The sequence below is a fragment of the Periplaneta americana genome, chromosome 14, assembly GCF_040183065.1.
Source record: "Periplaneta americana isolate PAMFEO1 chromosome 14, P.americana_PAMFEO1_priV1, whole genome shotgun sequence".
Taxonomy (NCBI): domain Eukaryota; kingdom Metazoa; phylum Arthropoda; class Insecta; order Blattodea; family Blattidae; genus Periplaneta; species Periplaneta americana.
This window is the reverse complement of record NC_091130.1, coordinates 89,426,391-89,570,569: the sequence shown is the minus strand read 5'-3', so window position 1 is coordinate 89,570,569 and position 144,179 is coordinate 89,426,391. Positions and strand designations below refer to the sequence as shown.

Genomic DNA, 144,179 nt, shown 5'->3' with positions numbered 1-144,179 from the left:
TCCTAAGGATTTCTTCGGTTGCTAGTATAAATAACAAAGGACTTAGTGGGTCACCCTGTAGGACTCCATTTGTTTGGGTTATCGGTTCTGAGAGGGCAAGGTTGTCTGAGACGCGTATTTCATTCCAGCTCAGTAGTGTATTGACGAGGTTTGTCCATATGTTGTCGTCTCCTTTAGTTTTGCTCTCACTTGTTGTCTGTCTAGTAGGTCGAAGGCCTTTGTGAAGTCTATGACGACGGTTTAATATTTCTCTTTTTCCTCCAAGGCTTGCCAGATATGTTTTAATAAGAGTTCTATTGCATTTAGGGTTGATCTTCCTTTCCTGAACTCTAATTGGTTTTCTGGCAGGTGCTCATTTATTTCCTCACATATTCTTCCTGTTATTATATTGGTGAAAATTGAAGGGGCAGTTTTCCAGTGCGATGTTTCTGTATTTGTTAGGGTCTTTGGGGTCTCCTTTCCCTTTATATAATACCTTTACAATTAATTTTCTCCATTGTTCAGGTATGGAGGCTGTTTCTATGCATTTGTTGTATAATTTTGTCCAGATCGGAGCTAACAGGTGTGCCATGTCTTTTATGTATTCATTGTATATTCCGTCTGGACCTGCGGCTTTCTTGTTTTTGGAGTTACAGATGGCATATCTGACTTCCTCTGTGGTCAGGGGCGTCCAGTCTGTAGCTATTGGAGATATGACTGCTTACGATTCCTCTCCGGCATCTGTTGTCCTTCTATGTTGAGTGTGTTGCTGAAGTGTGATTCCCATATTTCCATGTCAATATAGTGTGTATGTGTTTGCTTCTTTGGGCGAAGTGCTAGATGTGGGTCTTTCCTGGCTTTCTCCGCTAACATCTGCCCTCTTCCTCCAAGTAGGAGCATTTCTTTTCTTTTACTATTTTCTTGTAGTGCTTCCTCTTTTCAGCATATGTGAGGAGTAGAGAGGCATTCTTGGCATTCTGTCTCAGCTGTTGCAAGGTATCTAAGGAGTCTCTCCTTAGCCTGAAACACTCCCTACTGAACCACGGTTTTGCTCTTCTTTTGATCCGGGGACTGGAAGCTTGTTTTAATATTTCACCTAAGTTTTGAGTGACTTCCTCCAGCCTCGCGTTTTCTATTAGTTTCTATATGGATTGTCGAGTCGATCTTGGCTTCTACTTTCCCTATGTCTAGCTTCCTTGAGAGGGGTTGTGTTGTCTTTTCCTGTCTTCTGCCGTTCATCTTGGATATTTATTTCTAGAGGTATATGCTTCCTCATTGCTGCATGCTTTGCTGTCCATAACGTAGTTATGTTTCCTGTTATAGGTCCTTTTGCGAGAGCAATACCTATTGCGCTCTTCCCGTTGTGAGAGATGTATGTAGGTATCATAGGGTTGTTTAGTAAGGTGAAGCCCTCTTCTTGCAGTTTTTCCAGCACTACCTTTGTTTTATAGTTTTGAGTGTCTATTCTGCAGTTTAGATCTCCCGTGATGATTACTGGTTTGGCCTGGTTGTTCTGGGTGATCATTTGGCGTAACTCGTCCATTATGTCAATTGCTGTCATATTCGGTTGGAAATATGCGGCTACTATTGCAAGGTGTCCTGTTTCTATTAGTAGAGTGTGTTCCTGTTGCTTAGTTGCTATAATTGGCCTTAAGTGCGGTTTTAGGAGGATATTATCTCCCTGTATGGTCTACCTTTTTCGCCCTGTCTAGCCTTGAGGTGTGTTCCGTAAAACTCTGGATGTTGCCAGTTTTCGATTAAGAATGTTTCCGTTAGGATTGCTATGTTGTACCCTTTTAGGAAGTTTTCCGGGCTCATGTTCATTGCACTTTTTATTCCTTCTATGTTCCATATTATTGTCCTAATTGGAAGTAGAGATTCGTCAATACTTGGACTGTTTAGTCTCTTAGCTTTCTTTTTAGGAGGTTTGGACTTTTTCTTTTGCGTAAGGATTTGGGTAGAAGCATCGTCATCTGAAAAGTTATTTAGGAGTTTTTCAGAGTCACCAGAAACCTGAGTGGTAGAGTCACTAGATGTTACTGCTCTCTTAGCATTCTCTTGTTTGCTCCTAATTGGACTCAGCCTATTAGATAAGGGAGGGAGTTCTTCTGTATTAAGAAACTCTAGTTCAGGTTGAGTGTGTGATTATTAATTTCAAGAAGTTCAGAGAACTTTTTGGTGCAAACTGATTGTTTTGATAAGTTCGGTAAGTCTGCAGAAGAAAGAGAGTAGTAGAGATATCTTCAGGATCTTTGATTACTACAGAGTAAGTTTTAAGCATATCGTCCAGTCCAGAGGGAATCATGTCAAAAGTTAAGGTTATCTGATTGGTAATTGGTGTAACTGAATCAGTTTGGGATTTGGTGTGATTGGTTTTGCATTGTCTCGCCAGGTGACTTTGTTTGCATAAAAAACAAGCTGGAGTATCAGCAGAAATGCATATCCAATAGTTAATTCCGCCGTACGACATAAGCATACTTTCAGGAGGTTTTTAAAAAATCAGCAGGTTGAACAAACATTTGATGTCGAAAACTGAGTATATGGGAGAATCCTGGTGTCAATGGAAGACGTTGGTTTGTATCCAATTGTAGTAAATTTTCCTCAATTAAACTATGTGGAATTACAGGGTATATGTTGGATAGAATTACTCTCTTATATTTAGTGAGAAAAGGTCTGGGTTTTATTGATTCATTATTGATCATGATTCGCTGATATTCTGTTGTGAGTTCTTCCACAATTTTTTTATTTGCTAAATATATACAGATGCAGCCATTCAATATTCTTGATATGAATCGAATATTGAAAGGGTCAGTAAGTTTGCTGACAGGTAAAACATAATCTTTAATCGTTACATTATCACTAGATTCAATAATAATAGCTTGGTCTCTACTAGGGATTGATTGAAGTACCTTAGAATGAGTTACTTGATTCGAAGAAGTGTCTTTTGGATTCAGAATCTTTGAATTAGAATGAAAATGTACCATATGTATGTATCCAATGCCTATCCACTTCACTTTACGTGATTCAGGTTCCGCATATTGTGGATACGATACTGTGACCAATTTTCTAGTTGTACATCACTTCGGTGGGCCACAATGTACATGATGTGTATCTCTTGAGAATTATGTCGTGTACTAGGGCGAGTGTATGTGTAAGTGTAGTGTCTGGAATGAGTGATGATGATGATGATGAGGAAGGAAGAAGGAGGAGAAATCTGATGCTATCACGTAGCCTACTCCTGTCGAATAGCACCAAGGAGGCCTCCAGGCTTAACATCTCCATCCAACGGACGAATCACTATCAACAGTGACATATGCCTTCTCTTCATATGCATTGTGGAGAGATTTGGGATTTAACCCAGGCATATTGGTGCACAATCTAGTGATTAGGAGTTGCTCACCACCATCTCTCCTAGTCCCGAGGTAGAAATTTTACATGAAAATTTCTGACTCCGCTGGGAATCGAACCTGGGCCAGTTAGTCTGGAGGCAGACACGCTACCACAGAGCTAACTCAGCATACTTAGGATGAAAATTGTTTGCTGGAGAATTTTTACTCTTGTGCTGATGTATTGAATTGTCATAGCTTTACCGCTTAATTTCTTTGGTTGACAATGTTAGCTGCTATCAGCAACCATCTCGTAATTTTAACCTACAAATTGTTTATTATTAAGTTGTATAAAATTTAACTTTCATGACTGACCAGATCTATTTGTCACTTATAGAGAGGAAAAACTAAAGATTTATTTCAACAATGTTTTGATGACTTACACTTATTTGTAATTGTGATATAACAAAGATAAACCCGGAGAACACTCAGAACCTGGAGATATCTTTACCATGTCCCACCCTAATTTTCTAAGTATTATGTCCGGTCCCTGAAGAATAAGACTCTATGTGGTTAAGTATTGCATTCTGTTTATAGCAGCTGGTTTATGAACGATTTTCAAATATATAATTTTATTTTACCATTACAATTATTGTAAATGTTAATGTATATCCTCTCTTCTTTAAAATACCGGTACAATAACAACCTCGTGACATACATAATCCTATGTCTTATAAATTAATAATTTAACTGACAGTGCTGTTTTGGTCGATTTCAGGGTTACTTTTTACCGCAACAAAGTTTGTATGATAAAATTGATTCTATTGTAAGCATTAAAATTCGATAATAACACAATTAATTTGTTTATTAAATAACATGAGAATTATTACATAAAATTAATATATAATATAACTGCTAGATCTACTAGACATACTTTGTATTGAAGAATTAATTTTTTTACTAAGTATCACATAGTTAGCTTATTAATGAAATTTCTTTTGACCTTATTTATTCAACTACTCTTCTGATTTTTACACTTGTCTTGGATTTCCATAATGCGTTGAAATTTTTAGCTGGCAACAGATCAAAAGGATTCTCCAGAGAGAAGACAGTACCGGTATGCACTAAAGACAAGATATTTCAGTGAAATGCTACAGCAGGTACTAGATGATATATTGTAAACAATGGAAAACTTGGTCAACGAGAAGCTGCACATTTTGTATTCCATTCCAAGACAATGAATTGAAAAATAAATACAGAAACAATTTTGAGAGACTAAATATGTTTTCACCAAGAATGTTGGTACTCTGTGCTATGATGACTTTGTAATAGTCTCATATAAAAGATCACTGTTCCATGGTAGGCCTAGTCAATAGCATTGAACTGCATGGTACCATCTCCAGATACAAAGTCAGTTATAAGGTCAAGAAGGAAAGACACTGGATGTGGCCTGACCAGTTTCAAGTAATAAAGAAAGTTAATAAGTTAATAAATAAATGGGGCACATATGAAATGATTATGTTAAGACTGTGAAGAATTTGATTAGTGAATTAAAACTTTATAACGAACATATATGTAGATAATAAACATTGTGTATATATTTTCTGTTGTAGTGTTAGTCAGTGGCGTAGCGTCAATGTAAGCTAAAAAGCTTAGCTTCCCCAGTTAATAATAATTTCATAATAAACCTGCAGTTTATGGAGAAAATTATTTATTAATTTTAATAGAATTTATATTTACGCGTTAAATATTGTGATGCGGCAGCTCAGGATTATTTGTGATGCAGCAGTAAAGAAGAAGCCTGCACACACCAGCTTCCAAGCAGACCGGTTTCTTCTGTGTAATCCACCCCGCAGATTTTCCATCCCTTTTAAACTACCCTAGTCGCAAGGCTCGAAAAGAAGCTAGCTTTAACATTTAAAATAAGTAGTTTCCGAGTTATCCCTATTCGTCAGTTGTGTTCAGTTGAAGTGTTAGTGTGCATTGTGGCTGATTTAATAAATAATGAGTGAAATAACAGTTCCTGACACTAATTTACTTGAATTTTTTAGGACAATTGTATTATCAAGACTGACTTACGAACAAAAGTGTGATTTAAAAAACAAATGACCGACTCCCTTGCTGTCAATGAAGGACACAACCAAAAGACAGACGCATACTTACGTAATGATACTAATATTGTGATTTCCCTAAGTATGACAGGGAGTGAGCTAATGTTATAAGTATACGTGTCTATTTGTTAAGAGATATGTGTAAACCGTGAAATCGTATTTTATTACGTCTCATTTCAGGTCATGCCTTATTGGTGTTACTTATTATGTTCCAACCAATCTTCGAGTGCTGACTTGAAATTGACTACTATTTATTTTAAGACTGTATTTTTGTAATACATTTTCTCATATTGCATGAAAGACAACTTGAGTTAGCTTCCCCTGCTCAAAATTTCATGCTACGCCACTGGTGTTAGTATGTTTTATTGTTACAGTAAATGTTATATGTTTTCAATAAAATTCATTTTTGAAATAAAATTTCATGTAGTTTTTAATGTATGGTCAAAATTTACCTTGAATTTGAAGGGGAATATAGAGAATTGAATTTAATAGGAAAACGCATATGTGGTACAAAGTTTCCTAATTAGCCATATAACTTTGTACCACAATTAAATATCAAATTTAATCTATTTAAAATATGTTTTATTTTTTTACATTTTTATGTTTCTACACATAAAATAGGTAGTTTTCTGAAATAATTTACTTTTAAACATCAATTTCAATAGACACTATTTTAGGTAAGTATAAAAATATGATAGAAGTACAAAGTTACGCCAAATGACTAATACCTTAACCTCACTTGTGAGGTTCAGACTTCTCTTCGGACAGTTGATTAAACAACTTTAACCTCTTCTGTGGGCTGAGCTCGGGTACTGTGGCCATTCAAATTTAGCACTGTCTGAACTCAGCTCAAGCATGAGACCTTTAAACATTCCTATAGTAGCTATCTGGATGCAAGACTGTGTGAATTTTAGCTCCTACTGCTAAACGGAATTTTTTTGAAAATTACAGTTTATATTTAACCCACAATTACAATGAGCAACAGTGACAGTAATAGTACTTGCAATGAATCATGTAGTGAAAGTTTGTTTCACTTTGTTCAGAAGGTTACACATCTAGTGATCAAAGTGAGATTAGTTTTGCGACTGCAAGACAGTGGTGTGTGTTGCAATTGGATAGGTGTCGGTTAGAGTTCCCGACTAGCTCAGTGGTAGAGCGTTGGTACGTTAAACCAAAGGTCCCGGGTTCGATACCCGGCTCCGGAACAATTTTTCCCTCGAAATTATTCAAATCAACTTTACAGGGAGTTATACCTGACAATCTTGATTTGCATAATACACGTCACTGTTCGTTAACAGAAAACCACAATTTAAGTCACACGGAGTTAGTGTGCACTCGAAGTTGGTTGCTTGACAGTTGTCAGCCCACTTTGAGGTCTGTGGATAGAGGGAAAAATTGGATCGGTGTCGGTTAGAGTTCCCGAGTAGCTCAGTGGTAGAGCGTTGGTACGTTAAACCAAAGGTCCCGGGTTCGATACCCGGCTCCGGAACAATTTTTCCCTCGAAATTATTCAAATCAACTTTACAGGGAGTTATACCTGAAAATCTTGATTTGCATAATACACGTCACTGTTCGTTAACAGAAAACCACAATTTAAGTCACACGGAGTTAGTGTGCACTCGAAGTTGGTTGCTTGATGGTTGTCATCCCACTTTGAGGTCTGTGGATATAGAGGGAAAAATTGGATCGGTGTCGGTTAGAGTTCCCAAGTAGCTCAGTGGTAGAGCGTTGGTACGTTAAACCAAAGGTCCCGGGTTCGATACCCGGCTCCGGAACAATTTTTCCCTCGAAATTATTCAGTGGTGTGTGTTGTAAGGTTGCCAACTAGCCAGTATTTCATCGGCACGGCCAGAAATTTTGGCAGATCTCAACATAAGACTGGTGGCCAGTATCAACCCCTTACCAGCCCCACTTGCGCCTGGTAATTTAATTAAATGAATTTGAGACCTTGTGATAACAGGTTTTATCATACAGTGTATAAGTCTTATTTGTACACATCATGTTATGAAAAGTCAATTTACAGCACCGAAATGCAGTTCATTCTCCCTTTTTCTGTTTAAGTATGAATGTTAATAATATTTCTAGCAATCAGTTATGCAGATAATATATTTAACATTTATCTTTCGGATTCAGATTGAAAACAACATAAATCAATTTTATTTAACTTTCATATTTGTACAATAGAAACTATATTCGATACAAGTGACACAAAGCTTGACTGTTGCCACTTGCTAAGGCCTGAAGTGATGCATTTATGTTTACATTGTGGGATAGTGCAGTACAAGATAGGGAACCAGAAGGAACTCAGTTTGGACCTAAAGAAGGTAACTGTAAATCTTGCTCTTAAAGGTCACTCAACTAGACAAATTGGTGCAATGATTAACAAGCCAAATTACCACAGTACATTATATTGTAAGAAGTTTAGAAATGAAGGTCCAGTAAAAAATTTACCAAGAAATTTCAAGAAAAGAACCCTTAATGATAGAGAAGAACACTTTGTAGTAAATAAAATAAAAGAAGATTCTCGAGTTAGTATATCAAAGATTCAACCATTGGCTGAAAATGTAATTGGGAAACATGTGTCCTATCAGACAATATGCCATGCGCTTTGGAAGCATGGGTATCATGGATGAAATCCCTGAAAAAAGGCCATGTGACAGTAAAGAAAATCGACTAAAGAGACTTCAGTTTGCAAAAGAGCATATGAACCAGGAACAACATTTCTGGAACAATGTCATCTAGTCGGACGAGACAAAAATTAACCTCTATGGCACTGATGGAATTCAAAGAGTTTGGAGAAAGAAGAATTTGGCCAACGAAAATATTAACACACTTCCCACTGTTAAACACGGTGGTGGGACCATAATGATTTGGGGCTGTACGTCGGCAAATGGTGTGGGAACCATTGCTTTCATTGATGGAATTTTGAACAAAGAGAGCTATAATAAAATTCTGAAAAATAATATAAAGCAGAGTGCGGAAAAATGGGTATGCCACCGGGTTACATGTTCCAACAAGATAATGACCCTAAGCATACAGCTCAAATCAACAAGCTTATTTAGAATATTCCAAAACAGTTGAAAACACCCGCCCAATCAGCAGACCTCAATCCAGTAGAACATCTGTAGGATATTCTTAAAATGAGAGTCAGGAAAGGGAGCATTTCTTCAAAAGACGAACCAAAGAGTTATGGCAGAGAATGGGAGAAAATTTCTCCCGAGACATGCAGAAAACTTGTTCAATCAATGGATAGAAGATGTCAATCTGTAGTTAAAGCAAACGAATACTCAACTAAGTACTAAGACTTTATTTTTCACTGTCATCACATTATTTATGTTTTTTTGTTTATTTCAAGTGTACAAATAAGAAAGTTACGTACAAAAGGTATATATTTATGTTAATTAATTTTATTCGGTTATATTGTTATATATCAAATGTTTTTTTCTTTAATAATGTTTGTTATATATGGAATGATGACAGAAAAAAAGACAAACTAAAGCAATAGTGAATAAGATGTATACACAAATACAATTTTCATATTAAAATTCTCAGTGTACAAATAAGGTTGTTATTCACTGTATATGCTAAATGGGATTTTTCTCTATTTAGTGGGACATTTTAACCTTTAATTCAGAACAACTAAAGATAATATGAGAATTTTCAAGTATTTCTCAGCCAAAATACTTGATGGTTGTACACTAAAAGTAGAAGAAATTTCAAGTATTAGACAAAAACTAAGGCTGCAACTAGATAAAAATATACTCTATGATGAACTGTGCTTGTTAAATTACGTGGATTCTTCCTTTGTGAATGATGAACACTTTACAAGTTTTATAAAATAATGTAATTATTTTCAGGATAAGGATGCCTAAGAGAAAAATGTCCACAAATAAGAATGATAGTTCAACATGTGTTTGCTCTCCTGCAAGCAATTCTTTTGTGAAATGTGTATTCAGTATCATGAAAATCTTGTGAAATAATGTGAGGAATCATTTAAGTGTGGAAATAGTAAAAGCTGAATTTTTTACTGGGGAAAATCTTAAATTTAGTTGTGTATAATTATTTTATCACTTTTTAGTGAAGGTGTTCTTAACCCATTAACGCCCAAATTATTTTTATTTAAAAAAAACGAAAATAATATATCTACTTCATAAATTTAATCCATAAGATGCCAAGAATATGTTTTGTTTATTCTGCCATGCACCAAGTAGCTGAAAATCGCCCGGTCTATAAATAGACCGCTGGGCACTTATGATATCTGTGTATTCATTTGCAATAAAGTAAATATATTTTTTGTGTATTTAATGTAGTATAACCAGAAACATTTACACCAATACAAATAAATTTATTTATGACAATTTTTAGTATTTAATGCAACAATACAATGCTGCAGCAATAATGAAACACATTTATTTTAGTAATATCTGTCTTTACTGAGTGTGGTAATGGTCAAAGCATCTTGACAAAGAGTTTCATCACACTTCTTGCGGAATGTTACTGGTCTGCATTTACACCATTCCATCCGGCAGTGTTTCTGAGAGGGTCGTTTTGCCATAAAATGACCTCTACTATCTATCCTCATACCAAATTTCACTTCTCGAGGTGATAAAATAGGGTGCCCCATTCTCTTGCAGTTCGAAAACATCTAGAGATATTGAACAGCCAAGCATCGTCGGAATTCAAGTAGGTCCAGGGAGTCTCGTCCATGTATTTCTCTGTAGTCAATCCAACCATTTACTATAGACATATCCACTTTTTTCCATGGATTGAAGTGGCATATTTCCCTGCTAACCAATCATGATGGTCCACTCCACCCATGCACTTACCGTATTTCTTTATGACCTGTGAAGTAATGGTTAGTGCATCTGGCCATGAAACCAGGTGGCCCAGGTTCGATTCCGGTCAGAGCAAGTTACCTGGTTGAGATTTTTCCTGAGTTTTCTCTCAACCCAATATAAGCAAATGCTGGGTAACTTTCAGTGCTGGACCCCAGACTCATTTCACTGGCATACAGACGCTAAATAACCTAAGATGTTGATAAAGCGTAATAAAATAACCTACTAAAAATATGACCTGTGGTTGCTGCACACTTATATTCTGTCTTACATTTCTGTCCCACCTGCTTGCAGAAGCCCCTACATCAAAGTTTGATCCTACAGGTACACATCTGTTGTCATCCCAATTCACGAACAGAATTTCACTATTAGTGTCAAATGTATAATAGTAGGACTCTCGTACTGCATTCTATAGTAATTTCGTATCCTGAAGAGTAAAGGCATTCATTCTGTTTTCTCTCACAGTTTCTGTTACTCGGAAACCAAGATCCTGAAGGTGGAGCAAAAGGTCTCTACTTATAAAAAAATTATCAAATTATGTGTCGTGAGCATGAGGCTGTACAATATAATCGAGCAAATTGAGCACAACTCTGCTGCCTAAGACTAAGTCGTGCCTATTACTGACGTTATTTCAGCTGTGTTCTTACCAGAGATATTTTACAAAGGGAATAGAAAACCTCAATATGATGTTGGCCACAGAAGAAATTAGTCAAAAGTGATACCATCTGACATAATATTACGAAAGAAAATGAAGCAATATATCGTAAAAAAGTAAATCCTTGGCACTACAGCCCATGAAGGGCCAAGACCGACTAGCTGGCTGCTGACCTCACGTCCACATGCCAAAGCAGAGGTGGACGATCATCCAATCAGAATGGAAGTATCGTGTGGTTAGCACGATGATCCTCCCAGCTGTTATAGCTGGTTTGCGAAACCGGATTTACGCTACCTATCGTAGCTCCCTAAGTGCATCACGATGCTGGGTGGGCACCGGTCCCATACACTGTCCGAAATTTCATGACAAAATTTCTTCCCCCATGAGGACTCGAACCAGCGTGCATTCCGTAACGCGAGTCCTAACCAGGATGCCTTAGACCACGACGCCACAGCACGGGACAGCAATATATTGTACCATTACAATATTGAATTTTTTCCTGTTTACTGTTATAATATGTTGGTGAAAATAGGATGCATGGTTTTCTTTATTGGTCGAGAAGTATTATTGCATATTTTATAGACCACTGTACTTAGAAGTTAAAAGGAATATATTCATTGTTCAAAAATGTATCACATTTATTTCCAATTTAGGGCATACAATAACACGTTCTGGGGATCGAATAGGTGCTAATCATCTTTCAGATGCTAATCTACTTGCAATAGCACAGTACTATTGCCGACAGTCACTTCCTGATATCAACTCTTGCGGTACAGAGTGCAAAGACACACCTTTCTCCACTGTAATTTTCACGTGATATCATAAGTGCCCAGCAGTCTATTTATAGACTGCAGCCGTTTCAGTTCATATTGCTCCAATAATTTTACATACATCTGTGTTTTTCTTGTACGATGCAATAGTAGTAACCTTGATACTACTAAATCACAAATCAATAACAATATCGAGACATTATAATAAGGAAAATTAATTGTATTCTTTACATAGTGTGACATCATTTTATACCTAACTAATTCGAACTAAGACACCTTAATGAATTCTTATTTTTGAAGGAGGATAAAATGTTGGCAAGTTTAGTTAACATCTCACATGATATATTTATGATGATCATTAATGTTGAATCAATAAAAAAATCTAATGTAGTCGAGTGTGCAAAGGTCTATAAATAGACCACTGGGCGTTAATGGGTTAAAGCTGTGGTATCAAGCTCCAAATACAAAATTAAAAAGTGCATTTTGGAACAATGCAGCAAGATTTTTTTTCTCAATTTATGATTATTATTTCGCTCATATCATATAACAGATTCTGTATTTAGTAGGTATATATAGATTTATTTATCCAAACTTGCGGTGTAAAATGACCGGTAATTTTATTTATCAGAGTTGGCAACCCTAGTGTGTTGGACTGTTCGAATCAACGAGTTAGAAAGAGAAAGATATAGAGTGGTCATTGCGCCGCCATGTTTGAAGAAAATTGAACGACCGTCGGTAATGAACTTATGCGCCCAAAACAAAGTGGGCGTGGTGATAACTGACATTAGAATCGTCAGCTGTCTTAATTTCGTTTGCATAAATCAGTTAAACTGAAGTGGAAAAACCTAGTATTTCGTCAAATACGTGCTAGGAACTTAATCTAAACTTATGTACGCCAAATTTAAAACACTTGATCTATTCCTAGAAGGAATGCTTAAAAGAATAACCTAAGCAAAATTGTCATGTAGTATGACAAGAAGTCCTAGCAAATATACTGAAGAAAATGTTAATATTCCTAGGTTCTTTTAAATGCAACCTGCAAGATTGCCTATAAAATGAACGAGTATGATCAAGGCTATCTCTAGTAAAGGCTGCGGCGTGCGAAAATTGGCAACGTCGGAGCGACGTGCTACAGTCGGTCACTCGCGCCATTTATTGCAAGGAAGTTATCTGTGATGCTTGTCATTAGAATGTTAAATTAACAGTTCTAAGTAGGAGATTATATGTGTGTTCATATGTGAAAATGCCTAGTTCTTGTGTGGTACCCGGGTGTAAAAGCAATTATGCCTCGTCAATTAAAACGGAGGGCTATGTTCGATCATTTAAATTTCCTAAACAAATTGCACTTAGAGAAGAATGGATTCGTGCTATTCCACGTGCCAATTCGAAACCAAATGACAGATCCATTGTGTGCATAAAACATTTTCGTGATTCCGACTTAATTACCGTTGAAAAATATGTAGATAAGGATGGAAAACAATGTGAACGTGTACTTGGAACTCGTATTTTAAGTGAAAGTGCAGTTCCAAAACTGTTTCCTGGCTTGCCTTCTTACCTCAGCATTAACAAGAGTGTGAAAAGAAAATCTCCGGAGGAAAGAAGAAAGGAAGTGGAGAAGCAACTGAAGACTGCAGAAGAAGACGAGAAAAGACGAATTGAAGGGGAAAATAAAGTTACTTCCTATGAAAACTTTTTATTAAATGTGCGTTCGAAGGTTCTGTCTTATTCGCAAGACTGGCGTGTACATACAACTGACAGTGTTTGTATCTTATATAAATTAGATTTTACAACTATTCCCAAGGTTGGTAGTAGTATTAGAATAAATAAGGATCTTACTACTGAGGTTCATGTCAACGGTGGAATAATGCCTAATGCAAGTGTACTTACTGACAACAAACTTATTTTTAGGAACTCAGTTCTGAGTGAATGGAGCCAGTTACAGGCGGCGTTTAAATACTGTGACAATTTTCATGATGTCACTAATAATGATAAGAGTTTTTTAATTAACTTGATAGATAAGTTATTTGAAAAGTTAAAGTCTGTGTTAGAAAACGGTGCGGATGAGAGTTCTGATAAGGCATTTAAAAAACTCAGTCTACTCCATGATCAGTTTTTAATAACATTTTTTAAAAAGCCAAAGTACAATGTCACAACAATCCTAAATGTATTTTTAATTTATATACAATCTGTAAAATGCTACCAAGTTATTAGGTTAAATAACATCTTGACACTGCCTCATCCAAGAGTTTTACAAAAATTATCTGCAGCCTTCTCTATATCTCCTAATACGGAAGTAGAAACCAATAATTTCCTGAAAAATATGGTTGAGGGATTGTCTGAAACCGAAAGAATCGTAAATTTGCAGGTAGATGAGATTCGTGTGAAACAAAGTTTAGACTTCAAGAATGGAAGTATATTTGGAGTTGCAACGAATGATACGGAAAAAATTGGTAAGACAGTGGTTTGTTTCTTAGTTAGTTCTGCATTCGGTAGCTTTAAGGAAGTTGTGAGACTAATTCCAGTAAAACAGTTAAAGGGATCTCAACTAGCAGCATTTACAAAAAGTGTAATACAAGAGATTCAGTTATGTGGTTTGAACGTTCTGTCTGTTATTAGCGTAATAATAGAGTTAACAGAGTCATGTTTAATGAGTTAACAAAAGGCTCAGATTCCAAGTATTATTTCCAAGTTGAAGGCAATCCCTTTAAAATATTCGTACTTTACGACAGTGTACATGTTTTTAAGAACATAAGAAACAATTGGATTAACCTAAAAAACCCTTCTAAGATATTTTACGTCCCTTTTTGGGCCGATTTGGAATCCTGTAGTAACGAAGTTATTGATGTTAATAACAATGATTTCAACAAAACTACTGAAGCAAAATTTACGGACATTATAGAGTTGTACAAAAGAGAGTCAAATTTTCTAATAAAGGCAGCTCCAAAGTTAAGTCACAAGACTTTGTATCCAAACACTTTTGAATGTCAGAAAGTGTCTCTTGTAGCTAATGTATTTCATGAAACTACAGTTTCAGCACTTCATAAATACGAATGTACAGGTACAGCTTATTTCGTAAAAATCATATTAATGTGGTGGTATATCGTTAACACCAAGCGACCTCTAACTCATATTTTGAAACTCAATGAACTGCAAAAACCATTCTCTGACATTCAGGACAAAAGGCTAATTTATTTAACTAATTTCCTCTCCTGGCTTACACGATGGAAAGAGCTTGCTGAAGAAAACTCTCTATCAGGCTGTTTAACATCTGATACTTACAATGCACTGTATCATTGTACCTTTGTTTTAAAAGAAATAATAGTTTATGCTCTTAGCGAGTTTAATGTGTCCTATGTGTTACCAGGGAAATTTGAAAGTGATAACTTGGAAATGAGATTTGGACAGTATAGGCCAACTTGCTGGAGGTAAAGTTACTCAAATTCTCGAAGCTGAAAAAAAAAAAAAAAAAAAGAATTAAACATGTTCTTGGTCTTCGTTCCGCGAGATATGGGGCTGTTACCTTCTCAAAGAACTTCATAGAGCTTAGTGAACGTAATGATAATGATAAAGAGTGTAAAACTATTGCTGTACCACAACATGAAATGTTTCTTGAGATTCTAGAAGGGAATTATCTTGTAAATATTCAGTTTGATGAGTCTGACTTTTTGTACATATGTGGTTACGTAAGTTTCAAGCTCGCTGCAAATGTAAATTGTACTTACTGTACTGAGTTTTTAGTTAATAATGATGACTGCCAAGATGAGTATTTCCAAATACTGAATAGGGGTCGGCTTTCGGTGCCGTCTGACATAATTTTGTCTATAGGGAAGCATGTAGTGGGGATTGCACAAACTCTTGTATCAGTTAAGTATGAAAGCAGGTTTTTGACTGTGTGTGATCAGACAGACGTTGTTTGCCACTTACGTGAAATTGCAGTCCAGAATGACGTAATAATATCCAATGTAATTCAAGAATCATGCTTCTGCGGCAGCGATCGTTTGAAGTTTGTGGAAAAGGTCTATAAAAACAATTAGCTATAAGTTCTGAGTAATTATTGTAAGAAAAGAACTCAATCTGTTGAGAAACACAACAACAAAAGAAAACTTAATATTCTGTCTTGAATATTTCCCTCCAGGCGTTAGAATATGTTAAAGATTTAATATGTGAATTGTATTCAATGTATTTGTTTTGTTTAGGGATTTACCAACCCTTGAGTGCTAATAAAATGCATTGTAAATGATTATGCATGATTAATTTCATTAGGTTAAACATATTCTTTAATTAGAACACAATCTGAAGAAAATCAATATTCAGTATAATATTTCGTTATTATGAAATGTGATATTTAAATCGCTAAAGAGTTCAGCTTCATTCAGTCCATTGTGTTTAGATAAGACTCTCTCTAAGAACAGCACGTCGGCCGACCGTGAAGGCGGCGTTGCCAAGTCTAAGGCCTCAGCCTTTACTAGAGATAGCCTTGGTATGATTCGGATGATTTTATTAAATTGTTTTCCCCAGTCTCTACACGTTGCAAAACTATTTACTATACCATAGGATATAGAATGAAAGTAGGCCCTATCTGTAGTAAACAACCTTTTCCTCCAAGCTTGTAACGTGGGTGAAACATGACAAAACACGCTTTCAGTTTTTTTGTTACAGTAAAGTATAATTATTATCGAAATGTGAACGTAAGGCCAACAGCCGGCTGGTCTGTCTGAGCCTTTCAAGGGCTGTGGCACCACAGATAATTATTAGTGTATAATTGAGCACCCACGTACAATAATGGGGTAAGTAGTTACGAAATATATTCATACTTACCCCATTATTGCACGTGGGTGCTCAATTATGTTCTTTCATGTCCTTCCCGTCAAAATACTAACAACAATACGACCTACCCCAGAGTTTTGCGTTATTTTGGATGCGAGTGTCGAAATACAATTTTAATATTTGATTGCTATTACTAGGTTTGAAACGGAATTGTAGCGGTTTTATCCGTATTTAGTTTAACTTTATTATTTATTTGATTAATCGTTTGTCTTCGAAATAGGCCTACTTCTTATAAGCTACAGCTCATCGTCTTTTTGTATAAGCAGTAAGGACAGAAGGAGCAGAAATAAAGGATGCCGGTGTCGAAATACAGTTTTAATATTGTATTGCTATTTGCTTTTCACTGGATCTGAAACAGAATTGTATTGGTTTTATCCGTATTTAGTTTAAGTACATTACCAGTGAACCATTTATTTTGTTTATGCCGGGCGTTGTTACACATTTATGCATGAAAAAAAAATGCTGCTAATTAACAAAACTATGGACTTAACTTCATAAAATTTACATTAAATATGATATATCAGTTGTCTTTTTCCTTTTGACATTGCAGTTATATGCAGCACACACAACAGGCATGTTTTTTCTTCGTTTTTTTGTACTTCTTATCTCCGTTATACAACATTGTAAGCAGACGAATTTTTACAAAGGTGGGCGCTTAGCTCAGATCTGCCGTGTTTCGCGGTGGCACCGCAAAGAGCGCTGTACAGGACAACATGGCCACTCTATAGTCTTCTCTTTCTAACTCGTTGGTTCGAATGTGAACCCAACACCTCCTAGATTCAAATTCACAGAGTCGAATCCAGGTTTCAAAGAACCCTGACAATGTACTGGAGTTCAAAGATTTATTTTTCAATGAAGAACTTATTTGACAGATATCAGAAAATTACAACCTGAAGTGGTTATAAATTATGACATGACGGGCAGGGCAAACTACCCTATAATAAGAGAGGGAAAAGTACTACAAAAAATGTTCTCTCACCTGTATGATCAGGCAGTTTGGAAATATTTCATTTTATACAAACAGTGAAGAGGTAGAAAAACACACCTATAATTTAGATATCTCCCCAACTGAAATATGAAAATTTCCTACAAGACAATGTGCTGTCTGCTGTTCCAGAACTGATGACAAAGGGAAAAAAATGAGATGTGAAACATGGGTCTATTGCAAAGACTGTAATGTTGGTTTGTGTGCAGTCCCTTGCTTCTACTTTTATTATACATATAGCGCTTTGGAACAAAAAAAAAAATGCAATTATAATGAAGTTAGTCTATATACAGTGAAACCTCCCTAAACGGACACCTCCTTATAGCGCACACCTCTTCTTAACAGACGATTTTATTAGTCCGTAGGTCAATATATCAAAACTCCATATTAATTAACCTCTTTAAGACGGACACTCTCTATTATAGACACGGACACAAAATATGTACCAAAAATGACGATCAAAGCCTCTCTTAACAGACACTGCTTAAAAAAATATTGGAATAAATGTACATGGGAACATAACGTACTATGCGTAAACATATTTTTGAAGCAGCCTCTACCACAGTACTTTCACTCAGGCTTCTCGGGAGGCTTGACTCTCACCCCTCTCAAAGTCCGCAAACCTAACGGGACCGACTGCTATTATGTGTGAGGAATACAGTAACTTGACAGAGGGATCGTATTTTTCTAGTAAAGAGAGACAAAAATATTTGACTCTTTTTTTCTTTTAAGGTTGGTGAAAACCGATCTTAATAGGAATAAACAAAGTGTGCCAAGGTCACACTAGTGGTTGAAAAATCCCTTGCCTCGGTTTTTATAGTCTGCAACAACAAACGAACTGGCAAGCACGTGATTGTGATGGCTCCGCGTAAATCTTTGACTTTAAAAGAAAAGGTAGACATGATCGACTATCATAGGCGTGAAAAGTGTGGAGTAAGAAAACTATCAGAAGTGTTCAAGATAGGGAAAACACAGGCAGCAGAAATTGTGAAGAAACAAGACGAGCTTCTCAGGGATTGGCACCTTAATGGTAATGAGCAGCGCATCCAACAGTTTCAAAGTGGGAGTGGTGCCCTTATTAACAAGGCTGTCATAGAGTGGTTCAGCAGAATTAGAAGCCAAAATGTTCCTGTATCGGGACCAATGATTCAAGCTAAAGTGTTAGAATTCGCAGCTGAATTGGGTGATTCCGAATTCAAAGCTTCGAATGGCTGGCTTGAAAAATTTAGAAAGCGTCATGACATTAAATTCAGGTCTATTTGTGGAGAATCTTCTAGTGTTGATATGGAGACTGTTACGAACTGGGAGGAAAAGTTGCCTTCACTTATCAGTGGTTATTCTCCTGAGAACATTTTTAATGCTGATGAGACAGGGTTGTTCTTTCGTGCTTTACCCGATAAAACTTTGTTTTTCAAAGGGCAATCCTGTGCTGGAGGTAAAGTGGCTAAGGAACGACTAACCGTACTCTTATGCGCAAGTATGAGCGGAGAACGTGAGAAACCCCTCGTCATAGGTAAGTCGTTAAAACCACGTTGTTTTAAGAACATGGATGTAACGAAGTTCGGCATGGATTGGAAAGCGAACAGAAAAGCATGGATGACGAGAGAGATAATGACGGAACGGCTGGAACAACTGAACAGGAAAATGATGCGTCAAATAGAAAAGTGTTGCTGTTTCTGGATAACGCCACTTCACATCCAGACATCAAATTGAACAATGTCAAGGTCATGTTTTTCGCACCCAATGTCACATCCCTCTCTCAACCATTAGACCAAGGAGTGATCCAAAACTTTAAAGTGAAATACAGATAGTTAGTATTGAAGCACATTGTTTCAAGACTTGATGAAGATGGAACGTCACTGCAAAGTCTTACGAAAGAACTGAATATTTTCCAAGCAATTAGTTGGATAACAAATGCATGGAAACAAGTTTCAACAACAACAATTCAGAGTTGCTTTCAGAAAGCTGGTTTCCCTGCTGGTAATGGTGAAATGAATGTGAAGTCAGATATTTCTGATGAAATGAACACCACACAGAACCTCATAAATAGTGCAGGATATACCATCGGTGTGAATGATTATGTTTGTATCGATCTGGATATTCTAACCAAATGTTCTAGTGAAGATGCAAAAATGATCCTTCAGTCCATTCAGGAAAATGAAAATGTTGACGATGACAACCATGACAGTGATGACGACAATGATGTTGGTAGTGATGTAGAAATTGTCAACAACAGTGATGTTCCACCAATAGTGTCATGTAGTGAAGCGCTGGATTGTGATAAGCGGTTAAAGCAGTTCTACAGTGCAAGGGAAGATGAAAACTGATTGAGAATGGTACAAGACTTAATCATACATAATGAGAGCATTACTGTGAAACCAAAATGTACCAAACAAACAAATATTTTTTTTTTAAAGAAGTGAATGTGAAATACTGTATTGTGTTTTAAATGTTATCAGTGTATGTGCCGATGTGTTTATGTGTTAAATGTATATAGAAGCTGGAATTCCTGTTTTTCATGTGAGTACAATACTAGTGTATAATAATTACTATAAACTTAATACAGCATGTATTACAATTTTGATTTCAGCATTCAATTCAATAGTTTTATATAAGAGTAAATTGATAATTTCCTTACTATAATAGTTTTATATTATGAAAGCTTTTTTCTTAAAAACCTCTCTTATGCGGACACCTCTCCATAACGGACACTTTTTGCAGTCCCTCTGGTGTCCGTTATAGAGAGGTTTCATTGTACTTAGTGAAATGCAGAGTAATAAATGTGACAATTCTAGTGAAGTTATATACTTAGAGACTTGCAGAGTAACAAAGTGACAATTCTAACGTAATTATATACTTAGTGATTTGCAGAGTAATAAATGTGACAATTTTAGAGTAATTATGTAGTTCGTGATTTGTAGAGTAACAAATGTGACAATAACTGAAGAAATTAGTGGAATAAGGGGGTATCCCTCAAAAGTATATTTTTGAGATATTTAGCATTTTGTTAGATTCTCTGTAACTTAAGGAAAAGAATATGAATCACAAAGTCTTTTAGGTAATGTGTTAGGGAGGTATTGAACTAACTTTCTGCAACTGTAGAGCATGTGTTGATTATTAATATACGAAAATTTCACTTATGATATACAATATTTTACAACAAAGAAATAAACAAACTTTGAAAGACATTAATCAAAAACAGTCAAATAAGATCATGTTCATCATTGTTCTCTACTTCACATCTATTACCTGATTTCAAATGTATATAAAAGTTATAATGAATTGGAGGTACTTTAATACTGACAGTATGTCACGACGTTAAACAGCTTTGATGGGCCTTCCATTGGAGTGTTTTGGTTCCATAATTGTATATGCTATATTTGGTGGCTTTCCTTTGCCTGGGTGTTAGTGAACACTTTAGCAGACATTACTATGTCTGTGCGTGTAATATATTCTTGTCCACTGTTTCGTGCCTTCTTTCTGGTATTGTATTTCCATTTTTATTAGTGTTGTGGGATTTAATCGATCAATTTCTGTTCTAAGATTAATCGATAAAAATATTTAATCGAATAATCGAGTGGATTAAAATTAATTGGTTGCAGTTATTATTATTTTGTTAATACAAACTCATACTAAAAATTCCGACAATATTTCTCTCTCGGAAATTTCTTACTTAAAAGCACAACAGTACTGTTATTTCCTAACTGTAAACCAGGTAGAGTAGGAAAAATCTTTGCACAAACACTTCAGAAAGAGATGGAAATATGAGAACAGTGACCTTGTCGTCCAAGTCTACCTCTACTGAAAGTTGAAACACAATGCGAGTTTTTCAAGAAAACTTCCACCTTGTTGTCAGCTCATCTTCCTAGCATATGAAATACATACTTTTCTGGGATTCATCCCCTTCATCCCTTTTAAAATAGCCATGTCTACACTGTGTACGAGTGAGAGCATAACTACCTTCTCTTTTTAAAATCTGGTAATTCGATTACAATAGGGGCCAGTCTTCTGTTTCAACCACTGTACTTTTGCAGTTTCAGTTTCTGTACTGAGTTTGTATATGAAGGTTGCGTGTTTAGTTTGATAAAGAAAAAAAAATCAGTTTTTTGTGGTTTGTGAAAAGTGTAAATTCCATTATATCATATGAGAATTTGAGAGGTAAACTCGGTGAAATGTTTGGATTTAAATTGAACGATCGTAGAGGAGTGCTTCATAGAAAAAAAAGTTTTTCGTGCTTAGTGAGGCAGGAAACATTGTACTAAATGTAGGGTGGCACTTAATTCGAAGCATGTGAATGCACTCACATGTTTAAAATCATGGATGAAGCAGTATTAACTAGGTGATAAGCCACCAGCATAGCTCGGTCAGTTAAGACGCTTGCCTGCTGATCTGGAGTTGCGCTCGGGCACGGGTTCAATTCCCGCTTGGGCTGATAAGTTTTCCCCAACCATAAGGCAAATGTCAGGTAATCTATGGCAAATCCTCGGGCTCATCTCACCAAATATCATCTCGCTATCACCAAATCCATCGACGCTAAATAACCTCATAGTTGATACAGCATCGTTAAATAACCAAGTAAAATTTAAAAATGTAATTAACTAGGTGAGTTGTTATTTATGTTTGTCTCAAAAATTCTAGGAGAAATTGACACAATAAATTATAAGCCTCATAATAAATATGTTGGTAATTAAAATAATTGTTTTGTAATACAGTATAACGATACAATATATACAGATATACAACATTAATTTAATACTTATGCTTATCACCGAACACAAGTTAAATTTAACAATAACTGTGTACTATAGTATATTAAAACATTTTTTCGTCTCGATCAAAACTCGATTAATCGATTAAATTCAAATAGTTAATCAATTAAATATTTTGATTGATCAACTAATTTTTATGATTTTTTTTCCTCTTTTTGCTATTATTTCTTTTATTTTCACCATTTCCATTACAAGAACATTACCACTGTCAACATCTGCCATGTTACTTGGGAACTTATTGTATCAAAGCTGTTCTCCCTTTGATCAGTTAGCTAAACAGCTAGCCAATCAGAACCAAGGTTTCAAAGAATTGTGGCATACTTCCTTATTCCATTCAGAATTTTGATACCACTTACAAAAACCTTTTATATGTTCATATTTATTTTAAAATGGGGCTATCCCTTACACAAATAGCACATTAAACTAACAGTAGATGGATTCAGCTTTCACAATACGGAGGTCGTTCATTTTTTACCAAAATGTGGGATACCCCCTTATTCCACTAAGCCTTTTGATTCTAGTGTAGTTATGTACTTAGTGATTTGCAGAGTAACAATTGTGACAATTCTAGTATATATACTTAGTGACTTGAAGAGTAACAAATGTGACAATTCCAGCGTAATTATGTACTTAGTGATTTGCAAAGTAGATAATAAATGTGACTTCTCTTGTGTTTTGTTAAAATACGCTCAGTAGTACTGAGAATGGAGTGCCTTTTTTCATTAGTGGACAATTTGTAGTAAGAAGTGAAGATACTTTTCTCTTTCAGTGTTGCTTACTTTCGTGTTGCATTTGAATTCATATTGATGAATACAGTTTTTTGTTGTCTTAATTTCTTTTTGTGGCATTATTTTCCCTCTTCTATTCACATAATCCTGACCTACTTCCTGATGATGCTCTTCCATTTACTCTTGTCTGCTACTCTCTTTCTACTCCTTTTAGATGAATTATCCATTACAAAGTAACTTTCAGAATAATATAACCTCTAAATAACTACCACAACCAACTGCATACAAGAAGAATAACAGATAAACAAAAGAATGTGGTTGGAAAACAAAAGAATGCAGTTAGAACTTTATCACTCCAAATGTTACAAGTGTACTGGTACGGTAGATAGAACTTTGTCATTTCATTTTTTTACTTGTTCAGTTAAAGGGGTTCAAGAGTTGAAGTGTGCAAAGAATTCTATTTGGGAACACTCAGTATCTCACAGAAGCCCATATACAATGTGCATAGAACTAAGAATGTTGAAACCAACACACCAGCACCTGATATGCGTGGAAAATTTATACACAGCCCTGGGAAACTACCTGAAGAACAGAAAAATAATGTAAAGGCACACATCCAGTCATTTCTCACCACAGAGTCCAATTACTGCAGATCAAACACAACAAGGCATTATCTTGACTCCAGGTTAAGTATCCCAAAAATGCATGAAAGGATAAGTGTGAAAAGAACATTACCTCTGTAAAATTGTCCATGTACAACCGAAAATTTGTGACAGAATTTAATCTTGGCCTTTATGTACCCAAAAGTGACAAATGCGACGTTTGTGAGCTTTACGGGTTAGCTAAACAAGAGAAGACAACAGCACAAGAAATGAATGAAACCTATGAAAATCATTTCAGTGACAAGGTATTGATGAGGAACAAGAGAGAGAATGATAAGAAGAATGATGTTCCAGTGTTCATTTTGATTTGCACAATGTCATTAATGTTCCAAGAGCTGAAATAGGTTGCTTTTATTACAGAAGAAAATTAGAGGTCTATAATTTAATAGGCTATTTTTCAAAATGAAAACTGTGTACCACATAGGCCTACTAGGGAATGAATCACAAAGTGGTAGAAGTAAAAATGGCATAGCTAGTGCCTTCACAAAGCTATATTAGAAACAGTTGTTTTAGAAAATGAGTTTACTGACTTGATTACATGGAGTGATTTGTGTGTTCCACAGAACAGAAATTACTTTATTTCAAATGCAGTTCTTCATTTTTTAAAAGAGAATCCAAACATTCAGTCACCATGAAATATTCTCTATCTGCACATTCTTGCTCTCAAGAAGTGGACAGTGCACAAAATGTAACAGAGAAAGCAATGAAAAATAGTGAAGTCTTTTCATTTTAGGGACTTAATTAAACAAATAAACACAAGCCATATAGAGTAATTCAGTTACAAAATTGAGATTTCAAATATTTTCATTCAACATCTAAACTTTTAAATTATAAACTGGTGACATTCTCAAAAGACAGCAAGCACAAAATTTACTCAGACTGTCCATGAAGTAGGATATAAGATTATACGCAGTCCAGATGAGAAAATAATCACAGTTAATTTAAAATATTTGGAATAATACAAGATTGAGCAAAACAAGTCCAGTGCAAGACATCACAAAAATTTCCCCCAAGCCTGGAAAAATTTTTAAATAGATCAGATGGCAAAAAAAAAAAAAAAATAGATTTAAAGTTAATGTTAAAACACATGCCAACTTATGACAGGCAATATTACTCATTGTTGTGTTAATTTTTTTATTCAAGCAAACTCTACAAAGAGAAGGTTTGATTTCAAGTATTTTCTTAAAACCTGTGCAAAAATAAGTTGTGTCAGTATACAGAATGTTTATTTTATATAGTTTTTGTTAAACAGTATAACTTATTTTCACTTACCAGTATATAACTTATATTCACTTACAAGAACAATAAAGAAGTGATAAATAATGATTTTGTTTGTAGGTATACATGTACAAACAACTGTTCAATATATTATTACTCTGATGGCCGGTTTGTCCAAGTATTGTTAGAACACTTAACGACTGTTAAACCTTCAACAATTTGTTAAATACAGTTTTTCCATTTGTTCAACACCAGTTTGGCTTAACAGATTCTTAACCGTTTGTTAACTTTAAATGTAGGATTTCAGGCCGTTAACTCATTTAACAAACAGTTAAACATGGTGGATAACACGACAGCTGTTCAGACAAAAGTTGTGAAAATAACAAGTTATGTTTCTCTTTGAGGAATGTTTAGAGTAAGGGCCGGTTTCACCAAGCTTCAGTAAATCAGTCCAAATGAAACATTAACTAGTACTGAACATTAAAGTATTTACACGAGTACGTTTATATGTGCACTGTCTCCATAGACTTCAAGCCGAGCAGCTATATGTGCCTCATCACGCTGGTTACATCACGACTTTCCGATGGAGCAGTCAGTAGCGAGTTGGCCTGCTATCCCAGGAGCCCGTGTTCGATTCTCGGTGATAACTTTTTTTTTAATTAACGTAACTAATTTTTATACATGTTACCTTTTTCATTTTTTTAAATTTTGTGTAGTGGAACGAATTATTTCGCAACTCCGGCTCCACTAGGAGAATTTAAAAAACTCTTGCGAGATCAATTTTCTTCCCGAAATAAAACAAAGATAAACAAACAAATTAAAGAAAAATAAAAGAAATACACATGTGAATCTAATACATTGTCCACATGCCACCGGCGTCTAACACTCCCTGGCATTTTCGGGGCTTTGAGTCCACCAGATTGCGGAAATAGTTCTGGTCCTTAGCGAAATCTTCCCAGGTAGCCAGAACTTGATCCCAGAACTGATCTGGATTTTGAGGTGGGATGTCTCGATATTTGTCGATCCTCCTCTTTTTCATGCTTTTCCGTGAACCGTCTTTGAACGTTCATGGCGGTGTGCGCAGGGTGATTATCCTGCTGGAAAATTGAATTTCCATTGGAAAGAAAACGATTATAAATTCCAAGAATCCAGCTCTTTCGCTTCTGTTTTAAAGCCAGTGCAAACATATCTTATCGCTAGCTATAATACAATTCTAATAAATAAAAGTTAATATACCAATTAAGTTTTGTTATGTTTGAATGCACATTATGTATTAATTTACTAATATTTCTTAGGTACCGGTATGTAGTTATAATAATCACTTTCATGTCTTAAAATAAAACTCAGTTGTATGTTACCTAGTTGACTAGTTTCAGCTTTGTCTCAGCCGTTTTTATGATATTCTAACCTATGATCAGTTTCTTCTAAAATGTTGAGCACCGGTACCACGATCTTCATGATGCGGTATCTTTTGTGAATTTTTGTGTCATTCAAATTTTCAAAATGATCGGTTTTTTAAATGGTTAACATTATCTCCATTTGACTCTTAATTTTCGAGCAGTTCCAGATATAACAATTCTGCGTCGAAACGTTCCACCATTTTATATTGCAACTAATGAATAATTAAAAATTTAAAGACGGAAATTTCTATCACTAAATTTAATGATAGTTTTACTGGTTCGTTAGGCTAAAGATGCTTGGTGAAATATAAAAATGATTTAATGAACCAGTAAATACATTAATGAATCATTAAAACCTTAATGAAGCTTTGTGAAACCGGCCATAAGACTGGTAATATATAATTTAAAAGATGTTTTAGAATATTAATATAGGGAAGATAATCTTTATAAGTCAACTGATTATCATACTGACGCTTATTTCGATGCTGAGCTATTATCCATTTAATATTGAGGAAATGTGCGATCTCAACGTGGCAAGAAATTGGAGTCAGATTTGAATATCCTACAAACAGAAATAGGCCACTTGTTCCAATTCACCAGCTACTATTAACTCTAGATTCTATGTTACTGGCTCTTCAACTATAGCCAATGTCAATAGTGCTTCAAAATATGCGAGTAAATGATAAAATGTTTCAGCAGCAATTGCTTCTTTAGGACGAAATTACATATAATTTATACATGGACCTGAATTAGAGAATTTTATATGATATAGAATTCTCCTCGGGGTTTTGTGTACACTTGACTACACACACATTCGTGTAATTATTGTCACCTGGTGGTCATAATGCTGATATTTTTCTAAACAGAAATTCATATTTAGCATTACAAAATATAACCATACTTATAATAATAATAATAATAATAATAATAATAATAATAATAATTATTATTATTATTATTATTCAATAGTAGTCAATGCAACTTTCATTTATCAACTCTCTGTACTGTATGAATCATGCCTACTGTAACAGATTACGATTTTACACATGTTTCATGACTTACTCTACAGTACAGAATTTAAATAATAATATCAGCCAATAAGAAGTTGTCTTATATATGCAAAATCATTACCAACTGCTGTTGAGTAGTTAGAATAGTATTAATGACAGTTAAAGTTAAGTGCTCGTTATTTTAAACAAAATTATGTTGGAAAAATGGAAAACATCTTAACAAAACGTTAAAAATAAACCAGCTGTTAATTTAACATTTGTTAAGCCAAATTAAACATTACTTGGAAAAACTGGCCATGAGTGTATCATTATATATTAAAATACTATTACAACATTAATAAACATAATCAGAGTTTCAAATAACTGGTATATCTTTACTGTAGTGTGCAAAGTTGCAGTTAGAACTCTGTATTGCAAGAAGATTTGCTTTCTTGTGGGTGACAAGGTTCTAACTACAAGTAACTATCCCTTCAAACTCATAAAACATTAGGTATACACCTTATCTGAGAATATAAATGTTAACTTAATGTGAATCATATTAACAATGCCAACCAAGAAAACTCATATTGAATATTTTGAAAAGTTATTTAGGTTTCAATCTTTGAAGCAAATTTCCTCTAACCAAGTTACTGTCACTTAGAACCTTGTCATTCCAAGGCGACATAAGCATCCCCAAATCCTCCCAGCTCTATATCCTCCTACCAACATAACCAGAAACATTTCATCTGCTGAAGAAGATGGAATAAATGACTCTGAAATGGATATATGGCATATTAAGATAAATTATCTTTCTAACAAATTTTAACACAGTAAAGTAAAAAATATTTGAAGTTTTTAGACTTTATTATATTTAAAATATATTGTTAAAAAAGGTAATATACCTTGAATAATACTCACTTTGACATGGTCGTATGGGTTGTTCAAGTTATATTACCTTTCTGACAATATACAGGGTTTTCATTTCAAAACTTCCCAGTATAAATAACTGTATAATTTAATTTAATTAAACAAAAACCACGTGAATTTAAATATTGCGGGGGAATTTTGAAATCAGTCTTAATTGCATATTAGGTTTCACCCCTCACCCCTGGCCACCCTTACTTTGAAATTTCAAATTGCACCCGTATCTTGTGATACTTAAATTTGAAAAACAATATCCAATTATTTATACATCTCATTCATTTGTTTTCACATCTTTTTTTCCTATCGTCACCTGGTAATCTGGATTGTTATTGTTCATAAAGGGCCCCATACACACAAAAACTTACCTGGAAGCAAGTTTGTGCCGACTTACTTCCAGGAGGTATGTCTGAATTGGATGATTGTCCATACACGTTCAGACTAACCTCCTAGACTTTAGTTCACAAAGAAAATATAAGAAGTCATTGAAGGAGTCAACGATTTCCCATGGAGAAATGGAATCACTTGAGAAATACAATTCCTTCATGGTTCTGCATTCATTTGTTCGCTATATATATATATATATATATATATATATATATATATATATATATAACTTATTTGATTTTCTATAAACATGGAAAAAATTTATACATTTCTATAAATTCTAAGAATAATGCATGAGAATAGTTCCTTACATCTGAACTTGCATAACTTGCCACTATTTCGCTATAGAGAACTGCAAAACGAAACAATGAAATCTCGACCAGATGCTCGCAGTATCATTTTTATGTTTACTTTTTCTCCCACTTAATTTGGAGAGTGCTACAGTCGAAAAATTTCAAGCAGTCCTAGAAGTCTGGAGGCTTGTCTCAAGGCCAAAAGCCTTGATTCTTTTCGCCCATACACGAAGAGACTTCCCTGTGAATTTAGATTTGCACAGACTTACCTCATGCGGCCCTTAAAGAGTTGTAGAGAATAAAACTATAAAGACCATTGAGCATTTCATCTAATAGTTGTATTTGTATGTTAAATTATTTTAATATGGTCTATACCCTTCAAGAGAAAACAGAAATCATAATTATTTATGAAGCTGAATATCGTTGTGTCCGCAGAACTGCTAGAGCTATCAACGAGAGGCATTCTGAGAAAAATGTAAGTTACTGATATGTGATAGATCTAGTATGGAAATGTGAAGAAACTGGTTCTGTGTGCAACAAAAGAAATAACCAGCCTCGAAAACGTGATGAAACTTCGCAAATTTAAATACTAGGCCATTTCATTAATGAACCCATCACCTTCATTCCAAAAGTAGTTGCTGTAACAAACATTTTTGTTAGTTCTAAATATAAAGTGCTAAATTAAACAAATTTTCCCCCCTACAAAATACAAACTCACCAACAGCTCAACGAAGATGATTTTGATAGAGGAGTAGAATTTTGTGAACAAATATCTCAGATCATTTAAGATAACCCAAATTTGACATAAAATATTTGCTTCAGTGATAAAGTGACTTTTTTCTGGAATGGGTTTGTCAACAAACACAATTGTAGGCACCATGACAATGAAAATTCCTGTGTGTCAACAAACACAATTGTAGGCACTGTGACAATGAAAATTCCTATGTGTTTTGTGACGATTAAACTCAGTTTCCTCAGAAGATCAATGTGTGGGCTGGAATTTTTGGGGATGACATTGTTGAATCAATTTTTATTGAAGGAAACCTGACTGGAGAATTGTATCTGAACTTAATAGAAAATTTAATTGATCCACTTTCACACTATCACTAGAAAACCTAGTCAATGAAGGAAACATGGTGTTGAACAAAATTTGCATTTTCAACAGGACAGAACTCCCCCACATTATGCAGTACTGTGTGTGTATCTCACTTCCTGAGCTGAGAACTCCCTAGTGCTTATAGCCATGCCTCTTAGGTCCACTCATACAGTCATGGTAGCTGCAGTGTGCGGCATGGTAGCTTATTACATGTTCTGTAAACCTATGCCATTCCAGGGGTCTTTACTATATATAATACTGGAGACTCTAATCACGATTACACTATCGCTATTATCTCTGATGGCGATTTCTGAAAATGTATGTACACATTAGGTCACTCTTTATTCAGTCTGGAAAACTGCTGAATTACCATAGAACAGCATTTCTCAAAGTATGTTCTCGGGGTTCTGAGAGTCCTATATGGTTTTAAATTTTATTTAGGCCTAATACTTAGTGGATACTACAAAAATCTATAACAGTTACGGAAATATGAATCAATGATTACATGGAACATCACCGATAATAATAATAATAATAATAATAATAATAATAATAATAATAATACTTATTACTTTCATCGCTGGATTCTCTGCATATATGTCCACTAAAACAAAATCCCAAAACAGACAAAATGCAGAAACAGAAATGAGACTACAACTTTCCCCCATAAAACCAGATTGCTGGCTTAAAAAGCAAATACATTCATCCCACTGAACAGAATTATTGAGATACTAGTTTTCACTTATCGGTTAATTATTAAATACTAATAAAATATTACAAGGGTTCTGTGGTTACACTTTAGGTTAAAAGGGGTTTCATGGTGGAAAAAGTTTGAGAAACAATGACTTAGGGAAAAGAGTTTAGGGATATGTACACATGACAATTGTCGATAATAATCACTAGTAGGCACTGTAGTCTATCACTGGTATTAGTGTTTAGTTACAGTAATTGATGAGGACATAATTTGTTTTGTGAGCGGATAGCCTTCGCTTGTCGATAACTGATCTTGCTCCACAGCTAAAGAAAGGAATACTGGAAAGGCCGATGTGTTGAATGCAGGGTAGTATTAACTGCACATGTGGTATGCATCATAGGACTTCCCACTCTTCCTTTCTGCATCTTACCCTGCAAAGACATAGCTCAGGAAGCAAGATACAGGCAGTATCTGTGTAAACAATGGCTGGATAAAAAATTTTCTGGAAAATGGATTGGTAGGAGAGGTGCTATAGAGTGGCTGGTGAGATCTCCAGACCTGATGCTGCTTGACTTCTTCCTCTGGAGTCATTTGGAATCAGTTATTTATACTCCTCTGTCTGAGAATATTCAAGAACTGAAAAATAGAATAACCCAAGTATGTAACCAGATTAGTCAGGAAACACACCAAAAAGTTCGGGAGAAGTTCCAAAATAGGCTGTATTACTGTCTAGTTAAGAATGGAGCATATTTTGAACATTTAAGTTAGTAAATTTAATCAATCAAATTTAGAAAATAACTCAAAATAAACTGTGTTTTCATCCTACAACCAACTGATTTATTCTGTGTTTGTTAAAATTTAAACAGTTCCAGGTTGCCAAGCGACAATAGAAAACAAATGAATGAGATGTAAAAATAATTGGATACTCTTTTTCAAGTTTAAGTGTTACAAGATAGGAGTGCCATTTGAAATTTCAAAGTAGTGAGGGGGTGAAATCTAATATACAATTAAGACTGGTTTTAAACTTCCCCCTCAATATCTAAATTGACGTGTTTTTTTTTTTATTTAATTAAATTCTGTTTAAATTATATAGTTATTTAGACTGGAAAGTTTTGAAATGAAAGCCCTGTATATTAACACTATGTAGTTCTTAAATTTTTAAATTTTAAACGTTTATCATATTTTTAAATATTTAAAAGTGTTATAAAGTAAATCAATATCAAGTAAAATAAACATTTTCTCTCATGAAAAATATAGCCTACCTTTAGGCTAATGGAGAGACAGTGCAGTGTAACTATGTGTTATTGCAGGGCATGAAATTTCCAAGTGTGAAAGCAGTAACCACTACTTCCACGAATAATTTAATAATATATTCAAGATTATGTAAAAACTTTCCCTCCTCGTTTTAGTTTCTACAACATAAGTAAAATGTCACAACTTACAAAATATATGTTCTGTAATGGCAGGAACAAAAGGAGTTTTTTTAAATATACATATACTGGTATGCTTCAGCATTTCATATTGTTGCAGCACTGTCTTTCTGCACTGAAGTACCACATATCAATTGCAGAACCTGGGTCAACCTCAGACAGAGAGGGCCCACTCATAGAAATCCTTAATAGATTATCCAGTGTCTCCGAGTTTCTGTAAGCTGTCTTGAGTCTGCTGTGACAGCTGAAGCCTCTCTCACATGATCCTGTGCTTACTGGTGGAATGGCACAAAATGTGAGAAACTGCAGCAAATTCGGCAATCTTACTGCAAAGTGTCAGTGCGAATCTTCTCCAGCATCTGATTAAGTGTCATTAAGGAAAACAGAAATTTGTATTCTGCCCACTCTGCTAAAAGAAAATCCACTTTTTTCATTATACTGCCTTGGGTTCAAACACAAGAACTGTTTTTTTTCTATGAAAAACTGGAGAATTTTTTCTTTAGGAGGCCAACACAAGCTGTTAAAAGCATGTACAGATGTAATCACATCTGACGATATAGATTGCAATCTTTCTATGATGTACACCTTTGCATGTTTAAGAACTCTCTAACAGTGTGGAACTCTTGCTTCCCAGTTTGAACATTTGTGAACTGCACTTGTCTGAGTTTCCCTGAAATTGACACCTGGTTCAACAGTTCGTGTACACTTAGTCCAAAACTAATATACAGTGTTCAATTTTTATTTTCATGGATGAAGTAAGGAGTTCTTCACTTTGCAGTGCCACATTTAATGGGTTCAGTTTCCTACAAAAATTCAAAAGGAAGCAGAAAAGCTAAAAAAATTTCAATTCTTTTAGACTATTTAGTCAAAAACCCAGTATCATTGTCTTTTCCATGGGCCATCTGTTCAAGATGGGTCACAATGGTTTTCCATGATTGCAGAAGGACCCTTATAACACTCTCTTTGCTGGCTTACCACCTAACAGTGTGAATATAATTCAGTTTGAAAATTTCTTCTCCTAGAACTTCTGCTGTTTCTCTCAACATAACAGTCTTTTAAAAGTGCCAACCTGAGCAACTAGAGAATCCAAATTTGACTGATAAATTCAGAATGGTTCCAAATTATGGTATACAGTAGCCACTGAACACAAGCTCTCTATTCCTATTATAATACATTGTGGCATTGTTGATATCCCAGTGCACTATGTACTTTGGAAATACTGACAAGTCATTGTGCTGACATTGTCAATGCCAATGGCGATATCTACAACTAAAATTAAGGTTTGGTACAGGAACAATATACCGGTATATATAGAATGTCCTGCAGAGGAATGTCCATAGCTTACCTACGTGTTCCTAGGTTTATTTTGAGCGAAAAAGTTCTGATCAAGATGAGTCCGAATTGCAAAGGTATCTACAGAAAATACAATTCTAAATTAATAATTGTGTTACTTGTGATTGACTTACAATATTGTTTTGAGGATACACATTCTGAATTGTCACATTTCAGGTTCGAAATGACCACCATGGTTGTCAAGGCATCTTTGAGCTCTGTCTGGAAGAGAGTTTATCGCTCTCATTACAATACTGCCATCATTTTTCAATCCTTCACTGCACTCCATTATTTTCCCGAGAAGTTTGACCCTTGTGTTCGACCAAGAAGTATACACAACTGATTTCATGTGCCCCGAAAGGAAGTAATCTAATGGAAATGGATCTGGTGGTCTTGGTGGCCAAGCCACTGGATATCCTCGGCCAATCCAACCATGTGGAAACTGTTGATTTAAAAATTCAGTCACACACCTGGCAACATTTGGAGATGCACCATCTTGCTGCAGCCATATGCCTTGTCTGATACAGTAAGAAGAGGAATGTCTTCCAACAACAATGGTAAATCTACCTGCAGGTAATGCAGATATGTTGAGCTGTCAAGGTGTTTGAAAACTCAACAGATCCGACAAATTGGTTTCCAATCATACCACACCAAATTTTTACCGAGAACCAGATTTGGAAATGTGGATTCTCAAAATGGTCAGCCCAGATATGAGCGTTTCTTGTATTTGTGATGCCATCTCTGTTGAAAGTTGCTTCATCTGTGAATAAAATCTTCGACTAAAACTCACGGTTTTGAAGGAGCCAATTGCAGAAGTTTTCACATGCGATGTAATCATTTGGTTGCAGAGCCTGGAAATGGGTTTAAATCAAAATCATGTAGCTGAGCAATGTGCATATATTATGTTCAGATTTAACTGAACTATACACTTACGAGGTTGCATACTGATGCAATTCGGATCCATGTTGATTAAACCTTTTCACTCAAAATAATCCCAGGAACATACAGGTAAACTATGGACATCCCACTCAGGGACACACTGTATATGTGTGCGCGCGCATGTGTGTGTGTGTGTGTGTGTGTGTGTGTGTGTGTATATATGAAGCCTTGGTCACATGTTACAAATTGTTGATGGAAATTTCGTGCCCTTTACTATTCCATAATGAAAACATACTGAACAAAATTCTTGAAACTATTAAGTTATTAAGGAAGGATTGTTGTTAATAATGATGAGTAATACTGTAAGAGTTTAGGCCATAATTAGTTATGAATCAGCACACTCACAGAAGACCAAAGCATAGTATTAGACCTTCATATGTGAAATAACTTCTTGGCAAACAGGATTGTGAAATCATTGTTGATCAGCAACTTACAATCTCTGATAGTGTGAAATGCAACTAACATACATTTGTAACAAAGAAATTAGATTCCACCAGACTAAATATTTTCTCAACTGCAGCCATTAAGTTAAACTATCAAATGCATCACATCGGTGGAATTAAGGACAATGGTGCTTCTGTACACGTTTTTGCACTAATTAACATTAGCACTTAGAACCTGATCCAATGGTACATGTAAGAGACAGATTCAGCTAACTGCATGTAAATATATCATAGCAAATAGCACTCTCTGAATATGACAGCTTAGGTGACACAGGAGAGGCTTTCTACCTGCTTCCATGCAATATCTCCAAAATAAATTAATGTAGACAAAACAAGGATTTAGAACTACAAAATATTAGGCCAAATTGGAAGACATATGACATACCGAGCAATGGGAATGCAACCTACTACTGGTGCAAAAGATTACATTAAATATGGGATAAAATGAGACTGCATGTTCTCATATATGATTATACTTCACACAATATACTCTTTCTTGACAAAGCTGACAAACTAAAGAGGATAAAATGTCTTTCAAAAGATTAAATCTGAACAAAATGAATTTATCTTTGTTCTACAGTAAAAATAACCGAAGTGTTCGTCTTGATGGGATGTGTGATACAGCTTTATCATTGCAGAATTATAATTAAGAAAGTAGTGTCACATTCTAACTAGTATTCTGAATTTATGTAGTGAATTGTCAAAGGTCGCTCTCCCATGTCATTTTGTTAATATTAAATTTGGTGAGGACAGGAGAGCCACCTTTCTTTGGAAGTTACCATGAATTAATATACAGGGTGGAAGTGATATAACTGTGCAGATTGAAGGAGACAATAGAATATATTAAAATATATTTTAAAAACCTGTTGTAATTAAGTGTATGGTTAATTATAAAATTAGGCTGAAAGTCTACATAGATTTGGCAACAGTGCATTGCTAGCTAACCTACAAATACAAATGTGCACTCAGTCTGAATAGCAGCATTCCATCCAGTAGTCATTGCAGTAGGATTGCCAAGCTTACTAAGTGTAGAAAATAAGGACACATGTTAATCATTTTATTTTATTTGCAAGAAAACTGTCCACTTTATTTAAAAACTGTATCCTTATCAGTTTCTCTACTGACAAGAGTAAGAATCAGAATCACATGAATAATACTTATTGAGTAAAACAGTGTTAACATTTAGGGGAAAATTATACTTGCCTGAGAAAAGTATTTCATTTGGGACTAGTATGGTATCAGAAGGAATAAGCTGTTAAAATCTGCACAGTTATATTACTTCCACTATGTGTGTGGGTGTGTGTGTGTACATATATATATATATATATATATATATATATATATATATATATATAGGAAGTTCCACTACAGTAAATGGAACGAATTCCTCATTATTGTATCAGTTAAGTAATAATTTGTTGGCTTTGCGCTTAAAAATACATTAAATCACACACAAGGTCCTCTACCAGACAACCACTTCTGTGTCAAAAGGTACAAAATTCAGGTATTACAACATTATATCTGTGAATTTTATGATGTTCCGTTGTATCAAGGTTCCACTATTCTAAATATTCTCACATTATAGCACCACAAATTCTAAAAATAATTACCAATGCCTGTTAAATCATTTTATCTACACTATGCATATTAAAAGGCTTTGTATTTACATATCTCAGTAAACTAGGTGTAGCTACTGTAGCTAAAATATGAATAGAACTGTTACAATTAATATACTAACACTATTAAAGGACACTTCAGTAGCTAATCGTATGTGCAATTCATTTCTTGTTGTATTTTACCTTTGCAAAAGGTAATTTCTTCAGCAAGTAGGCTACTAATTTACACAATAATTACAACTGAATATTTATATACTATAGGCCTATATGTAAATGAGTTGCAAAAACACACTCTATTAATGTTAAATAAATAGCCCCATAACATACAACAAATGGAGCTGTTTATTAGGCTATGTTACTATCTGTTTCCTTTCGATGCAGAAGTCCAACTGGTGTCCTGAGGGGTTTGTTTCTTGTACATTTTCATTACTTTCTTCCCAGGAATAAGACCTTGTGTAAGACCCGGTCTCTTCTTCCTAATCAGTTTTGACGGAGTATTCTCACCATCTACTTCGGTCTGTTCCTCTGTGATTGGTACTACTTGGTTCTGACTCTGTAAAGGCACTTGCTCAGTTTGGTTGCCACTCTCCTGCAATTCTGTCTCTGATCGATGCAAGTCTGAATCATGTGCAAATTTACAGTTATGCCCAAACCTACAACGACCTTTCCGAAAATTCCAACATATTTTTTTTCCATTTATCATTTTTATTTCATCTCTTGTTGGAGTCATTTTCACATGTTTCTCGAGGATAGCTTTCTTTGCATTTTCTGCCTCAACAAATGGGTTTGAGAATACAGAGTTCTTGACTGAGGCTACTCCTGTTGCTCCAAACTCGGGTCGGGGTAACTTTTCACAGCCACGTCCATTTATCTGTCCATTGATAGTACACCTACAATAAAGATATAAAGTACAATACATTGACATGTACCTAGAATGAGTAATAAAATAAAGTAATATATATACAAAACCGCTTAGTGAAACTTAAAATCGACAGCAATTTTTGTCTATAAATTTAATGCTGTGGCAATAATTCACCAAATCTCATAAGAAGATGTCAACTCTTTGGTAACTTTGATCTAATTTTATATTTTTAATAATTAAGTTACAGAAGAAACAAAAAGGAAGCTGTGATATAGATAGTTATACAATGATATACAGTGGATTACCCATCGAGAAACATGCATCTGCAGGGGTGGCCATTATAATGAATTCAAAATGGAAACGAAGAGTACAATCTTATAACTGGCAAAACGAACGTATAATAACATGTCGTTTTAAAATAGAGAGGGGATATTTAACAGTAGTAGGTGTTTACTCACCCGACGAAGGCAGGAAAGAAGAGATGGATATATTTTATAATGAGTTACAAGCAGTACTAGATGGAATAAATAAGAACGACTATATAGTTATCGGTGGTGACCTGAATGCAAGAATAGGAAATACACCTGTTAAAGATATTATAGGAATAAATGGAGAACCAACACTAAATCAGAATGGGAAAATGTTAAGAGACTTTGTAAGTTTCAATAAAATGAGAATAGAAAATACATTCTTTAAACACAAAGAGATACATAAATATACATGGTCTGCAAGAGGATTAAGATCTATTATTGACTATTTTATTGCGAACGAAAAACTATCCAAACTGTTCAGAGATGTAAGAGTTCTACGAAGCTGTGATATTAGCACTGATCACTTCCTTGTGAGAGGAAAGGTGGACCTTAAAACAAGATGGTACAAATTAAATCGTACAAGAAATCAAATAGAAGATACAAGATGGAAAACCAATTTACTAAACGAGGAATCAATAAGAACACTTTATAAATCTAGAATAGAATTATATATGGATCAAAATGCTGTTAGCGAACACATAGAACTGGAATGGTCAAAGTTTCAAGAAATAATAGAAAAAGCTGCTTTTGAAGTATTAGGGAAAAGGAAATTACGAAGAAAGAAAAAGGGATTATACATATGGAATGAACAATTAGAAAATATAATAAAGAAGAAAAAATTATTATATTTAACCTGGCTATCAAATAAAACACCTCAAGCTTTGGAATTGTATAAAAACTGTTGCAAAGATACAAAAAAAAATTATTAGAGAAGCCCACAATGTAAGCTGGGATAAATATATCTCTAATATAGAAAATGATATACACGGAAGACAAAGAACGGCCTATAAAATAATGAAACATTTGAACAAAGATGAAAAAGATATAGCAAATCTACAAATATTAGACTACAACTTATGGCTTGAATATTGTAAAAATTTATGGACTAATGAATATGAAGAAGAAATAGAATTAGACACACCTGAGATAAGAGTCAAAACTGAAATAGATAATTTAGAATTTTGGGAATTAGAACAAGCTATAAAGAACTCTAAAAATAAGAAAGCTCCGGGACAGGATGGAATAAATACAGAACTATTGAAATATATACCTGATGGAATGAAGTTTAGATTGCTAAACATTTCAAAACAATGCTGGCAACAAAAGAAAATACCAGAAGAATGGAAAACTTCATTAATTGTACCAATATTTAAAAAAGGTGATAAAACTAAACCGGAAAACTACAGAGGGATTAGCTTGTTAAATAGTGTTTACAAGCTATATACAAAAATTCTAAACCAAAGGCTTCGCAACATTATTGAAACAATTTTATTAGAAGAACAAACAGGTTTCCGAATAGGAAGGTCATGCACTGATAACATTTTCACTATAAAACAAATAATAGAAAAAAGGAGAGAATTTAATTGTCTAACATATATTATATTCATAGATTTCATAAAAGCCTTTGATAAAGTGAAAAGAAAAAAATTATGGGAAATAATGGTTAACAGAGGTATACCAAATCATATTACTGAAACATTTAAAGAAATATACAAAGGTACAACTATATGTGTAAAAGAAAGAGGTGGAAATTTTAAAACAACAAGTATTAACACCGGACTAAGACAAGGGTGCTGTACATCACCCACTTTATTTAATTTATACCTAGACAACGCAATCCGAGAATGGAGACAGCGGCTGAACATTTTAAATATATCCTCTGATTATAATAGGAAGAATTTTATAATGACACTCCTATATGCAGATGACCAAGTAATAATTTCTGACAATGAAGACACACTACAAAGAGCATTATTTGAACTCCGTAAAATAATTATTAATTACAATTTTGATATATCAAAAAATAAAACCAAAGCTATGGCATTTCAAGGAACTCATCCGCTAAGATGTAAACTTGTATTAGACAATAATGTAATTGAACAAGTAAATACATTTAAATTTTTAGGATCATCAATATCATGTATTAAAGAGGTAGATACTGGAAATAAAGTTGAAATGTTTTAAAAAATATGCGGAACAATTAAAAGAACTTTAAAAAATAAAGTAAGAAAAGATACGATGATAAAATTTTATAAAACTATGGCAGTTCCTGCAGCTCTATATAGTAGTGAAACTTGGACAATGACAAGTAGAGATAAAAGTAGACTACAGGCAGCAGAAATGAGGTTTTTAAGATCAGTTCTGGGAGTCACTAAAAGGGACAGAATCAGAAATGAAGACATAAGAAATCAATTACAGATTTTTAGCCTAAATGAAGGAATAGACCATCATAGACAAAAATGGCTAGATCACGTAGACAGAATGGATGAGAGAAGATACCCAAAGAAAATATTAAATTATATACCAGAAGGGAAACGAAACATAGGAAGACCAAAAAAACGATGGAAAGACCAATGAACTAATAATTTGGAGCGCGCAACAAGCCTTTGTAGGGCTTAATGCATGAAGAAGAAGAAGAAGAAGAAGAAGAAGAAGAAGAACATAATCTGTACAAGATATCTTGCAAACGTCAAATGTCTAAAATATAGGTTATGTATAAAATTAAATGTCTTCTTGGATTATATAAGATTACATTAGATGAAACTAACCCAATCTAACACAACTTCAACTTGCTACCATTCAATGTTGAACTTCTAAATCATTGAACAGAAGCTGGACAAAAAAAAATGACATAAATATACCAATCTTGACTTAAGCTTCTGGTAAAAAGTCTAGAATCCATTACAGTGTAACTTGGAGTGTGAACGCAGTTGCACATACAGAGCCTATGACAAAAATAAATTTAAAGTTTAGTTAAAAGATGGCTATCAGAATCATCCCTCTCTTCTTCCCTTCTCCATTATACCTCTCTTCCCTTTTCCCTCTAATCTCCCTCAACGTCTTTCTCTTTTTTTCTTCTCTGTTTTATCTGTCTTCTTGTCTCATCTTATCTCTGTCAACTGTTACATTCTACATTAAAATAAACAATCTTATAGTTACAGCGTAAATATATTTACCACTGAAAGTGGTAGAAAGAATTCGAACCAGCAACACTGTCCATACTCCAATATTTTTAGCCACAGAGTTATTAAGGCAGCTGAAGAAATAATAAAATATACTTCATTGCTTGTCTTACATTATGAGTTTACAATGACATGTTCCAATAGTGAAATAAGTAGAGAGCAGGGGCTGGGTCAAGGAATGTTTGGACGTTCCTTGTTCCATGTTTGTTTTGTATTTCTGTTTTTAATGCTTACAATAGCTTTTACAGATCGTAGTGCTGGCAAGCAATATCAATTATACCCAGACCAATGTAACCTTGCACTTGATAGTTGTTGTTTGGGTTGGCAACCCTTCCTATGAAAAAATTGAAGAATGCTGTGCAGTAGCCTTCTGAACCAATCAGAAGTTAGTATTTTCTATAGCTGCTCATGCTACCACACAGAGCGAGGCTATGTTGTCAGTTTGCTTATGTTACATAGTGTTACTATCACGTGTGTAATTTGTGTTAGTGTTATAAGATATAAATATAATTGTAGTGTTGCTGTGAAATGTCGCAAAAAAAAAAAAAAGATGACGTTAAAAAAATAGTAACTCATGTAGTGAGAAACCTTGCGTAAATAGTCATGCTTCAGATTTGGTGCAAATGATTGGTCAATTTTACGAGTAGAAGGAATTTGTCCGTATACTTTATATGGGCAATAATCCATTCCTGCAGAAAATTTAATACAGCAGACATCAAAAACTTTAGGCCTCTCTAAGAGAATAGCAATAAAGTACGGAATTACATAATAATTACCATTTGAATTAATGGAGCAGAATAACAAATTATGTGTAAGTTGTCAGCTGTTGTGTAGTAAGTGGTCAAGTGGCAATGTTCCTAAGCTGCCAGGTGCAAGGTTACAATGGCCTAGGTATAGTCACCTACACCACATGATACAAGTTACACACATCCATGTTGTTGTTCGAAACACAAGAAGGTCTAGCATTTCCCCATCTTCCTGACACTGAAGGATGACGTACATGCCCTTACATGCAACTCTCTCAAATGCCCAACTAATTCATTACCTCAATGCTAGCATACAAATAGCCCGAAGTGTGGTTGTGCAAACAAGTTTGTTGGAGTGTTTGTGGTTGGATATCTTTGTGAATGTAGTGTATAAAAATGAGTGACATACCTGAACCATAAGACTTGTAGGGGTCATTCCATCAAATCGAGGACAAAGGCACTGAATTTTAAAATCATCATTTTGTTTGAAACGTCCATATTTTCTTGAAGTACATTAAGTGACTTTCACAGCATTAATACGAGGGTCGTCCAAAAAGTAAATTTCCCTATTTTATCCCTCTGATTAGGGACAAGGGGCAAGCCTGCAGCAGCAGGAGAACTTTTGTACAGATGTAGTGGCTGCCCTGAATGTTTCTGCCGGCCAATTAGTTGTTTGCTAGCTTCTGGGCCGTTAACATTAAGCTACCTCTCCTGTCCCACTGCAGTTGTGAAGTGCGAAGTGTTATTCGTTTTTTGACTGCACGGAATCATTCAGCTGTCAATGTTCATTGGGAGTTGTGCTGAGTATATGGGGATAATGTTAAGTGGTGTCAGTAATTCCTTGCAGGGCAACAAACCATGCACAATGAGGAGAGAAGTGGGCATTCATCAACTCTGCGTGCAGCAGAAGTGGTTGCAGCCATTTGCGACGTCATCGAGGCGGACAACCATTTGACTCTCAACGACATTTTGAAATCGCTTCCTCCAACGCAGTTTACTAGCAACACTCATCCAAGATGAATTGCAGATGTCAAAAGTGTGTGGAAGGTGGATGCCTTGGCTCCTTACTGATGTTCACAAAGAACAACACATGGAAGTTGCTCGTGTATTGTTGCAACTGTTCGAAAGAGAAGGGGATGCCTTGTTTTCGAGAATTGTATCCAGCGATGAAACCTGGATTCCCCATAGCACTCCGGAAACCAAACATCAGAGCATGGTGTGGCAACGAAAGGGAGAGAGTACGCCAAAGAAAGCGAAGGTCACAGCATCGGCCGGAAAAGCGATGGCCACTGTTTTCTGGGATGCCCAGGGTGTTATCCTCATTGATTACCTCGAACATGGGTGGAGGAGCTTTGTATGGCAGTAAAGAACAAACGGAAGGAATGTTGATTTGCAAGGTGATGTTGTTGTTATATGACAATGAAAGGCCTCAGACTGCACGTGTGACACTGGAACTTCTGCAGAAGTTCAGATGTGAAATCTTTGGGCATCCTCCATACTCTCCCGATGTAGCACCTAGTAACTTCCATCTTTTCCCCCACCTCAAAACACACTTAGGAGGCCACAGATTTCAGAGTGACGAGTTTAAGGCGGCGGTGGAAGCTGGATAAGAAATATGGGAGCAGAGTGGTATGCACAAGACATACAAAAATTGGTATTTTCATTAGTGCCTGGAGAAACGTGGGAACTATGTCGAGAAATGAAAAGATGTTGTAGAGTACAAATACATTGTGTTTGTAATTTTTCCACCATTGTTTGATTTATCCTAGCATCGGGAAACTTACTTTTTGGACGTTCCTCGTATATTTTCTTCTGGAAATGCGTCATTCTTATATTTTTCCCGCGAGTTAGTTTGGTGATTATTAGCATTTACTACACCTGTTTACAAGTAACTCTTTCTATGTGCAAAATTGTCTGGTTTGAAGATTTATATTATACACTCATTATTATAAAGAGAGATAGTAGCCTAGGGTAAGATATGACGTATTTAGACTTGAACATTGTGTGTCCATTAGGGTGTATCGAAATTGTCTCTACCAAATTTGGTCTAAATCTATATTTAAATAACTTCACAGGTCTTTGCTTGCTACAGACTGTATTATTCATTATATATATTTTTTTATATATTTTCTGTTACTTTAAAAATTTTAATATTACTTAAATAGCCGGGTAACTGTACAGAACTCTTAATAATATTTTCAGGCTGTAACAACCCAGAACTTACCACAGGCTGCTTACTTACCACCCACTCATTCATTATCTTGCTTTCTGTTATCAGTGTTACTCCAGTCTAGCTGAAAAATACTCACTTTTCTTTTCATACTAAGGAATTCTTTCCTTGCACGAAACATGGAGTTGAATATATGCATCTCCTGCATCATAGTCACATACAGAAGAAGAAGCATCACTGACCACTTTTACCAGTCTTTCCATGGTCTGTGTGTGGCAAAGGAAACAAGGAACATCAATTTGTTGTAAATTTACATCACTCAGTATTTTCTGAAGATCCTCAGTTTTTATATCAGCTATCACTGGTGGCTCCATGACACTGCACTTGTTCCAATCAAGTCCATATACTCCTTAGCCATGAAATTTAATTCTGGCACTAGAAATTTGCGAACAGTCTTTGGATTACTTCTCCTTGCCGAAGCTCTTCATTCTTCTAAAACAAGAGATATCGAAAGTTTCCTCACATCATATCATCATCTACTAGCATAGCAAGCAGAATATTTTCTGGATGCATAAAGAATGCGTTCTTGCAATTACTTTATCCACAACAGCTCTATGTTCACCTTCCAGGAAACAAGAGAGACGAACTGTCATAAAAAGGTGCCTGGCTCTGTCCTTGCCTTTGTTTTTATGCTGAACCACACAGAGACGTAAACTCTTATTACAAACTCTACTAGGACTTTCATATTTTCTAAGGAATTCTCAGTAGAGATATATAATCGTAGAATTCTTCAAGCCATCTTGCATGTCCTATTTTTCCAGGTTTCTTGTTTGCTAGTGATGACTCTTGTCATTTACTACAGCATGAAATATTTGCAGCATATATTTTTGGTCTGTTGAAAGTCCTTCCATATTCACTGGTACATGTCAGACAAGATTCTTTCATATTTAACAACAGGGTGATCTTCACAATCTTCTAGCAATTTACTGATAGCCTTCTAAAATCCACAAGGCCTTGTTGTTCACCCAAATATTTCTTGAAAAATATTTAATAAAATGTAAGAGGCAAATACACCACTGCAGAGGTCTTCCAACATGATTTTCTAAAAGAGATATTACACCACTTCTTAAACTTACATTTGTGTTAGTGCTGTCACATCTCACAGCAATTAATTGTGAAATGTCCATGTTGGAAAAACCATTTCAATGATTGCAGAAAAAAAAAATATATATATATATATTTTTTTTTTTTTTGCAGTAAGTAACTCAGAAAGTGAAGCATGGCCGATATATGCACTGTCTGGTTCTTCGACTAGGATATAGTGCTCTTCCATTTTGGTTTCTCTATTACTTGCAGTCCTTTTTTTTATGATGAACAATGATTTGTCTTTCTTTCCATCGAAATGAATACCCTGGGGAAATTGTGTTTCTTTCTAATTCATTCTACGATTTTTCTTTATCTCTCATTGAATTTTGCTTTTTATCTACTAATTTGCTTTCGTTCTCTTTAGACACTAGTTTAAGGTCTTCTAACACTGCCGAGACAATTGCTGCTACTTTTTTTTACAGATACACCTGTTTTATAAGTAATTTTAGAAACTGCTGGCAGAGGAATTCTTATCTACGAAGTGCATTTTCACTTTGCAGGTCTTGATGTAGTTTCCAGCAGATATTTCCAAGTAAAATCCAAATCCGAAGAATTATTTTCTCCCAATGAGCTACTCTGCACACTCTGGAGAAATAGATGGCAGCTTGTCTTTTCGTTTATGTTTCATGAATCTTCTTTTCTCTTTTGCAGTTTTTTTGTTACTACATTGTCTAAACTTCCAATCGTCATTTTTCTACATATCTGTATCTTCTGGTATTTTTCGCTACTTTTCACATTTGCAGTTTGCAAAGTCAAGACATTTGCATGTTGCAATATGAAATAGTCTTAGGCTGTTATGTCTCATACAGTCCAGTTTAGATTCATTAGATTTTCTGATTTTTCCTGTTTTTAATCAATTCTTCACTTTATTATAACTTAATATATCTGTTAATGTTCACATGGAAACGACAGGGATCAAAGCGTGTTTCCATGTAGGCCTACCCACTACTTTATCCGCAACTTTTTCTGCAATTACACGCACTGCAGGTGCTTATTTGGTAACTTCTGTTGTTGAGGACAAAATTAAGTTAGAAGTTCAAGAAAATTCTTTTGTTTCAATTCAAGCCGATGAGACCTTAGATATATATTGCAAGAGCCAACTGAGCATAATTTTCCAGTACTGTGTTCAAGATTGTATTGAAGAGAGGTTTTTAGGATTTTAAGATGTCTCAAATAATAACAGTGCTGCAGGTTTGGCAAGTGTCATTAGTATAATTTTGAAAGAATGGAATATAGATAAAAATAAAGTCAAAACCAAACCTACTATGGTTGCTTCGTAATGGCGGGCCAACGAAGGAGTATAGGCCTACAAAATCTTGTAAAGAAGTTTTGCCCTCATGTGATCTTCATACAATGCTATACATACTAGTGTCGTGCATTACAGACGCTATGTTCAGTTCAAGTTTGTCGAGTATGGTGAAGTTCGATATTCGCTGATGTTTGCTCTGCAGGAGGAGGCCTGTTGTGTTTGTTCCGCCTTGTTATAAAAGTATTCACTATCCCCCCACTCCCACTCCTTTAGGTTTTAACCCTTAAAGATTTTTGCACATATCTCCCAATTAGTTTTTCATATGAAATAAGACAAAGTTTGTAATATCTTGGTTGCCTCTCTCATGTTCGAACATTGCAGGACACTAATGCATACCACTTGAATCTAGAGATTTACATGGTTCAACATTTCATTGTTTTTCAGAAAATCGTCCAAGATCACTGTATTGGTTACTGAAAAGAGATTTATGGGTATATTGCAGCAAGCCTGCACTACAATATGGAACTTTCACTTGAGGCCTATTACAACTGCAATTAAATATTTCAATGAGTTGTATGCCTACTGCATTTCTAATGTAATAATCGGCGACAAAGATTATCACTGGGACTACAACACTATAAGCCATGAAAGAGAATATCTGTCTACCTGTTGTGCGTTTATGAGGCATGCTTTGTTCACAATGACACCGTGTTTAAAGTTCTGCAGTCATTAGTTAATATAAATACTTGTCATAATGAAATATAACTCATCATTGCAAATATACAGAACCTAAGTATCCAATTCAGTGAGAATGTAAGATTCAGTGACCCTCAGAAGGATAGGTTAAAAGCTTTGACATATGATATCAATTGCTAAGTGCTTCAAATCAATTCGACGTTTGAATATTTTCCACAGCTTCAGTTTGTTGAATTAGTGAATAAAAAAAAAATTCACAGAACACAAGAAGGAATAAGGAATTCTCTAAAATGAAAATTTCAAACTAATAAATGTCTACCCTGGTTATTTTAATCTAGACGAACTTATTTATTCAGATGAGAAAAAGCCTTTATCAACACCAGACTCAGTGAAATATTTAATTGTAAATGACTTAGACTCTGTGTATGAAGATGTCACTAAGCTACTGCATTTGATTGCAATATATCCTGCTATCACAGCAAGTAGTAAGAGAGCTACAAGTACACGTAAGAGGGTTGAAATCTATTTTAAAAACTCAATGATGAATCACCGCATGTGTAACGTAAGAATTTTAGCAATAGAAAAAAAACTTCTGGGAGAGCTGTCCTCCGATGCTGCCTTTATTAAGGACATTGATGCATTCGCAATAAAGAAGAACTGATGGATGGATTTATATATAAGTCTATTTAGGTGAGGTTTACAATGTCTTAAAATATAATCATTTTAACACTGCTACTGATTTCATTATTTAATTTTAATTTAAAAGAGCTTCATTTAATAAAATACGAAAATCTCCCTTTCATGTTTATTGTAACACTAAGATCTATTTTTTCTCATGCTAAGCTACTGGTAGAAACAGAAAATAACAGTTACAAACAACAGCCAGAATCAAACATACATCGCATACAATAAAATGGCAACAGCCAGCACGAGTTGTGGCAGTTATGGAAGATTCAAGATGGATTACTGGTCCATATCATAGTTAGTGGTATTGTGTCAGGGTACTAGAAATGTACTGAAGTGGTTGCAAGACTTGCATCATATTGCAAATTCGTACAGTTGTCCAGTGTTCAGCTCTCATGAAATTATTTCCTAGGTCAGACGTAAGTAATGGATATACAGCATATAGTACTGTATATCAGAAATGGTCCCAATCCTCATGTGAATCAAGTCAGTTTCCGAAAGGGTGCCTTCTTTAATTCAATCAATTTGACACACGATATGTGCGATAGTTGCAGATTCGTAACATTCCTGAAAGATATTGCCAATGTACATACACCTAAGTATATCGAATAATCTATCCCAACACATTCCATCCCACAGTAATGTTAGATAAGCTAACCTAACGTTTTCTGAAAGAGATAGCTATCACCAAACTACGAGTAATATACTCCCTTACTTTGTCATTCAACTTTGGGCCAAGCTAAATCAAGATGACAAACTCCCTAACCTTGCAACTGAACTAGGCCTAAGCCAAGCTAACCTAATGGTTTGTATAAGGGATAACTAATGCCCCTCTAAACCCTCTAACCTTGTCACTCTATAGAAGTATTTCTCAACCACCAGCCACGGCCCTGGCATCAATTACAGTATACCAGGCTGTGAGATATTCTCCTGGAATTTGTCATTTTACTTTTCTAACCTTTTTTCACGAATAAATATTTTATAGTGGAAACATTATTAGGAGAATAATTTTCATGATTCTGTCGAAAAGCACAGATCCAGATCGTCTCTAAACTCTAAAATTTAACTAAATAACAACTATGTAGCAAATGTCAGTAACCAAGCCACTTATTTTTAATCTCGCGAATTTTTCAAACTTAGAAATCCTTCAATATTCAGGAAAGGAAATACAGCTGTTTATGACAGGTTATAAAAATTGCCACTTTGCCACTTGCGCCTTTTAAGATATTTGTCATTTCTTCCAAGGTGATTAACAGGAAAAAATCTTGCAACCAGTACTTCCCTTATTCGAAAAGAAAACGTTGGTCGGTATCGTACCAAATTGACACAAATGGACCAGAACCCCAATAAAAAAAAACTAGGATGCTAGTTTAAAGACTTCGAATAAATTAAACAACTGAACTTAATTTATGCAATGATTTACTACTATATAAAATTCAGAATGACTCTTTACTTTTTATTTCTGGAAGACCACAATGTCTCAAACAGGAGTCGAATTACAATAGTGACTCATGGAACTCTTCCAGAAGAAAAGGTTTACAGTGAAAGATTTATGTAATTATGTGAAGAACAAATGAAAATACTACAGGAATGTAGTGATACTATTGTAAGAAAAATTACGAAAATGCAGATCTGACTTTCAAATATTTTGGAAGGAATGTGGTTGAAAATGTGACAAGTTTGTGCTAAAACACTGGAAATATTTCATTTCAGAAATAAATTTCCCAAGAGATTATTACATTCACGTAGTACTACAGAGCATGCTCCTACTGCATTATCTGTTGGAAGACCAAGAAAATAATTTTCGGAAGGTAGTTTAAAATAAAGCTGTAGATTAGTATAATCGTTGATGAAGGAGAGATCAAAAGAAGTGAGTCTTGCAAGTCAGCTCTCATTGAGGAGTGCAGGGATGCAGCATATGTAAAAAAAAAAAAAAGACTGAAACCACTCCGAAAAGGGGTACAAAAGATAAAAAGCATACTTTTCACCATGTTCGCTGCCAATACCGTATATCCCTGAAATACTGTCATTTTGTTAATATATAAAATCATTAAACAGCAATACATTAATATCTGAAAATCTGTTATACAGGAGCCAAGTTATTAACTTTATCTAATTACACCCTCTGTAAAGGGACAGTTTCTCTTACACAAACGTAATGAGTTTGTATACAGAACAAATATGCTACTTATAACTGCTGTACAAAGTTCCATGAAAATCGGTTCGATAGGAGAAAAATTATTAATCTTGTCTAAATTCATTCCCTATAAAGAGGGAGTTTCTTTTACACAAATGTAATGACAGTTTGTATACAAAACAAATATGTTACCTGTAACTACAGTCGAATTTCTATACCTCAAATTTTCGATATCTCAAGGTAATTTTAATTTCCCAGCAGTATGGAGGGCACTGTAGGTGAATGAGGATGAGGGGAAGCATGCCAGGTGACAGAAAGGGAGAAGAGATGCAAGGGCACAGACAACAAGCTACTTTGCTACGCAATTGAATAAAGAGAAATTGTTTTTAAGAGGAATTTAGGTTTTCAAAATACACAAACTATTTAATAAGTCTGGGTGAACGAAACCAAAGTATTTTATTGTTGATTTTATGAAACCATCTATGTAACGGTACAGAAAATAATTTTTCAGGAGAAAGAAAAAATTCATTAAATATCAGTAGGTCTTCACTGATCCTCGATGATGTCATTTATGTTCACCATATTCACCGAAGTTTTCCACCGAATTACTTCATATTTTTATATAGGCCCATTGATTTTTAATTAATTTTTTATTCCTCCTGAAAAATTATGTTGTGCATTGCCACATAGGAAGTTTCATAAAATCAAGATGATTTGAACATTTAAGAGAAAGAAAATCACCCATCCGCTACATATTTTATGTGTATTTTTTATGGTAAAATAATTATTTCATTCCAGTATTTAAAAATTATAAGCATATGAAATCATTAGAATAATAATTATTGTAATAGTGTGTACCTCTATTGGTTTCTTAATTAAAATAGAGAACTGATTGAAGTTTAAATCAGTAACATAATACTTCATTATAAGTAGAATGAAAAAAGACTCAACTTAATATAGGCACACTGGCTGAAACCCCAGATTACATATATAACAGATTGCTCAGCATTATAGGCTTTGAGGGCACCACTTTTATCAGTTTCAGAATGCTGCCATCTAACTATTGCATAAGAAGTCACGTATAAATCTCATTTCAATTGCATGGAGCAACTGTACTTCCATCTAGAGGTTGTTCTCAATCATCGATTGTATCAACGATTGATTCTTTTACACAAATGTAACGACAGTTTGTATATAAAACTGTTACCTGTAACTACAATCGAATTTCTATACCTCAAATTTTCGATATCTCAAGGTAATTTTAATTTCCCAGCAGCATTCAATCAACGATTCTAGTGATGCTTGTGGTTGTTCTCTTCCACATGTTACTGTTTTTAACATGGGTATGGCCAATCTGTTACATATGTGATCAGAGCTGAAACTAGGAAGTAGCAGAAACATCAGTATATCCAAACTTTGATTTTATTTTACTGGGTTATTTTACGACGCTGTATCAACATCTAGGTTATTTAGCATCTGAATGAAATGAAGGTGATAATGTCGGTGAAATGAGTCCGGGATCCAGAACTGAAAGTTACCCAGCATTTGCTCGTATTGGGTTGAGGGAAAACCCCGGAAAAAACCTCAACCAGGTAACTTGTTCCAACAGGGATTCGAACCTGGGCCACCTGGTTTCGTGGCCAGACGCGCTGACCATTACTCCACAGGTATGGAGTAGTCACTTCATTCAGCTGAAAAAATATATTTAATAAAATGCACATATCTTTAACCAGAAGAAGGCACATAGCAGAGAAAAGACCGCACTTTGTTTTAAATCTGCACTACTTTAATGGCAGGAAACCTCTGATCTCCTCACTCTTTCATGTCCTTAATTAGTGCCTTGCTAACAATTTGTGCATCTAAAATAATCTATTTCAAACAGATGCTTGTTCTTTTTATAGTGTGGTGTTTTTGACCGCGTGTACTCTCTCATGTTACAAAATGAAAATGCATTGTACTTAACTCGCAAAATTGTTATGGTGTGACTTCCCCACTCCATCATACCTTAATTAGAGCATTGTTGACATTTTGTGTACTTGCAACACTCACAGGTGTGCACTTATAATTACGTGTTTGTTCTTTCTGTGTTGTTGGACAATCCTCACGATATATAAATAACAGCTTACTATTCTGTTTTGCGTTTTATATGTAGAACGATTCTGCATTATTCATACAATATTGAATATTATTGGTATAACTTTATTAGTTATATTAAAATTACTTCCGTAATATTAAAATGGATTTATTGTGAAATGTGTGTGTGCATAATGCTCAATATTTAACAGTAAAGTCCTTCTCCTTCTTGCTTCCCAATATTTAGATGTAAGGACCATAAAATTTTCCAGAGATTCACAGATTTTTAGATGTTCCATGTCCATGGCATCTTCTTTATTGCACAATAAACATTTAGCAGAATCCAATACACCAATTCGATGTAAGATGTTTTCTAAGACAGTCATGACTGATAAATCAATGGATTTATTGTGAAATGTAAAACATATTAGTTCATATTTTCTACATATAATGTAATATTCATTTCTGCAGAATTTTTCTTGTTGTGTTACTTTATTTTTATAAAAGCACTATGATATTTTTCCCATTTGTATAGCCATTGTGTTGCTGCAATTTAGATTATAGCATTAAAAAGAATTAAATAAGCTTACTGTAATTAACTTTTGAAACAGAAAAAAATGTAATGCGAAAATGTAATAAAATGTTCCAAGGTTGTATTATAAAAAATTTAAAATAAAAATAATATCACGAGACAAAATAAGCAAAAATCAGTAAGTTGACATATTCTCAATAGCGCAGTCTTTTTTGACAGCATGCGCCTCCTATGTTATAATATGTATGCGCCTTCTCCTGAGTTAATAATTTACTTCAATGCAGTGGCGGCTGGTAGTTTGAAAATATGGTGGTGCACAATGAATATCGAAGAGGAGTTAAACATACTTTACTTTAAAGTTTAAAACCGTGAATACCTGAGGGCGAACACATATAAAGCTAATTTATATGCAATTAATAAGTAAAATGACTAAATACAAGCATACCTATTTATACAGAAAGTCCAAAAGTGGAAAGGGTCGTAGGCGGAGCTGTCTATATTGCGATTTACCCTCATGAAAGACATTTGAGCAAAGAATCGTCAACAGAATGCTACCAAGTACCAAGTGCAACATTTTCGTTCATAAAATTCAAATGCAGATTTCGTAGGCTGTCGGGAGATAGCAGCACTTATTGTCAGAATGACAACTCTTAGAACTTTAGAGCAAAATACAAGCTCCTTTATGTATTGTGCCGTTTGTGTGCATGTAGACTGAGAAAGTAATATGCGAAATATGCGACTGTTCGTTGCACAAGCCGAATGAATACATTTTTCATGCTTATTACTTCAGACAAATGACTAGTTGAAACAGATACTTTCCCAGTGAATTTAGTTTCTTCTGCACTGACGTTGGTATCCAGGCCAGGGAGTGCGGCAAACCGTACCAATGAGGAAAGCAGTAGACCACGCCTCTAACCCCCCTGCCCCCGCACTAGCCTAAGATCTCTATAAACTACCTTCCATAGGTTTTCAACATCTGTGCAAACCAAGAGGCTCGGAGGCTCCTGCAGACGTACAAAACAAGACGCCAGCTGCAGATAGTCATGAATGAAAATTGTAAAATAAAATTATATTTTTAATAGTAACAAAGCCAGGAGATTAGCAACATTACTGAGGGGTGTACAAACCTGCAACATTATTCTTTATTTTTTTAGAGCAATTTTCTTTCAAAATTACAGTTGAAGTTCATTTGTGTTAATAAAAAGATAAAATCGTCAGCCTGAAAAGTTGCTATCCAGTCTATAGACTATCTTGAAGTTCCAATGTTCGAAAAAAAAAAAAAAGCTATAACAGATCATAAGTGCACTGTTTTTACCTAGGCTATTTAAGCTTTACTGTACAATTTGAAACCTTAAGGGAAATGTTGGTTACTCTAGGCATAGTACCTGCAATAGTAGAACTGTGGGTATGGTAATAAGAAGTCATAGTCCAGTGTATTTGAAGAAAAAAGAAAATGTGCATGAAAACATTACGATTATTAATAAGAAACTGACCAAAAATAAATACTAAAGTTCATGTATTCAATTCGAAGTTAATTGTACAGTAGCAGTAGTGCTAGTATGAGTATTATGACGTAGCAGCAGTTAATTACATAAACTAGGCTACTGTTTTTGTGCAGTTGATAATTGGGGCATTTATGGCGAATTTTCTATATCTCGAATTTTCGGTAACTCGAAGCACTATACATTTCCCAAAGCACTTTGACATATCGAAGTTCGACTGTACTGTATAGTTTGAAGAAAATCTGTTACATAGGAGAAAAGTTCACAATTTGGTCTAAATTCACCTCCTATAATGGAGTAGTTTCTTTTACAGAAATTTATTTTATTTATTTATTTATTTATTTAATAATAACATATACATAAAAACGTTACATTAAAATACCCCGAAAGAGCAAAGCTCGTGTTCGGGGACAGTTCCGTTACATAGATACACATACTTTGTAGACAAAATACTTAAGAAAAAAGCTCACATAAAGATTGTAATAAAATTAGTAAATAATAATACTAATAATAACTGAGTGAAAAAAGAGACGATGTTTAGATTGATGGATTAATATTAAATTATTATTAGTAGTATAATTAGTGCAGGTCATGTTGACATAGTAACCAAGATAAAATAGAAAAATACACTTAGGATAGAAATAAACTTGTTTTACAATACATGGTACATAATATATATACAGGGAAGTCTGTCATATAAATTTTTTAATTCTGGATCTGAAAATTTCATTGCTTAAAGTAGTCAATTCTGGATGAAATTTTATTATCGAATTATATAGCCGTGGACCATAATTTGTACTGTGTAGTAAAGCAGCAGATGTGAAATATTTAGGTTCAACTAATTTAAGAATTTCATTTCGTCTCGTATTATGAGCATGTGGCTGAGCTACAAATTTCGTTCTATTTTTATGATAGAATTTCATTAAAGAGTATTCATAAATTTGGTCAATTCTAAAAACATTCAATTCAGAATGGATCAAATTTGTTGGATAATCCAGTCGCCTTTTCAAATGTAATGTAATGTAATGTAATGTAATGAAATGTAATGAGAGTTTGTATACAAAACAAATGTTACCTGTAACTACTGTGTAAAATTTGATGAAAATAGTATGTTAGGAGAAAAGTTGATAATCGTCTAAATTTACCCTCTACAACGGGGTAGTTTCTTTTACACAATAATACGAGGCGCATCCAGAAAGTAAGTTTCCCTATTTAAAAAAAAAAAAAAAAGAACACATACTTTCAGGAAAACATTTATTGGAAACAGGTACAGGAATGTTTCAGCTATTTTTCAACATAGCCACCATCAGAATTGAGACACTTGTCGTATCGTGGGATCAACTTTTGTATCCCTCTGTCGTAGAACTCTGCCACCTGTGAATGGAACCAGCGTGTGACAGACGTCTTCAGCTCTTCGTCGTTGCCAAAACGCTCACCGGAGAACAGGAATTTCTTGAGGTGCAAGAAAACGTGAAAATCGCTGGAAGCAAGATCAGGACTGTAGGGTGGATGATCAAACAACTCTCAGCCAAATTCCGTCAAAACAGCTGCTGTGCGCCAAGCCGTATGTGGACGAGCATTGTCATGGAGGAGCACAACACCTGCAGTAAGCATTCCACGCCTCTTGTTTTGAATGGCACGTCGCAATTTTCGCAGTGTTTCACAGTAACGGTCAGCGTTCACTGTTTCACCTCTTGGAAGGAAGTCAATGAGCAGAATGCCCTTCCTGTCCCAGAACACCGTGCACGTCACTTTCCGTACCGACAGCGTCTGTTTGAATTTCGTCCTGACCGGAGCTCTTCAACGTCTTGATATCTAGTGTTAACTTGCATAAAAATGACGTCACGTATTTCAAAAATAATTGTGTGTACTTCTGAAAAAGTTCACCTTCTGACAGCTTAACATATTTCCGCCCTGAAAATTCACCGCTTTCTTTAACTTAAAAAAAACTGACAGAAACTTCATCTGTTTTCACAAAATCCATCCGAGTTCCATGCCGATTTTTTTTATTCCAACTAACAAACAGGGCCAACAAAACAATTTTTCAAAATAAGAACTACCACACAGCCACTGATATTCACTGTACCACGCACTTTTAAAATGTTTGGTGTAAGATCTCGCACCTTTCCTTTTCAGCTTTTTTTGCCGATATATTAATAACAAGTGTTGGTTTCCCCGCTAACAATTCTTTTTATTTTACTCGGTTATTTAACGACGCTGTATCAACTACGAGGTTATTTAGCGTCGATGAGATTGTTGATAGCGAGATGAGGCCAAGGATTCACCACAGATTACCTGACATTCACCTTACAGTTGGGGAAAACCTCGAAAACCAGGTAATCAGCCCAAGCGGGGATAGAACCCACGCCCGAGCGCAACTTCAGACCAGTAGGCAAGTGCCTCAACCGACTGAGCCACGCCGGTGGTTTCCTGGTAACAATAAATCTCTTTCATCACCTTCAGTCCATCGCGAAAATGGTGTCTGTAGTACGCTACACACTATATCGTTTTTAGGATACATTCCTCGTTGTTAATAAAAGTATTTGAGTCATCACTTTTAAAAACAATTATAAAACTATCACTAAAATAAATAACTGCTTAGTTAACTTAATCTTCTAATATATCGTTTTAGCAACAAGACATAACACAGTCACTCTATTCACACGTCTCACAAACTGAAATTAACAGGTACAAAGAAGTGTGAACACTGTAAAAGACAAGGAAATTTATCTCATTGTATTCGCGTGCCGTTATTTTCCTTTAAAAAGAGACAAGCCAGGAGAGTATATAGTGTTTGCAGCTACAAGAGAAATGTTTTGTCAGCGATTCAAGTACCCTCGCAAACAGGCTCTATAGAAATCTTACAAGGGTTCGTTGCCATGGTTACCCGTAAACAAATCCGCAAATTGAGGAGCTCTACCTCTGAAAGAGGGATATAGCTGCAATTATCACCCTTCCCCACTCTGCACCAGCCAGTAGTGACAATGGGATTAGTGTTCCATAATGCAGAATACCTAAGTGCAGAACATATCACAAAACAACGTAAAAGACAAAAATGAAGTGAAATAAAATAAAATATTAAAATACTTGTAAATAAGTGAAGTTGCGCTTAGTAAACAGGTGAAGCGCCGCTTTACGAGCTTCACGCAAAAAACCACCCCTGCGATGAAGTAACACATGGTTCTGAAAATCGTCCAAACAATTAATACGTTTTGCGTTATTTTCCAGTAGAGGTAAATATTGGTATACCACCTATTTGAATTGTCTCTCTGCCCCGTCCGAGAATACGAGATAACGTACGCACTTCTAAACCATACACCTCTGCAGTTAGATTCTTTGTTTGTAAAAACCTGACACGCACTGCACCATAAGCTAGTCCTTTAGAAAAAAGTATAATTATACAGAAAATACAATACTCCTCGCCTGTGAGTGTAGGAATATTCTTTCACGTATAACAGATGAAACACCAGAGTCACTTGCAATCCCTTCAAGAGACATTGTTACGGTAAGTTACACCACAAGAGAAAACAGTCCATGTCTGAACTGAAAATAAACCGAATCTATCTTCGTTTACAGAGCACAGAGGAACTTCAGAGCAAAATAAATTGTATATTGTAGATTGAATATCTCAGTTTAGTCTTAAAGTGATAACATGGAGCCAGTTGACATATAATTGCCATTCTTGTAGGGTTGAATTCAGAATTCGTAGCTCTATCGAATGGCACAGCTTAAAATTCATTCCTAGCCATAAATATTGTGCGCGCAAGATAGAAACTAATATGCGACACTTCAGCGAGACTTCACGATGATTTAACTGGGCAACACCGCTTCACTGTTACTGGCTAGTCGAGATAGACTGGTCTGAACTAGCTCCGTCTTATATGCCTTCTTATTCTGAAAGCGCTTTAATTAGCTTAGCTAATCTAATCATTTGGACAAGGAATAATCATCACCTTACTAAACCCTCTTTCTCATTGAATTAGGGACTAAGCTAAGCCAAACTAACTCAATGGCTTGTGCAAGGAATAACCAACACCTTACCAAACCCTCACTGCCACTGAGCTAGAAACTAAGCTAAGCCAAGGTAACCTAATCATTTGCACAAAGAATAACCATCACCTTACCAAATCCTCATTGTCCCTGAACTAGGGACTAAGATAAGCCAAGGTAACCTAATCATTCCCAAAAGGAATAACCAAAGCCTTATCAAATCCCCTCTGTCACTGAATTAGGGACTAAGCTAAGCCAAACTAACTCAATGGCTTGTGCAAGAAATAACCAACACCTTACCAAACCCTCATTGTCACTGAACTAGAAACTAAGCTAAGCCAAGGTAACCTAATCATTTGCGCAAAGAATAACCATCACCTTACCAAACCATCATTGTCCCTGAACTAGGGACTAAGATAAGCTGAGGTAACCTAATCATTTCCAAAAGGAATAACCAAAGCCTTATCAAATCCCCTCTGTCACTGAATTAGGGACTCAGCTCAACCAAGGAAACCTAATCGTTTGCATAATGAATAACTATCACTTTATCAAACCAATGTCCTCTTTGTCACAAAACTAGGAACTATGCAAAGTCAAGCTAACCCAATTGTTTGCACAAGGAATAACCATCGCCTACTTAATGTTTGCTTTTCAAATTAAGTTAAGTTTATGTGCTGGTAATAGTTACAAAATGGAAAGTCGCATTTCATTAGTTATTTTATCAGTGTGTAAACATGGACAATGATTCAGTTAATGTCTCAAGTTTTATTGCGCATGTATTCTTCATCCAAATAAATAATTACGAGGATGTTTGTAAATTGCCGTAATAAACTACAGGTTACAAGATCAAGTATTACCGGTACTGGAGTTTTTAAGTGGACGACGTGCTTGCACATGCAACTTGACTGCCTGGTTACATGACTTCTATTTGGTCAAATTGGGCAGAACAAAACATGAACCACTTTATCAAATACACTAATATTTACAATTTAATTTACTGACACTATGTATACTAGAATACACTATTTTTACTATTTAAACTATCATAAAGAATGTAGGTCTACAATGATCACATATTATTTATACTTTTATGTACAGTGGTGAGTAATGTAATGCAAGGTATTTCATTTAATAATACTATAGCCTAGGTACTTATTTTATAAATAATATATAATAGTGTAAATATGTTCGACCAATGTAAGCCTACTTCCTTTAAATAGTGGAAATAGTTAAAATAGTCATACATAGTGTAAAAGGGCTCTCCGATATTGACTACTTTTAAAGGTTGATTGTCAAAAAAAACTGTTTTTCGTCTCTAGAATATGATCTTTCTTCAAATATTACTTTTGTAGAATATAATTTTTATTTTTAATATATCAATTTTCCTTCATTGTGTTAATCATTCCTTTAATCCAAAATATCTTATTTAATATTAAACTGTAATTGTTTAACTCTTAAACTTACATATATCTAAACACATCTACATTATTTTGTTCTTACTATTATTATGATTATGATTATTATTATTATTATTATTATTATTATTATTATTCCACTGTTTTCTATATTGGTGTTATTTGTAATATTTGCTATATATTTTTATATCAGCTGAGTGGAAGAGAAGGCCTTAACTCTGCCAGTAAAAATAAATCAATCAAATAAATGAATAAAGAATTTAAATTGTAGGAAAAATCATTGTAATGTCATTCTTTATCACTAGAATGCATTGTGAATAGTTTACGGTGTCTAGTTTTGAATCATGAATAGAACGTCAATTGCACATAAGATGTAAATGTTCCCTAAGGCCGGGTGCACACAGAATCAGACGCGACGCTGCGTTTTGCTTTACAACGCCTCGCGACAGCTTAAAACTGTCTGCTCGCGACAACTGATTTGCTGGCTGTGGGATTGGAAAACTGGCCTAGGCTAGAAAATGGCGTCAATAATAGAGGACTGTCTATATGAAAAATTCTATTGTATTTGCTTATTATTTCCTAGGGACGCAAGCTCTTAAAAATCTATACGATTGAAAGAGTCTTAAAATTAAAATGTACTGCACAAACGTAATTTTTTTATGTTTATGACTACTTCACGACTCACAATAAAGAAAAATAATATATTAAATCAATGATGAGTGATAGTATAGAGCAGAGAATTAGGCTTACTACAAATTACACTGGTCAACAGTCATTTTGCGCCAGACATAAAACTAACAAATTCTTACTAATTTCGACCTCCTGAATTAAAAAATAACAAGCAAAATGTTCCATCACTTCGGGTTTTCGAGATGCACAATATATTTAATTTTCTATGCATTTTATTTAAAAAATCACCGTATTTCGTGTGTAACTATTTTGTTTTACAAATGTGAAGACCCATTATGTGAAAACAATATTAGTATAAGTAGGGCACCATGTTAGAAGCACTTGTAGAAAGGGAAATTATTTTATTGCCCTTCTACGAGTCTATTTCGAGGGAGTGAAACAGGTTCGCGGTATCAATGCACTTAAGTTTACCTGATTTTACTTGAGATGTGCATTTCTTTCACGGTGAGCTTTAATTACATTACTGTAGTTTATATTTTGCAATATATCACCATGTCAAAACCACTTCTAGAAGCGGAAATTATTTTATTGCCCTTTTCGGTTCCATTTGGAAGGGAAGAAACAGGTTCATCATATGAAAACGCTTCAGTTTACCAGGATATTTCTGTGGTGTTAGTATTCTGTGTAAGACGTGTATTTCTTTAAAGTGTGCTTTAATGATAATATTCAAAGTACGAATGGTTTATATGTGCGGATTTGAAGGTTGTAGCATTGCTTTTTGGAATGCAATTAGGCTACACAAAATTTTGCTGCTTTCTGTACGAATTGGACAGTCATGCTCGAGATATTTTATTTTTATTTTATTTTATTGGGTTATTTTACGACGCTGTATCAACATCTAGGTTATTTAGCGTCTGAATGAAATGAGGGTGATAATGCCGGTGAAATGAGTCCGGGGTCCAGCACCGAAAGTTACCCAGCATTTGCTCGTATTGGGTTGAGGGAAAACCCCGGAAAAAACCTCAACCAGGTAACTTGCCCCGAATGGGATTCGAACCCGGGCCACCTGGTTTCGCGGCCAGACGCGCTGACCGTTACTCCACAGATGTGGACTCGTGCTCGAGATAAGCATTATAAAATAAAACGACAATCACTAGAGCCAAGGAAGAAAAATATTATACATCAACCTCTTGTACCTCAAAGCGAAGTAATTTTACCCCTTTTACACAATAAGTTAGGGTTAATGAAGAATTTTGTTAAAGGGATAAATTATAAAACTGAAGCATTTAAAAATATCCAGGAAAAATTTCCTGCTATTATTAATCCGTGGCGCTACACCCCGTGAAGAGCCCAGACCGACCAGCAGGCTGCTGGCCTCACGTCCACATGCGAAAACAGAGGTGGACGATTATCCAACTAGAATGGAGGTATTGTGTGGTTAGCACGATGATCCCCCCAGTCGTTATAACCGGCTTTCGCTACCTATCGTACCTCCCCAAGTGCATCACGATGCTAGGTGGGCACTGGTCCCATACACTGGCCGAAATTTCATGAGAAAATTTCTTCCCCCATGAGGACTCAGACCAGCGCGCATTCCTTAACATTTCCTGCTATTAGTGATTCAAAAATGAAAGAAGGAGTTCTCAATGGACCACAGATTAGAGAAATAATGGACAATCACTTCGAATCTCTGCTGGAAGGAAAAGAGACAGCCGTCTGGATTGCATTCAAGGAGGTTGAATTAATTTTCTGGATAACTGTAGAAGTGAGAACTATGAAGAACTAGTGAAAAATTTACTGTTGGTGTATTAAACTAGGGGTTGTAAAATTTCCCTGAAAATTCACTTCCTTCACTCACATCTTGACTTTTTTTCCCGAGAACTGTGCAATTTCAGTGATGAGCATGATGAGCGCTTCCATCAAGAAATTTCAACTATGGAAAAAAGATACCAAGGACAATGGCGTACCAATATGCTAGCAGACTATTATTGGACTTTTGCTCGTGATGTACCTGATGCTCAGTGTAAAAGAAAATGCAGAAAAAGAAAGCTGTAATCTTCTGAACAGTGAATATTTAGCCTTATTGTCATTATATAAAACAATATTTTGAATAGATATAAATTCCAAAATTTCTCAAAAACTGTAACCAACAACTGTTTTTATTGTCATATTCGTATTCAGGAGGCTCAAATTATATAGAGAAAATATATCACATGCCTAGCGCAAAAAAATGTTAACATTTGTTACGCAGTGTTATTATTATAAATTATTATTCACCTGGTGCTTTCATCTCATTTGCAATTTTTCACATATTTTCAGAAACCACATTATTCTCGTGACATTGTTTCAAAGACTACAGAACGTATCTTTCCTGTACTAAAACAACTAATTTATCCGCATCGAGCTCCATTATGAATAATGTGCACTACACAACAATAGTATTTTTTGTAGATAATGAAAGCGTGCAATCATAGCCACTACTAAAGCATGCGCAGTACACTGCAGCTATCAGACTGTCTCCTCGCGACGAACTTCTAGCAGTCATTCTATGTTCTCTCTTCGTGTCTCCTTGTGTCTGCTCGTGACCGTCGCGCCGCGTCTGATTCTGTGTGTATCGCATCATAAGAAATCAATGGGCGACAAGTACCATGAGACAAAATGTCGCGTCGCACCGCGTCTGATTCTGTGTGCACCCGGCCTAATAATACACGCACGAAACATGTCACACCCCAGTATAGACTATGAACAACTAACCTGTATGCCCTGGGACAGAATTCGGTCCCTAATTATAACACTACTTACATTATTTAGACTACTTATTAAATATAGAAACCGAGAGTAATAATTAACAACAGTAGTTGAATGTCAATCTTATTTCGGCTAATTTTTCTGAATTAATCTCTGATTGGATTTTTTTCCGTGATTTTCCCCAGCCATAAGGCAAATGTCAGGTAATCTATGGCGAATTCTCGGCCTCACCTCATGTGGTCAAAAAATTGTGTAACTCTTGACATGTTCAACATCTTAAAGTTTCAATGATCATGTAAGATCTATGAATACAATAAGAAAATTAAAGTTAAAACCTCGCCATATTCCATGTAGACCTCGAAAAACGATGTAAAATTCTCCAGAAATTTCTAATGAAGGGCAGTGTACAAAGCATAACAGCAGGTCAATGCATACAGTAATGGCTCAAGTCATTATAAGGATTCTAGACTTTACCCAAGTAGAATATTCATTGGTGATATACCCAGGGTACTTCCTTCCTCATTTAGGCTGGTGCAGCATTATTCTTGCTGGAACTCCATAATCATGTCAAACAAATTGCCATTATCTGAGAACGGCGCTAGATAATTCTTGAATGCTATTCCAGAGACATTACTATCTATACTTTATGAAGTAAAAGATAATTGGGAGTTTTTTTTTGCATAAAACTTATGTTGGCAGCACTGTGAATTGAAGATATTTGGAAGTGAAGAGACGTACTGATTTTCTGCAACTTTTGACAATCATTATCAGACTTTACACCACAGGAAAAGGTTAGCCTGCCAAAGATTCATGTTTTCAGTATTATATTCAACAGGCCCACTATACAAGCTCACTTAATCCAGAACAGCGAATATCCAGTACCATTTCACATCCCCCAAATAATCCAAACTTTCACAGAATATTATCATAACCCACACTATTCAATTTTTCCACGTTTCACATTATATTGTGTCAGTATGAGATTTTCCAAAAGAGTATAGTCACAGACACCACAACTTTCAACAAACAGGAGATAAATACATGACGATTTTGAGAATTCATAGCTGACATAGAAGAACAGAAATCTACATCAGCTTTGGGCATAAAGGGGAAGGGAAAAGGAAAAGAGATGCCCCCACTCATGTCCTTTTCACTTATGCTACTTTAGAAACACAGAGTAAGACACTGTGCATCGGTGGTCAGTGGTGGATTTTTAGGTGACCAGCGAGAGCCAAAAGCTATAATGTCTGCCCTATACAATTCATCACTCAGCAATATTTGTCTACCTGTCTACTCGTATCAGTTCAAAACATTACTGTCTCTACCAGAGAAAAGGGAGTGGGGAGTTAAGGAGTAGCCTACAGTAACTTGAGTGACTTACTGTAGTAATGTCCAGGTCTGATTTATATCGATTACACCCAAGTTTTGGTCATTTTTTAAGATCACTTCATTTATAAATTCTGCTGATTTCTGAATTTCTTCCTAAGGTAAATCACTATCTTCAACTCAAATAAAAACTGATTTGTCCCTTCCAAACTATTTTCCAAATTTTCTAAATAAGAAATGCATCTGTCATAGAAAGTGGTTAATTTTTTTTCGAACAACTTTTAATGTTCTGATTTCTTCATTAACCAGAGCAGTGAATTTCTATTTTGCTGTGTGTGGAATCATGATTTTTCCTAGCAAGTAGTATTTTTTTTTTAGAAGTCATTATATTACATCTGTGTTATAGAGATAGGCTATAATTTCTGATTTACTCACTTAGGTACTTACAAAATGGCTTTTAGAGAAGCCGGAGATTCATTGCTGCCCTCACATAAGCCCACCATCGGTCTCTATCCTGAGTAAGATTAATCCAATCCCTACCATCATATCCCACTTCTCTCAAATTCATTTTAATATTATCCTTCCATCTATGTCTCAGCCTCCCCAAAGGTCTTTTTCCATATGGCTTCCCAACTAACACACTATATGCATTTCTGGATTCGCCCACACTGCTACATGCCCTGCCTATCTCAAACATCTGGATTTAGTGTTCCTAATTATGTCAGGTGAAGAATACAATGCGTACAGTTCTGTGTTGTGTAACTTTCTCTATTCTCCTGTAACTTCATCCTTCTTAGCCCCAAATATTTTCCTCAACATCTTATTCTCACAACACCCTTAGTCTCTGTTCCTCTCTCAAAGTGAGAGTCCAAGTTTCACAATCATACAGAACAACCGGTAATAAAACTGTTACTCATAAATAATAATAAACTAAAACTAATCCCATGTAAACTGTAAAAATACGGACATTTTTAGAGTTTTCTCATAAATCACATGAGTAGTTCCTAAAAGGTTAATTTGGCAATCTCTTCAGTGTAGATAACTAGTACCAGATACCACCAAAGAGGGTAAAATCACACTGCCATGTACAATAATAATAATAATAATAATAATAATAATAATAATAATAATAATAATAATAATAATATAATAGTATTAACACTAACAATGTCTTGCTCATTTACTTGTTTACCGCATCTTCTTTATGTTGGGAAGTGTTTTCTAAATGGTTCAATAATTTGTGAGAGAAACCTGTATTTTCTTTACGAAAGAAATTAATTAAAATATGAACTGGCATTTCTATCAATCACCCAAGTGCATGTATCACACTGTATGATGTATTTATTTACACTTATCTGACCATAATCTTGAATTGTAATCACAATGCAATGCAACACATAAAATAACTGTTATGTATAAATACTGATATTAATTAATTATGTTCAAATTTCATTAACTTCCAGTAATTGCCTCAGAAATGTGGAATAATTTTAATTTTATAAAATTTCACTACTGTCAACGGCTGTTACTGCTGCCAACATAACAGTTAGAAAATCACCACCAGTTGTAGTATAGGCTATCTCCGTACCAAAATTCGAAATGAAGTTGGCAAAAGAAAATTTAACTTTAAAACTAGAAAATCACCATAATCCATGGGGATTATGTAGTAATGGGGGAAAATTGGTAAGTTGATCCAGACTATATGGTACAGACATGGACATGATGGTAAAAATACAAACTGTCCATACTAAATATGGACATATGGTAACCCTAATTTTTTGGCTCTGGATTCATTTTAATTCCTCCAATATTGATGTGTGTTAATGCAAATTTTCTTGAATGGTGAGAGTTGTGTGGCAGCACAAGTATATCATTTCCAACATTTTCTATGACAATGGTAGGTGGTTACTGTAATTGTAATCTGCATGAGCAATCTATGTGCTTCACTTAAGGAGCTATGAATAACTGACTCTGCTGGCAATCAGTGTTCGTCCAACTGCTACACGAATCCTGGATTAACATTTATTTGAACGCTTTGTATATTTAAATGAAACAAGCTTTTAATTTTGACCAAATGAAAGCCAGTTTCAGCTCATGATGAATAGCAAAAATTCTGTTCAGATTGATTTTAGTGAGAATTTCACATTTTAATACCAGGATTAGATTCAATCTGCACTTTGGGCATTTAGTCATACGTTACCAAAAATGCCTTCAGACAACGTGAAAGTTGCTTCCTATAACTGTCTACCAGTTTATATGATGCATGATAAATACTTGTAATGTTGTTGCCTTTAATAATGCTGTACTGAAAGATTTTTCAGGCCCACCATTAAACACAAATGTCAAGAAAATAAACTATTAGTCTGATAGTTGTGGGCAACATTTTAAACAAAAATAGCCTACATGCTTTCCTATATCACAGTGGTAACAGGTATTTCAATAAATTGGTACTTCACTGCCACTATACATTGAAAAGATGCTGTGAGTGGTATAGGTGGGTGTTTGAGAAGATTACAGGATATTACAGCAAGACAAATTGACTCAACCGGTATTGGAAAACCAGTTAACTATGCAGCAAAAGTGTGCCCAAGAATCTCCATACTTTATGTTTCTATTGATGTTATAGATGAATGGAAGCCAAAACTTAACAAAATATGGAACGTTGGTGTTCATAACATTCCAAACACTGTTTAACCATACATCATTCATCAATGTTCATTGCATCAGAAGATTTATAATCTTTCCATATTAACTTCAAATCAAGTGAAGTAACTGCTACTCAGCTGAAGGTGTGTGAGCAAGGAAAGCATGATGGATGATCTAAAACCTGGAACATGGATTCTAGCATAGCGTGAACCGTAAGTAATGTCATTAATAACAGGGGGATATTCTTTGACATATTTCAAACAAAAGAGATCAATAAAATGTTGCTCATTTTTGCTTCCTTTCCGAAAAAAAAATTGTTTTATATGAAATATTTCACTGATTGTTGGGAGAGCCATTGATTTAATTCCCAATATGCTCAATCAGTTTAAGAGAGCAGTGTAGTCTATTATGATAATAAATTATTGAAATAATTTTAGTCCTGCTCTTTAAATATGCAGAAATTCTTAACAAATATAACTTTTTGTTCTGCAAAGGATTTTTTTAAATGTTACGTTTGTTCAGATCAAATTTCTAAATAATTAAAGGCCAAAACTAAAATTCTTTCAATCATTTATTATCATAATACACTGCTCTCTTAATATTGAGAATTAAATCAATGGCTTTCCCAAAACACGCGATGAAATGTTTCATGTAAAACAATAAATTTTTTTCTTGAAAAGGAAGTAAAACCAAGCAAAATTGTATTAAACTTTTTTGTTTGAAATACCTAAAAAAAAAAAAACCCCTGATATTAATGACTTACTTCACACTGTATATGTTGCTCAAATCTTAACAAACATGGATGGCGCTCTTCATGTGAAATTCTTTTGATATAATGTGGCTGATAATGACAAAGGCCAGGTTAAAAGAATTCTACTAGAACCACAATTTTATAATGGGCTTAAACTAATTTTCAAGATATATGTTTTGATAATGATATCCTTTAATTTAGAAGCGTGTGTAATTTTGTAAATCATATCCGGAGTACATAGCGTCTCTCACAATTTGTATGTCATATCCATCACGAGAATAGGGCTTAAAACATTAGCCTGCTTCATAAATATTTCAAATTTAACCATTTCTGCATCATATCTAGGAAGCATATTCTACCTTTTCACACTGTAGTACAAACAAAACAAGCTGCCTTCAATAGAAGACATAGTATAGTACCAGAAAAAAGTAATAATAATAATTTATTTAATAATAATAATAATTTATTTAATCTGACAGGATTAAGGCCATAAGGCCTTCTCTTCCATCCTACCAGATAGCACATATAAATACAAAAAAGAAATACAAACACTGATGAAAATGATACAACTTAAGTTAAAGCCCTATAGAGGGTCAACAGAGTCAAAAGTACATTATAGTGCTCTCATCGAGCTAATACAAGAAAAGAAAGAAAACAGAGATAGCAATGATGTTATTTATAACTGACAATAATAATAATAATAATAATAATAATAATAATAATAATAGCAATAATAATAATAATAATAATAATAATAATAAATACATTACATATTAATTTTCAATTTTACAACAGCATAGTTACAATATTTACTATATGTCATGGGTTAAGGTGAAGTTGCGCAACCTGACATGTGTTCAACAAACAATTCCACGAACTAGAATATGATTTTTTAATTTAAATTTGAATTTTGATATTGTCCGACAGTCTCTGACGTGGTCAGGGAGAGAATTCCAGAGGCGTGGAATAGATATGCTGAAAGATGATGAGTAGAAGGATGTTCTGTGCAGAGGAATAGAGAGAAGGTAGATGTTCTGGGTTCGAGGTAGTGAAAGGTAAACAAAACGAGATGCTAGGTAAGAGGGTGTGGAGGTGTGGATGATTTTAAATAGTAATAAGAGAGAGTTGAAGAATCTTCTTTCTTTAAGTGGACTCCAAGACAACAATTCTAGTGACGGTGTTACATGATCGAATTTTCTAATGTTACAAACGAAACGAACGCAGATATTGTGAACACGCTGTAGTCTATGGGCAAGATCAGTATTTAGGTTCGTGAATAAAGAATAGCAATAATCGAAGTGGGGCATCACTAAAGTTTGGATCAGGTTCTTTTTAAGGCTGAGAGGTAAAACATTGATTAAGTGTTTGAGGGAATGAATTATGGAAAAAAGTTTTCTTACATATGTAGGTCACTTGACTTTGAAAATTTAAATTTGAATCTAAATATACCCCTAAATTTTTTACTGTCTTACTATATGTAATTGTAGTATTATTTATTTTTGTATTTGATACAGTGGCTAGATCTATTTTGTTTAATGCTCGTTGGTGGCCCATTATTATAGCTTGTGATTTGTCTGGGTTTAGTCTAAGTCCAAATTTTTGCGCCCATTGAGCTACAGATGCTAGATCTTCATTAATTCTGGTCACAGAGTCATTGATTGTACAAGTTCGGGAATGAATGTAAAGTTGTAAGTCGTCAGCGTATAGGTGGTGTTTTGAATATTTTAAGATCTTTGTTACGTCGTTTATATAAAGCGTAAAAAGTAATGGCCCAAGAACCGAGCCCTGAGGGATTCCGGCCTTGACGGTACGCCAATTGGAAGAATGACCACTGGCTGATACACATTGTTGGCGTTCGCGAAGGTAGGAATCAAACCAAGCAACGGCACTGTTAGAAAGATTGTAGTTTTTTAGTTTGCATAAAAGGAGATCCGTGTCAACTGTGTCGAAAGCTTTGCTGAAGTCTAGTAATGTCAGTAGTGTTAATTCTCCTCTGTCGCTAGCTTCTCGAGTGTCTTCAATCACTTTTAAAAGGGCAGTAGTAGTATTATGTCCTGCATGGAAACCAGATTGGTAGTCATCAAGTAAGCAATGCTCATTGAGGTAGTCAGTCAGTTGCTTATGTACTAGGCGCTCCAGTGCTTTTGACAGAGCTGGTAAGATGCTAATTGGTCTGTAGTCGTTTGGGGATTCAGGAATTTTATTTTTCGGGATAGGTCTAATGAGAGCTTGTTTCCAAAGTCGAGGATATGTAGAGGTTATGAGTGAGGCGTTAAAAATGTGGGTCAAGGTTGGTAGTATTACGTCAATAATTTTCTGGAGCAGTTTTATTCCAATCCGATCTGATCCTTCAGCTTTGGTCGAAATACGCTTTATTGCCTTCTTTACGTCATCATGTGAAAGGTACAGAAAGTGAAACTTTTCCCTCTCTGGTAGGGTAATACTGTTTAGTTCGTCAATTGTATGTTGTTTCGTTCACGCCCATTGTTTGTGTCAAAACAAAGTGGTCATTCAGTTCGTCTACTGTGAATGGTGTCCCGTCTACCTGAGTCTTTATGCGCCCTAAGCCTATTGTTCGTAAGTTCTTCCACAGGTCGGCTGAATCTGAGTCCAGTGTTATAAGTTCATGGAAAAACCTCAGTTTTGCATTTCTTATTGCCTGAGTCGTTTTGTTTCGTAACTGTCTATAATGTTGAAGATTTGCGTCAGTTTTATCATGTCTGTACTTACGATGTGCCACGTCTCTAGAATTCATTAGGGTCTTGATTTCAGTAGTCATCCACTTGAATATTCTAAGTCCCAGATACAAGCCACTGCACATGATCAGAGACCCACAACACATAATCCATTTCCAAACATGTTTGAAAAGATGTGAGGAAACTGGATTTGTTGTAAATAATAAATAAATCGAAATTTCGACTTTTGTGAAGATTGATTTGCCACTCAGAAGCAGTCTTCCAGTTCATCTCAATAGCTCAGACAGCTGAGGCATCTGTGTGCCATGTAGAAGAGAGCAGGTTCGAGCCCTATGCCCATGAGATTTTTTTTTTTTTCCTGAATAATGTTAAAATGGAGTTCTCAAAGTCCTGGGAATAAATTACTTCCCCTCAATCAAAATCCTCTAGACTGGCCACAAAGCTAGACAGTCTACAGTTTGTTCTTAACCGTTTTCTTTCCAGATTCTAAGATTAACTGTTCTCAAATGGTAATTTTCTGTGACTCATTACAATGGGCCACTCAGTCTATTATAAGCCTGGCAGTAGATTTGATGCTCAACATGTGAACAGGCTTCGAAGGTCGGGGCACATTAATGTATTATGCTGGGTTTGAATCTCTCCTGGTTGACAAGTGTCTAAGAGCACCTTTTGGAAAAGATGCATTCGCTTCCATATACCCGTAGCCACCTTTTGGAAAACGTGTTTCTCTCTACTAATTACACAAGAACGTTAGAACAGGGTATCATACAGAGGCAGTGGCAAATTGACATTTTGTGTTCATTTAATAGTTATTAATATTGATAAACGCACTTTTATTTCTATGTGGAGAGGGTGGTTTTGAGATGCTATTATTATAATACTGTACTAAGTTATGTTTCGGTACTGAGGTTATGAAATATGATCTAAGTGTTGGGCTTGTGTTGGAAATATTATGTGTATTGTAACGACCAGATCATTTTATATTTTAAGTTGCGCCAACATAGTTATAATGCTAGATTAATTACTAGGACGGATATTACTTAAGGTTAGGAATTTATGGAGGGTGTAAATTAGTGACAGGTTAGGGTTTTAGTAAATGTGTGTATTAGTTTTATATTAGCGACAGGTTAGAGGTTTTTGAAGGGTGTATATTAATGAAAGTTGGTGTTATGTGATGAAATGGAGAGTTTCTTTGTTAGATATGAGTAATGTGTGACATAGCATGTGACGTGACATTTGAATTTACGTGAAAGTTTTACCTTAAAATATTGATTTCAAGTGATTTTCGTAACATTTCTCGTAGCCAAGGGATTAGGACTATGGAGTACAGAAGTGAAGATCGGTGGTTTGTCTCGACATAGGCAAGGTAAGTAAAATTGTGTGTTAATAATAATAATAGAGTAGGCCTAGATATGTAGAGTATAATGTAGAAATAAAATTAGGTAGTAGGAGTAGAGAGGCGGGGTATTGGAAAAAAAAAAAAAAAAGAATGAGTGTAAGTGTAAGAAAGAGCGAACGGAAGGAAAGGATATATAAGAAAAAGCATGTTCACTTAAATTTTTCTACGCACTTATTTGATTTTTTTTTTTTTTTTCGAAAATGGGTAAACTTTATGCAAGATAATTTGGGGTATTTCACTGTCATATAATGTAATATTGTTTAATACTATTTTAGTAAATTTATATCTTAGCTCGAATGATTTTCTCATTGCATGTGTGAGTGAAATGTGGTGGCTCCTAAAAATAAAAGGTGCTGGTATTTGAAAATTGAGTTCTCTCTCATCCTGCTTCCAAATCACCAGATTTGAATATCACAAAAAATATGTGGGCGGAATTGAAAGAGGAGGCGTGAATTATTTAGGTGCCAGCTACCATGGAATACAAACGAGCTCTAGAGTCCAGTTCTTGACTCCTCGGTAGACCTCATCCAGAATCAGATCTATTCCTCCAAGCTCTTAAGTTGGATATGATGCCCAGAACATACAAGCCGATGGCATATGGACTGACTAATATGTTCACATGCTTGTATTATATATCTGTGTGTGTGCGTGCGCGTGTTTTTGTAATGCATGTTCCCCCCCCCCGAGAAAGAGGCACTATCTTCCAATTATTAATATTCTAGCTTTTAGGCCAGGTGAAGCTTAATAATAACCCATAGGAGTTGAGTATAAATTATTCCATTTTTTTGTCAAACAAATTGAAACATTGGTATGAGGACTTAACAAAACTCCATTTTAATGTTATTCAAGAAAGAAACTCATGGAGATAGGGCTCGAACCCACTTCCTTCCACATGATATGAAGATGCTCCAGCTAAATTACTGAGATGACATGGACCTCAGCAAGGAAATACAGACAACTAACGTTATGAAGCATCCTCCATGAGTTGGACCATTACTTTTTTACTGTCACTATACAGTCTTAGAAGAAAAGTTTTGTCGTGTCTCTTGGTAGTGGAAATGTTGGAGTTTTGACATGCGATTTACACGAGTACATTTGTGCGCTATCTTCATTGACTTCAAGTAGAGCGGCTGTAAGCCACTCGTTATGTTGCCTTCCTAACATCCTCTCCAGTAGAGCAGTCAGTAGCGGCTTGTGGTCTCCGGGGCCCATGTTAGATTCCCGACCAGGTCAATTTTTTTTTATTACTGTAACTAATTTTTATACATGTTACCTCTCTTCATTTTTATTTTTTTTATAGTGGAACTCTTAGGAGATCAATTTTCTTCCGGAAATGAAACAAAGATAAACAACCAAATTAAAGAAAAATAAAAGCAAATACACACGTGGACCTAATACTTTGTCCACAAGCCACCAGCGTCTATCACCACCCGGCATCTTTGGGACATTGAATCCACCAGATCGTGGAAATAGTTCTGGTCCTCAACGAGATCTTCCCAGGTAGCCAGAACTTGATCCCACAACTGATCTGGACTTTGAGTGGGTAGTCTCAATATTTGTCGATCCTCCTCTTTTTAAACTCAACCCATAAGTGCTCGATAATGTTCAAATCAGGTGTCTTGGGAGGCCAAGGTATGAGTTCGAACTCGGCCTTTCCACGAACCATCTTTGAACATTTATGGCAGTGTGCGCGGGAGGTGGTTACCCTGCTGGAAAGTGAAATTTCCTTAGGGATAACTAACTCAGGTTGAAAAAAGCACGTTTTCCAAAAAAAATATGCAGATAATTCGGTGCCCCAAATCAGTCATCAATGCACTCTAGCATACCAGCGCCATTGTGAGCCATCCAATCCCAGCATGACCAGCTAAATCTTCCCAATATCTGCCGTTGTTGGATATAGTGTCGATCATATCCGGTGCCGGGATCGTGATAAACATTAGCACGATTAGCCATTGGATGGGATAGTCTTTTGTTTGACATGGCTCGGTACGCCCGGTGACTTGTGGCAAGCATAGTTGGCATTGCTGTACTGTTAGAATTCTCCATTTGTTCTGCGACCTGAAATTAATTTGTACCATATTTGCACACAATTCCTATCCCAATGGGGGAGGGATCTCACCATCAAACCTGTCTAACCTTATCACCGACTGTGGGGCTACTCGTCATTGACCTTTTCATCATCAAACCCTAGCTAACCTGGGTCTATATGACTACAGGATATCGGTAGTGTGTTTATGAGAACATATGTTGGCTAGATTGAAGAATGGGGTGATGTCATGTGGTCGACGTATGTGAGAAGGTTAGTGGGTTAGTTGAGGTGATATCTCAGTGAGTTTTATTTACTCGTCGTGTTGGTTTACGTCGGCCATGTTTGACGTCAGTATCGTTTGTCAACCTTGACGAAAATTAAGCGATATCCTATAATAAAAGAATCCCGCTAACCTTATCACCGACAGTGGGGCTACTCATCATTAACCTTTTCATCCTCAATCCCTAGCTAACCCTATCACCGAGTCTGACAGTAGGGCTGTGGTAGGGCTATTTACCAGTATGCTATCTCACCAAATGAAAATGAGAGGCGATATAACTTTATAAATATACACGCGATACAAATTAAGTATATAAGGTAAAACTACAGTTAACGATCTTCCAACAACATCATGCACCATAAAGTTTTAATTAGACTATGTTAAGACTATATTAAACCTGGTGACATTAAACTTATGTAATATGACACCATACCTTTCCATCGTCTTTAAAATTACCTTAACTTGGAATCTATTATGCAATAACGTAATTCGATATACCACGCAATGCTATTTAAATCCTAGAAGTGACAACTTACACTTCTGGCACACTGTCAGTGTCTACATCATCTTCGCTTTCCCCTGAAGAGCTATAGTCGGCAACTAATGATGCCATATTGCTGAACACATTATACACCACAAATCACACATAATAAACAAGTGACTTAAATTGATCAGATAATTCTTGTTCTAAGTGGTTTGATCTGTGATAGGAACTTAGTAACTGTATTATTTTGCGCTTTATCGGGTTTATTCGTCCCTATTAGGCCGGAAAAAATTCCTTCCATTCACCAAATTTTCACGTTTACACGAACAATAACATTAGAACAGGGTTACCAACGCCAGTTTGCAGAAATACACCTCAGCATAAAACCCACTAGATTTTTTTTTTTTTTTTTTTTAGATGTATATTAAAATTACATCAAGAACTGGGAATTCTTCCACTAGAACAGTACATCCATTCAATGTCAAAATCTTTCTTCAACAAACTTCCTGGTGTTCCTGGAGCTGTGACGTATAACATTGGAGCAAGATCTTGTCACCCATCTCGACTTAAAAGGAGTTTCTCCCTCAAGACATCCTTCTTAGTGATACTGACGACTCTTCATAAATTTAACATAGAAAATCATCATATTTTTGTTCACATAATTCACAAAAATGTTTAATTAATTAATTTAAATTAATTAGAGGAGCCTTTAGAGCCAACCTCAACATGATATTCTGCATGTGATATTCTATCATTTAACAGTGGTCTGTATAGCAAGTTTGCTGGTCGACCAATATTAAACATAAAAAAAAAAGATGTATATTAAGGTACGATCACACGTCGCTACTTTTGCAGCGCTGCAGTACAAAAAACTGCGCAACTCTTGTACTGCGACGTGTGAACAACGGTGCAACCCGAAAAGTAGCGACTGCCGAACCTGCTGCCCGCTACTTTTCCATGCTGCGCAGGGTTGCAGCCGCAGCATTTTCGATATCGTCATCATCATCATCATCATCATCATCATCATCATCATCATCTTCTTCTTCTTTTCTGACGTCATATTTCCCTTTGTCGGGGATATTTTGGCGTCCTTCTGCTTCCTAATTTACCGCATGTGTCGCTTGTTCACACCTAGTGTAGCGTTACCATTATTTCTATACTTAAAATTTTATTTTACATTTCTTCATATGTTGGTATAGAAGACGTCCTAATAGCATTTCATTGTTAGTTAGTGATTCCGGTATTTTCCATGGCCCATATCCAATGTATTTCCCTATATCATTAAGTAATTCGTCAATAGCATGTTTATACAGTTCACATTGAAAAAAGATGTGATTAATATCCCCTATGGTTTTTTGGCATATACATTGGGGTGATTCTCTCTGTCTAATTAAATGTAAGTATTTGGGTGTGTGTGTTGTTTTCAATTTGAGGTTTGATATGAAAGAGATAAATGCTCTATTAACATTCTTTTTCTTGTACCATGGATGTAATGGTCTCTCTGATAATCCAGGGCTCTGTTCTGTCTGGCAACGAATGTAGTCTTGTAGCGTAGTTGAGAATGCGGTATGTTGATGTTTTGTCGCTTCTTTAGCCATTTTGTCTGCTATCTCATTTCCACTTATGTTGGCGTGCCCTGGAGTCCAGATCAACTTAATAAAGTTTGTCTGTGCCAAGGTTTGGCAATGTTGTTTTATGTTTATTTCAAGCCATGAGTATCGGGTGTGAATTGAGGTGTTTGTAATTGTATGTATGGCACTTTTAGAATCAGAACAAATTAAGATTATACTATCCCTGATCTCGATGTTAGCAATTAATGCTTGTCTTATAGCAATCAATTCTGCCGTGTAGATAGAGCTTTCATTGGGTAGTTTAATTTTATCTGAAGTGTGCGTCGTTTGGTTGATCCATGCTGCCCCCACTCCGTCTTTGGATTTTGAACCATCCGTGAATATGATGTGAGTCTGTTGTGGTGAAGTATGGACGTTTGTAAGATATTCCGTGAATAGTTTGGAGGTTTGTATGTCCTGTTTATGAAAAGTAGTAATATCATGTGTAATTGTTTGGATTAGAGTGTTATATGGAATACAGTATACGGGATACCTGGGTAGTATTGGGGTCTTCTGTAATAAGTATAACACTTGAAATATCCTATATATCTGTGGTAATTGAAATTTATGTGTTTGTGGTTCTCTTTCATATAAGGTAATGACTCCTTTTATCTTGTTGTATAGTGTTGATGTGCAGTTCGTACCTACTGAAGTTAGAAATTTATAGGCCATGCGTTTTTGTCTCATATTTAGTGGAATATAGGCTATCTCTCTTAACGTGGTTTCCTTTTGTGGATTACCACTGACGCCAATGATTTTTTTTGCCACTAAGTAATGCAGTTGTTGTATCTTCTGTTTAAGTTGCTTGTTAGGTTGAGGTAGTATGGGGAGAGCATATTCGAGCACACTCCGGAATACGTTGTTATAAAAAATCTGTAAGTTTTTGGGGTGATTGCCCCACTTTTTGTGAGCTAGGTATTTGAAAAGAGTTGCTCTTTGCTGTAATTTGTGAATAATATTTTCGTAATGATTGTTTATTTTTAGGTTGTGACTCAGCGTGATTCCCAAGATCGTTATTTTGGTTTTGGCGACAATTTCTATATTCGATATAAGGATTCTGTAAGGAATAATAGGCATAGTCCGTTGGTGGGAAAAGATGGTATATTGTGTTTTATTGGCGTTTAATTGTAGTCCCAAACTTATGAGGTAATTTTGTATGACAGTGATGTCCATCTGAAGCTGCTGAATAATGGTTTGATCCTGTGTTGTAGTTGGAATCCTGGCGGTAATGATTATATCGTCTGCATACATGATCATTCTTGAAAGTGTCAATGGGAGATGGAAGATTTGGGATGTATATAAGGTGAACAGAAGAGGGCTGATTGCTGATCCTTGGGGTATCCCGTTGTTGGTTGTTCTGGTATCTTGGTATTGGTATGATGGTGGTAATCTTAGTTGCCTATTTGTCATTAATTTTATTATGCAGTCCTGGAGTGCCTTGGGAATGTCAAATTGTCTGAGTGTGTCTGCTAGTATTTGTAAATTAATATTATCATAAGCTTTCGATATGTCCAATGCTATAACAATGAGGAATTCTTTTCGGGTCCATGCTGCATATATTTCCGTGAGTAACATTAGTATTGCATGTACTGTGGAGTGTCCTTTTCGGAATCCAAATTGGTTAGTTGGCCATATTCCCATCCTTTCTATATAGAAAGCGATTCGGTTGGTGATTATGGACTCAAATATTTTCCTTAATGTGTTACTTAATATAATGGGTCTGTAATCAGTACATTTCAAGCCATTGGTGTTAGGTTTCTGAATTGGTATTGCATAATATTGTGCCCATGAAGCCGGTATGTTGTCCGAGGTAATTGTATTTGAGTAGCACTTGGCTAATCCCTGTAAAAAGTGGTTTGGTAATGTTTGGAGTATCTGGTAGGTGATCTGATCTGGGCCTGGGCATGTCCCAGTTTTGCGTTTTTGGGCTAATACATTTTTTATTTCTGCCAATTATATTGGTTCAAGAAGATGCTCGGCCGTGGCTATATCTTGATGGTAATTATCAGGGAACGGATTTATATGGACTAAAAATATATGAAATATGTAAATATATATGTAGTTATTTTTACCAAAATATGGAATTAAATATGGATTTTTACCAAAATATGGAATTAAATATGGACTTAAAATTAAAAAAAAAATGACTATGTACGTTAAATATTGGTACATTTTAATCAAACTAAACAAAAAATATAATGGACGTACCTTATCTTCCAATGTAGTTTCAACAAAACACAATTTTTATTGTCTGTTACCATAACAATAGGTTACAAACATTTCTTTCAAGTGCTGAAAAGTGAATCTTCTTCTATTGTCTCTGAGGATAGATTTATACTGACTAAAAGAGCGTTCGACGTCACAAGAAGTAACTGGTACATAATTCAATTTCACAATGTCTGCTGGGGATAAGTCCAAGTTAATCTTCACTGTTGATTCACCACTCATCACAGCAACAACCTTTTGTAGTTCTTCATATCCAGGGTTTTTTGAAAGTACAGTGTCCACCTTAGCTCTTACTGCATCTGCAACTTTACCTCTACCACGATTCAGTTGTTCCACAGTACTGTTTATAATTTCAAAACTTTCAGATAGTGAAAGGTGCCTATTTTGGAGACTTTTGAGCGTTTTTATGATGCATGAAAATGTATGCTGAATGTGAGCTAAGTCATTCTTCACACTTATGTCACAGGTAACTGTTTTCGCAGTATCAATTGAGACTGCATCTTCAGAGTCCAATGCAAGGAGAACATTGTTAATAGAGTCTATATGTTCGGCATAATATTCAACTGCTTCTAGCCATGTACCCCATCTAGTTAAAATTGGCTTTGGTGGCAATGGAATTTCAGGGTACATTTCTTTCAACACGTTAACTCTACTGGGAGCTTTGAGAAATACTTTTTTCACTGATGAAATCAACAAATCTACTTTAGGGAAATTGTCTCTGACCACTTCTGCCACACGATGAAATGCATGCGCCACACAAGTAAAATGAGTCAATTTAGGATATACAACAGATAATGCTTGTCCAGCTTTGACCATATAAGGGGCAGCATCGCTAATAAAGAATAACACATTATCGTATATAATACCCTTTGGCCACAGGATACCCATAGCTTCGTTGAACAGTTTAACTATAGTTTTGTTATTGCACTTTTCTAGAACATCACAATGTAAAAGAATTCGTTCAGAATATTGTTCACTTAACAAACCGATAACTACATTACCAACAAGTCTACCTTCTTTGTCGGGAGTCTCATCAATGGAAACCCAAATTGAACTATCTTTAATTTCATCTCTTATCTTCTGTATTGTCTCATCGTAGATGGATGGAGCATACGTCTTCCTAAGTGTTGACTCATCCGGGATTGTATGTTGAGTATATTTTTCAAGGAATTCCCTGAAGACCTTATTCTTTAGTTTGTAGAGAGGAATATCAGCAGAGATGAGAGAACGGCACAGGTCGATGTTAAACTCAGATCTTACATTCGATGTTGTTGGTTGTGTTAAAAACAATTGTCTCTGCTTGGAATTTAGTTGTTTGTTGGCCTGATGTTTACTAGTTGTAATGTGTTGTTGCACCAGGAACTTTTGTGTAGATGATACTGCACACTGACACAAATTACAAAATAATATTTTATTGTCAGTTGATAAACCATCTTCTTTAAATTCTGAAATGTAACTTGTTAGTTTTGATTTTAAATTGACTGAATGACGTACTTTTGGCATATTTACCGTCTTTATAGTATGATTTACAAAACTGAACCTATGTGTACTCTGACTGGCATTTAACTGTTGAGCTGCACAACTGAAGTCTGTTAAAAATTTTAAATTAAATTAATACAGTTTTGTAACTTACTTTCCCATTGTTGATAGGACTGCTAATTTTCAAATAACTCTGATGTTAAAGGGATTACTGAACATGTGTTTAAATCTCTATTGTTGAAATGTATTTTTAAAAGTTAATGGAATTTTGTTTTGTTTTATTGTTAAACCTAATATAATATGGACTGTTTTATATGAAATATGGAAAATATATGGAAATTAACGAAAATATGTACTAAACTCTAAAATATGGAAAAATATGGAAAATAAAAGTAGGATTTTTCAACCCTACACATTGTGAAACATAAAGATAATGCAAAATATAAATTATATTAGCTTTATAAGTAAATATGTATTTACATATAAATCCTTTCCCTGGTAATTATTATCATTATTATTTTTGTTAAGAATATTTTGTGGTACTTCATCCGGTGTTATCATGCGTAGGAACTCTTGTTGCATATTAATGTTAAGTTGTAACATGTTTGTCCGTCCCTGATATTTGTTATTGAACCATCTAATATGTTGCCATATCTTTCCTATAGGTGTTTTATGTGTTATTAGCGAGCAATATGTTTTCCATGAGTTTCTTTTGGCTTGTTTTATTAATTTCACTACTTTTGCCTGACTTTGTTTATATATTATGTAGTTGTTTTGGGATTTATGTTTAATAAAATTTGTGCATGCTGTTTTTCGTTGGTTGATTGCCTTGCTGATGTCATTGTTCCACCATGGGGGTTTGATTTTGGAAGTAAACGGTTTATTGGACTTATTCTGGTTCTTAATGTTGTGATGTTCCACAATATTCATCAGTTTCGTTGTCCACATACCTATGTTTTGTTCGTTTATTATTGTGTGATATTTATGTTGCTGCAGTTCTTCTTGAAAAGTTTTGAGGTTTAGTTTTATTCTAGGTAAATTTTGAATAGATTTATATAAGGCTGGGCCTCTTTTTTTAATTTTAATGTCAATGATAAGGTGGTCGCTTCCCATAGTTTCATTAGTCGTATTCCAAATTGTAAATGGTATTAATTCTTCCGATATGAATGTTAAATCTGGGGAGCTATCTTCCTGTTGCTGGTATCCTACTCTTGTAGGCCAATCTTCATTGATGATGGTTATATTATGTTTATTCAAAATTTCTAAAAATTTATATTTTTTCCCATCCCTAGTGTCTTGGATAGGTTGTTGTAGATTAAAATCACCCATTATAATATAATTTTTCTTTTGTTGTATGTTAAAATGGTGTTCCCAAAATATTTTGGATATGTAATTGCCAGGGCTGTTGTATATACCTATAATAATATAGTTTTCTAATTCTATTTGAATGGCTTGAAAAGATTGGTTGTAATTGGATATTATTGAGGTTCCGCTGATGGTAATATGTTTGGATACCATCATTAGAACTCCCCCTCCCTCATATTGATCTCTATAATTTCTGATAATGTAATATTGTGGGTGTTTATATGAGTGTTTCGGATGTAGCCATGTCTCTGCGATACAAATTATATCCGTATTTTTTCCGGATATATATTGATCAAGTTCTTCTCTTTTATTTTTTATGCTCCTCGCATTCCATTGTATTAATGACAAATCCCTGGTTGGCATTCGAGTTGCAATTCAAACAATATCTTCTGTTGTTCTTCTGTTGCAATAGTTGTTGGAGTAATAGTAAGATTTTAGTCGTATTTATTTGAAGTCGACTATCATGTTTGTTGGTTGATGAGCTATTACTTCCACCGTTCCTCTTTTCTTCCATTGGTTGTAACTTGTTTAGTGGTTTCTGTATTTTACTGGCTTTCCCTGAAAAGGAGTGGTTAGTATATTGATCTTCTCTAGAAAAAAGTTCAGTGAATGAATGGTTCTTGGTGCTTTGTTCTGCCGTTCTTTTGGACCGTTTTGGATTGTGGTCTGTTACCGTCTCAAATTTCTGTCTGGGGTTTTGCTTGTATTGTTGATGGTTCTGATCCATTTTCTTAATCCCCATATTTGTGTCCTGGGTATTGTCCAAAGTTTTAATTGTGTTGATTTGATTCCCTTTTAAGATTGGGAAGTGTTGTGTATTTTCTGAGTTCTTTGCAGTCAGTGTAATCGTAGAGTATGTTTCCCTCCCAGTCACTATTTGGATTGCGTCATATCGAGATATGTTATTATCATTTATTTTATCAATAATGTTTCGTTCCATCCTTTTTGTAGGGCACGTGTCCTCTGTAGCTATGTGTGTCAGGGTGCAATTGGGGCATCTTATATTTTTTGATGTACATTCCATGAGTTTATGACTACCGCTACATTTAGGACAGGTTTGTCTATTCCTACAGAATTTAGTGACATGCCCGAATTTATAGCAATTTCGGCATTGGATAATAGACATATTGTACTTCTGTATTGGATATCTATTGTAAAATAAGAAGAAATGATTCGGTATATTCTTGGTTCTGAATGTTATGGCAATGGTAGTAGTAGGTATATATTCGTTATTTTGATCCTCGCCTAATATCGTTTTCTTGAATCTGTGAACGTGTAGGATGGGGATATTTCCTGTAGCCTTTCCGAAATTCTTGATTTCTTCCTCTGTGATATCCGTGGAAATACCTTTCTCTATCCCTTTTACTGTGGTATTATATGTCGGAATGTAACAGTTTAGATTGTTATGCTCTGAAAATTTGGAATTGATAAATTGGTTTGCATAAAAATACGAGTCAAAGGTCAACTCCAATTTGTTGTATCCAATCTTTTTAACTATCTGTATACCCATGATTTTGGATTCAAATAGTAATTTCCCCATTTGTAGTGGGTGTAGCTTTGTGATATTTCCCTCCCTGGCTTGTATGATAACAGTATATGGGGGGAGTATCGTTATGATCATAATACGTAATATTTAGAGGAGTTTTGTTATTCACTGCTGATTCTATCTTATCTTGTTCCTCAATTAACGTAATTTGGTCTCTTGGGGCTATCCTATCTTGTGTGGATATGATTGTTTCTTGCGAGTTCGGCTTTGTTTTATCCTCCAACGTTGATGTTTGGATTTTGGGTTTATTCCGTTTAGGGTTCGTCTGAATCTTGTGTGTCGTAGGTTTACGGGAATTTTTTTCTAGTATTGTATTAGTTTGGGTAGATATCATGTCGTGAACTGTATTTTCTGTTCCTGTCGTAGTTATCTGACTATTTTCTGGCATTGTGTCTCCAATCGGTGAAGTATCCATACTTTCCGTGTTACTATTTGATTGGTCCAACATGGCGTATTGCGAATTGTGTTCGTTCGTAAAACTTTTGAAGAGTAATTTTGTTTGTCTTATTATTGGGTTTTTATTAGTGTTTTCCAATTGTATGTAATTTGTTTCTACTGATTGTAATGGTAATTGAGGTGAAGGGGTTACATTACTATTCTCAGCTTCTACGGTCACTTCTTGACTAATATTGAAATCTAGATCTTGGATATAAGTCGTGGCCTCTACTACATTATGATTGTTTAACATATGATTATAAATATAAATCTAGCCTAATAACGGAATGAATTCCGTTTAAGTTTATTTAACGGCCCCAGGCCCTGTTATAATTATAATTGTGTCCTGTCACTGATGTGAATTATTATGAACGATCAAAAGTATACTACACTATCACTTCCGCACTCTATAGTTAATGCACTGGTTATTCACTTCACTAGCACTAACACTACACGTCTGTACTGTACTAAAGCTCAAACCATGAATGATTTTTTTTTTTCGATATCGGTTTTGTTGAAACTTTTGCTGCGGTTGCAACCAGTGTTACCACCCAAACGTGCCAATGATACTTTTATCGTTTGGATATATTTTAATGTTAAATGTGAAGAAAATAAATTATTTGTAACAGTTATTAAATACACAACACAGTCTGAGCATAATTGCTAAGGATATAATTCATTTTTTAAATTTTCCGTAGCGTACTTCCAAACAGGAGGGTTGCCAACATTGATTACGTGAATATAATGTTGGTTATCATGAGTGTATATGGTTCTTATTGATTTTACTTTAGAATCCTAGAAGAATATCACACGCAGTTAATCTACAAGTTTCAGAAGCTGGGAATAAACGTAATTATTTCTGCTCCTTACAACTGAATCATAGCCCTGATCACGTATCATGGTTTTAAATAATGTAATTGTTTGTACGTGGACGGTTAATTCAATTCATTCCTAAATATATTTATGAACCATTGGAACTCTATATTTCCTGTGAGAAGAGTCAAAATTGTTGGGAATATCTCGTAGGGTATATAGCGTGGTGAACTCCTCTCCCTATTTCCTGAGAAATTAACTACTGTATTTTCCATACCGCAAATTGGGGTAAACTCGGCCGCTGAGGTAAACTTAAAAATTAAAAAGGGGAAGATTTAAACTTTAATTTGACAGACATTGATTTATGAAGTTCATTATTTTTCCATTTTTTATTATTATTATTTTGAGTCGCTAATAGTGCTGATATTATGGTTTAAATTTTTATGGAAAGTTTACCCCATTTTACATTACATTTCCAGTTTTCACATATAAGCTTAATTTTAACTTACCCTACCTATATAATACGTAATTTACATGCACTTGCTCTTATTATGACGTAGGTGAGAACAAATGGATACACAATTTTGTTGAAAAAATTGTAACTTCAATTAACTCAGAAAATGTAGGCCTAATTTTATTTTCAAAGCAGAAGTGGTGTAAGTCAAAAATGGGTAATGAGGGTTAAAGTAAACATCTGTAAAATACAGCGCAAAGTAGCATTTAATATTGAATTTATTTAAACTATTAGTAGTCAGTGAATAGCACGAAGGATATATTAATTGCTACCTTGCGCTGTTTTTTTACAGAATTTTTACTTTAAACTTCATTACCTAAGTTTGACTTATACCACTTCTGCTCTGAACGGCTCAAATAATCACTGGTAATGTAAAATGAACACCAATAACAGTCATGCAAATTATTAGAGAAAAGATTGCTTTTTATATTAAATTTAAAAAGGCTCTTTTATTTCTTGAGAACCTAATACGTCTGCCACATGAATCTATACCAACAGATCAGAAACTTATCCACACAGTCTGGATTTATTCAAGAAGTGAATATTTTGCAAAAGGATTCTAATACGCCAGGAATTCTTGAAAAATTAACACCATAATCCCTACTTGAATGCAATATAACATTCAACTTTTGAAAAATATAAAGAAAAAAACACGAATACAAAAATTATGGAATTACTTGCATTAAAAACTGTAGATACATTATCCAAAATCGGACTGGTTACACATTTTACACATGATCTCTGCAAAACAATAATATACTGTAACAGGTATTTACTTTGTTTTTATTTAAACTTTCCTTCCTGACATACAAATAGGTAACTGATAACTAACAAATGTTTTATAGAACACAATACGTAGGCTACCTACAGCGTGGATTATAGGTTATGACTGAGTTATGATTTTCTGTTGGTCTTTAGGGAATCTGAAGAACGACAAATTCGGAGATTTAAACTTGTTGTTACTGCAATTTTCGTCATTGCACACATTGCCTTTATTCCGACGCATGATTAAAACCGTTATTACAACATCTCGCATACCTTTAAAGCACGTGCTGGCTGTATCAACCCTATGACCAGTGCCTTGCCTGCCGCTTGAGCGCTAGTGTCGTGAATGTTGGCAAAAAAAAGTGAAGTTGCGCGACTGTATATATTAGACTGTGGCACTGCCATCGTGATCTATACTAAAAGCCAGGTTATGAACCAACGAAACAGGAAGTAGTTGGATAGGCGAGAGGAAAGTGCGGGTTAGAGGGGTAGCCTGTGCAGTGATGACACGTTGAGTGTGGGGGATGGAGGGGAGAACAAGAACGGAGCTTTTCATTGGACCTCGCGTGAAAATGTCGTCTGCTAACGAAAATCTGGCAACGGAATCACGGAGACAGTGTAGCCAGTTTATTTGCAGTACCACGTGCATTACGAGTCGCATTTCGTACCAGCGTCATTAGCTCGTACTTTCTTAAAAACAGTAATTTTAATTACTAGTATTGTGGATAGTGTTATCGAGAACTATATACAGCAGTTATTTTAAACACATCGGTGACAAACGCTGAACACGCTTTGAATCTCGCCCCACTATGTGGCAACAGAGCTCAAAAAGAGACCAACAGAACGTTGCTTCCGGTAGTCGGTTCATAACCTGGCTTTTAGCAACGAGCACAGAATGCATACAGTAGACATGAACAGCTTGGAGGTGAAGCCGATTTTGTGGACAGTCGCCTTTATGATGCTACCAAAACATTGGGCTCCCGGTTAGCACATGGACAGTTGATTGTAATGTTGCATCGTTGTTTTAATTAATAAATGAACTAATTTCAATATGCCTACATGTACTGCGTATGGCTGCACAAACAGGTTTTCAAAAAAATTCCTGGAATAACTTTTCACAGGTAAATATGCATGTGTGAAATGTACTTATTACCGGTAGATAATGAATGATTTAGCCTAGGTTATTCGGTTAGATTCGTATTGTTCACGTATTAGTTTGATTAAGAGAAAGGGTTAGTGTATTGATATTATTGTAATTAATTTTTATAATCATAAAATCAGACTTACGCTTTGTAGACTTAACATTTACGAGCGAAGCTAACTTAACAACCCAAGTTGTAAGTTTGTGTCGCGTGCTATAGAAATCGGGTGTACCGAGGTTTCTCTTCAACCGAATGCACGTATTCGTTTGATGAAGGCAAAGAAATAATGTATTAATATTATTGTAATTAATTTTTATAATCACGAAATCAGACATGCCTTGCAGACTTAGCATTTACGAGCGAAGCTAACCTAACAACCCATGTTTCAAGTTTGTGTCGCGTGCTACAGAAAATAGGTGTACCGAGGTTTCTCTTCAACCGAATGCACGTATTCGTTTGATGAAGGAAAAGAAATAGTGTATTAATATTATTTTAATTAATTTTTATAATCACGAAATCAGACTTATGCTTTGCAGACATAGTAGCTTCATTAACTCGGTCGTGATCTAACTTGACCCACTTGGTAATAAAACTTCACTTTTGTTCGCCGTAAAATAATGTAATTATATACTGTAAACGAAGAGCCAGCAAATATGATATGGTTAAGAGCATTCCACTTCTCTAAACAAAATCGAGACATCTATATGAAATACTGGCAAAAGGAAGAGAATGATAATTTGTGTTAAGAAGCAAGTTGCATTATTAAATCGAAGCAAATAGATCAACCTATAAAAGTAATTATTATAGGCTAGCATTTTTATTGGACTAGTAGCAAAATAAGGTCAAACTGTTATCTTCCTTTTTTTATCATTATTGTTTGTTTAACCTTCCAGAGTACCTATTAAATACCACACTGCAATTTGAAAAGCTGTCAATTTAAATATGTATAGCCTGTATGTGATTTATCGATGACAGTTTTGCAATTTTTGCTAAAAATACGTGCCTAGCGATTCTGAATTACGAAACAAACAAGAGAGTGTGAGTCGTCCAGGAAATTAGGGACATATGGAATTCCTGTTATCATAAGATCTTCTATAACGTAATAGCTATTTTGCAATGTTTTGGTAGCAACAAGATGGCGTCAGTTCCATCAAACCGGCTTCACTCCGTCCAATGGTATTAATATGCTAGTGTCTACTCTATGTATTCTGTGCTCGTTGGCTTTTAGTATAGACCAGGCCGTAATACAGGATGTGTGACGTCACTCGATGGGACGGGCTTTTCTATTTGAGTATACGGAGCTGAGTGAAATATATTACTTTAATGCGTGTCGGTGCTCAATTTTATTTAGTGTAATGTGTGTATAAGGTACGTTCACTTCTTAATGCATAATATGTTGCAGAAATAATAACAAAACTGTGTTATTTTAATGTGAACGGAGTTTTACATGTTAGCATAACCTGTTTGATCAACATTTTAAGTTTGGAATGGAAGCTATTTTGAGATTTAATAAAGAAGAATTATTTATATTGTGATTTTAATTTAGCACATCTATCTTCCTTACTTGTAGGTAGAAAATTTACCACAGTCCCTCCTATGAAATAAGTGTAGGTACGTACGGTTGTGTTACTTCATCTGATAGGTTAGATAAATAGAATTCAATATGACCCAGTATAGTAGGGAACAAATAAATAATACAATTAAATTGTTACCCAATGCAATGTGTGCGTAAGTTCCGGCTAGTTCCATTTATTTGTTCCATAATGTGGCAGGAATAATTATAAAACTGTGTTATTTTATGTGAAGAGAATTCACCATGTTAACATAACCTATTTGCGCCAACATTTTAAGTTGAGAACGAAAGCTATTTTGAGATTTAATAAAGAAGAATATATTTAGGATAAACTTCAGAACACGGTTATCTTCCTTACTTATAGTTAGAAAATTCAACACAGTCCCTCCTATGAAATGTACACACGGTTATATTACTTAACTAGGGTTAAACGAGCGCTGAGGTATAATTCCGTTAACTTCCGAACAGAAAACAGTTGAATTTATTTTTTGTGGAGATGCATTTCATCCTCTAAGCAAAGCATAATAAAAGCCTGAACTAACCGAACTAATTAGTCTATGCAAGGTGTATGAATACGAAGGGAACTACCTCAGCGCTAGTCTAGCCCTGGTCACATATTAAACTAATCAGACTGGAGTACCGTATGAAACGAATAAATACAATTGAAGTGTAGACAAATTGCATTTACAAGTTATACGTAGCGTTATGCTTAATTATGATGCATAATTGCGAATATAGAAATAAGGCAAGTACTGATAGAGTAAACATAACCTATAATGTCAACACATCAAAATATGCGTGCGATGCAACTGAAAATTGTTGAAACGTGCTTAAATGAATGTGCAAGGATTTCGTAATGAAGCGAGCGTGCTTTATTTCATTTAATTACAATACTAGATACTGTAACAGTAATGAAAACTATAAGGTATAATTTTTCATAATATACTATATGTATCTCGCTTTTAGTTCAAATTGTGTATATTATCAAACGTCGTATTATTTATAATGTAGATTATTCACACATAAGAAGGGCGGAATAATTTAAATTTAATAAAACAAATACGGTAAACTAACAATAATGGATTAGACATGACTAACATCAGTAACGCTGCACTTAGGCCTAATCATAATTGGGTCCGGCGTAGAAATTGGTTATCACGATTTTACACTGAAACTTGTTTTGAAATTAAGACTAGTATTGTCTGATAAGAAATCAACCAAAAAATTGCGGATTATCCAGTAACAAGGAAATTTATAAAGAAACAAAATTGCAATATTTCTCATTGCACTGGAATGGGCCGTAGGTCTTGTATATAATTCGACTTACCGTTTGTGTGTTCTATGATGCTATCTTATTTCACTGAAGAGCTGGAAAAAAAAAGTGATTTAATTGAAAGTGAAAACAAGAAATGTGTTTTACTTAAATTATGTGTATATTTGTGACAAAACTGACAGAACGATTTCAATTGAAGACCAACACTGTCTCATAACAAATCAACAAAACAATTGCGGATTATACAGCAAGAAGGAAATTTATAAAGCAACAAAATTTCAATATTTCTCATTGCACGGGGATGGGTCATAGGTCTTGTGTATAATTCAATCGACTGCTTGTTTGTTCTATGATGCAATCTTCTTTTATTGAAAAGCTGAAAAAAAGTAGTTTAATTGAAAGTGAGGTAAAGATTATTTAGTCTATGTTCCGGCCACTATAGGAACTTGCTAAAAATACCTTGAGAATGCATTGAATTTACAGTATTGAATATTATAAATTGACGTGATCACTGGGAGAGCTGTAAGCCCACCCAATCAGCCCTAAATACGGCCATATTTCGTTAATGTAACAGTGGGTTTCAGTGTCGCCAACACCTCTCACATAATACTACACACCTAATCAAATCTAACCTAACCTCTCACATAATAATACACACCTCACCAAACCTAACCTAATCTGTCGCATAATACTACACACCTAATCAAACCTAACCTAACCTCTCACATAATACTACACACCTGATCAAACCTAACCTAACCTAACCTCTCACATAATACTACACACCTGATCAAACCTAACCTAACCTGTCACATAATAATACACACCTAATCAAACCTAACCTAACCTCTCACATAATACTACACACCTAATCAAACCTAATCTAACCTCTCACATAATACACACCTGATCTAACCTAACCTCTCACATAGTAACTTAACCTCTCACATAATACTACACACCTGATCAAACCTAACCTAACCTCTCACATAATACTACACACCTGATCAAACACTAACCTAACCTCTCACATAATAATACACAATTAATCAAACCTAACCTAACCCCTCACATAATACACACCTAATCTAACCTAACATTTCACATAATACTACACACCTAATCTAACCTAACCTAACCTGTCACATAATACTACACAGCTAATCAAACCTAACCTAACCTCTCACATAATACTACAGACCTAATCAAACCTAACCTAACCTGTTACATAATGCACACCTAATCAAACCTAACCTGTTACATAATACACACCTAATCAAACCTAACCTAACCTGTTACATAATACACACCTAATCAAACCTAACCTAACCTGTCGCATAATACACACCTAAATTAATGTAATCTAATCTAACCTTTCCCATAATACTACATACGTAATCAAACCTAACCTAACTCTCACATAATAATACACACCTATCAAACCTAACCTAACCTTTCACATAATAATACACACATAATCTAACCTAATCTGTCACATAATACACACCTAATCAAACTGTCACACAATACTACACCCCTGTAGTAACATTCCTCAAGTTTAGTATCATTTCGTTTGCAAATGTTGCCCGCCTTGGTGTACGTGTCCAGAACCATCCAGTAGACGATGATAGTGGACGACTTTCTTCTCCATTCTTCATAATTACATTTAGTTCATTAAGCGTGTGTTATGTGAACGAATCAACGTCTTAATGCAGTGATAATTTCACACACACACACACACACACACACACACACACACACACACACACACACACACACACACATATATATATATATATATATTGAATTGTGTTGTGGTTGTGATAAAAGTGTTGAAGATTGATTTATAGCGCCACATTGGCAGTGATAAAAGTGTGCAATATTCGTTCAGTGGCCGGTGAATACTCTACATTGACTGGAGTTACTTCGATATGATTTTGGCAACAGTTATATACTTATGCCCAGATGACCCTTAAGATTTCACAGCGGTCCAGGGTGAATTTCTTAATTTAAAGAAATAACTTAAATAGCCTACGAACTTTGCATTATATAATATTAATAGGCAATTTTAGTGTGTGCATTAGAAATAATAGAACTGTACGCTATTACTTACGATATCGCTCAGATATATGTTGGATCATGTTTCTGTACGCCTCCTTCGCAGTCCTCCCATACAACTCCATCCACATAAATTCGTCAATATGTTCTGGAAGGATAGCGCTTCAGTTTTGATCAATATCCCTCCACAGCATTCGTGCACACTCCTGTCCGTGGGTCAACGAAATTGCGGCTGTGGTTGACTGTCCTGTGAATAAATGGGGAAACACCTCCTAACTTGGAGAGAGATGAATATCCCCTCCATTCGTCGGTCCAGATTTCACTTCCAGGCTTGACGTGTTCCAAAATTTTCTTCATAAGTGTTGCAGCTCTACGGTTTTGGACATAGATGATGATTCCTTTTTTTTCCACCACGTCATATATACCAAATATCCACTTTTGTGGAACTACACGCCCCACTTCTAATTTGCGTTTAGTAATGACGCTCTCATCAATTTGAACTATGCGCCCTGGACCACCAAATTGAAAATCAGAAGCTGGAAGTTGCAATAGCTTCCAAGAACATATGTCCCTGAAGTATCGTGTGTGCTGTAATATTGTATTTTTTGAGATGTTCACAATGTTTGAAATTACACGAACTCTTATGCAGCAACACCACAACCATAATAGCATGAACATGTTCACAGTAGATAGATGTGTTCCTTTTAAAAAGCTACCCTCTAATACACTTATGTGCAATTTGCATCTATTACATTTAAACACATATCCCAAATAGCTGTCACTTTTTCTTACTAGAGAGCAATATCGTCTACAATTTCTAACTTTACATCTCAGTCTTCTTCTTATCAATCTCATATCCTGTAAAGTTCTTAATGTATTCTCATTGCCTCTTGAAAACGTTTCGATAATATCCAATATACCTCTAACATCCACTATTGTCTGAAAATTGATGTTGAAAGTTCCGCGCTTGTCATCTGTTATGTATTAATGCGCGTGAGCCTGTAATGCCAACAGTGTATATCTACGACGTCATCCCAACGCAATGAGAAATAGTGCAACTCTTTTTCTTTATGAATTGTCTTATTTGTGGATAATCCGCAAATATTTTTGTTGATTTTGAATTAGACAGTACTAGTCTTAATTTCAAAACAAGTTTCAGTGTAAAATCGTGATAACCAATTTCTACGCCCAACCCTCATAATTTACTTTACATCCCAGTCAATGTTTCACTTTCACGTGTATATTATTACACAATATATTTAGTGTTTATAACACCAAAATTCACTTAACTACATAAGGGCGCAATATTTAATCGAAATAAAGGCAGGTATTACACATACGAACTTTGCCTGCAACAACGTAATTTTCACACCAAAAATAATATTATACCTTACGTTGCAAGTGAATTGTGTCTCAAGTGTCTCACAATCACTGTTTAAAATTTTACTGACGCGATTACACTGCATTTCAGAGAAATATATGTTATTTTTCATGTACTGCAACTAATTAATATGGTTGAAAGACCGCCCTTCGCGATCAGCTGTTAAGCGAGTCACGTGGTCTGCCTTACGGGCTATATTAGATCACGATGGCAGTGACTGTGGTCTAGGATCTTCACAGAGCTGTCTAGCATTAGTGACGTATGCAAGCACTCCGGTTGGCGCATGCGCATATGCTTTCTCTATCTGCTGTAGCGAGCCTGGTTTGATTCGTTCCAACCAACGAGTTAGATACTATAGAGAGGCTAAAGACCCCTGATACGCGCTCCCTGCGGAGGCCAACAGTACTATGGATCGTTCCCTAAAAAACATGGCGTCTATAGTACCGCCAGCCTCCGCAAGGAGTGCTTATCAAAGGCACACTGTAACGAGTTGGTACATGTATTATATTTTTCAGATTCATCAATATTTAATTTAAACATTTCGCTATAGGTTTTGTAAAAAGCTGATTTATAAATGAAAAAGTAATAATTAAGACTTTAAAATTTCCAAAAATGTCTCATTCCCTCGGATTTAAATGAAATGTACCGTAAATCATAATATTCGTTGCTGGATAATTAAACCCTCTCAATACAGGTACCATTGCCGCAGAGATTATAAGATAAGACAGACTGAGCATAAGCGAAATATCTGTATTAATAAGTTTGTACCATGAAGAGTATAGTATTTATTGTATTTATAGGGCCTACTCCAACTTTCTTTTTATTAATGCGTTAGGGCTCTTTTTGTTACCAAAGAGGAAAGATAGCACTTGCATCACACACAATTTGTCATTATTGTTCAAAATAATGTAAGAACAGTTTTATTCTGCAAAAGCCTCTGCTTAGTTGCGAGACACGTGTGAGATCAATGCTTGTTTCAAATTATATTAGACTACACGATGTCTCCATCACGCGACAATATTTGTTTCAAACTATATTAGACAACATGATGTCTCCATCACGCGAAAAGAAGTGTACCTAGCTGTGGCTCCTGTTGTTTCTGATAACAATGTTAATCGTAAGTATCTTATCGTTTCAATAAATTTGGTGAGATATGATCAAGAGTAACTTTCTATTAGTGTCATTCTTTAATTATTATGTTGCATGCTAAGAGATTATTTGTAGTTTTAATAATTTCAGTTTTCAAAAGTTCTCTGTGTTAATTCCAATTTCGAATGAATTTTTCTCAATAACTTAATTACTGGATATTTTTTTTTAATTTTCGCCACTACCTTTCCTATATTTTACTCCTATTAGTTACATACGTCGTCTCTCTTGAAATCACCTGGTGAGCACTGAATTACATGATTTCATATTAGGTTAGACTAGCTGTAAGGTAATTAAATTTGTGACGAAGTCAAAAAATTATTTATTTTTCTTCTGCCGATTAAATTCATCCGTCTTTAGGTGCTTTGCTTTGGTTGCATCGAGTATAGCTTGTCATTTAATATCTGGGCTATATTTAGTGAAACTAATAAAACATAGGCCTACAGATGTTATAAAACGTAAAGTTTTGTGTGTATTTTACTTATTATCATAGTCTTAATATGTAACTCAATTCACAATAATACTAACTTCATCACAGTCATTTCCTACAACATCCGAGCCACGCCCCTTTGTTTTGACTAACCGAAACATGGCGGACCAATGTTCAATTATCTTCAACTTTCTGAGATCTTTGTCCTCTCTATAGTATCTAACTCGTTGGTTCCAACAAGCTGTTCATGGATCCGTTGCCTACGTGATCTCACATCTATAGTATCACGTAGGCAATGATGGATCAGTTCATGTACGGTTCCTGTACCATCTTATGCGCATGCGCTAGTTGAGCATCTGCTATGGGATTGAAACTGGACTGGACGCTGTTGGAACGCTTTCGCGGATCGTTATGTACTAAATCCAGAGATGCTGTAACTGTGATCATCTTTGCTAAGAACGGGATGCTTAATTCAAGTCTCCACACTGCAAGCTGCGCAGAAAATACGACTGGACCCAAATTGAAGCGATCGCTCGCCGCCATCTTGAGGCGGCCGGAAAGCAATGCTGATAGAACGCAATCGTAAAACAAACAAAGATTTATTACTATACAACATAAAAACAACGAAACATGGGCCTAAGAGTAACAAGGATAAAACGTAATTACCTGCATTCTTGTGGTATAAAATCATACAATCAAAGATATTAATCCTGCAACTGTCAGTCAATAATCTTCGTCGTCTTTGTGACTTGGGCGTATTTATATTTACATAATTCATCATATCCGTAGGATGGGCTTCCTGAAATATATTTCAATAACCGAGTGAGAACATTAACTTAATCATGCACGTTGTGTGCATCTTGCAGTCGTGAAAAATAGCGGACGAAAAGTAATGCTGATAGAACGCAACCGCAAAAGACACTAAGATTTATTACTATACCATAAAAAAACAACCAAATATAAGCTAAAAGAGTAACAGGGATAAAAACAAATATAAACAGTGAAACGTAATCACCTGCATTCCTGTAGTAGTCTACAACAGCAAATAATTGAAGAAACTGGAACTGTCAGTCAATACCGGTAATCGTCATCTTTTTGAACAACAAATATTAAGCTGTTATGCTAAAACTGTCAATTAAAAATTCTTGTCTTCCTGATTAGGCCTATTCATATTTACACAATTCATCAAATCTGTACCGATGGAGTTCCTGAAATATTTAATTAATCGAGTTAGGACATTAACTTAATCTTGCACACTGTGTGCATTTTGCTTAGGCCTAATAATAAATATTTCAATAAACAAGGAAATGCATCAACTGTTATTATTAAATCGAATATGTGCAAGAATGTCAAAATATTGTAATTAGGTCATATCTAGATAGTATGAAAATACTTAACCAGATTTATTTTGCACTCACCTATTGATTCATAAATAAAATTGATTTAGAGAGATGCTGTCTAACTATCTTCTTGTGCAAAGCAGTACTGGTGGTGAATTGATGGTATAAATTTATCGAGTTTAACAGCAGATAACCATTTACTGAGAAGCTCAGGCTTTTGCAATGGAAACCTAAAAAGAAAGTTTGCGCTTACTCCTATAAAACATTCTCTTCTATTAATACAATAAATATGTACTAATATTCTCAGTCATTTTACAATATCCTAATACAATGTATGTAACTAACTTACTTGTGAAAAGAAATTTTCGAATCCTTCTTACGTCGATTCGTACAGTTGTATGCGGCACAACTATGCACCATGATTCCACTTACGAGATTTAAATAGGAGTACGATGAAAATAAATGATAAAAGTACACTATTTGTACAGTTGTATGCAGCACAAGAGCACACGATGGTTTCACTTATAACAAAGAAATACGATTAAAATATTATGTAGACACTATTTGTATAGGCCTCATATGTAGCAAAGTAGTGGGCTACGTATATCACAGGAGAACGATTCATTTAAACTATATAAACACTATATACACACACTATTGATTAAATTAATACGCACTTACTCCTAACACATTCAATAATACTGAATAACCTTCCACGGCCGACTTGATGCTCGCTTTGCTTCTTCCTTACCGGCCTTGACAATTCATGTTGATCCCTGTGTTAAAGCTGTAATCGAGAAAATGTGAAATTTCCGCCAGATGGCATTAGTTGCCAAGGTTCGCTGAGGAATGTGTGTATGGTTTCTTGGGCGATTATACTAAAATATTGTGCTTCTTTGTGCTAGTAAGTGAGTTTATTGTGATGTGATTCAAAATGACGAATTGTTGTGTACCATTGTGTACTTCGAATAGAAAAAAGAGTGGAGGAACAATATCATTCCACGAATTTCCGAGTGATAGGGAAAGATGCGAAAAATGGCTTAAAGTGATTTTACGCCAAGACTTCGTTCCAAACAGCAACTCCCCATCTTCAGTCGTTTGTAGTTTACATTTCAAGGAAGAAGATTATTCTAATAATGGAAAATTTAGACGATTAAAACCAAATGCTGTGCCAACAATATTCCATCATTATCCTACGTATAAAGTGACAAATATCAAAAGACCAAGACGAATGATTATTAAAACTGACCTCCCTCCACCAAAGAAACGCGAATCTTTTAGTAATATTGGTTTTTCACTATTTGAGCAAGATGTCCCGAGTGACTCAACATCAGTAAGTGACATTTCCTTATTGTCAGTTGAAAATGACCATAAAGCCACGCAAACAGACGCTGTCAACATTGACGAGCTAAAAAGAAATATTAACAGATTGCGTGTGAAACTTACACGACTTAATCGGGTGTTACAAGAGAAGCAAGATGAGATAACGAAAACAACCGAAAAACTCCAACTAATTGAAAGAGATCCGTTACATAAGGAACTGGAAAATGTAAAGAAAGAGGCAGATGAAGGCAGTATTCATGCAAAATTTATCCTAGATCAGCTGCTTAATCATTGAAAAAGAATACCAAGGTGGAATAGTGAGACAATCAGGGAATTCATAATACTGCAATACATATCTCCTAATGGTTATTCCCATATACGATCAAGAGGTTTTTTTTTAAACTGCCTTCTAAGAGAACACTCACGAGATATTCTGGCCCTACGGATTGCTCGTCTGGTGTCACTCCTTTGATTAAAGAAAGGTTGGTCTTAGAAGCAAAAAACCTCACTGTAGTTGAGCGGTTTTCATCACTTATTGTAGACCAGGCTGCAATCAACCCCAAGATAATATACGATCGCAAGCTTGATACTTTTTTTGGCTGTAAGGAAACAACAGAAGCACAAAGAAATGAGGATGAAATACTTGATATTCCCAAGAAAGAAGTAGTGGCTAATCGAGTCTTGTGTTTTGTTTTAAGGGGGCTCTCAACCATGTGCATTTTTCTTCACAAAACAATCATCAGGGCAAGAGTTACATATACTAATATTGCAAGTGATTAGTGAAGTCGAGAAATGTAGTTTTATAGTTATTAGAATTGTTTCTGACAACCATAAAAGCAATACTACAATGATGAAGCATCTTTCAGGTGGTTCATTGAAACCCGTGACCACACACAATTGTGATGGAAACAGAAAGTTATTTCTAAGTTTTGACCAGTGCCACATATTGAAAAACATCAGAACCCAATTCCTGGAGCGTGAAATGTCTGATGGTACTGGAACAATCTCAGGGAATAACTACTGAAGGTTTCCTGGCGACGTGATAATTCGAAATTTTCTTGGGCTTCCAGCCAGGTCATAAGTTGGTGATCCACCGACGTTTCGAGGATGTTCATCTTCCTCATCTTCTGGGTTAAATGATATCTGAGGGAAAAATCGAAAAATCGAAGGAGAATTGGGAGGAAAATTTAAAAGCTACGCAAAACGCGTCCTTACAAGGGGTTGGGGGCTGTACAAAACTAAATATGTGAGCTCCAAGCCTGTTGGCCACTAGTCTCACTCCGGGTTACGCTGCACCTCTGAAGGAGCTCTAGAAAATTTTGAAGGGAAAGCCGAAATTGGACGTAACCTCTTAGGTACCACATACGCGAGGGGCACTGAGATTTGATCAATGATCACGGAACGGGGCGAGGAGGAGTTGGCTGGTGTTTGCCGTTAGGATGGCAAGACGCCGTCATCTGTTGTTCGATGACAAAGCATGTGATGGCCGTCGGAAGAAGCGCCGTGAAATCTAAATCTGCAATTTGAAAGGTCCCTGTCCTTTCAATTTGCGACTAATTGAGTAACCTCGTATATTTAATAGACTATTTATAGTAGCTGAACTAGGGCATACATCGTTTATAATAAGGGGGGAATATATATGGGGAAGGGCATATAGGTCCGTGGCCCATTTCTTATAGGGCTCATCCCGGCATTTGTCTTACGCCTGAGGAAAACCACGGAATACCTTTGGCGAGATGAGTTGTCTCATGTATAAGAGACTAGCCAATTTGGCTATTATGTAGGAGATGATTGTTGTCATGAGCCTTGTTGAATCGTCTCAATTCTGAGACAAGCCATTTGGCTATATGATGGCTCAATTACGAAGAGGGGCCTAATCAAATCTACAGAGTCAGTTCCGCCATTAGAGACCAGTCGCATCATAATCAACCTCACGGACCAGCAGCTAGATGAGGCCACCACATCAATACTTGCCAGGGGTCTCAACGTCGCTCCCGCTCCAAAGAAAATTCCGGTCGCAGACATCATTAGCAGTATTGAAGGCGCTATCCACCAGCTCCCACCAAACAGCGCGGAAGAAATACGCCGAGAAGTTGCCAGGGCTGTTACCAAGGCCACCATTCCTAAGCCCAACATCAGCCGAGAGGAGAATAGAGCCTTGCAGATGCTTGGGAAGAACGACAACTTAGTCGTTCTGCCAGCGGATAAGGGAAACGCCACAGTCATCCTTTCCTCAACGCAGTATCAGGAGAAGATCGATCAACTGCTGAACGATCCGGCCTATAAAATTCTCCAGAAATATCCCACCAGTTCAGTAGAAAGACGCACCAACCAGCTAATCAAGAAATCCAGTCTCCGCGCCGAGAGTAAGCGGTTAGTTTAACCGTCAGGCAGTATACCACACAGGTTATATGGTCTACCCACGATACATAAGCCGGAGGTACCGCTTAGGCCTATAGTGGATGTGATTGGCAACCCTGCGTACCGCTTGGCCCGCTATCTCACCAACCTGCTGCAACCACTGGTAGGTGGGTGCGTACATCATGTGAAGAACTCTACACAATTTGTACAGATCCTCGACAACATCAATGAACATCCGACCTTCTAGTCAGCTTCGATGTAGTGTCCCTCTTCACCAGGGTTCCACTCTCGGAAGCCATGCTACTGCTTTCCGATCAATTTCCACCTGACATCACGGAATTGTTCCGCCACACGCTCACCTCCACATATTTTCTACAGAACAACACCTATTATGAACAGATAGACGGAGTCGCCATGGGTTCTACGCTTTCACCAGCCATCGCCAACTACTATATAGAGCATCTGGAGCATGAAATACTAGCTACAGCGCCATTAAAGCCTACACATTTCTTCAGATACGTAGACGATACGTTCGTCATCTGGCCTCATGGACAAGACACATTACCAGATTTTCTCAGGCATATAAACAGTCTACGACCCCAGATCCAGTTCACTATGGAGGTTGAAACGAACGGTAAACTCCCATTTCTGGACATCCTTATCTCCAGAAATAACAACGGCTCTCTTGGCCATGCGGTATACCGTAAACCCACACACACCAAATTGTACCTGAACGCGAATAGTTTCCATCACAAAGCGCAGCGGATGGGCATACTTAACACACTGGCCCATAGAGCAGTCTCTATATCGGACCCGGAGCAATTAGACACTGAATTTCAACACCTGAAGCTCACCCTCCAGCAGAATGGATATTTGGCTAAAGACATCACGGCCTCTTTGAATAGAGCAAGACACAAGAAGCAGCAGCAGCAGCCCATCACGGACTCACTAGAAGCGGAAAAACCAGCCACAGCCTGTCTACCATTCACAGGGAAGTTGTCGGGAAAAATAAGCAGACTGCTCCACAAGCATGGAATAAAAACAATCGACAAACCTCCGCCAAAAATCAGGAACAAGGTCAGATCAGTAAAAGACGATCTAGGCCTCAGAGTACCAGGGATCTATCGCATCCCGTGTGAATGCGATGCGGCTTACATTGGACAGACAGGACGCACAATAGCGACGCGTCTTTCGGAACATCAAAGAAGCATCAGATTAATGCAGCCCGAAAAATCCTGATTGGCTGAGCATTGCATTGAAAAAAGCCATAGGGCTAATTTCAATAACACCGAGGTCCTGATAAAGTGTGCGGGCTATTGGGATAGAAGAGTAAAAGAAACCCTGGCCATAGCGGCGGAACGCGGTAACCTGAACAGGGACTCGGGTCTCCAACTAAGCGCGGCATGGGCACCGGCTATTAAATTTCTCACCGCCCGCACGACGGGCCGTCATCAGCGGATAAATCGTCCGCCGAGCCCACCGTGAGACCCAAGGTCATTCAGCCGGAAAGCACAAAACAAGACGACACGTCGGCAACGTTCTCGCCGCGGTCCGCACTAATAACAGCCAATCAGCGCACAGCTCCTCGGCTGACTCCCTCTGGCACTATAAATTAAGGAGCTAGGTACCAACACAAAAGAAGTTTGAATCCCGTGAAAGGAACATATTGCGCCTAATATTTCGATTACCCAAACATACCAGAAACGAAGCAGTATACACCCACACTAAAACGAAACCACTCTCCACACATTTAATCCAGTCACTAAGTACACACACTACGCTTTACGTCGCTCATTCACACAACATATGTTTAACAATCCCCTACACACCAACAACAATACGACCATTGAAAAGCTCCTTCAAACATATCATGTTCATCTCAATCCACAAAATAACCATTAAAAATAGATGTATAATTCCCAAACTAATCCCCCTCTCTTCAACCCTCCTTGTCTCCTGGAGTTGGCCCATTCGCGGCCTGTCTCCCATTAAACACCACAAGAATGCCAATGCTGAGAAATGCGCATAACATGTCATGGGTCCGAACCAGATACACCCATTTCAACAATCCACATTCACCAACCACAAGAGGAAATCTAATAAAGCACCCACACTGGAACGTACCAGCGAACATCCCACAGACTGCTGGACAGCTGAAGTCAAATGCCAACGCCCAAACACCAGGAAAACAACATAAAAAAATTGTGACTGCCCTCACCACTGCATAGTGATGCACGACAGATATCGTTGAATAACTAAACAAAAATAAAATGCATTTCCAAATTTACACAAGCCCAATAATCAAATTTAATTATCTCACAAAAAGTACATGTTTTCTCCTCACATTACAACAAAACGAACCCTAAAGTCTTCTTTTTAAAATCTTCTTTCTTACTTTCTACTCACCTGTCTTCTTTCCACGTCTCAATCTAAATCTCATAAAGCCCCAAATATCTAACATTCTAGTACCACTGCACTCACAAGCACTCAAGGTCGAAGAGGGCATTGTAATGTAAGACCCTAAAACGACCGCTGGCTCTGCCAGCAATCAACACTGAACACCTCAGATATCATTTAACCCTGAAGATGAGGAAGATGAACATCCTCGAAACGTCGGTGGATCACCAACTTATGACCTGGCTGGAAGCCCGAAAAAATTTCGAATCTCAGGGAAATATGTGAAATTGTTACACAAACTCCAAAAAGATGATACAGTGAAACCTGTCAGATATCTCACGAAAAAAACACGTTGAGCCTACTGCATTTGAAAAAGTGAACGTTCGAAGGGCAAAAGAAATATATTCTCCATGTGTAATTGCTGCTATCAGAACATTGAAAGAAAATGCAAGCTCACACCCTGAAGCCCACTAATTCAAAGATTCTGATGCGACATTGACTTTTATAGAAAATATCAACAAGTAGTTCGCAATGCATGATATTAGCAATACACATTATCATGTGGAAAGTAGAAATCATGATATGCAACAGTTCTTCTCTTTGGATGAATATCGTCTAGATTGGCTAGAAAATTATTTCCTTTCTTATCTCCATACAACGAAGTGTGCAAGTAGCACACGTCAACAAGATTTCCTAACTAACGAGACATATGAAGCTATCACGTTGACAACAAAATCAACTGTTCTCTGCATTAAATATATTTTAGAAAATGGGTACCATTATGTTCTTACTAGAGCATTTTCAAGTGTTACTGTTGAGTCGCTCTTTAGTACATTGCGCCGTAAGTCCGGATCAAATGACATGTTGGATGCAAGGGCAGTGAACTTCAGTTTGCAAAAGATATTGAAAAAGGGATTTTGTGCATGTCAAACTTTAGCAGTGTAGAGAACCATGCATCTGACATCACATATGGACGACCTATTCAAGAAGTAGATATGCCAGATACCGCTGCTGCACCATATAGTATTCCTGAGTCCGTTTTAAACATCCTGCAACAGCTACTAAACCAATCAGGTAAGCTATAGGCATATTCAATGACAATTAGTCATTTGATTTACTAGTAATTGTTACAGTGTCTCATTAAAATTTTCTGTGGTTTTTATTATTTATTATTTTTGTAAACCAGTAATGGATTTTTTTACAGACATACCATTACCAACAATGAAAACAGCAAGTTTGACATACATTGGTGGCTATATAGTACGAATAGTGGAAGAAGAGTCTCCTGCATAGGGTGCTTAGGTTGTATAGCTGAAAACACTAATAGCTCTCCATTGATGAGTCTTATTGCAAATCAAGATTTAGGAGCTCTGCGATATCCAAAACCTACCTTTGTTTCAGTGTTATCAGTCATTCATAGTTTTGTTGAACGGGCAGTACCATTCATACCAAACAAGAATATATTAGAAAATTTGTGTTCGGAAATTGAGCCGTTACTGTGTAGATGCCCTCTCTTGCAATGCCCAATTTGTGACGAAGACAGCCAAAAACGACTTGCTAATATCATTACTGTGAAATTTGTTAGGCCACTTCTAGATAACATTGCAGCAGCTTTAACTGAAAAGCTTGTTCCTTCGAAGAATGTGGCTTATAATCCACTGAGTCGCAAAATCTTGAAACTATGATTCTTGAATCTGCAATATCAAGTGGAATGTACCAGTGCAGTGAGTGAAGTTATAAAACTTAGTACAAGTTATGGTAAATATTTACCCTAAATGATTATTTAGTAACATCGCAGTTTAGGCTAGGGGTGCTACTCAGCGAATGAACTACAAAATTACACCTCTGTTATCATGTTACTTAAACTGAAGAGGTTACTATGTGTTATCTTCCCTGCTTTTAAACTCACACTTTTACCATAATTAACAGAACTAAACATAATAACACTTATTATTTTCTTATTTGTTATTTATAAGTGTTATTATTACTCTTTAATCATTTATTTTAATTCATATTCAGTATTTCTTCTGTGGACACCAGAGCTTGGCAGACAGCGCCTCGTGGTGGAATTGAGAAATTATCCAATTTCAAGAAAACATTACTATTGTCTAGGCCGTATACAAAAAAGGGAAGGGACATCAAGTCGGCCGTGAACCTTCTATGTTATTTCAAATTAGGCGCAATTGTGATAAAACATATTGTAGTCACATGGCACTCACCCTCACGATGGAGATGCGCGAAAGTGTTCAATTTTTGGTCGAGGAACAGCGCTCGTAGTGAGTCTAGGTAAACTATAAAACGTCTTTGGCTTAATTCAAAGACGTTGTAGTTATATATCTAGACCAAAGAGTTTGTAATACTTACTAGAGACACATACTCGTGAGTGGCAGGAAAGAAAAATGTCACAAATTGAATCGGCTAGCATCCGCCATTAAAGGGAGTGTTTGCGGCGCAAAATTCGAAAACAGTACCACAATACATTGATGTAGCCTGGCGATAGACACTGTTTTAAACATCATTTACAAAGGATGAGTCGTGATGAAATAAACATGATTGGCAGAGGAGCGCTATATTTATTAAAGTATTACAATAATTCATCTTTGGCGATATTCTAAAAAATAAATTAAATCACCCATATACTGTACACTCGGGATAAGTACATGTGAAATACTGAATAATGGCAATGTCAACATTAATTTTCAGTATTACTAGCATTGTTTTAAGGACATAATAATGGATATTTACTGTAATATTTAAAGTTATCTATATTTCAGTCTTTTCATGCAAAGGAAAAGGAAGGTATATGGCGCTAAGAAAATATTTAGTGGTGAAATATGAGATCATAAAAATTCTGGAAACTGATTCAAAATATAATGAGAATACATTTTATCATAAAACAATCTATTCATTGTGTAGTTGACGACCACCAAGTTAGAGGCCAGTACACACTTTTTAATACAATTAGTAGCGGTAATAGTAGGCCTAGGAGTAGTAGTAATAGTAGGCCTAGTAGTAGTGGTAATAGTAGGCCTCGTAGTAATGGTAATAATATACCTAGCAGTAGTGGTAATAATAGACCTAGTAGTAGTGGTAATAGTAGGCGTAGTAGTAATAGGCCTAGTAGAAGTGGTAATAGTAGGCCTAATAGTAGTGGTATAGTAGATGTAGTAGTAGTGGTCGTAGTAAGTCTAGGTTTTGTGGCAATAGTAGCCCTAGTAGTAGTGGCAATAGTAGGCCTAGCAGTAGTGGTAATAATAGGCCTAGTGGTAGTGGTAATCGTAGGCCTATTAGTAGTGGTAATAATAGACCTAGTAGTAGTGGTAATAATAGACCTAGTAGTAGTGGTAATAATAGGCCTAGTAGTAGTGGTAATAATAGGCCTAGTAGTAGTGGTAATAGTAGGCCTAGTATTAGTGGTAATAGTAGTCCTAGTTTTTGTGGTAATAGTAGGCCTAGTAGTAGTAATAGTAGGCTTAGTTTTTGTGGTATTAATAGGCCTAGTAATAGTGAGACCTAGTTAGTAGTAATGGTAATAACAGACCTAGTAGTAGTTGTAATAGTAGGCCTAGTAGTAGTGAGACCTAGTTAGTAGTAGTGGTAATAATAGACCTAGTAGTAGTGGTAATAGTAGGCTTAGTAGCAATGGTAATAACAGACCTAGTAGTAGTGGTAATAAGAGGCCTAGCTAGGCAATCAGCTATATTTTCACTAATTTCTTTGCATTTAATACAAACAAAAACTAGAAGTACAGACTGTACAAAACGGAAATTACATGATTAATTAATTTATTGTGAAACAAAACAGTTTTATACAAATATAGTCTGAGGATTTTCTTATGCACTCTGCTATTATAATCCACTGAACTTAATATGATGACACATAACCCTTACATACATTGTTGAAATCAACCTTATAAATCTGATTAATGTGTTTCGGAAAACTTTATCCAAGAAATATTCCGACATTTGGAACAGGAAAGCATGGAATAATATTAAGAATATGCATGCTTTCCTGAGCATCCTACAATAGTAGCTATGTTTTCTAACTTATTATTTGCGGCGCAGTATTTCACCATTTTCTTATTATTTCCCTTCAAGTGTAATTATATTTATTCATCTGGAAGGTCCGGGGTTCGATCCCAGGTGGTGACAGAATTTTTTCTCGTTGCCAAACTTTCAGAACGGCCCCGGGGTTCACTCAGCCTCCTATAAAATTGAGTACCGGGTCTTTCCCGGGGGTAAAAGGCGGCCAGAGCGTGGTGCCGACCATACCACCTCATTCTAGTGCCGAGGTCATGGAAAGCATGGGGCTCTACCTCCGTGCCCCCCAAATGCCTTCAAGGCATGTTACGGGGATACCTTTACCTTTTTTTTTTTTTACTCCTCAAATAAGCATGAACTGCTCGCACCCCCGGCGGAGCATTAACTCCCTTTAATGGCGGCCGAACGGCGGTTCAATTTTGTACGTGAAACTAGCGCCGTTGGTGTCTCTAGTTATATATTACAAACTCTTTGATCTAGACACACAATTGGCGCTGGTGTCGTGTACAAATTTCAAACCTCTCGCGCAGGTTCGCGCGACGCCATGTTTAGGGAGCACAAATTATTGTTTCTTTAAGCAATCAGAGTTTAGAAAATACATTGGGTATATAGGCTCTTTTTTTTTTAGCGGACATCTCCCTTCACTGTAATATAACTAAACTTATTTACGTATTTTCAAACGTATAATATAGAATAACAGAAGTAAATATATATACTGTAACTAAGCATTGCTTTAAATATAAACGCCTTATATTGCTCATAAATAGACTTATTAATTTATTTCTAATTCCTATGACCGAATACATGGAATATTTTTACTTATGTTATTTTATATACGTTAGAAAATACGTAAATAATTTATTTAAATTATATTACAAAGTGAGAAATGTTCGCTAAAAATTGCCTATATACCCAAAGTATTTTCGAAACACCTAACGCACTGTAATATTAATCCTCAGTGTTTTGATAATCAGAGGCGATATGACTCTTTAGAACTTCTAATTCCAGACATTGATTGCAATTCTCTCATTCTTACATCATTCTCAATGACTGAATATTGTGAAAATATGATTGCATGCATTGCTGGCTTAGATGTTAAATCATTAAGAAAATATGGTGTAATAAATCTAAATACTCAATTTATGGTACATACCAGCAGTAAATAAAATTTCTTTTATTTTTTTTAACGAAAGAATAATGGGAGTTTTGTCATACCGTCATCTGACATTGTAGAAATACGCCGCTTAAGTGAAAAAACGATTATACAGATGTTGACAGTTCAATAGCATATTACCACCCACTCATACATCGTGTGAAAACGATGTAATCTAACAATAGAACACTTGTACAATCTTTATACTCTTATAGGAACATATTTTAGAAAATGGATCCCGGATTCCTCCCGAGAATCATATTTTAAACTTGTTAAACTGACATAGAAGTACATAAAGAGCTACTGGCGTAGCTCAATGGGCTAAGGCCTGCCGATTCGGAGTCGCGCTCGGGCGCGGGTTCGATTCCTGCTTGGGCTGATTACCTGGTTGGGTTTTTTTCCGATATCCCAAACCGTAAGGCGAATGTCAGGGTAATCTATGGCGAATCCTTGGCCTCGTTTCGCCAAATACCATCTCGCTATCATCAATACCATCGATGCTAAATAATCTAGTAGTTGATATAGCGTCGTTAAATAATCAACTAAAAGAAAGTAAGTTACTACATAAAGAGCAGATGTCATCACACAACTTCAAGTTACCAGTGCAACACGACTTTACATAAAAATGTTGCAAGACAATATTTAACGGAGCCAATAATAATAATAATAATAATAATAATAATAATAATAATAATAATAATAATAATAATAATAATAATAATAATGAATCAATAGGCAAGATGTTATGTAGGCCTACACTGGGCCTGAGTTCTATTATATGACTAATTCATGCATGTGAAGTTTATTTCATACTACAGCTGTGATAATAAGCTAATGCATGGTAGGCCTACTTATATTTCAAACTAAAACATTAGGTATGTGTTTTTATTTTACAGGTGTATATTATGTGATATTGAAGCAGATAAATAATAATTGTTCGTTTCTTGTCCACATCAAAGCAAACGTGTGTTTACAATATGGACCTAATGTAATGCCTTACACAGCAGGCAGTGTTTTGTTAACAATAGTTAATACTAATAATTTCCTTTTCATTTCAGCTATTACTACAATATGCATTTGTATTTCTGTTCGTTCTATATATTGTCAAATAACTACACAACGTCTTTGGTTACGGTATAAAATTGTTCCAATCTTCTTTTATTTCGTGCCAAACTAACGGCAACTAAGCTTGATTATGTCCATAACGTGGTCGCTTTAAATGTTAATAGGATTTTTTCATTTATCCATTCAAATTTATTTATAAGAGACACCAAACATATATATTAAACATTCAACATTGTATAGTGCAGCCGTCTGCTAGCCGGTGCTTCTCCCGAAGCATGGCGGCGGACGCAAGCTTCAATTTGTCCCTACTCTGAACTTCTGCGCAGCCTCGGCTGTAGGGGCTCGGCTTAATTATTATCGTTTCGCAGCTAATTCTAATTGCAGAAAATAGAATTTCGATCATTTTCTATAAAAATATAACAAAAAATATGGAAGGCAAGAATTCCGATAATTCAATGTCGTGTACTGGGAGACTCTCATCTAAAAATAGTTCATTTTTTAATTATTAATGTATGTACGTTATTTATTATACTTTTAATCAAAGCTGCATGTTGAAATTGTAATTAACTGTTTCAATACCGAAATAATTTCCATTCCCTTTCTTTTTGGCGAAAATTTAAATTAAATCTCTAGTTTTATTATTCGTCTGTACTGTCACTTTTCATCCTTAACCTCAATGATGTGAACAGTAAGATCATGTCTTTCTTCAGTATCCAGGAGACGTTGGTGAGCTTATGCGCATGCGCGTCTTGCGTACTCTTCCGTACAAGCCTCAATCCACGGACTATTTTTGACCGTTCCGAACCCGTGTCAAAAGCTTGTTGGAACGCCCGACTGCAGTACATGTTTACGGTTCAGGACTGGTTCGGATTGTGTTGGAACCAACCCCGGAACCAGCTTGAAACGGTGGAACTAAAAAGGTGTACTAGTATGGCCGCCAAATTACCCATAGTCCATCTCTTTTTCCGGCGTGTTAAACAGCTGTTATGTTCGTAGTATAATAGTATTACGATTACGACTTCTGTTTTGTGTTGTGAATGTTTTGAAAGTCTAGTAAAATTCAGCGGGTGTTATTTTTATAAAAGCTAATATTCTTTTCTGTTGGTGAATATAGTGAGCAGCAATAAAAGAAAGTAGAAATGAAGTGTTTAGTCCATGTAACAACCATAATACGTTTAATAAAGCTACAGTGAAATGTACATTGATATAATAATCTACTAATTTACTCCTGTTCTCTCCACATCCATTCTAAGCCATTTACGTAAGACAAAATATAATTTTTGAAGCTTCATATGTTATAACCAGGGAAAGGATTTATATGTAAATACATATTTACTTATAAAGCTAATATAATTTATATTTTGCATTATCTTTATGTTTCACAATGTGTAGGGTTGAAAAATCCTACTTTTATTTTCCATATTTTTCCATATTTTAGAGTTTAGTACATATTTTCGTTAATTTCCATATATTTTCCATATTTCATATAAAACAGTCCATATTATATTAGGTTTAACAATAAAACAAAACAAAATTCCATTAACTTTTAAAAATACATTTCAACAATAGAGATTTAAACACATGTTCAGTAATCCCTTTAACATCAGAGTTATTTGAAAATTAGCAGTCCTATCAACAATGGGAAAGTAAGTTACAAAACTGTATTAATTTAATTTAAAATTTTTAACAGACTTCAGTTGTGCAGCTCAACAGTTAAATGCCAGTCAGAGTACACATAGGTTCAGTTTTGTAAATCATACTATAAAGACGGTAAATATGCCAAAAGTACGTCATTCAGTCAATTTAAAATCAAAACTAACAAGTTACATTTCAGAATTTAAAGAAGATGGTTTATCAACTGACAATAAAATATTATTTTGTAATTTGTGTCAGTGTGCAGTATCATCTACACAAAAGTTCCTGGTGCAACAACACATTACAACTAGTAAACATCAGGCCAACAAACAACTAAATTCCAAGCAGAGACAATTGTTTTTAACACAACCAACAACATCGAATGTAAGATCTGAGTTTAACATCGACCTGTGCCGTTCTCTCATCTCTGCTGATATTCCTCTCTACAAACTAAAGAATAAGGTCTTCAGGGAATTCCTTGAAAAATATACTCAACATACAATCCCGGATGAGTCAACACTTAGGAAGACGTATGCTCCATCCATCTACGATGAGACAATACAGAAGATAAGAGATGAAATTAAAGATAGTTCAATTTGGGTTTCCATTGATGAGACTCCCGACAAAGAAGGTAGACTTGTTGGTAATGTAGTTATCGGTTTGTTAAGTGAACAATATTCTGAACGAATTCTTTTACATTGTGATGTTCTAGAAAAGTGCAATAACAAAACTATAGTTAAACTGTTCAACGAAGCTATGGGTATCCTGTGGCCAAAGGGTATTATATACGATAATGTGTTATTCTTTATTAGCGATGCTGCCCCTTATATGGTCAAAGCTGGACAAGCATTATCTGTTGTATATCCTAAATTGACTCATTTTACTTGTGTGGCGCATGCATTTCATCGTGTGGCAGAAGTGGTCAGAGACAATTTCCCTAAAGTAGATTTGTTGATTTCATCAGTGAAAAAAGTATTTCTCAAAGCTCCCAGTAGAGTTAACGTGTTGAAAGAAATGTACCCTGAAATTCCATTGCCACCAAAGCCAATTTTAACTAGATGGGGTACATGGCTAGAAGCAGTTGAATATTATGCCGAACATATAGACTCTATTAACAATGTTCTCCTTGCATTGGACTCTGAAGATGCAGTCTCAATTGATACTGCGAAAACAGTTACCTGTGACATAAGTGTGAAGAATGACTTAGCTCACATTCAGCATACATTTTCATGCATCATAAAAACGCTCAAAAGTCTCCAAAATAGGCACCTTTCACTATCTGAAAGTTTTGAAATTATAAATAGTACTGTGGAACAACTGAATCGTGGTAGAGGTAAAGTTGCAGATGCAGTAAGAGCTAAGGTGGACACTGTACTTTCAAAAAACCCTGGATATGAAGAACTACAAAAGGTTGTTGCTGTGATGAGTGGTGAATCAACAGTGAAGATTAACTTGGACTTATCCCCAGCAGACATTGTGAAATTGAATTATGTACCAGTTACTTCTTGTGACGTCGAACGCTCTTTTAGTCAGTATAAATCTATCCTCAGAGACAATAGAAGAAGATTCACTTTTCAGCACTTGAAAGAAATGTTTGTAACCTATTGTTATGGTAACAGACAATAAAAATTGTGTTTTGTTGAAACTACATTGGAAGATAAGGTACGTCCATTATATTTTTTGTTTAGTTTGATTAAAATGTACCAATATTTAACGTACATAGTCATTTTTTTTATAATTTTAAGTCCATATTTAATTCCATATTTTGGTAAAAATCCATATTTAATTCCATATTTTGGTAAAAATAACTACATATATATTTACATATTTCATATATTTTTAGTCCATATAAATCCGTTCCCTGGTTATAACATAGGTGGACATATTGTGCTGTTAAGGCCTATCTTATATATATATATGGATACGGCCTAACACAGGTATACTTTATCATGTCTAAACTTACAGAAAAATGAGAAAAGTGTGCATTTGTTGCATAGGCTATAGACAGTGTTTTTCTTCTGGAGAAAAAAGTGCTGGAATTCTGTGTAGAATTATAACAGACTGGGAGGTGATTACTATCCAGTGTCGTTTTTAACCTCATTTTCGCCCAACTTTCTTGGTGTGTCAGGGTTTGATGGCAGTTCTGATGATGTTGAAATTATATAAGGAACTTCTTTTAGAGTCTCTGGATTATGATGCCGAACCTCAAAGGGAAGAGAAAAAAACTAGACTAATTTGTATATGAAATCTTATAGATTATAATTAAATGCACTGTACTTCATCATTGTTAAATTCTAAATATATATAGGTGGATGATATGCTTACATATTTAAGTCTTTCCACGTGCAAAGCTGGAACTGCATTTTATTTCAGTCTAACACTAGAGCAGGAGGAGCACCTGTCAAAACATTCTTCCAGGAAATGTTGCAAACAAATGACGCTTTTTGCCGTTGGCTGCCAATTTGGCGTATTTATAAATTTTAGCCATTAAATTTTACGACTTAAATCTTTCGGAAATCTGTAAAGAACGTAAGCCATAATGGTTAGGCCTACATACTATTATATGAATTCCATTCATTATACATAAATATAACAATATAATGCTTAGATATGAAAGGTCACGGCATTTCCTGAAGATTGTGGTTTAGCTGTTACACCACAAACGCAACAAGTAACCATTATTAAAATTTGAAGTAGACATTTAAATTTCGCCATGTGACATAAGAGCCTGTAGCAAATTAAATACTTGGCGGTATTTCGCGGAGAATTATGGGACAAAAGGTGTAGTTTGACGTCACATCCGTCCCATCGCTTGCAAGCATTTCCCCTTGGATCGCTATCTACTTTCTTTTTATCCTCTCAGGTTGGAACGCTTTTTCTGTACTGCGCATACTCACGATGGTTACGGACGATTCCTGACTGTTGGAACGAACCCGATTCAGCCACAATGTAGTTGTGCCCTGGTTCCGCGCCGAGGAGCTGGCGTCAATCCTTCCGTAACTAGAGAGCATAATACTAGAGAGATTTCATTTACCTATACCAATGAAAACAGGAAAATGTAAATGCGCTTATTTCTTGAAAATCCAATGGGTATTCCAAGGCTCACAGATTACCCTTCAGCTTCGCCCCTGATATGGAATAAACAATATTTGCAACCAACGAGTAACCCCGCCATGGAACGTTATGATCGGGATGGTAATCTCTTTGTTAAGGTGACTGAGGAAAAACACATAATATAAACTTAAATTCCCTCAAATGAACGTTTATTAACCATGCAACAGTAAAAATGTTTGTACTGCGTCGTCACCAGTGGCGGCTCGTGGGTATTGAATTAACAGGGGCTGCATACAAAAAAAAAAACCCAAGCAACTTACTTTATTTAAAGATTAGGTCCATGCGCCTTGTCTTGTAGGTTGCAAACTTTTGAATCATCTTCTTACTAAAATCCGATATGTCGTTTAACATAGTCTTTACAATGAAAAACATAGCTAATGCGGTCAGTCTCTCTTCTCTCATTGTATTTCTAAGATAGAATTTTTCTCTTTTCAAACACGAAAAGCAACGTTCTGGTTCGGAAGTTGTAATTGGTATGGTGACAACTAGGCGTAGCAGTTCCACAACTTCTGAAAATGAGGCCTGCAAGTTCTCAGATAGAAGAAACTGCAAGAGCTTGACTGCGTCACTGATATTTCTGAATTCTTGTCTCTGATACAACACAGTGAGCTCCGGTTTTAGTTTGTCTTTATCGAACATTAGAAAAGCTTTACACATACATTTAGGTCATTTTCAGGAAATGAGCTTTTGTAGCATTCAAATTGTTCTTGACACAGAAGAGAAGATAATATCAGATGATCTATGAACTGGAATCGGGTGTTAGCTTGTGTGATAATGAGGTCACATTTCCTTGACTGCCGCAACCCTTGTCTGAATCCCTTCGACCTTACGACGCTTTTTAGGGTTTTCATTTTCACAGATCTCGCTGCTCAACATTACTGTGCACTGTTCCGTATTGTCTGTATGGCATTAACAAAGCTTGATATGTGGAGTCGGCCTCGGTAGCATAATCGGTTGCGGGTTCGATCCCGGAATAGATCGATGGCATTTAAGTGTGTTTAAATGAGACAGGCTCGTGTCAGTAGATTTACTGGCATTTAAAAGAATCCTGAGGGACAAAATTCCGGCACACCGCGACGCTGATATAACCCCTGCAGTTGCGAGTGTCGTTAAATAAACCATAATTTAATTTTTTTATTTGCAGATTTGAACCTTAGAAATATCTAACTGGCGATGTTGTAGTTGGTTGTATAATATATCTACATGATACATCAATAAATGAAAAAAAAAAAAAAAAACTCAGCCAGAAATTGAATTCAGGATCTTCAAGAGTATGCATCAGGACGCTTGCCTCATTTATTGTGATGTTGTTAGATGTTTCAGATTCCATTATGGTTTTAAAACATTCTAGCAATGGCTCCTTCTTCTCACGAACAACATTTACTGTTCTTATTTAAAACTCCATCTTGTAGCCCCAGCTGATGGAATTGTCTTTCAAACACATTAATTTAATATAGACTGTGTGGAGATCGAGAGAAGAAAGCAGGGATATTGGATACATTAGCAAAAAATATGCGAGCTTTGTAGGCTATTTTGTTTAGCGGCTCTTTCCATTATGAGATTCAACTCATGGGCACTTAATTTTACATTTCTCATGAAAATACTGTAAATATTGTACAGAATTAAACATTGTCGCACTTGTTATACTCACAACGTTAAAGAAGATGTATTTAAAACTGCGCGCTACTGACAAACTGCTGCAAATTTTGCAGGGCCTGGAAACTCTGGATTCACGGCAAGGGGCTAGCAGGGGGAGGGGTAAAACTAACGCGCAAAGCTTCCGAGACGAGACTGGCAGCTCCAGGGGAGGAAATAGCTTCAACCTGTAGTCCTTGTCTCTGGTTTCGCTCTGGCAGCATCAGGGGAGGAAGTGACTTCACTAACGATTGCGTGCATGTCAATGAGAGCGAAATTTAAAAAAAAAATTCGAGCCGCTAAATAGAGTCTGTATAATAAATGTATTTCACAACATAAAATGAGACAAGAACCACAAATGTCTGGGGGTGCTGCAGCTCCGCAGCCCCCCTTCGAAAGCCGCCCCTTGTCGTCACACTAAAATTCCAATCACTGGTAATTTACGCTTTAAATAAATTAATTGTTACTTTCCATTCAATGGCCTGGTGTTCGCCAAAACTAGGGCTAGTAATGCCATCTGTTTTCTCTAAAGGAAAACATGGGTAATAAATATTGAAAATCAAACTTGTCTTCCACAATATAATTTTAAATTACGAAACACCCTACAATTAACATAGCCCCGTATGAGGAAAACCACGTAGAAACACTCCACGTTGTTGGTATCTTACTGTTATCATAGTAATTCACACACAATCCACTCTGTAAATATATTCCAAACCTTTTACAATCTGGTAGAAACGCCATCACAGTTAACGCAACAATGTCTTCTCACTCTCGCTTTCATGTAACCTCTCTCACTCCAGGTACTACTTTACAAACAGAGAAAGACTGTTATAAAACTAATAACAGGCCTCGTTCGACTCTCGGTTGGTTCAATGTCACATCACAGCTAGAAACTTAAGATGCACATTCCTAATATGCGCCGGTATTTATCCAATCGCCTTCCTACTTTCTCACTTCACTATAACTCCAAGTCGGCTGCGCTCCTGCCTGTAGAGATTATCGAACCCAGTTCGATTCCCGTTCTACTTCAACGCACTTACTTCTTTCGAACTTCCCACCTTCGCGATTCAATCGCGAATTCCCACAATCAACAACCACGGTCACCACATCACAACTGCTCGTAGGTCTGCCGGTAACTCTCACGCAGCTAAACCCGTCGTCTACACATCCTTCCTACTCGAAGTTCCACCGGATACTGCCCAAACTAAACCCGTCGTCTACACATCCTTCCTCGTCGAAGGTCCGCCAGATACTGCCCCAACATCTAAAAATTTATGCTCCCCCGAAATGAAAAAAGAATTAATGCGCCCTCGGTCTAAACCAATCAAGAATCAAAGTCAAATCACTCGCTCCTTGTACGTGAGGAAAAGTAGAGATGTAATGGAAGAAAAGAAACAAGTTATCTAAAGAAGAAAGTAAGACTGAAAATGGAGAGAAAGTAAGCCATCTATGAAGAGTAAGATGAACTAATACAAAAAAGAAAAGATAATAAGGATAGAAAGAAAATAAAGAAATGGAAAGAAAATAAAAAAAAATAAAAGTAATGTGCCGAAAATAAAACGGCACAGTTCAAGGTTAATATAACTTAAATACGTACAAAATTAAACCCGTTTCTCATCCCAAAGATAGTATAAATTCGTTGTGTTGTGTTTGGTTCTTGTTATCACATAACATATGACGAATAATTACACAACTGATCAATTTGCCAATATCTACAATAATTAATGTAATATGCCGAAATAATAATAAATCGATTAATATTCGGATATATTTATAATCACCGGTAATTATACAGATTAATATTACCTTAATCAGAGATCATATGAACGACAAAAGCGAAGAAAATGGAGCTTTGCTTTTTCGTCGCTTTTATCGTGTATCTTCGCTTTTATAGTTACTCCAATATGCACACTTAGTTCAACATGCGTAGTACTAGTGTGAATAGGCCTATTAATTTGAGATTTTCTGATATTTTTAATAGTTAACGATGGAAGATGGTAATATCGGTGGTGCTGCAAGTTTCTGTCCAAGAGGTGCAATTGGATGCCATCATATGGCAGCGCTGCTTAGGCCGGGAATACACGGGCGCGCTGCGGCAGTAATGCAACAAGGGTCGAACAGAATTCGAGGCCTCGTTCGCTCGTTTGTACACGATTTCAAGCACGCGCTGTGGCCAGAACGCGCACACCTCAAATGCCGCGCAGCGATCCGTTCCCTGTCGGTTTTTCTCGCGAACACAAAGGGATTCGTTGCTGCAGTGTGGACGGGTTCGTTGCCGTTTGTCTCGTGAAGCGAGCACACCCAGAGCCTTCTTTAGTTACAAGCCGGGGCATGGGTAGGTTTGGCAACGCAGAGTGGAGGCGGGAGATTTTAGAATGATATTGTGTTTGCTCATTGCTTTCGTTATACCCTAGATCATATATACTAACAGATAGCTCTTTTATATAAGCTTTAGGGTTTGCAGTCGAGGCCGGCTTGATGTAGTTCAATAATCGTCAACAGACGGCACAATGACCAACACCATCACGAGACACGAACTCTGAACCGGTCTGGTCGGTCTAAATCGATTATTTCTTGCTTACGAGATATTCTCGTAAGCAACGGTATGTACTGTCGACAATTGATGACCATGGATAAATATTATTGGCCTATATGACCTAGGCAAGTTCGGAACGAGAGAGTTCTAATTATAGTTGTCACGTGGGCGAAGCGGAGAGATAAGATAAAGTACGCCTTTGTATTGAATAGAATACAATGCAGAGTCTCGCGCAAAGCCAATATACCTAGAATTTTTAGACCATGTTATAAAGTTATCGGTGGGCTAAATTATGATTCGTTATCTCTTCTGTTTTTATATATTTGTCGTGAATATTATTTATATTATCACTGAGTATATAACATAATTTATCCGTTAATTGATATTTCACTAACGATAAATCCAAAGAACAATGGGAAATAAGGGACTAAACACTGAAAAATAAATAAAATAAGAGAATTTGACGTTCATAATTATAATGTTGTCGGAGTTTTGTTATACTTTACTTTGAATTATTTTAATTTGCACCACAAAAACTTATGAAAATTAATGTTAACATTACCTATTTAGTTATGATAGTAGTATATTGGAAAATTTGTGCATATAGCCTGATTACAATATATAAGTAATCCTATCCTAACCTAACCAATGGTAGTCTTGTTTATTTCGGACATGTTCGTATAATTATACAAAAACAAGAATAATCTAGTTTGCAGCCTGTGATATTGTCTCGTTTACAGTATTATATAATATACATATTACGATATTTTCTAGGTACTTTAACAATATATAGTTAATAATATTATAAAATATACAGGCCTAATCCATTACCAAGAAATAGCCCTTCCCTCACATGTTCAATACTGTTTACCTCAAAAGGCCTTCAAACCTTAAAAACTATTAGAAACTGGATTAAAATAGTCATGTTGACGTAGGCCTACAACATTACATTTTTGTCACTACTCCTGATCCCATTCTAACAGTTTCAGGTTTTGTAATTTGTAACAATATTAACAATACTGATGGGTCATTCCACACACGTAACATTTTCGAAGTAACTATGATCTTCACAGGATACTTAATCAAATACTTAGGAGTTCATGAAAGACACATCACTATTTTTTAACGTAAGCATTCCAAAATATAAACAGAAATTCATAATGAAAAGGAATAATTAATAATGTAAAAAATATTAAATATTATATGGTGTGACACATGAACATTTTCTTGCCACTTAATTTATTACCAAAATGGAAAATGTTCATATTATTGTGACAAATGTCATAAATGCATTTAGTTGTTTTTGAAACAATTAAGACATTTGTGAAGTACATGTAACTGCTAAATCGCATACTTTAATAAAAATAACAGTGCCATTAACAAATAAAATATTACAAATTATATTGTGACACACGAACATTTCTGTCAAGTTGATTACTGATCTTTTCAAATGCATATAGAGATTTACCGTATACACTGTGCCTACAGTTCTTATTATACAAAGCAACACTTGATTACACCAAAGTGTCCACACCTGTGGAGTAACGGTCAGCGCGTCTGACTGCGAAACCAGGTGGCCCGGGTTCGAATCCCGGTCGGGGCAAGTTACCTGGTTGAGGTTTTTTCCGGGGTTTTCCCTCAACCCAATACGAGCAAATGCTGGGTAACTTTCGGTGCTGGACCCCGGACTCATTTCACCGGCATTATCACCTTCATATCATTCAGACGCTAAATAATTTAGATGTTGATACAGCCTCGTAAAATAACCCAATAAAAAAAATTACACTAAAGTACACTTTCAGATTTAAAATATCCACGGTTGTTTACAACCATATGTGGTGATATCTCCTGTGTAATGTCACGTAACAAATACATCAATATAAGCTATCCACTTTTTCTGCCATTTGTAGTACTTCCCTTTTTTTAACAACACAGACGCTTTAAATTCTTCGCCACCACAAGCTTTTGTAACTTCCTCTGCTTATCTGACGTCTTTTTTTTTAATTTATTATTTAACGATGTTGTATCAACTACTAGGTTATTTAGCCTCGATGGAATTGATGATAGTGAAATGATATTTGGCGAGATGAGGTTGAGGATTCGCCATAGATTACATGACATTCGCCTTACAATTGGGGAAAACGTCGGAAAAAACCTCAACCAGGTAATTTGCCCCAATCAGGATTTGAACCCGGGCCCACTCATTTCACGGTCAGATGTGCCTACCATTACTCCACAGCAGTGGACCGAACATGGGTTATGTACATTAATTCTTTTGACTTTCGGTTAGCTTTCTTAAGAATACGCATAAAGAAATGTAGTGTTTTCCAGTCTATCCTTGTAATATTAGTGACTTATTTCAACCAGTTTGTTACTAAAATATATACAGTACCTAAGTGTTTACTTGTGACACTGGTGATCCATTTAATTGGTATATGAGACGAATTTAATTTTGTGTTTTACAGAAGGATACATATTGATTTACTTTTGCTCACATTGATTTTAATTTTATTTGTTGTAGTCCAGTTTTCAATAACGTCAAGCTAGTTTTGCAAGGCGGTGATATAAGATTTATCACTAATTTTTTCTGTATATTATACAGTCATCCACGAATAACCTTGCCTGAGAAGTGACATTTCTATTCAAATCCTACAATAATTTTCAGTTAATATTTTGCACCGAGAAGCTATTATACATTTAATTTTACTTCTGAGACCAGTGAAATATATGCCAATTTTATTAGAAAGGTGCATGTATAATTATCCAATAGCATGATATTATCTGCAACAAAAACTAAAGAGCATGAAAGAAAAGAAGAAAACATTAATGCTGTGGTTCTTAGAGTTCCATTACAGCTACACGTTCATTGTCCCTGAAAGTTGTATTTCTCTATTGAAGTGTAAAAGAGAAACTCTCATAAATTATGTCAGAAACAAAGAAAGGCACCACCCAAATATGTGGGATAATTAATTTAATAATGTTATTACCGGGACTTGAAAAAAGCAATCATATGTAATGGGTGGGGAAAAAAATACTTTTTAATTGCGCTTCTATAGTTCGACAATGCTGACTATTCAGAGTTTTGCCTGACAGGTGAGCTACCATAAATTCCTTGAAGTCCTAGTTATTACTGAAGCCAAATATGTGTCTCTTGTCAAGAGTCCATTTTATTTATACTTGTTAAGACATCATTCATAGACTAGTTACCGCTTTCAGTTTTGATACTACATACACTGAAATTAATCTATTATTATTCGTCCTATTTATACATTTATATTGAATGATTCGGTCTACCTTCATAACACATCTCATCAACAATACTCGATAAGAGTTGAATTAGCTTCCATGCTGCGTTGTATTTATTTTGTCATGTTCCTATAGCAGGAATATTAAATAGGAATTCCTTCAAACAGATTTATATTCACTCCTATGCCTTTATATAGAATACCAGTACATATACTGTATTTCTTAAGATTTGGTTACTTTATAAACAGTATGTTAGTGCAAAAACTCTTTTTTTCATATTTAATAATTCTGGCATGTGTCAATAAATATGCTTGAGACCTCTGTCTCTCTGAATTACTCTTTACTAACTGGAAACATATTCCAAATTTATATTTTAAAAAAGTATTAAAATATCCTCACAATTTAGAGCATAACAATTCCCGAAATAATCATCCTACATTAAATTATTAAGATAAAAATGATTCAATCTATCGATTGTAACAATACCTTTATGGTCGTAATAAATTAAGAAATAATTTACATCCAACAGATTTATTTTAAAATGGCCTGCAGTTATTACTTTGAATTTAATGTACCTTAATAAATTGAGTTAAGGTACAATAAAATTTCATCAAGTTTCAAACAAAGTAATTCCATCTTTCCAACAGGGGGACAATAAATACTTAAAGTAATGCTAAACTCGAAAAACTTATTGATGCAACTTAATTTCATATTCTATACCACTAACACCAAAAAAAAGTGTCCTATTGTTCATACTGATTCAAGATGAATAGTTTCTTAGTGTTTGTCCATTCCACTTTTTTTGTTGTCCTTCCCATTTCTATTTCTCTCATTTTTAGTAGGTACTTCACATGTAGTATATGTTTTATTTTAATACATATAATGACCATGAAGATATTTGGATATGTCTTACAAAATTCTTGCTGAAGACCACTGTGGTAATATTCTGCCGCATCTGTAGTTCGTACATTTCGAAATTTTCGTGCTTCAGCCTAGAATTCAGGCGGGGGGAGGGGAGGTTGATGTGCCAATGTAGTTTTCCAGAATATAATAATATTCAAAACATTCTCTAATAGGAGGGGCCTCTGATATTAGCTCTGCAAAAAATCTGATATCGTTACTTCTGTTGCTGGTAAATAAGAAAGAACGAAATATAAAAATTTTTAACCACTTTCGAATTTCAGGTGCTTTGTGTCTCAGCTGCTGGTTTGATATACTGTTTGTTTCCTTTAATTTTCCAGAGCAAAAACTGTCCTAAGCGAAATTTACACTCTGTAATTTTAACACTGGGAACATTTATTTTGGCAGCATTGTGTGATGCTATTTCATAATATAACAAGAGCTTTGAAATGATTAAATGCTAACTACTTACCTGGGTGAAGCGGTTCCTGTGATTTCTGAAGTGAAAACCGTTCAATTTATAAGGAATTTTTTTGTGGAGATGCATGTGATTGTATATGCAAGGTGTAAAAGTGCCTAAACTAACTGACCCCAGTGCTGTCATGGAGGCCACACGAGGCCACATATCGTATGGAACCTACAATTTTTTTTAATTAATCGTATGGGGAAATGAAAATTTTGTCTGTAAGGAGCCATACGGCATATGGGTGCCTAAGTTTTGTACGTGGAGATCTATACAGATCTTAGATCATCTCTTCCTGTTCCTACTGTACCTACCGCCTATTTTGTTTGATGTTCATAAACAAAAATTATCCACCTCTTCAGCACTGGAATCCAGAATTATATAAAATAATGGTTGAAAAACAAGAAGTGCTGCAAATATACACTCCAAGATTCATCGAGACAAGTGTGCATCTATGGTGGTGCTACATGGTGTATTCTTTAAATCAAACTTGTACAATTAAATTGTAAAGCAAAACAATTTCTTTACTTCTTCTTTAATATTAAAAAAAAATAATTAAATGACAATTGGAGAAATAGAGAGAGGAGAGTAAAATATATTTCAAGGGAGAAAACAAGGGGTGGGGTGTATGGCCTAGAAAAAAATTACCATGACAACACCAAGCCCCTACATTCTCGGCTGCGCGAAACGAGGAAACCGGGGCAAATTGAACGCTGCGCTTGCCGCCATATTGTTGGAGAGCAGACAAATAATAGCAGTGCGTAAATCACGCAATTTAACGCTGTGATGATCTAAAATTGACATATTATGGCCATTTTCGACGTTTAACGTAAAATTAGGACGAAATAAACATATTCAAAGTTTCATTGATATGTGTTAGAACATTAAAGAAAAGAAAATACGTATGCAGCAATTTATAGAAAACATACTGTTACATCCATAAATAGACCTACACAATACACATTATAGTTTGTATAATTTTACGATAATCAGCAAATTGTTAGGTTTCAGAGAATCTAAAATTATATTAACATATTAACTCTTAGATCACAAGACATAAATATATGCACCTTGATTACACAAGTTCTTGTTATAATCAAATTCCTAAGTGAAATAAATATGCGATAATCAGTATAGACTTGTTGTTAAGTTTTAGAGAATCAAAAATAAATTATATTACCGGTACTTTTAGACCACAGGATATAGGTAATCTGGTAAAATATAATATGCGAAGGTAGCCAAATTACATTGAATTCATTCTTCAATTAATAAAGGGAATGCTATCAATTATAACAAGTATCGGTACCTAATACACTGCAAACAATAGGTAACGTGAAGACCTAAAAACTAAACAATCACTTTATGCAAGATAAAAAAAAAACACATTCCTTTTTATGTGTGGATTTTTTACATATTGTATTTTTATTTTAAATAAATAAAATAGATATATTATCATTGCTTGCGGAGTGATGGTACATAATTTTTATGCACATATGCAATATCAATAAGATGCCATTCCTTGCTTTTGTTAATAAAATATATCCGGCAAAACGTAAAAGAGTTATTTATAGGTGAACTCTGAATCATAAATTCACAAAGTAGGCTTAGCTATTATAGCTATTTATTTATTTATTTATTACCTGTATATTTATTTATCCATATATGGATCTTGAATGAAAGTTTATTATCTTGCAGATAAATTCATTTACGTAATAAAAACAAAAAGTTATCTTTCCACTAATGTTTTAACATCTGATGTGTAAGTTTAAATAATTCACTCAGTGGGATTTCTCTACAGTCTGATATACCTGTACTAACAATTAAGTATTCTTTATTGTCGTAAACTACTGATTGATTTTTAATGATATTGATATGTATGTATTTATTTACACTGCAAGTGGGCAAGCACCCGGTGGCAGTGGTATATACAATATTAACAATACACAGTTAAAATGATAAGCAATACACAATAAAATTTACAATACATAATAAAATTTACAACACATATACAATTTTATACACAATACAATAAGAATACACAATACAATTTAACACAATAATAATAAAACATAAAATAAAACACCTAATTTTACAACACAACCTACATGATTATGTATAGGTCCTACATAATTTTCAATAGTCTTTCACTTTACTCTCATCTCATTCCCTGTAGTGGCACTATGACGCATTTCACTGACACTTTAGCACACATTTCACTGACACTCTGTAACACATTTCGCTGACACTATAGAACACATTTCATTGACGCTATAAATTATCACTGATCGGAACTGTTCACTGCACTGTAAAACCATAACTTCACTGACTCACCTCGCTTCACTGATACAACAGTTCAAATAAGTCAAATAATTGCATTCTTATGCATACTGTACTTATAAACAGAACTGCATTTAAACTAAACATTTCTAGTCTAAGGCCCTCTTACACGCTATTTTTAAATAATTTACAATTCAAACCAAGGAAGTAAACTCGTCAGGCTAGATAAATACATGCCACCTTAAAAAATTAAATGTTGAATGTACCTTAATTTTAATTTTCACTTTATACACAACTCTTTAAATTATTCTTGAATCTCCTTAAGGAAGGACAGCCCTCAAAGACCGCTGCAGGTAGGTCATTCCAATCATTTATAGTTCTATTTAAAAATGAGAATTTACCTACATCCGTTTTCTGTTTCCTACATTTGATTTTAAAATCATGATCGTTCCTACCATAGTACGTTGGCTTTTCTAACCGAGCCGTTATGTCTACCCATGCTTTCTGACCTAGATGTGCTCTATATAATGATGTTATTCTAGTTTTCCTACGTCTGTTTTCCAAAGTTTCCCATTTAAGTTCTTTTATCGTATCGTTCCCATCTTCTCTTTTACCTTTAACAAATTTAGCTGCCCTATACTGGATTCTTTCTAAGGAATTTATCTGATATATTCTATAGGGATCCCAACATGTAGTTCCGTATTCCATTAACGGTCGCACTAATGTTAGATATGCTATTTCCCTCGATTTGGGGCTAGCCTTTCTCAAGATTCTCATAATAAAGTGAAGTGCCCTCCATGCTTTGCCTGTAACATTATCAACATGCTCTCCCCAAGAAAGTTTGGAGTTTAAATACACTCCTAGGTATTTACAACATTGTTCTTGCGGAATTACAACACCACTGAATTCGTAATTAAGAGTAGTTTCCTCTCGGGTTTTACAAAATGTTATAGATTTACTTTTAGAACCATTTATTTTCATCCTATGCTTTAACGCCCAGTTGTAAATTTTATTCAAGTCTGTTTGAATAGCATCTACATCTGAATTATTTCTAATCTTTCTATAGATAATGCAGTCGTCTGCAAATAGCCAGTCGTCTGTAACAACAGAGATAATATTATATCGTACCTTTTGCAAATAGCTTGGAAAATTAAACAGGGATGGTATTATCGCCGCGCTCTCATGGTTAACATTCGGCAGGTCTTTGAGCGGCCTCATGCGTTCGGCAGGTCTTTGAAATTTAATTGTATTATTGTTTTCAATTTCTTGTGTCGCCGCTCCAATCACTCGCCTCAATTTCAATAATGCAACCAATAAGCTGCTTCACTTATTATTAAATGACACTTACTTGTCTAATCCACGTAGACTAAACCCGAGGTTGCAATGTCTTGTGCTGAGGACGAACATTAAGGTATGTGATTAAAAATTATTATTATAGAGTTATTATTAAGAGTTAAGAAAGCCAACGTACTCGCTTTAACAATATAACAAACTAGTGCTTATTCTTATCGAGGAAGTAGACGTGACAACGTGACGCTTAGAGTGAAACCTACAGAGCAATAATCAGTCGGCAAAATTATTTTTTTTTAAACCACACCGCACGTTATTGTATGATGCCGACATGTTAACCATGAGTCCGCGACGATAATATATCATCTTTCAAAATTATATTGCCATTACTTTCACACTATTCACTAAAAACATCCGAGACAAAACAAAGGACAAGTATGACAATCGTGTTTACCGCTCTATTTCTACCAGTAGCATGGCGGCGTAAACATGCGTAGAATGGTTTCAATTTTGGACAGCACACCAGCGCTCTGTGTGAGTCTAGTATACTATTATAACGTCTTTGGACAGCACTGACCAAACCTAACCTGTTACAGACTCATGTATGTAAGGTGAATAAGCTGAGTATGAAGGAAACTACCTCAGCGCTAATTTAACTCTTATAGATGAACTATATACAGAACTTCAAGTGTCAATATTGTCTCAAAGGTTTCTGTGTAACAAACTTCATTTAGAAATGCCCATCTGCGATTATGTTAACTGTAGAAGAAGGAAGAAATATTGTCGTCGTATGAAGTTACTCAAATTTCCAATTAAGGACAAGGAAAGGCTACAAAAGTTATTTTTGATTTCACCCTTATAAATTGAACGATTTTCACTTCATAAATCACCGTAACTACCTCAGCACTAATTTCAGTAATTTAAGGACCAGTATAAAGTAAATTTGATTAAAGTGAGAAAGAAATTCGTAAGGGAGGCGGTCAGGAGGGACTGAGGTCGTCTACTAATTCGTTGCAAACAACTATTATAGGCTATTTCATTTGACTAACGATGATTTGTAGAGAGCAAAATACCTACAGTAGGGTAAAGAATCTAAATCAGTACGGATATAAAAGTGTCAGGAAAATAACAGAATTACCGTATATTGCAATTAACTCTGCATTGGCAGAGAAACCGCACAGGGTATCGTAAATCTGCTGAAAATTAGAAAATTGTGTAAAAAAATGCATTCAGTGCGAATTTTCCAGCCTGATAATATCTCGCCCACGTTATGGACATAATTCAATACCGTAAGACTGGTATAAAACGAATACTAGAACAATTTGTTAACCAAAGACGATGTTCAGTAGTTATTTAACAACATACAGAGCAAATAAAAACACAAACGCATATTCTAGCAATAGTTCAGATGAAAAGAAAATGATTAGTACGACCGCTTATTCGTAAAAAGAACACTGCCAGCTGTGTAGCCTACATGAAGCAATATATCAGATCTACGTTATGAACACGTTGAATTTAATGTGGACGAGAAACGTACAGTTATTATTTATCTGCTTCCGTATCGCATCATATAATACACCTGTAAAATGCAAACATATAGGCCTAGAAAAGAGGAAACATGTTTGGGGGGAGGGAGTTGTAATTCTTCCCCTTTCGGATAAATTTCAGAAGAGGGATACCTGCTTTTCCTTCATATTCAAAAATTGTAATCTTGTTCACACAAAATAAATCAGTGCCTTTTCGTGAGCATCATGATGCGCATTCAACAAACGCAGACAAATCTGCTCTTTTTAGTATTTTGTGATAATTGTTGCTAGGGAGGTATTGTATACTGAAAATTAAAAACAATTAGATTTCGTACATCAAATGATGACAGATTATAAATTGAACGCAAACAACATTATATTAGCCATGTACCAAAATGTCATCTATGTGTGTTGATGAATTTGGGTAAAACAAGCTTCTGTATGCTACAATTTAGCGACACATCAAAGCAACGAGCACAGAATGCATAGATAGATATAAACAGCTTGGACATAGATAAATATATAATAGGATGCGAAACTGCGGTCAGCACCATCTAGATTTGGTGCTCTGAAATAAGGTTACCAGCGCCCGACGTCGTAGGTGGTGAACATTAGAACTACGTGTTGGGTACGTTACCGAGAGTTCTCTATTTATCCGTTCGAGATATTGTATGGGAGAGACGAGGAGAGAAGATGGCGGACTGAAACTTACTAATTAAGTGAACATAAAGTGATACGTGTGTGTATAAGCAGTGTATGTTAAACAGTGATGTTTATGGACGTTGTAAAAATAGTGTTGAATGTATTGTAAAGTAATAGTAATAAGTATAATATATCGAACTATCTACGTAGTTCTTGCAGACTTTTCCATTGTGCTGTACAATAAATACCCAAAGAATACAGTCCCAATTATCTAACCTTTTGCTTTATTTTTTGTCTCTGTCTGGTTATATTTTAATCGGGTAGTGTAAAACACATCGTCTCTTTTATCTTCCTGTTGGCTCCGGTAAGAATTTTCAGTAGAATAATGCTGTGAGGAATAAAACTGTAAATGTTTTATTTTAAATTGGGTTAGTTTTGAATATCGTTGAGGGCGGGAGGGAATACTTTCTGCACAGTTTAACATTTTCGTCACCAGGTGCGCTGCTAATGCATGGTGTAATTACTCTTTTCGCTACTTGGTGCGCTGCTATTTGTAATAACGCCTCTACCACATACAGATGGCAGCAAGATCAATTTCTACAACAGCGCCTCTAGTATGTGTTACGGGAAACTCATTAAGTTTCGCATCCTATTATATATTTATCCATGGCTTGGAGGTGAAGCCGCTTTTGTGGACAGTCGCCATTATGATGCTACCAAAACATTGCGCTCCCGGTTAGCACATGGGCAGTTGATTGTGATGTTGCATCGTTGTTTTAATTAATAAATTAACTAATTGCAATATGCCTACATGTTCTGCGTATGGCTGCACAAACAGGTTTCCAAAAAAAAATTCCTGGAATAACTTTTCACGGGTAAATATGCATGTGTGAAATGTACTTATTACCGGTAGGCTAGATACGGTAATGAATGATTTAGCCTAAGTTAGTCGGTTAGATTCGTATTGTTCACGTATTTGTTTGATTAAGAGAAAGGATTAGTGTATTGATATTATTGTAATTAATTTTTATAATCACGAAATCAGACATGCTTTGCAGACTTAGCATTTACGAGCGAAGCTAACCTAACAACCCATGTTGGAAGTTTGTGTCGAGTGCTATAGAAAACTGGTGTACCGAGGTTTCTCTTAAACCGAATGCACGTATTCGTTTGATGAAGAAAAAGAAATAGTGTATTAATATTATTGTAATTAATTTTTATAATCACGAAATCAGACTTATGCTTTACAGACTTAGTAGCTTCATTAACTCGGTCGTGAACTGACTTGACCCACTTGGTAATAAAACTTCACTTTTGTTCGCCGTTATAATCTAATTATATACTATAAACGAAGAGCCTATCAAATATTATATGGTTAAGAGCATTCCATTTTTTCTCTAAACAAAATCGGGTCATCTATACGAAATACTGGCAAAAGGAAGAGAATGATAATTTGCGTTAAGAAGCAAGTTTCATTATTAAATCGAAGCAAATGGATCAACCTATAAAAGTAATTATTATAGGGTAGCATTTTTATTGGACTAGTAGCAAAATAAGGTCAAACTGTTATTTTCCTTTTTTATCATTATTGTTTGTTTAACCTTCCAGATTATCTATTAAATACCATACTGCAATTTGAAGAGCTGCCAATTTAAATAACCTGTATATATGTGATTTATCGATGACAGTTTCGTAATTTTTGCTAAAAATACGTGCATAGCGATTCTGTATTACGAAACAAACAAGAAAGTGTGAGTCCTACAAGAAATTAGGGACATATGGAATTCTTATTATCATAAGATCTTCTATAACGTAATAGCTATTTTGCAATGTTTTGGTAGCAACAAGATGGCGTCAGGTCCATCAAACCGGCTTCACTCCGAACCAATGGTATTAAGATGCTAGTGTCTACTCTATTGTATTCTGTGCTCGTTGCATCAAACTCTTATTGTAACATAACCTCACATTACAATGAGAAAGAAATTTAGAGGTGGCATGACGTAAAAAAGTCATCCCACAGTCGTATTACTCTATGTACTGTTCAGGTACCCTGCCATCTAGTGTTTGTTATTGCAAGCTCATTTCTCGACACTAGCGACGCATAGCGTCCGTTATTTTCCAGTTGCGTCTAAATTTAATATAAGCTTGGTCAATCTGTGTTATATATGATCTAGGGTTATACGTAACGCGTATTTTTTCAATATTACTTCATGCACAAAGGTAAGATCAAGATTCAGAGTAGTGATGTAAATTATTACGGGTTCGAAAATAGTGTTTTATTGCAATCAATTAGCTATACTTCAGAATATGGCGTAAGTAGGCTACTTACATACAAAGGCTGCCACTTAAAATAATTACAAAAAAACATGTTTTTATTGATAGTACGAAGGTAAATAAATAAATAAAAAAGATATTCCTTGCACCGAAAATAATAAAATCAATAATGCAATAAAGACGTAAGTTCCTACGCAGTATTCCTAAGTTCCATTCAGTTAAATTTGTGGCTAGCAAATTGATAATGTTTTGCGACTTAATGGTGTTTCATCTGTGAAAGGTTTAGGATATATTTTAATATTATCTTCTGCGATTATCTATCGTGTTTTTCTACAAATATTTCAGATGCCTTGAAAGTGCTGTGTACCTATGTGTCGTAGCAACTACACTTATAATAAAAAAAAATAAAAACATGCTTGTTTTTTATTGAAGGGAAAATAAATAAATACTTTAAAAAATGTTACTTGTACCAAAAATAAATAAAATAATGACGTACTTTCGCAATACCCTATTCCAATCAATTAACCATTATGTGGCTAGTAAATTGACAATGTTTTGCCGCTTAATGTTGTTTCACCTCTGACATGAAAGGTGTAGGATATCGTATGCATTTTAAATTTCATGTGATTATGTCATGCTTTTCTATAAATATTTCAGATGTCCAGGAAGCCAGTTTTAGTTTGAACCTGGCCAGTCACCATAACAATACTGTTATCCTAAATTATTTGTTATAAACTTTTTAAAATATAATTTTTAATAAATATAACTACAGAAATCAAGCTAAGAATGTGAATTATGCAAATATGCCTAAAATAAAATGTAAACAGAAGAAACTATTGACATTCCTATTATAATAAAAGTATGAGGATGTAAATACAGTTAAGCCAAGTAAAACAATCTATGAAAAAATGAAAACACATCCTTCAACATAATATGTAACAAAACGCAACATTATCTATTAAGTACATGTATGTATCAATTAGCGTAAACTCAGTGGACTTTAAATCCTGTAAATACCAAGTGGGTGAATGTAGAGTATCCAACGCCCACTGAACGAATATTTCACTTTTATCACTGCCAATGTTGCGCTATAATCGTATATGCAAGGTAGGCTATAACAAAAACCTAAACTAACCAAACTTAACCTGTCAAAGACGCAACAAGTTATATTAAATATGTGTAAAATTGGCCTATGTCTCTATAGTGGGCGGGACATAAGTAACATTGACCAAACCAACAAAGTGATTATATGCATCTACAAATTATAGATAGTTCTGACGTATAGCAGGCATTCCGAATCTTCAACAAAACTGCAACATTTATGGGATCACAAAACAGCTGTTTACAATGACTTTGAAAACCAACGGCGTAACTTTATTGATACAGCAGGCGAGACCCAACAATTTGACTAGAATTCTGATACACACAAATCACAAATAAGAATATAAAAATGTGGTTATACAATATTTAATAGAATAGTCAATTACTTTGTCATCCATAACCGTAAAAATTCCCAAAGACTGCAACCATTTTATTTTCATTTATTGTCTTGTTTTTTTTTTTATCACCAACACGCATTTAGTTTATAATACATCAACAATTAACGTTTGGTACGACCGCAAACATAATTCCATCGACACACACTTATATTGTAACATTAATTTACATTGGAAATCGGCATTAGCACAAACACGTGTACTGTACGATCAGCCTCCGGGTGACAGTTAATTACAGTGTTGCCGACGTATGGCCCCGGCTTGTAACTAAAGAAGGCTCTGGCACACCCCAAGCATGGAGTGGTTTGAAGTAGACTGGACCTCATAAATTATGCCCTGTCTTGTGGAAACCTGTTGATTTTGACTATTATAATAAAAACAACGGAACGTGCCAGTGAATACGCAAGATGAGACAGGGCTCCAAAACGAGCGAAAAAGCAGGATGATAGTATAGAATTATTGACAGACGCTGTTGGAATTATGCAAGCCGCTGCTGGGACGTTAATTTTTTTAATTAGTTATTTTTACGACGTTCAATCAACTATTAGGTTAGGTTCTATTTAGTGTCGATGAAATTTGTGATAGCGAATTGGCAATTGACGAGATGAGGCCGAGGATTCGCCATAGATTACTTGACATTCGTCTTACGATTGAGGAAAACCTCAGAAAAACACAATTAGGTAATCAGCCCAAGCGAGAATCGAATCCATGCTTGAGCGCAATTCTGGATCAGCAGGCAAACGCGCTACCGCCTGAACAACGCCAATGGCTTCTGGGAGGTTAAAGATCACTGTTGAACAGTGTGAAGTCAAATCATTTTGTACTTTATTTTATCGAAAATAATAGCATATCATGTGACTACTAAGAAAGGAATTCAGCAAGCTATTTATGACATTCAGGTGAAAGCAAAACGAAACTTCTTTGAAATACCAACTTACTATGGACAAGAACGTTTTCATTCATCTGAACCTTCATTTATATCTTATTCCCAAATGGGTTACACTAGATAACCTACTCAATCAATTACTCCCTTAACTTACTATGCTTCAGCTCCCGAAACACCGCAACGTCTTCCGACTCGAGTCTTCTCAAGCCGACTTTAATGACAAAATCTCCAATTCCATTCTTACTACACTACACCCTGTCACTTTCGGATTTGAATCAAACTCTCTTGGATCTCCCCAACATCATCCAGTCAAAACTCCGTCCCCAGAATGTTAATCACATAGACTACTCCGATAGTCAAAACCAGCACGTTTAATGTCTTCTGTTTTTTCTTATTATTTTTAATGAATTGAATAACAATTTTTGTAGTAGGCCTATTTGTTGTTTATATTTTGCATTCCTATGTTTTATTTTAAAATCATTTTCTTTGGCTGCTTTAAAATACTCGTTTTGACTACACTTAAATTAAAAACATCATTTGGCAAAGTCGGCCTGAGTAGCATAGTTGGTTTAGCGCTGACCTTCTATGCTCAAGGTTGCGGGTTCGATCCCGGCCCAGGTCGATGACATTTAAGTGTGTTTAAATGCGACAGACTGATGTCAATAGATTTACTGGTATGTAAAAGAACTCCTGCGGGACAGAATTCCGGCACACCGGCAATGCTGATATGACCTCTGCAGTTTGCGACCATCATTAAATAAACCATAATTTTTTTTATTTGGCAATCAAATTTTGATTACTCGAAAAAGAAAATGTTTGTAGTTTCATTGTATATGTTTCTTTATTACAATGAGTCTTCGAAATATTATTGATTTTTCTTGATGTGATATTTCGAATTTTTTAACTGTAATTCTCCCAATGTCTCATTATTTGTATTGCAATTAAAATATCCCATTAAAGAAGTACATTATGTTGGTACTGTGATTTAACTCATCTTGATATTTTTCTTTAATGCTCTGACAATTGCTGGGAATTATTTCTCCGATAATCTGTTTTGAAATTCGCAAAAGATATTGAAGGCTTGTAAACGAATCCCCTATCACCAAGAATCGTAAAGTCAGTGCGAAACTAGAATATTGACATACAGACAATCAACCAAAATTACTGTTTTACATGCTTTGTTAATTACACAATAACATTCTTCAAAGGATGAATTGAGTTTAGTACAATAAATAGGCCTACTGTCCTATCTTGACTTCAGATTGGTTGTCGCACGTTGGTGGCTGATTTTTTAGTTTGGCCCAATTTTTATCAATAATTCTCCAGAATTGGTGGAAATCAGCCGAGTAGTCCTAAGGTTTTTATACTGGCCACTTATTGAAAGTTTATTGCATTTAACAAATTACTGCCTAGCAGCTTCTTGTACAGTCTGTAGGTCTACGTTTCTTTCTGTTGAAAATGTATCCTATTACTACCAAAGCACAAATATCAGTTAACAAAGCTTCCTTGTTTTCCATGGTCGTGCATCATGCTAGATAGAATGGAACTAGAAAGGTGTTTGAGGCTTACGCGCTGCTTAGATGGTTTGTATCGTGCGCACCGCTTGTTCGAGAGAGCACAATTTCCTCTGCGCATTACATGTAATGCTGCGTTACTGCCGCAGCGCATCCGTGTATTCCCGGCCCATCACAATGTGTCGGTGACTGACTAGTCATGCAGCTGGAGTGTGAGAAAGCAGAAGGAAGATAGTGGAATTAAGACTATTGAACAATTGTTCCCAGCAGAAAAGGAATACAATCCTTTGAATAAGAAGCTTGCAATAGACATAAAAGATACTGTTTTCTTCATTGAAGGATCATCATACAGTTGGGTTTACTTGGTTATTAGGTTTAGAACATCGTGTACCTGGAACCATTTCTAGCACCATGTATGGAAAAAGTTATCTTTTCTGAGAACTACAATAGTGCAAAAGATAAAGGGGCTTTCTTAAAGCAACACTGCACCTTGTCAGATGCAGCAATTACTCTGCTGATGAGACTAAGGGACAGACAGTAAACACTAGATGGACAGAACTCAGAGAAAGTGTAGATTTACTGCAAGTAACTTTGTATCTTACTCAAATCCTGTCAGTGGGATAGATTTCCTCCATTCGTCTTTAAAAAACTTGTTGGTTATGATATGTCAAGTGCAAAAGCTGTGTAATGAGGAAAACAGCATGAAGCAGTAGCTGTGTTAGAAGTCTCAGGGTTATTAAAGTCACAGATTCAAGCAACAGGTTTATGGCTTCATTCAACAGGCGTACTAGGAGCAAGTCTTGCTCGACTTAATGATATTCAGGGGAAAACATGTACACATGAAATAAAATGCCCCTATAAATACAAAAACACAACATTGACTCAGGCACTGAAAGGGGTAAATGATTATATATTATTTGTGGATGATGATTTTTTTTTTTTTTTAAATATGGACCATTATTACTGTCATCAAATCCAAGGTCAGTTGTATATGACAGGTTGTGATGTAGGATATTTGGCAGTATGGGCTCCACAGCAGCCTGTTGTGTATTTCGTTGAGAAGGACTCTTCATGGGAAAAAACATGCAAATATTGCAGTCATTTTTCATTCATAAATTCGTGCCATGGTTGCACGAACATAAGAAGTAATAATGTGAATAGACTTACATTAATACCATTAATAGAAAAAAATGTGGTGAACAAATTTTCAACTCATTGTAGTTTTCCAAGTAAGGATCTGTGAAAGAAAAACCAAATTAGGAAAGAAGCTACACGTTTCATTTCACTAGAAACAACACATCCAGGTGTAGACAAATATATGGCGTCAGGTTGCCATGGCACCAAAAAATTTTTGTATGGTGCCTGAATTTTTTTTATAGAGTTCTAACTTTCTAAGATTTCAGTTTCTTTTAGGCTATGTTGTTTCGACCAATATATAATGCTCACAAAAACAGTCGTAGGAAGAAGTTTAAGTGCGTAATATGTTTTATTAATTAATTATAATATTGTTTAATGTATTTGTAGTGAATATAGGGGCATTTTACTTCAAGTGTACATGTTTTTCCCCTCAACATCAGGACTTGCTCCTAGTATGCCTGATGAATGAAGCCATGAACCTGTTTCTTGAATATATGGGTAAAATGCAGAGTCTTAAAATTTTGAAGTTTTGTGTATATCTGTAATGTCAAACATAATTCTTAACAATACAGGCGAACTATCAAAACCAAACTGAAAACTGCTGTCAAGGCATTAACAACATGCTTAACTCCACTGTTCTATAGTGCTGCTCTTCTCTAATGTGCCATTTTACCCCTCTATTTTGACAGCCTCACACCTACGTGGCACTCAAAACAATCCTAGTATCATAAAAGTGGGTTTCTATTACCAAATGTTGCAAGGTGATTTTAAATGTGTTAAAATTTACAATATATGTATCTGTTGTGACAATTTATTGATTGTAGCAACTGCTATGGAGCTAAAACAATTGTTTGTTTTGTTCAGTCTAAATATTTGGTTCAGAAAGATAATTATATTTCGTGCTGTAACTGTGAAATTTAGATCTATTAACATAATTGTTGAAGTTTTGTCCACATCTAATAAACAGGCTAGTATGCATAGATTTACGACAGTTAAAATTTTTTCTCTGATGAATAAAGATCTAGAGAGTGTAACAAAAGTTTCTGGTACAGTGAGAATTTTTGTTTTTTGTTTTTTTTTTTTCAAATATTTGATGGTAAATATTAAATTTTCAGCCAAATTATTAATAAAAGATTGCATCACACCACAATCAAGTAGTTCCAAATCCTACACCATAAAATTTGGTCATGGTTCCTGAGAAAATGGAAACTAAACAAGAGAATAATTTTAACATACTGTTACAGAAACTTTCGCTACACTCTGTATGATGTTTATCATAAGGAAAGTTTGTATACCTTTTTTTTTGAGAATGAGAAATTTGGATACATAGCACTTAAGTTACTTACTTACTGGCTTTTAAGGAACCTGGAGGTTCATTGCCGCCCTCACATAAGCTCGCCATTGGTCCCTATCCTGAGCAAGATTAATCCAGTCTCTATCATCATATCCACGTCCCTCAAATCCATTTTAATATTATCTTCCCATCTACGTCTCGGCCTCCCAACCAACACTCTATATGCATTTCTGGGTTCGACCATACGTGCTACATGCCCTGCCCTGCCCTGCCCATCTCAAACGTCTGGATTTAACATTCCTAATTATGTCAGGTGAAGAATACAATGCGTGCATTCTCTGTTGTGTAACTTTCTCCATTCTCCTGTAACTTCATCCCTCTTAGCCCCAAATATTATCCTAAGCACCTTATTCTCAAACACCCTTAACCTATGTTCCTTTCTCAAAGTGAGAGTCCAAGTTTCACAACCATAAAAAACAACCAGTAATATAACTGTTTTATAAACTCTAACTTTCAGATTTTTTGACAGCAGACTCGATGATAAAAGCTTCTCAACCGAATAATAACAGGCATTTCCCATATTTATTCTGTGTTTAATTTCCGCCCGAGTATCATTTATATTTGTTATTGTTGCTCCCAGGTATTTGAAATTTTCCACCTCGGATACATAGCACTGCTATACGAATGCATAAGATATTACACCATAGAGAAGTGCATAATTGAGTTTTGAAGATATGTTTGGGTATAAGAGATTTTAAATGTCTTAATAAATAAATGAATCTAAAAAGTTTAACATATAAGGTGTTACCACGTCAATTTGGTGTCCAGTATAATCCCTAATGATAAGAATCCCAACAGAGCTGTTCAGTGTGACGTCCATTCATGGCAATGCATTCCTCTGCCCTTCGGCGTAAGGAATCACTCACCATTTGAATTTGTCTTAATATGTTAATAAGAAAGTCCTGATAACTATCCCCAGTTAATCTCTGTGGTAGCACATGTGGCCCTATTAATCTGTCACTAAGAACGCCTGCCCATACGGTGATTGAGAATCGGTGCTGATGCCTTGTTTCTTCAACTGCATGGGGATTTTCATCTGCTCACACATGCTGATTATGAAAATTCACAACGCCATCTCTGATGAATCCCGCTCAAATCTGCAACCAGACTTTTGTTTTCAGTATTCCTTGCGACCTATCATTATTCCATGCCAGGTGTCAACTATGGTATGATTATCTGGTAGTCTGCAGTATTGTAGTGCAGAGAAATGCATTGCCATAAATGGACGTCACATTGAGCACCTCCTATGAGCAAGTGTACAGAGCTCCGAAAGTATGTGTTGTAGGACTCATGTCTATTAGACATTATTTTCTTGTTTTGATGCATACTATCACCTCCTAAAATATTGGATACTTTTTTTAACATCTTGTATATTTCAGATTTTACAATGTTTCTTCAATGAAACAGACACTCTGAAAAAGTCAGAGTTAAACATTCTTTGCACTAAGTTTCAAGATAAAACATATTATGATGGAAAAGTACGAACCAATTCTAAAAAGATACAGGATATTAAAATATTAGTTAAATGTGTGAAACCTAAGGCACCGAGTTAAAAAAAAAAACTCTGAAATAGCCTGCAGGAGATACTACCACCAGGGGAGGAGATGATAATAAATCAGTAAGGGATAGAAAATATAACATAATGTATTTGAACAGCTTTTTTTTTTGCTAATTATATATATATATATAAATAAATAACGACTTGACGACTTTTTATACAAGTAAACCTATCATTATCATCTAGCGGGTATTTGTTATTAATTTTGAATACCTATAGTTTAAAAATTGAATTATTATGTTTTGTATTACTACTGGATAAACACAGCAGACTAATTCTTAACACTGTTTAATATTCTATAACCATATTTCGGTGAATAAAAATAAAGATATATAAAATTTCAAACTGATTCCATTACTGGAAATCAATTTCCGTGCTAAAAGGCATTATGTCAGTTTTATATAACAATTATTTTTAAATGATTAAACAACTCCACATATTTAGCCATTATTATTGAAAACGTCGTGTCTGTCAGTACTCTACAATACTGTACTGTGTACAAAAATCTTTTGAAGATACATTTTTTCCTTCTCCTGAAAACTTGTAAAAACTGACATAAGTTAATGCCTTTTAGCTCTGACCAATTCACTTTTACATTGCTTTATGATGTATATTTCACTGTATGAAATTTTATTTCATCATCACATGTTAGCGTCCCAGTTTGATATTCTGGGTAATTATGAAGTTAATATTGCTAATTTCTGTGCAATTTTTTCAGAATTTTTTGAGATGACATATTTTGCGTTACTCAAGTTCAAAGGTCAAATTACATGACCTTGCAAACTAAATGATTAGAAACATTGCTGTGATATATATATATATATATATATATATATATATATATCTATCATTTGAAAGGTTTTTTCATTAGTTTTCGATTAAGGCCTTTCCCATGTCTGTAAATTAATTAGACCTATTATTTGAGTTATACCAATAAATAGAGTCATATGCTAGAAAATCCTTTACTTTTAAAATTCTTTGATGTCCTGTATTCCTTAAAGTATATAAGATATGAACCTAAAATTTTATATGAATATTTACTTTAACAAGGTCTGCAAATATGTCAAATTTGATGAAGATCAGAGGATGTAAGGTTGTGGGCTGAGTGATTTGGCATGGAATGACTCAATACAGGAAAAGTACACTCATCTAAATCATTTATGTCATCCTCCATTACAGTAACATTAAATTCATGATGTACATCATTTACCACCTTTCACATTGAATCATTTACATAGGTTTCATTTTGTGAAATTAAGATATTTCCTACTTTGTTCGATCTCATAATTAACTGCAAATAAATTTGTACTCTTAATTTTGCTTCTGTTTCATAAATCTGTCTGACAGATATGTGGTAATTCCCAGCACTCATTTGATGGTAGTTACCACATCTGTCTTCCAGGTCATCTGTTTGCGCCCAACAAGTTAAAAAATAGTTCCTGTGCATTATGTTGATCCAATGAAAATAAGTCAAGCAAGTTGTGTGATAGAATGACGACTGCCTGCATATGAAACCTGTCATTCCTTTGCTCAACCACACAGAAAAGCGAGTCATAAATTCTATAATATTCTGAGAATTTAGTGTATTGGTTCCTGGTACGTGTTTTTAGGTGGCTGACTCAATATCTACTGAGGATAGGACAGTACTTAAAGCCCTGAAACTTTTAACTTTTTAAGTGTTTTAATAGCCACCTGTAACATTTTAGTATTATGCACATTTTAATGATTTAATTGAAAACACTGTTGAATAACGACTAACAATTTAACACGTCAGAGTTTTACCATATTTCAATAAATTGTCTTCTAGGGCATGAAGGACTTTAAGAGCAACAAAAGAAGCCTCTCCTTCTCTCCAGCTATATCATCACAGAAACATTTAAATCTAATAACCTGATCTGTTTGGTTCAGCCAGTTATTTCTGACATAACTCACTTTAAAATAAGTAGGCCTACACTGCCAAAAATAAAGTACAGGGGTCGATCTGTGAGATTGCTATTGGGGCATTACTAAATAATGAAACAGTATTTCTGTTTATAGCATTGTTAACTGAGACAATGTCAAAAACGTGGAAATCTATCTCCTCCAGCTTTAAAATAATACTGCTTCCAAACATATACAAATATTCGGCTTTTAAGGTTGCAACACGCAAGATATGTGCTACGTCTAAATAACTTTTGTCCAAACTTTGTGCCATAAAAACTGTGAATTTCCTTCTGCCTGACCAACTATTATATTCCCACTCTTGTAATCAAACTGGGCTTTTAAATGGATTTCATCCACGAGCAGTAAGACAATTTTATCTTCGTATTTTAGAAATTATACTTTCTTGGGCAAATAATTTAAGAAATTTGAAGACCGTTGATCTATTATTGTATTTGTGGAAAAATTGTTGCAGACCCTACATAATGTAATTTCAAAAGACAACAATAAACCTGAATTGCTTCTTATGTATCTGTGACAATGTAGCCTATGGATACAGATTGTACCAGTGACCAGAAAACCATTAACTTCCATGAATATCTCATGCTGACTTCTTACAATTTAACAGAGAAACTTGTTGAACTATAAAAATAGCAAACTAATTGGCTCTTTTCCTGGCAGATCGATACACAAGCTGTTTAGCAAGTGTTGAATCAATTCCAGTTTGTCAGTAACTGCATATTCTCAATTTTTAAATCTAACACTAATTTCATTCACTATAGTGTTTAACTTACATATGTCACCATGACTGGAAGAGTTGCGTTGTCTATCCTTCTTACTTGTATATCTTTCACATGCACTATAACTAATCACTATTAATAACTACATAATACGCTATAGTAATCTGGGTAAGGAACTTCACAAATTAACAACAAACACACAGAGGTATCTTTCGTCGTAAGTACCCAATCACTGTCCAATTTCGATTTAGAAGTAAGTTCATCTAAAGAATTAAATATCATTTCCATTTGTTTATTATACACAGATAGACTCTCCTCCATTGAACCTTTAAGGCGATTGTATTGTAGACGTTCCCTACGATAAATAGGATTCTCCCCGGATGATGATGCTTCACAAAGATATGAAGGACAGTCAGGAAGTTTTGAAGGCACGTATCTGAAATAAATTTTACATATGAAAACTATTTCAGATTATGGTGAAGATTTTATGCAATTCTTATTTAATTATACTTATTTTATAGAATGGAAGCAAAATAAACAATAAAAGAAAACAATGTGTCTTATTGGTGTTGAGGTCATAACCTCAAACCTGGAGCAAAATAATAATTCTGAGTCTTTCAGGATGTGAACAAGTCGCAGTACTGTATTAACAAATTACACTAGTGTATAGGAAGCTATTACAGCTTATGTAGCCTAACTAATTTTCCTTTACAAATTGCAACTTACCTTTCTTAAGACGGGGACGTTACATTTGTTATTCATATCTTCCAGCCTTCGAATCACACACTGATGCTTCTCTTTCAATTTTCTGGGTTTTAAAATGTAACTCGCATACCTGCGAAACAAATAAATACTCATTAGTTTTTGTTTCTCAATTTAAGTTTTACAACATAGGCCTAGGCTACATATCAGTTGATGTTACATAACCTCTTATTCAAATTCTACTAAATACTTACCTCACATTTATTTGAGACTAAAATTATCCCGATGCATCTCCCTGATATATTTCCAGCGTAAATCTTCATCCTTAGGAAATAAAAATATATTGACTGACAAAATTATCCCGATGCATCACCCTGATGTATTTCCGGCGTAAATCTTCATCCTTAGGGAATAAAAATACACTCACTTTCGAACCAGTTACATAATTGCCTTTACAGGCAGGTACGCAACATTTACGTGGCCCATTATTTTGTATATTCACATGTAAATATACAAAAAGTACATAAACAGAATTCGAATGGCAAAATTCAGTTTTCTCGCACAAAGTGAATCCCGGTAAGGAACCGCAATATTTACGTGACACATTTGTATATTCACATGTAAACATTCGAATAACAAGCTTCCATTTATTAAGGCTCATTCACAATGACAATTAAACATAACGTAAACATTAACATAAGCACATAAACATATGCCACAAACTTAAGTAGCCAAGGCCCATTCACAATGAAAATTAAACGTAAACATAACACGTGTGTGGAAACAAACATACCGAATCAACAAAACTACAGAATCTATTACATAAAAATGGAGAATTGCACAATGACTGACGATGTAGCTATTCAATTTATGTTTCTAATAACTACAGTGGCATCAGTATATGGCTTTCAATACTTGAAATCAAAGAAACGGAGATGTAAAATAATCAACTTTTCGTCATATGATTCCATCACAGTCTACTATATACAGTCGCGAAGCTCAATATGTAGTAAAAATGCAAACAGGGGTAGTTGCCCACCACTAGGATCGCTACTATCGCCTCATCATCGCAGATCTCTCTCCTAGCAGCCGACAAAATATGTTACACTTTCGTTGTCGTGTTCTTTTGGAAAAATTAACACCTTCCTTCCATTATTGAAATATTAAATGCATAAAGTTAATTTATTATTTTAATGAAGTATATTAAATTCCACCACAAACTCGAAGATACCTGCAAGAAATAAGTTAATATAATTTTTGTTTGTGCAAAACGATCTGAAATTTACAATAATAGCTTCACTCATTCAAGATTATAGCGATAATTAACTATGAATTGAAACCAATAAATATTAATTTGCACTTCTCTTTACAACAATAATAATGGAAATATGAATTAATGGAGTAACTTACGTGTACCGGTAATTGTAGTGTAGGCTTACGTAGTTAATAAAATGGGATGAGGTTAAGCAATAATAATCAAACCAGAATTGGAAATAAAACGTGATCAATACATTTTATTGTAACAGACTTGTTCTACGTCTCTAGTTAAAGCAACAAATAAAAATAAGAAAAAAATTAACAGCTATAATTAAAAACATGTCCTTTGAAAAAAAAAAAAAAAAGGAGGCCTAAGCAATAATAATCCCACCAGAATTGAAAATAAAACGTGATCAGTAAAGTTCATTAAAACAAACTTAATTTTTCTACGTCTTTAGTAAAATAACACATAAAAATAATAACAAAATTAATAGCTACAATTAAAAATATATCCTCTGAAAAAAAAGTAGACCTAACCTTTATTTCTCTGGAAATTTATAGCAGCCTAAGTGACAGAACATTGACCGGTATCTAATGTCCTTTCGGTTGGACTGAAACATTTCATTGTGAAATTTAAGGATATAATGTATTCTAACAGCCACAAAGAACTTCAAATTAAGAGTTTTGTTTCTGCACAGCATTCTTGTGGAAACCCAGGAACCTTTCTGAATCTTTCGGAAATCGGAAAAAGGATAACTCTGGCCTCTTTCTCTTACTGTTGCTACAATTTATAGCACTACAAACGTCTCCTCCTTGTCCCATATTATTATTCCAATTATTATATTTTAGCCATTAACATTTTTATTATAACCAATAACGAACATTTCACAAGCATCAATGTGAAATACGCAACGAGCTAGCACTCGATAGAAATACGACACAGTCCAAAGTCGACCATGGACAGTCTATTGTTTCTAGTTGCTAACTGCTTGGAGCGCTTTATCACGCGACTGTATATAGCATTTATTTGTCTATGGTATATAGTAGACTGTGAATCCATGTTGCGCGCCTAGCTATAGTCACGGCCAATAGATCAAAATATTGCCTGTAGGCAAAGCCCATGAGATGTTAAACAAAAAGTGAAAACACGCTTTCCGCTTGTGTACTGTTTCCAAATAGCATAAACATAAGCATGAAAGTTTGGAGTTTGCAAACTTTCATGTTAACGTCTTATGATTAAGATTAAGTTTATGCTTATGTAATTCATTGTGAATGCTTTCATTAAATAACATGTGAATGGGCCTTTACTCGCATGAAGTAAATACCGGTAAAGGCTCATTCACAATGAAAATTAAACATAACGTAAACATTAACATAAGCACATAAACATATGCCACAAACTTAAGTAGCCAAGGCCCATTCACAATGAAAATTAAACATAACGTAAACATAACACGTGTGTGGAAACAAACATGCCGAATCAACAAAACTACAGAATCTATTACATAAAAATGGAGAATTGAACAATGACTGACGATGTAGCTATTCAATTTATGTTTCTAATAATTACAATGGCATCAGTATATGGCTTTCAATACTTGAAATCAAAGAAACGGAGATGTAAAATAATCAACTTTTCGTCATGATTCCATGTTGCGCGCCTAGCTATCATCACGGCCAATAGATCAAAATATTGCCTGTAGGCAAAGCCCATGAGATGTTAAACAAAAAGTGAAAACACGCTTTCCGCTTGTGTACTGTTTCCAAATCGCATAAACATAAGCATGAAAGTTTGGAGTTTGCAAACTTTCATGTTAACGTCTTATGATTAAGATTAAGTTTATGCTTATGTAATTCATTGTGAATGCTTTCATTAAATAACATGGTCACAAGGTTTTATGCTTACGTTATGTTTATGTTTAATTTTCATTGTGAATGGGTCTTAAGGATATCACTGGCAGTGCATCCTTGCGCAGTTTACAATCTCACAACCTACTCTTGGAAATCTCAGAGTACTTGATGATCCTGACCCGAGACTCTCGTCTATATTCTATTCTGTATTCTTTGGTTCGATTACACATTTCTCGGCGCTGTGTGTGAACAATGCTGTCTCGCCTCGCTCGTGCATTTCTCGGCACACATTGCACATTACACATCTCTCGGTATAGTGTGTAACCGTTTTTTTTTTTCAATTGGGGCAGGCAGAGTAACTGTCTCATGCCCCCATGTTTTAAATTGCTACCAGTGCACTTCATTAGAACCAGTTACCCAGCTTCGAAGCCGTTAGCCCTGTGAACTTACAATATATTTATTTTCCCCTATTATCATATTACAGAGTTGTTATCTAAGAAATTAGCAAGTTCTTTGTGATAGTAAAAGAGAAAGAGTGGGGGAAGGGAAGTGGTCCGTGGCCCATTTCTTTCAGGGCTCATCCCGACATTTGTCTTATTACTCAAGAGAAACCACGGAAAAACCTTGAGCAGGATGAGGTGTCGTGCTGACGACAAGCCAATTGGCTTCAGTGGGGTCTGGATATATTGAGATGGGAGG

The 144,179-nt window shown here is 35.3% G+C and overlaps 1 protein-coding gene and 1 long non-coding RNA gene across 2 annotated transcripts; both read right to left on the bottom strand.

Annotated features, from left to right (window-relative positions):
• Positions 1-24,851: 24,851 nt before the first annotated feature.
• Positions 24,852-74,449, bottom strand: LOC138713557 (uncharacterized). Its single transcript, XM_069845726.1, has 2 exons — positions 74,142-74,449; positions 24,852-37,295 (listed from the first exon to the last, which is right to left on the bottom strand). The coding sequence occupies exons 1-2, from the start codon at positions 74,216-74,218 to the stop codon at positions 36,764-36,766; spliced, it is 609 nt and encodes a 202-aa protein (XP_069701827.1). The 5' UTR covers positions 74,219-74,449; the 3' UTR covers positions 24,852-36,763.
• A 63,452-nt stretch (positions 74,450-137,901) lies between these two features.
• Positions 137,902-141,362, bottom strand: LOC138713550 (uncharacterized). The gene is made up of 3 exons (XR_011335907.1): positions 140,627-141,362; positions 140,397-140,505; positions 137,902-140,106 (listed from the first exon to the last, which is right to left on the bottom strand). It is a non-coding gene; the product is annotated as an uncharacterized lncRNA (long non-coding RNA).
• Between the last annotated feature and the right edge of the window lie 2,817 nt (positions 141,363-144,179).

What these genes read in the sequence shown, in the direction of transcription:
- LOC138713557 (XM_069845726.1), bottom strand. Translation starts at nt 74,218, where the DNA reads ATGGCATCATTAGTTGCCGACTATAGCTCTTCAGGGGAAAGCGAAGAT. An exon ending in ACTGACAGTGTGCCAGAAGT is followed by an intron (nt 37,296 to 74,141) that starts GTAAGTTGTCAC and finishes TCTTTATTGTAG; the next exon opens with GTGTACTATCAATGGACAGA.